The sequence below is a fragment of the Poecilia mexicana genome, unplaced genomic scaffold, assembly GCF_051168715.1.
Source record: "Poecilia mexicana isolate PSO_F unplaced genomic scaffold, ASM5116871v1 scaffold_10, whole genome shotgun sequence".
In the NCBI taxonomy this organism is placed as follows: domain Eukaryota; kingdom Metazoa; phylum Chordata; class Actinopteri; order Cyprinodontiformes; family Poeciliidae; genus Poecilia; species Poecilia mexicana.
The window spans coordinates 29,622,339-29,730,454 of NW_028263379.1; the positions used below are offsets into that span (position 1 = coordinate 29,622,339).

Here is a 108,116-nt window from a genome sequence, read left to right on the forward strand (position 1 = left end):
AACACGGAAGTAGTTGACAGAATTATACGAAAGAGACCGCAAAGGCACCGGTTGCCATGCCAACAGAACACAAGTCATTCTAGAATCTTCAAGGTAGGTGAATTCTTCGGTTTTAAGTCATTAAAACCAACCCGTTCACGTGGTAGGATGACTTTTTGTTATTTCCATCAAGCGTAAAACGTGTTCTTAATCTTGAACAGCAACATTTTTCTGTTTGTTCTTCAGGAAAAAGAGAGAAATTTAAGCTTAATTTAGGCTAACCTGGCAAAGCCTGTATTTATCTTGTACTGTTAGCTGTTTTCTAATTTGTTTTAGGCAAGAAACGGTATAAACCTACTTCAAATGGCTAGCTATTTGATTTTTTTTCTGTTTTGCTTTTTGTCACATTTAAATGTTCTAGTCATATAATTGATTTAAAGTTTTCAAACAGTGTTTTTTAGGGGGGAAAACATGTGAAAATTGATTCCCATAATGAATTAATCGAGGTTTACTTGTGGTTAACAAACATTTTAGGGAAAACCAAGTTCAGCTTTCACCTCGGCCTGAATAAAGATAGACCTGTTAATAAAAATTATTTGGAAATTTAAGAATGGATGAGAAATAAAATCATTGACTCATTTATCATTCAGGAAACAATATCTCAAAGCCCATGGGATTTGAGTGAGCCACAGTGAGAGTTACTTTTTAGATTTAAGATGAAAATATTTAAATATGAGCTTTGCTACATCAAACACATAACATGAAGTAAAGTTATACTTATCAGGCATCCATCCGCTTTGCAACCCAAAAACAGCAAATAAGTTTTTCTTTAAATTTGTAAATTTAAAGAAAAATTTATACAAACATCAATACAAAACAATCTCAATAATGCTTTGATTAATACCAATACTTGACCTTTGATTTTTCTATCTTTTGTCTTATGTGTCTTTTTTTTACGGCAGAATTAAAGGGTGATCTGGTTTGGCTCTGGACAACAGAAATAAAAATGTCTTCACCGCATCCCTGTATGTTTCTGGTAGGATGCTAAGCATTCACACTTAAAGTATATACCAGCACACCCACTGTACCGTTGCAACATTTGTGTTTTCAGCTGACGGAGCAGACAGGGGTTTGGTTTCAGAGGCTGATGTTGCTGCCAAATTACAAAAAGCAGGTATAAAATAACAAATCTCCAGCGAAAAAAAGTGAGATAATTAAACTCCTATTAGCATATGTATTCTTTTTTTTTTCTTCATTCCTGTGTGCAGAAATGAGGAGGAGGAGGCCACAGCAGAGCCCATATAAAGTGCCAAACAACAAGACCGTTTTTGCACTGAGTGCAGAGGAAACGGCAAATCGTAGAGAGGTCTGTGTGTGCTTCGTCACAAATTGCAACTTTCCCCCTTGTCTGCAGTGCTCCTCCACTTCCACGTTTGCGGCAAAAAAAATTATTTAGTCGTGTTGAAGTCAAGCTTCTCTCCCCCTAAACTGTATTTTTTAATTTTTTAATTTTTTTTTTTTTTTTTGGGTGCTCAGGAGATGCGAAAATTTCTGGCGCTGCCAATTGAAGAAAAGGCAACCCACGCTGCGAGAGCGCTGGCCAAGCTGAAGAATGAGCTGGTGGGAGAACTGGAGGAGGAGGAGGATGGGGAGGAGGAAAGCGAGAAGAAGAAAAGTCTGAAGCAAATCAGGAGTAAAGCAGCTTTCCCTAAACAAACGCGGAGCACACACAAGCTGAAAATCACCACAGCGAAAGAAGGTAGCGCGAGAAAAGGGTGGAGAAGTTCAGCTTTTATACAATGTTAATCAGATGTGGGCGTATCTCTTGATGACTGTGATAAAATTGTGTAAAGAGCCTTAAAAAGAAAAGTATTTCTTTTATGGTGGTAGCGTAATCTTTCATGGAAAATTTGAGGAAAATTCTGAGTTTTATTCAGTGGAAAAAAATTCCACGTCATGAAACGTTTGTTTCTAACAAAACAACAAACTGTGGCGCGATTACTGGAACACTAGCAATGTAACGACTCAGTTATATGATAAATGTAAATCTTGTTTGTCATCGTCACATTTCAGCCACTGGGCAATTCAAAGTGCTTTTTATGATAATAGCATAAAACGTTACACAGCAATGTCATAATGAAGGGGGGGAAAAAGTGGGAATATGGACTAAAATTGAAGATGTTCCAGTTATTATTAACCAGAAGCAATTCTAAACTAATAGGTTTTTGATTTAAAGGAACTCAAGTGTTCTGGTTGTTTGAGAGTTTTCTGGAAGTTTGTTCCAGATTAGAGGAGCAGAAAAACTCCATGTTTGGTTCTGATTCTAGACCTGAACCAACAACAGCAGAGCTGAAATGTGTTTTGGTGCCTAGCCAAGATCTTGCTGGGACATCAGTTCAAGTTTTAACTCCTGAAATGTTTCTGAAAGGTTTGAGTCCATCATTACTACTGATCAGATTTAATTCCTGATCAGTAGCTTCTGGCTCTAATAGCTGGAAGCTATTGATTGTTCCTCATTAGGTCCAAAAATAACGACTTTGTTCAGGTTAGCAGAAGAAAGTTATGCATTGATTTGTTCAAAGCAAATTCTGAGTGCTTTAATGGGTTCACGGTTACCTGGCGATGTGGTAATGTAGAGCTAGTTGGAGCGTGTGGACGTTAAACAAGATAGACCCTTGTGGAACCCCCCACATGTGACTGAAGTGCTTTTTAGCTATTTTTCTTCCGCTCGAGAAGGCATGGCAGAAAAACAAAAAGGATATGTGACTGGGGGAATCAAGAGATGTCAAGAGAAGTGGTCAAAGATTCACCTCTCAGGTCTTTGTTAAGGAGCTCGTTATGCATTTTACTGTGGGTGTCGACAAATTTGTCCACATTTGTCAAAAATGCCATTTGTGACGTCGTGCAGAACTCAGCTGTCGTGTTTTCCTCTCTCAACAGAGAAACTCACAAAAGAAAGCAGACATGAATTACTCCTCATGGAACGGCAACAAGCAGTCTTGGAGGTGAATTGTTTTAGACGGTGGAAAAGGATTTGGACTCGCAGTCGGAGTCTGTCTAATCCTGGCGCCAAACAGAAACCATTCCTATTTTAGTTTTAATTAAGGGAACATTCTAAAGTAAACAGTGAAATCTCAAGAAGGCTTCAGGTTTGCCTTGAAATGTTTCCTATAAACGAGACAAGAGAATCAAAGGTTATGGCTTTACTTACAGAAAACAGATATTGTAATATGTCCTCCTTATCTTTTGGGTTTTTTTTTTTAGTTGTCTCTGATGACTAAACGGTCTGAGATCCTGAAGATGGAGAAGGCCGTTGCAAAAGAGGAAAGAAAGTTGAAGCAATTTGAGAAGCTCATTGAAAGGGACAACCAAAAGTTTGAAGAGTTCCTCAGGGAGAATGAGAGGAAGTCAGTGGAAGCCAGAGCTCTGTGGGTGTAACCGTGAACGTCTTCACTTTGGGACAACAGGATGTTGTTTTAGGATATCGCTCTAACTAACACACGCATCTGTATGCTTTCAGTTTTGAACAGGAGGAAAAATCAAAACAGGAGAAGAATGCCGTGATCAAGAAGCTGACCGCTGAAATGAGGACCATTCAAAGGTAGCAGTGTTGCATTTTGATACTTCACCTCTGACCTGCTTCTCTTCCTCTGCTCAAATAAAGCATGAACAGTGTTAGTTTTGTTCATGTGTGAATAAAAACAACAAAACAAAACAAACAGCCTTAAGGTGGGGAAACACAAATCCACCACACACTTTTTAGACGTCTAGCTTGTGGTTATGAAGTGGCGAAATATGAAAAAGTCCTTAGAGTACAAACACTTGTACGTTATATGACATTATTCAGAGCGCGGAAGTATCCGAGAGGTGACAAAACTGCAACTAGATATCTGTGTTGTGCTTTTTTAATTATTATTATTATCACTATTTCATAGTGAACTAGAGAAGTATGAAGACGCTCTGACAGACTACCTGAAGTACAAAGACTTCCTGTTCAGACTTTCTCCTCCAGAGTGGCAGGATGAGAAGAAGAGCAAAGACTCAAAGGCTAAAACGTCGTCCGAAAAGAATGACGGACAGGAAGTGGAACCTACTGAGACGGGTATTTGGAATAACAATTTAGTGTTGCTCTAGAGTTGATTGCTAATTTAATCGTTTCTGCTCGCGAGATGCATTTTGCTGGTTAAAAGCAATCATTTATTCGTGTGTTTCCTGTTTGCCTATCCGCAGGTTTGGAGAGGAAGCTTCCCCCTGTCAGAGCGACCAGGTTGTCCTCTTCTCAAAGTGACACGCTGCAAGAGCACTTACACACACTTCTAACCATCTGCGTTCTGTGCTATACACCAGGACATCTTAATTTGTTCATATTTTCCATGTAACACTCAATGGATGTATTTAAGTTTTTACTGTTGCACACAGCAAGATGTGTGCGTGTCCTTTAAGAGTCTTTTAAAAAGTCTTAAATTCATGTGGCTAACATGAAGGCCTTAAAATGTCTTAGATGGGTTTTTAAAATGTAAGTTGGCCTTAGATACGCTGAAGTTTGTTAAATTACAGAATAACTGATCAAACACTGGCATGTGTCCTGAGTGTTATTGGCTGGAAAATGATTTCTGCAATAAATCGGTGAAACGTTAGCAAATTGCACTGGCAAGTAAAAGTGGGACAATTTTACTTTTGCTTATTGTGGAGCAACAGAATCTTAAATCAGATTTTATTTAACCTTTTATTTAACTACACTTATATTTATTAAATATTGGCTGTAAGTTTAACACACTGCATTGTATCTGTAGATATGTTTAACATTACCCAAATTTACAACGATAACAGGTGAATTCTGGACACTCGTTTTCTTGTGTGCAGCTCCCTCTTGTGGTAGGAAATTGGGAATGATTTATGAAACGTATTCATTTAAAACTTTGTCTTTACATATTTCAGAGAGAAAACCTGTTCACCGGATTCTGACAGTTTAGAGGTCAGTTTCCCCTCACCAGAACATCTTACCTTTGGAGTGTTTTATCTGCAGTTTTCACCTTTGACGTCCCTCCACCATTCAGGATAAGCCAGAGCTTTACTTCACCGATCCCCAGCAGCTACTGGACCTGATGTCAGAGCTGACAGAGCAGAACCTGTCCCTGATTCAGAACTCTGCGAGGGTGGGGGAGGCGCTGGAGAAACTCCGGCAGACCGTGGATACGACCAGGAGGAAGATGTAAGCGGTTTGCACAGTAGCCTGCACCTTTTTCTCTTCTTATCCAGCATCATTTAAACCAGGGGTGTCAAACTCATTTTCGTTTTGGGCCAAATCAAGATCATGAATGCTCTTAACCCCTAGAACCCGACGGACCCACCGGTGGGTCCAGCTGCCGGGACCTCGGCTCGCTCTGTAAACAAAGGCTCCACGTGCCTTTAAATTTTTTTTATTTTTTATTATCCGCTAAAAGAGGCTTTGATCTTTCAAAAACTATTCCGCATAAAGGTTTTGCCCAAAATGTTAAGTTTAAATTTATTTATACCCCCTGAGGGTGTAAGAGGTTTTAAAGGGCCGGTTGTGCCAGAATGCATTGATAAAACCTGCTCACAAACTGTTAAAATATCAATAAATCCTTAAAACTAAATAATATTATTGAACATCTTTCCAGTCCCTCCAGGATTTAGTGATTCTTTCTGTGATTTTTTTCCCAATAAAAGTCAAAGTGTTTGTAGTACTAATTTGGAAATATTTGCGCTTATCTATGACGGTAAATATGACTTTTTATAGCTCTCTGTATGGATCATGGACTATAATCTGACATCAATGAAAGCTGAGGCAGCTGTTTAGTTCAAGTAAGAAAGTTTTTGACAATTTTTTGAGAAAAATCTGCAATAAACTCCCAATTATTAGCTCAATTTGTTGATTTTGTGTGAATTTCCACAATAATTCTCAAGAAACTGGAGGGACTGATTGATATAATTTGGCAGTAAACAGATAAAAACTGCATTGATTTGATTGATAACATAATGTTTAAGCACATTTAGTGTTTAGTCTGGAATCTAGAGGGCCACATAAAAAGCTGTGGCGGGCCGGATTTGGCCCACGGACCTTGAGTTTGACACCTGTGATTTAAACCATTTACTAAGTTTAGATTGCTCTGTGTGTGTGTGTGTGTGTGTGTGTGTGTGTGTGTGTGTGTGTGTGTGTGAAGTGAAAACGAGGAGGAGAAGATAGCCCTACAGATTAAAGAGCTGAACCAGAAACTTGACAAAGAGAAGGCGAGAGGCACGAAGCTCGAACAGATGGTCCAGCTTCATGTTTCACTGAGCTCACAGGACCAAGTAAGGACACTAAATATGCATATCTGACCCCTTTTCTGGAGAGTCTGCACTCATATTTGCATGCATATTTCAGAGTGAAGAGCTGTGAAGAATGAGAAAGTACCAAAAAGAAAATGGAACAGGGGAATTTTCTGTTCTGTATTTGGGTGTTCACTGTAGGTGGAAAATTTTCTGTAGGTTTGATCCGGAGCAGTTGTAAAATTCAGCGAAATCCAGGAAAACTCAAAATTTTGCATATAGCAATTTGTCTTTTCTTGTTCTCCTTGGACACAGCTGACGGGTTTTAATATCAGATGTGGGATTAAATCGTCTTCCAACATCTGCTTGTAACTTTTTTTTTTACAAATGTACACAAGAGTATTCATCTTGGTGAGAAACCTTTACGAAGAGCCATGTTTAGTTAATTGACAAAAATCTTTGTTTTTTATAAATATCTACTACTAAATACTTTGTAATTTGTCTTATTCCAAGTGCATTAAAATATTTGCATCAGAAATTAGACCAAAAAATACTTTGTAAGATTTTGTGTTTTTGTAGTGGAAAAAGCACATATTTTCTAATAAGAAGTAAAATAAATCTAAAAATACTTGAACTCTTTGGTCATTTTGTTGAGGAACTTTTGTGCAATTGACTGAATGAAAAACATGAAGAATCGTCTGCAGTTTCATCAGACTCTGAAAACACTGAGCAACTAAAATACCAATTGTTTGTCGTCGGCGGAACATTTAAATATTTAAACTCTTGGTGGGTTTTTTTATTTCCAGGACAAAATGTTGGACGCCCTTGATGAAAAGGTGACAGAGGTTTACAGCGCCTGTGTGGAAAACGGGATCACCGACCTCAGCACCTTGCAGAAGGTGGCAAAAATCGAAAGTCGCGTCTTCTCGCTGCTGCAGAGCCTCGAAGGCATGCCAGTAGAGAGACTGGCAGCGGTTAAGAAGGTCAAGGACAGCGAGAAGAGGAGCAGGTATCACTGAGAATATGAGGTGTAATGAAACGGGCAAGACAAGGGTTTATTCAGCCTCCCTGTCCTCATACTGTGACTCAGGATGCGTGAGGAAAAGCTGATGGAGCAGAGAGAGAAACAAAAGGAACGGATGAAGAGGTATCTGGAGAGATCCTTGGCTGACTCCAAGAAAATTGTACGTCTGATTCCTCTGATTAGTCAGAGTATTACTGCAGCGACATCGAAATCCTTTTAGAGACAGAGACAGATGGAGTCACGGTTTTTTTTGGGTTTTTTTGTTCTTTTTTCCCAGAGTGGGAAGAAGCTCATGCCTAGATGCATGCCTGCTGTGAAGAAAGTCGAGGTCGCCGATGTGGACAACAAGCCCGCCGAGGACGACATCAACGATTACCTCTTTGGCTTGGACGACACGGAGTGAAAAAAGCAACAGGAAGTGATGCGGAGGAATTATTCTTACAGTACCAGAGAAAGAATGTCTTTTTTTTTTTTTTTAAGAAAGTGATACTGACTGTTGGATTCTTTTGATGTTATATATCTTACAAATCTATCCTTTAATGTTAGGATTTTACTTTTGTTGCCGAACTTCAAAGCTATGCTAGAAAGCAAAAGGTTTAGAAATCATGCTGCATATCATTAGCACTGTGTTTATTTGATGCAACACCTCTCTGTAAATTTGTAAGAAATGTTTCTTTTAATTTTACCAAACATTTTACTGTGCTATAGCACCCCAACAGGTCAAGAACAATACACACACAACTATTCTAATTAAACCTATTACATTAAACAGTGCATACTGGCTTTTTATAATAGTCTAAAATATGACTATCCATCCATTTTCTTACACTTTTGCCACTAATGGGGTCGGGAGGGGTGCCGACTGTCTCAGTTTGTGTTGCATCCAGTGTCTCACAGGTTGGTTCTTTCTTGAGGACCCACGGTATGAATTCTGGCTCAATTTTTCTAAGTACTGGCCCCAAGTCGTTCGTCCAGTTCCCATATGTAATGACATCGTTTTCAAAGTAATCATCTTCCCATCCTGGAGTCTTTTTCACAGGCTTACGCTTAGATGAGTGTTTCTTCTGCATTAGTGAGGACCGGTCAACCACTGGAAATGATTCACTGGTCACCGGAAATCATAATTTCAAATGTAGAGCAGGAGCATGAGAAGAAGGAAATTTAAACTGTTCCTTTTGTTATACAAAAAGCGGTAAAATTATATTTTTAGTAAACAAATTGAATGAATTGCTAAAAAAGGGCAAAGAATATCAGAAATGTAGTGTTTTATGCTATAAAGCATTGCTGCAAGTTCATATCCCCAACTCCAACATCAGGGATATCTCTTACCTGCGGTCTAGGCCGTTACTCAGTGGTCCCTCATCTTCCTTTAAATTAAAGTTTGCATTTCATTTAAAAGTCAAAGTCCCAGAGACTGGAGCAAGAGAAGAGAGGTGCAGAATCCATGTTGCTTGAAGTATGTGCAGAGTTCACACAATCAGTGATGATTTGTGCTGCTATTTTTGTGTTGGTTCTTTTTTATAAAGTAACACCAATTACTAGGTAAACTCTTGCTATTGAGAAATGATAACTCTCAATATAGTTTCACAAATGATGTTCAGAAATGTTTCTCAGTATCGTTTCTCTGGAGGTGTGGACTCTGTTGAAGCTTTAAACTTTACCCAACATCTAACATTTGCCTGTGATGTACGGGCAAACCTTGTGGAGGCTATGAAGCTTACCGGAAATTCCCATTGCTGTAAATAACCACCCCCCCAATTTCAAAGGGAGAAATACAGAGCTGAACCAGCCATGGGAACGTGGCCAATACACGGACTGAAAGGCTTCACACTTCCTCCGTTACCATTGCTGAAACTACAGATGTCATCATTCACAACTTCTCCATCTGTTTTTTGATTGGCCCAGTTGAAATTCTGCTGGAGAAAGTCCATAACAGAATTACTGTATTTTATGAGTGCATGAATAAGGAAGAGCTGTATGGACATATTAAACCTGGGCGGTGCGGGAGATGATGTGTTCACATACACCCAGAAAGTATGTAGTTGCGCCTCTGGTAACTGGGTAGAAAATGTAAAGAATCTGGGTGCCTTAACTTGTTTTTTTTTTTAGGTTTTTTGTTGTTGTTGTTGTTTTTTTTCTAGGTGGAACAGCAGGTGGTGGTGTTTCCTCCAGGCATGGTGAGTTAGCAGCCAGAGAGGAAGGAGGATGAGGAAGTGGTTGGATCAGAGGACTGGACCTGATGATGATGATGATGTCGCCGCCTGTTGTGATGCACCAGCAGCTTCCAGGAGAGTGCTAGCTGGACCCCCAGACTCCGGTCATTCCTGACAATGAGATGGGTAACTGCTGGGCTTACTGCGTGGGGCTCTTCAGGAGGGAAGCCAACAGGATCCAGAGAGGAGGCGGGTACGTAAAGTGAGGCTAGTAGTTAGCTAGCCGAGCTAACTAGCCTGACAGCATCCCTGACCCAGTGTATCCGGTTACTGATAACGCAGCTAAGGTTTTTAGTCTATAAGTGACACGGCAGAATGTGGAGGAAGGCTTCAGTGCTGCTCCGTCTGTGTCGCCACCGGAAGTAGGACTGGGTTTAACATTAAGGCCGGTCAGTTTGTGCTGTTTGTTTGGGGTTTAACCTGCAGCCAGCCGGCCGGTCGGTCTCACGGGGAATGAAGACCCCACCCCACCTTATTGTTGACAGCTTAGTCACAAATACATTCACGCTAGTCTAGCTTGAATGTATTCGAACACGTTTCCTTTCCCAACGCAATTCTGAACTTTTACATGTTTTTTTTTTTTGCGCTTTAATTTCGTCTTCAACGCACAAACTATCACTTGGTTGTTTCTTGTGTTGCGTTCAGGCTCCTCTGTCACCAAACTGAGTGTAAATAATTGATGTTTTAGCCCCATGCCGCCTTCTACACAGCTTCCCTCCTACTCATTTACCCCTCTGTCTCATTATAGAGCTTATATAATGATAGTTTTATGTCATATTCTTGTTTCTGTTGCAAGCCTCTACCTGCAGGTATGATTAGACAGTCATTTAATGAAAGCTTAAAATGACCAAAAATAACTGATTTGTGTTGCAAATCTGTTTGCCTTAGCTTTATCAAAACATGATATATTCCTCTAAATATGTTTCAGGTCAAAGTACTTTCGAAGTTCTACTACAGGAGAGCATTACACAATAGAGGTATGACTTATGGACTTGGTTAATTTTGTCCTTTTGAACTGTGAATATTCAACCCAAGTTTACTTTTATTGTCTTTTTTTTTCTTTCTTTCTTTAATTTTTCCAGTTTGAAAATCTGGTAGAAAGTGACGAGGTAAGTCAGATTTTTTAATTTATTTTTTAATTCTCAGTCTCACAAAAAGTATTCAATGTCCCTTCACATTTTTCACCTCCCAACCACAAACTTTTAATTGTGGAATTTATGATAAACAAACACAAATTCAAGTCAGTTCAAAATCAAAAATACTTTATTGATTCCAAAGGGAAATTATATGTTGTTGTGACTCAAATTGTTCAAGACTCTTCCGAGAGTTACTGTAGATGGTGATGGCTGCGATCTCCTGTAGCTGTTTGTGTTGCAGCGAATTGGAAGAAGCCTCCGACTGAATACACTCTGAGTTTTTATGACAGTCTCGGAAAGGAGGATGCTCAGAGTTGGCCGTAATTTTTGTGATTTTTATGTAAAGTCCTTGTGGAAACTCATGACTTTCTTACAGTTGTGGTTTTTCTTCTGATTTCCAACTTCTGAACGGCAGAATGTGGAGGAAGGTTTGGAATTAATTAGGAAGTTGGTTGGAATTAATTTGGGTGCCTGAAAACAAATACATGCCACAGTTTTTGTATTTTTATAAAAGGAAAATTTATATTTGTGTCTGACATAAAATCCCAATAAAATATGTTAATTTGTTGTTGTTGTTTTACTCACGGTTTTGCTACTTAGGAAGTAATTTAATTGCAAAAGAGTGTTTAAGTTGAATAAATTATTATAAATTTGGCAAAGACATGTCATTGCTTGGCTACCGGAGAAAAAAATACCTTAAAAGTAAAAGTGTGACTACAATCACACATAGATATTACTGGAAGAGGGAAGAAAGAAAGAAGAAAAAAAATACAAATAATAATATATTGATAAATATATATAACTTAGCATTTTCCATACAGGCAGTCTGAGGGGACTTTTACTTTCACATTGTCATCGTTATCCTGATTGTAATTCTCCTTTCATGATGAATTAAAGAAAATAACACTGATCCAGTTTTTTACACCAGAGTTTTAAAAGTGACTAAAAATACTGTGACTGTTTACGTTTCAGGCTGAGAGCCCAAAGCCCTGTCCAAGGTAAGCAGTCGGGTCCGAATCCAAAAAAAAAAAAACAAACTCACCAATATTAAAACTGTGATGTTGTTTTTTTTATTTGCAGGCCCATCAATGAAGATGAGCTCAGTCACCTCAGAGAACACCGCTACGCTGCTATCTCTGACAAACAAGTCCTCATTGACCAAAAGCTGCAAGTTGAGGTGAGACATGATGCTTTAATTCTTGAGAGTTCCAGCTCCCGTTTTTTTTTTTTTTTTTTTTTTTTTTTGTGCTTTCAGTCTTTTGTTTTTGGCTTATTATTTTTATTATTATTATTTGCAGCATCGCTTTGTTTTCTGTTTTGTTAACTTTCTGTTTTGTGTTTGTTTAATTTTGTTTATTTCTGCTCAGTTAGAGGCACAGGAGGAGAAGTTAAGGCTAGAAGAGGAGGCTAGAAATGCCGCCCAGCGCGAGGCCGCCAGGCTGGCTCGTGAACGAAAAATGAAGGAGGTGAGGCGGCACTGAGCGCTCCCTTCTGCTAGTTTACCTTACGGCGTCTCCTCTGACCCGGTGTCCCTCTAGGTGGGCCGTCCTGGCTTTTAAACTCCTCCTTTTCCTTCTCGTTTGTGTGTTGTTCTTTCTTTTTCGTTTTAGCCGTGTGTGTTTTTTCTTTTGTTCTGATCAGCCTGTTTATTATGTTGGGGCAATGAATATTTCATCTGCATGGTTACAGTTCAGTTCTCCTCAAATAATTGGTTATAAATTAACTTAAAGTAAACTTAACTTTAACTTAAAGTAATTTATTATCAACACATAAGTCAATAATTTCTTAATATTGATGAAAAAGTGCCAGATTATTTCACTTATGACATGGGGGAAAATATCTTATTGCTGAAATAATCTGCCAGTGGAACTGGTACTTCTTATTTTTTTATTAATATTAAGGAATTATTGACACAATTTCTTTTGTCTTCGTCTTGTATGGAGAACCGTCAGCAGGTTCCTGATCACAGGACCTCAGGGGCCTGCCAGGCAAAAAGCCCTCTAACCTTGTGACTCTCCATGAGAAGCTCTCCGAGTCGGTAGAGGAATATTAAACTGCACTCTAAAACAGATCAGAAGCCGTTGTAGTCACGCCAACGCTTGAGTCACGGGTGAAAACTTGTAGGATTTTGTCATTTTGAACAACTTGGAACCGTTTGATGTTGAAAGTGCTTTGCAATAATTTAGTTGTGATGAAGCAAAAGCACGAGTTGGTAGATGACTGAAAACAAGAACGAACCAAAGACTTCATATTGGGATCCAAAGTGAAACCAGAAGCAAAGGTTATGCCAAGGTTCCTAACGGAGAGATTTTGCCAGAGAACCAAAAGGTCTGAGCGTCTCCTTTCTCTCAGAGGTCCGTTTTTCTGGTACAAAGATAATTACTTCAGTTTTGTCTTTTATTTAGTTGAAGAAACCTGTCAGTTTAACAGAGTCTGTGCAGCTTAACAGATGGTGGCAATTCGAGGTACAACTGAACCTCGAATCTGCATCCATAGCAGTGATTATGGATATCTTTAAAAGTTGACTGAATGTCCCCCAATGGGGAGCAAATAAAACCCAAACATTAGAGGCTCCAGGACCTTGAGGGTTCTCCAAAATGATATATGAATAATTACTTCCACAAATATGTACAAAACACTTCCTGAAACCATCTTTAGTGCTGCGGAAACAGGCTTTATTGATTAGTGTAAGCAGGAAATCTTTGACTTTGTTAGGAACTGCGCTTGCCAGATTTGCACAAACCTTCATGAAGACGAGCGTAGTGGTGCTGAAGCAGAACATTTCCTGTCCTTATTTATCTCCCTTACTTTTACGGTCTAAAGGTTTTCAGCTTGCTTAAAGAACATGTAAGTTTGTTTGCTTTTTATTCTCCATCCGTCTCCATGAGGCCGACATTCTGAAAAGTTTTCATGTAAATCCTGCCTCTCCATTTTGCTAACGGCGAGCTATTTGTCTTGTTTTCCATCTCCAGCTGTACACTCAGAGGACGCGGGGGAAAGCAGATGGCTCGGGCGCCGAGACGCAGCAGAGAAAGTGAGTTCCTTGAAGTTCTGTTGGCGGCACAAATGAGATCGTAAGGTTCTGAAAAGGTTCCCATTGTGAAACTGACATAGAAGGGGCAATTATCTGTTTCACTTACTGGATGGAAAAGTCCAGACTCGTCTCTTAAGAAACTGTTTTGGGGTGGAGGGGGTGTTGTGAATAATTTCACAACTTTTTCCAAGTACACTCCTGATCAAATTTTAATGCTGGTTGGAAATTGGCAAAAATTAACATTTTGCTCTGTTGGGTCTTAAGAGTGTTCTAAGTAAAGCTTCAAAAAGCAAAAAAGAAGAAAATGGGAGCAAGTGAGACAAAAACAAAAAAACAACAAATTGCTGAAACTTGACTAATAAGTAGATTGTAACTAGAACTGTTTGGACTGAAAAGCTGACTAACTCAGCTGTCCACATCTAGTTTCAGCTCTGCAAGAACCAGGTTCAGCAGATTTTTATTTAGGAACATTTGTGTGTGTGGGCGTGTGCGTGCGTGTGTGTGTGTGTGTTTTTTTTCCTTCTTTGCCCTCTTTAAAGTCCTGTTGTAGTGATTGTCTGCCCGGCTTTTTTACAGACAAGCCTCTGGGGAGGATTTTGACGTCTACCTGCAGAACGTGAAAGCCCAGTCGGATGCTTTCAGGAGCAACAGTGAGTGATGGATTTTTGCTGGATTCAAACCTATGCTGTGCTAAAACCAGTTCATAGCTTTGATTTTTGGAAGAGAAATGTGCCGTTGCGCAGCGTAGCCACTGCCTGTGTGTTTGCAGGACTTCCCTCTGAAGCAAACGCAGTGACGCCCAACACGGACTACAGCTGGGATTTCACCACTAAGACCCGCTCCACCAACGACGACGGGACCTCGCTCGACTTAGAGTGGGAGGATGAGGAAGGTAACGGGTCGACTTTTAGTATTTAGTTTCACTTTAATCTGCTGTTTTTATCCCTGGTACCTTTAAATGGGGGTATCTATTTGCTGTGAAAGTTTGCTAATTAACAAGATAAATGTGTCTGATTTTAGGTATCATCTAATTAACTACATTAACATTTGTGGTAGGAGCTTACCAATAATTTGTCAAAGACACTGGTGCAAAAATTGGCACCAGTGTCTGGAGGGGTGCCAAAATACAGCGGAATAATAATTTTTTTGTCAGCATTTTCTGTATTTAACAGCTGACTATGCATTAAAAACCCCTGAGGTGGTCCATATAATATGTCTGCAACAGTGACGTGCGGTGAGGTTCATTACTAATGAGGCACTGACTTATGACTTAGACACCATGTTATTGGACGTACGGAAATTTCGCACATGCATACAATGCTGGAGGGCAAAAAGACTAATCTTTTACATGTCATCCATAGCCGCGTTAACTCAGTGAGACTTAGAAATGTAGGTATAATTTCGTGCTATGATCCACAGCAAAGTTATCTGTATTCACCAAGCTACGCAGACTCGTTGCCATAGCAACTGACAACAATGCCACTCCATGTTTTAGGATTTAACACCAAAAAACATTCAAGAAGTTTGCACACAGAACAGAACATTTAGTCTGTTGTTGTAGTACGTTTTAGGCTTAATGTTTAATTAATAAATAATTGCTGTGGTAGATTAGCTACTACTTCTACTTTACTGAATTATTTAAACATAAAATGTAGCCCACAAAACGCACATTTCATTAAAAAAACTAAACAAAAGCATCTCATTGATGTTTTACCTTTACGTATCAATGAAATCCATGCATCGCTAATTCTGCACAAAAATATCTGTTCATCCAAAGCCAAGTCTATCCTCGGCATGTCTTTTCTACTCCGTTTGAGAATCATCAAACTGTCTCGAAGCAAAACCTTCAGCTCCGGTGTCGGTCTTCCTTTAGTTATTATTTCCTGCTTCAATTTAAAATCCACTTTAGAAAACTGTTTAACTGTAGAAATGTAGTCTTTCATGTTGACGTCGGAAGAGAGGAGAAAACAAATATATCGCTGTACTTTACTTATTTACTGTATGGCTAGATCCATGGCTAGCTCACTGTGTCTTACTCTGCAGTTGTGCAGTCACAATATCTGGAATCATGAGCGCCCCCTGCCATGAGGCAGGAGAACTTCCTGCCTCACCTCGAGTCTGTTCTCTGCCGTTTCTGATGTGATCTCTCCTCCGCACACAAAACACGATACACACACAGTTAGTGACAAAAAAACACTGTACATTATATACATAAGAGAAATTATGAAAAATCAGTCCATATATTAAATGTTTTTTAGCCATTTTATTGCCGGCGTACAGACAGGACGAACATGCTCCCATAGAATGGCAGCCAGTGCAGTTAGTGAGAGGTTGATCAATCCCAGGTGAGGGATTGTGTATTTTTTTTTCTCGTGGGACTTTTCTGTCAGGCAAAAGTTTGAGTCCCACGCATCCTGGAGACAGTTGAGGCTACCGCTAACTAGCTGCTAACATGTCCTTGCTAGCTAGCTAGAGAGCTTCTTTTTTTTTTTCTTTTTTTTTTTTGCGTCTGTCCTGGATAACTGCACATTTGTTGCCACTTGTCTAGACGGCGTCAGTGCATTTATGTGGAGATGTAAGTCTTAAATTCCAATCATAAAGGTCTTAAAAACTCTTAAATTTGAGTTGGTGAAACTTGTTCAAACCCTTCAAAGTAATAATAAAGACTTGTAGATGTTGGAGTTAAAAACGTCGTCTTCCCTCCACAGGAATCAACCGAGCTCTTCCAGCCTGGGAGCGGTCTCGGACTGAGGAGGACATCTTGCGGGCGGCCCTGCGGCCCGGCAGCAAACAGGTGACCAGCGGCCCCACCTCGGCCTCCGAGGACTCCAACGCTCTGGAGTGGGAGAACGATTTTGTGAGCACTCACCCGGAGGACGGTGGCGACGCCGAATTCGAAGGGTTCGTCAACCCTGTCCTGGACACCCCCTCAGAGGACGCCTCGGACTCTGGTCTCAGGGCGGAGAACCAGGACAGATAGTGTCCGGCACCAAAGGAGACCTCACCAGCTTTTTGCCTCATGAATCCGAAATGTCACTTCTTCGTAATCCGTAAAGAATCTCTGATGCTGGAGAAATTTGGTAATGGATCCAACATGGCAGAGTCTAAAGACAATTATTTTTTTTCCTCAAACGTGTTTTCAGTGCCTTCATCTGCTACAATATCTGACCATTGAGCATTGTAACTGTCCTTCCTTTTACCGTTTTAAACATTGTTCAGAAAGTGCTGCTTTCTTTTTCGTTTTTGATGATGATGATGATCAGTGCTTGAGTGACCGAACTGAACCCAGATTGTTGACAGGAAACTTCAACATGACCGCTAACTGTAAAACCAAACGGATGCTTTAGGAGAACAAGGTGATGGTTTAGCTAACAGAAAGACAAAGTGTCACTTTTACATCTCGGTGTCTGGGGACCAAATGCAGCTCTGAGTCCAGGTGAGCATCACGCAGGTTTTTTTATTACTATGTATGCAAATGGAATATCTAGAAGTCAAAATTTTACCCTCTCAATTTTATCCAATACAGTAAAACAAAATACTGCAGCCTCTATTCAAGCAATACAGTTTAAATCAGATTCACACTGATTTAGGTAAGTGCAGAATACCAGAATTATTTACAAAAAAGTCCCCCCAAAATGTCAAAAAGTTAGGAGACAATTTTACTTTGGCTTTTATTAAACTGTATGACTTGGGTCAAACCTTTTGTGGCCGTTTCCACAAAATTCCCACAATAGTTTTACTGGAATTCTGGCTCCATTCCTCCTGACAGAACTGGTTGCCATGCCAACACGTTGACTGTGTTGTCCTTAAGCCGTTTTGTAACTAATCTGGCAGTGTTCTTAGGATAATAACTCACTTGCGCCTTAACTTTCCCTTCTCTGATGATGACCTGAGACGTTGCTTCAGCATTTTCACATGGATACTTTTTTCCTCACACTTTAGCATCTGTTTTGTAAAGTGCACCAGTCCCTCCTGCAGCAAATAAAACCCCACCCACACATGCTTATAAACTTCCCACTTTCCCTTCAAAATTTTATCGGTGATCATTGAGGCCAAAAATACTTGTACCGATTTTCGTTTCATCCCCAGGACATTGAAAACTGGATCCGTTTGTTCCTGTAATTTGTTCCCAAGTGCATTTTGCGAGCTGTAATCTGTAATCGTTGCTTTTGGGAGTCGTGGGCTCTTCCTCTCTGCGTGGCTCTTCAGCCTGTGTCGGTACGTGACTCATTTGGCTGCGGACCGTGTCGTTCGATAACCGGCTTCAGTCAGCATCTTTAGAACCTCCGTTGCTTTCGCCATGGAGTCGATGTGCATATTTAGTACGAAAACATGTTTCAAGGTATCTGTAGATGCGTATAACTATTTCAACCTATTATCTATCAGGGAAGAAAATCGGTCGAATCAACAGATGTAAAATTCGCTGCACCACAAGGAAGTTTGTGTTTTACATCTGACCAAGTACATTTTAAAAAAAGACTGGACTGCTCCTGCTACAATGTAGGTAACTGCATTTAGTCACACTTTCAAATTTATTGGCATTCATTGATTGAAAGGAGTGAGAAAAAAATAACAATACGGATGGTTTTGAGCTTTATAAATTAGAATTTATTGTAATTCTTATAAGAAATGTATCACGATAAACGATACAATAAACGCCCACACCTACTTTCAAAGTGAGTATGTCTCCAGGATTCTTAGATGATTTAACCTACAAATGTTCGTACTTCAGGGCAACCTGTGCGCAAAACAATCTGATTTCAGTGCCGTAGGAAATCCTGGCAGTTGCATGCATACGTCTCTAGAAATCACAGGACGGCGCCCAGGTTACACTCAGCACAACAGAACATGGAGGTAGAACCTTACACACGTCTCAAAGCTCTAAAAATCAAATCAAAAAGTCAGCAATTTCCACAAAGACATTTTTAGTTGTTTTTTTTTTCTCGCTCTGTATGCAATCTTTGTGACGCGTTCAGCATCCGTGCGTGCCGCATGTTAGCCAGCTCCAATCAGACACGGTGTACTGACGGTGCATGCGTTCTTCACGAAGAAGAAGCTCTGCTGTTGACTGCGACCTCTAATCAGAAGCTCCGAATGTTGGAACCATCAAGTATGAAATTCTGTTCATCTTAAATGTTTTTGTTGTTGCTGTTGCTGTTCGGCAGAATATTCTGAAAAATCTGACGCGAAGCAGGATTCTCAAGCTAGCCTCTTTTAAGATGACGTCAAAAATCCAAAGAGCAATTTATTAATATCTAATGCCAAAGTGAATTAGAAAATCTACGTGGGAAGGCGAATCATTTTTAGAGCGGTGAACATCAAAACTGGACTTAAAACGTCCACTAATCAGATTCCTGTGATGTGCGGGCAGCAGAGGCGCACCGATGCCGGTCTTTTTTCTGGCCAATTGTCGATCTTTAAAATGCCGATTTTAGCTGATTTTTTTTTTTTTTTAATTTAAAAAAAGATATTTTTTTGTTTAGAAAGTCAATCTCGCACATAAATATCGGGCTGACCCAACCGGCCGGTCACCCAAAACTAAGGAAGTCTGAGCCCGGTTGATCAGTGCACCCCTAGTTAACAGTAATGCTGTTGGTGTGTCCAAATCTGTTGTAAACAAGTTGGCCAACAAAGCAATCATAACTGTTTGTTACATTATCACAAGAGGTTTTGTTTAGTTTTCACTTTGATCACTTTCTTTGCTTGTTGTAGAGGATCTTAAAACCTTTAACTCTCATGTCGACTGGTGGAGGGAGACGATGACCTGGGGAATGTGTAGAAGACACATAGGTTTATTTTCAGACTTAAAAAAAAAAATCAGTGTAATTTACTGCACCATTTAATAATTTAATTTTATGTTTTGTTGTGATTGTTGTTTGAACTTGGTTTAATTCTTGTAAATTGTGTAAAAAAAAAGTATAATTAAACATTCCTTGTCATGATGAGTTGAAGAAAATAAATTCATAGTTTTAAATGTTTGTGTCTATAGTTTCACTGTTTGGTATATTGTTGCAAACCAATGATGTAGTAAATTTCTTAGCAGATTTTTTTTATTCCAAAGTCAGCATTCATGTTCTGTCCTGTTGTGCTCATATCTTAATTTGATTATATATAATGACGCTTAATCAGTTTTCATCTAATTTGTCTTTTCAGTGTAAGTACTCGAGCTGCTTTCCTGAACGTTTTCCACTTTTGAATGATAATTCTCTCTTTGAAACGGTTGAATACTAGCAGAGCTGAAACGATTAATCGATTATTGAAGGAAGTAATGGTCAGCTAATTTAGTCATTGATTAATCGTTAACTGGAGCATACAGGCTCTGAAAATGAAAAAGGCCATTTTCAGGGCACTAATTAAGACAAAGCTGAACAAAAACATAAACATTTGAGATAAAAAAAATCTCTATGTTCTGGCGGAAAAAAAATCCTCAAGTGACATAGCTTTAGCTTCACCTGATTAAAATTCTGTTCTAAAAAATCTATAAAGTACTTTTTGTATCCAATTATTAATAATTTAATCCAAAACTAATCAGATCAGGCTGAGGTTTTCATATGTTGATGCTGGAAGTATTTTTTTAGCTGCAGATGGATCCTGTGCTACTAATCATCCGGCGTTCGCTACAGGAGTGTGGCGTCATTACATTTTCGGCTGTTTATTGTTTATTTTCTTATTCAAAATAAGGAATTGTATTGTTTATTTGTGTCTTTTAATATACTTCTTATATTGTATAAAATAAGCTCAAGTGTTTAAATGAGAAATCTGCAGAATTTCCTTTAATCCAATTAATCGATTAATCGACAGAATAATCAGCTACTAAAGTAATCTTTACCTGCAGCCCTGAATAGTATCTTTAAAATCCTTCCTTGATTCAAACATAGTTAGAGTTGCTCTTTCTAAGGTGATTGCTGCTCGTTTTCCTGCTTGGAGGAGCAGCTCACTGGTAACAACACTCCTACCTTTTCTGTATTGTCTCACTCTTTCTATAGAAGAGCGTTTCTCACTAAATTCCTCCAGAAGTGGTCCAGTTGCAAAGTGTTGCTCTACTCAGTGCTTTCTCTAGTTGGAAATTTTCTACCAGGAATTGCTTTGTCGTTCGTGAATAGGCGGGTTGACGCAGCTCCTTTGACGACTGGGTAAGCCGCTAACCGTTTGTTCTCTGATTTGTGCTGCGGAAAAGCAATTCCACGTAAACCTGACCTTAACATGCTGTGTGTCGTTAATAGTGGAAAAAGCATCACTATGAATTTAAGTGCATTGTAGAGTACATTTGATACAGGAATCTACTGGACAGAAGAATGAGTGTGTGCGTGTGTGTGCGCATTTGTTTGTAATACCTTGTGGGGACGATTTTCCTGACATATACTACGTTGTGGGGAGCAATTGCTCCTTGTGGGGACCGGAGCCTGGTCCCCACAAGGGGAAACCCTGATTTTGGGTCAGGGGTCAGAGTTAGGACTAAGGTATGAATTGAGTTTTGGTTAGGGTTAGGGTTAGGAAAAGGGTAAGGTTTAGGCTGTAGAAATGAATGGAAGTCAATGGAAAGTCCCCACAAAGATAGCAACACAAACATGTGTGTGTGTGTGTGTGTGTGTGTGTGTGTGTGTGTGTGTGTGTGTGTGTGTGTGTGTGTGTGTGTGTGTGTGTGTGTGTGTAAAGGTTTGTGCAGAAGGCTGTAATTTAATTTATAAAGTATATGCTTAGAGCATATATCAATAATGCAGCTGTATGAGGTTCCCATATGGAACAGAAGTGGCAAGCAATATAAAAAAAGCACAATATCTTGGAAAAAGTATCTGCACCCTTTGAACTTTTGCACATTGCAACCATAAAGTGATTATTTATTTATGTTTATTTTTTAGCAGATTCATCTTCTTGTCTACAACTGTGGCTCGTTGAACCTTCCACAATGGTTCTTAGTAACTGTGGCCTAAAAATAATAATAATAATAATAAAAAATTCAAGTAACATTTTCAATATAAATTGAAAAACAAATCCTGGTTTAAATGGGTTTTATTCGTGTGACGAATTGATTTTACACAACAGAATGACATTAAAAATATTGTTTCAGATCAATTTTTTGCATCTTTAAGTTGGAAATCATGTTTGTTTTTTTCGTAAATTTCAACATCCCACAGAAGGAAATGAATCCATCTTTTTTTCTGTTAAATTTTTTTGCTTTTCTTTATTTTTGAAACCTAAGAACAGAAATAACGAGTTTTTTTGTTTTTTTTAAATGACACATTTTTCCGAAGTAGATGTTTATCAAAAAATTTTAAGTGAAGGTTATGTAACATTCTCGACTTCAAGCAAAACTTATTTAACTGAACTGAGTAGTTTATGTCAAAGCATTCTAATGTGTTTGAATGGTTCAAAGTCTAGAACTAAATTAAATTGAGAATCTGAGGGAAAAAAAAAACTTTTAGTATCTAGTAGTGAATATCAGACTCAGCTGCAATTTTCAGATTTTCTTTTGTCCAGATTTTTGAAAATCAGACTACTTTTCTCATCCTTTACAATAAATGCACTCTTTTGTCTAGCTATCACATAAAATTCAAAGACAGTAAACTACAAATTGTGGTTGTAACGAGGAGTGTGAGATTGTGTGAACTTGTGTAATTTATGCACATATCTGAACATCGTTTTATGCTTTGAATCGTGTCTCTCGGTGACCGGTTACCGAGTCACACACACCACTTGGCTCTTTCCTGGTCTGCAGCAGCGTGTAGAGTGGAAACGCTTCGCCTGAGCTGCCATCTCAGCCTGGAAGGCCTCGTCTGCTCTCGTTGGCCATGTGATTAATCAAAAATAGCAAAAGCAGCTGCTCATCCTTTCTTTGAGCAAACTGTTCGCTAATCAGCCATTATTCAAATGCTTTAACAAATGAAAGACAAGAGCAAAGGGCAAACGAGGCTTTGCAGACAGCCAAGACGATTCCTCCCAGCGGTTTAAATGTCTACCTTCACTATTAAAGGCACTTCATCTGCCTTTCCAAGCAAAATGGATTAAAACTCTCTTAAATCTGCACGAAACTCCTACAGAGAACCATGATGTAATTTTTAAAGAAAATGTGTCTTGATTGCAAAATTATATGTGAATTTTTGGCTTAAAATATAAAAAGAAAATGATCATGCCATAGCTATATGATATAGCTCATTTAGGATAAATATTATATCTGATCATATAAATGATCTTAATATGTTCTTGAGCTTTGCAGAGACATAATCCGACATGTTTAACGGTGCCGTTTCCCAAACTTGTTCCTCTTATAGGAGAGTTGGCAAGTGGTCAGGTTGTCGCCGTTTTCATTTTAACTTTTCATTTAATATTTTTGCTTCATTCACTCAAAAATAAATGTGAATAGTTCAGATAATGACTAAAAGAAATCACTTAACAAAAGGAGCAGCATGAGGTATGAACATAATATCTGGCCCCTATTCACATAAAACGAAAATTAGCTATTCAGCTCAGAAAACTATTACAAACATACATCATACACACCAAACATTCACAACAAAACATCTGCTGATTCAGTGCCATATCTTTTAGAAGCAGGAAGACATTTAGATAATTTTACTGTTTCACTGTCGAGATCACAGGTGTCAAACTCTAGTCCTGGAGGGCCCACTGCCCAGAAACTTTTAGATGTGCCTCTGCTGCACCACACCTGAATAGAATAATTAGGTCATTAGCAAGGCTCTGGAGAACTGATTTACACAAGGAGGAGGTAATTAAGCCATTTCATTCCAGCGTTTTTTGTATGTGTGGCACATCTAAAAACTGCAGGACAGTGGCCCTTGAGGACTGGAGTTTGACACCCATGGTCTGTTCCATAAACAGACCTCTAACTGAAATGCATCTTTCCATCGTCATCATTCTAAATAACAAATAAATGAGTAAATCAGTGAAATAAACCTACATCCACAATGTATTTGCTGATATTTATTTAGTAAGCTTGTTAAGTAACAAATTTTACAAGGATAAGTCAGGATAGACAATGGATGGATGGAATATCACATTTAGACAATCAGGGTTAGCTTTCTAATTTTGAATTGGGCCCCCAAATCAAATTCTGCCCATGGCCACACACAATTTTGGTTGCCTCCGTTTAGAAATATTCTAAAAATAATTGAAATAATAATTGAAACTCAGAAAAGAAAATCCATCAGATTCACATAAATTGTTCACTTCAGTAACAGGTCGACGGTTGCCCACTAGTGGCGGATCCACAAACACCGCACTATATTCGGAGACTGAATGGAGAGTCCGCATTCCTAACAGTACAGTCCGTGAGAAGAGTTTCGTCTGCGAAAACGGGAGCGAATCTGGAGGAGCTAGTTGGATTAATTAAAATTAAACGGATTAGCAACGCGGGAATTGTTGAAGTCTCGAGCAACTGACAACAAAGGGCAACAATACAACAAACCACAGCGCTCCAGACTGAGTGGAGCCAGCAACTTGTGCGCGAGAGAGAGACGTTCCCCAGCCTCAGCACGACCACCGTAAGACTTCACATACAACACGGAAACACACAAAAACAAACACTACGCTTATATTATTGTCGCTTTCTTTCTTGCACGTTATGCATATATTGCATAACGTGCAATACTATTTTGGAACTATTTTCGCCCTTATTTTCGCATAAATGTAGTTGGAGGGAAAACGTTTTAACTTAGAGCGCCCTGGATCATGCGCAAGATGGATCGAGTAAATCTTATTTTAAGCATGTCTCTGGACGTCGTATTTTTAGCACAATAAAATATGTTTGATGCAGTTAATATGACGGGGCTGGAGATTTAGCAAGTATCCAGCCCAGTTCACTCTAGTTCTCGCTCGAGTGAGAACTATTTTTTTTTCTTTTGGTGGCGGCGGAGGGATATGCGTTTGTTTCCAGTCTAGTTGTCTCCTGGATCTGGAGGACACGGCGTGAGGAGTCGGAGAGAAGCGTAGGCTGAAGCGAGGCGTAATTTACAAGTAGAAAAGTTGGGACTTTGGATTGAAATATTGTCAAGAACGACCATATGTATGGAACCTTAACTCCGTACGAAGGTATGTAGCTAAACCCCAGTTTTGGCATTGCTGCAAACGAGTAAAAGTAAAACGTAGAGAGCGTCATCAGTGCGGTGTCCGTAGGCTCGCTGCTCTGTCCCACTGAAGGAGGGCTAGGCTAACGGCTAGCACACATTAGCCTTGCGTCACTTATTAGAAGTTTAAAAAGTTTCTGGAAAGAAGCTGACGGTGAAAGACAAAAGCAGCTTATGCTACACGTCAGGAGTAAAACAACAGTTTTTTAAATTAATTGTCGTTTTAAAGAGAAAATATAACTTAAACTTTATTTTAAGTAGATGAGCTTACTGTTTGTGTAGCGTTTGACATTAACTTTATGCTAAACAAGTTCTGTTAACGAGAGCTAGGCTAGTTAGCTTATCCCCAAGGGGAGTTCTCATAGTAACTCTCAATACGGCTTTGAAGTTTATATATATGTATATATATATATATGTATATATATGTATATATATATATATTAAAATATATGTACTGTGTTGTAGTTGTGTAAAGTTCGAGCAGCACATTAGGCTTATCTTACTACAATTTTAGGGTTTGTGTAACATTAGATGAGCCTGATTCCTGTCTGTCTCTGGGTGGAAAAGCGGAGGGTGCTCTCTCCTAAACCGACCCGTTGTTCCGTGTTGTCATTCCCCTCTACTTTACGTTTGAACATTTCAGACATTCAAAAGCAAAACAGAGCATTAATGAGCCTGTAAGTGTTTCTTTCCCCCTCCAGTTTTTGTTGAAGCTTGTGGAGTTTTTGCAGCAGTTCTGTAAGAAGCTTGTAGTGCGGCCTTATCTTTTATAAATCTGAGATAATTTGCTTTCTACTGCCTCTGCTTGGCCACTTCACCGACTTCTTGGCTTGAGCTTTTGTGTTAAGGTTTCTGTACATCCTGCTTTTAGAACTGCTAATCATGTGACTGTAAATAAATAAATATATATATATATCTAGCTTGTACCTTCTTCTTGCTCAGAAATTCCTGATGATCTCTGCAAGGCCATGAATCATCTAGTGTGGTGGTTTCAATGAATCAGGAGATGAGTGGTATTGTGTTCTCCTCCCAGCCATGTGTTTCAGAAAGTGTCCATGAAAATGTGTGTCTAAGTCTGATTTGATCTCCGCCTTTGATAGTTGAAACGTGATAAGCTATCACGGCGAACTGTAAACTTGAAAAAGATTAGCAATAGAGATGTGCCGATCAGGCTTCTCCTCCTTGCCGACACTGATTTCTTTCTTCTGAATTTTTTTTTATAAGTCTGATGGGGATAATAGATTTAAAATCCAACAACGAATGAATGAGTTAAATTCCCCAGATACTGTGACTCCCAACATGTAGCATCAAAATCACTAGCAGTACACCGATCCCATGACTAAACAGAACTGGCCAATTTTCTCTTGTACCGTGGATCGCCATTCTGCTGTTTAATATATGCCCTAAAACTAATTACTGATGTTGAACCAATCAGATTTCTGTTTTTCTTTATGTTCTGATTTTTGACCAATTTAGAAAGCTAAATTAGCCTTCATGGTGTTGAAAAGGTAAAGTAAAAATTGAGCAAATTAAGTTTTGAAATGCAAAGCCAATGGGTAAATGTTAACAAAATGATCACTTTCTAAGAAAGCTTTAGTTTTAAATTGAAAACAATACAAACGCCTACTAATTTATCAAAGTGTGCATCTAACCTTCATGTGACTGAAACGCCAAAGTACCTGCCATTGGTTGACGAGTTCATAGACTGGAAATGTTGGAACTTAACAAATAAAACAAAGCAAAAACAGTTTTTCATATTTCTATCTACTAATTTGCAATCGGAGCCAATAAAGGAAATGTTTTTGTTTTTTTTTCCTCTGAGCCATTGGTGTATTTCTAATCAGCAACTTTTTCCTGATGGTTGAAAATTTATATTTTTGGAAATATAAATATGTTTATTTAGGAAACCCTAAATAAACATATTTAGGGTTTCCTCTACATGTTATTGATTGTAGCGCACCAACCGGGCAAAATGTAATGATTTAAAAAAAATAAATAAATACAAATGTTAAAACTGCATGTATAGCCTATATTTGCACACTTATGCTAACCAACCATAATCAGAGTTTGAAAGAAATTTAAATATGAATTGTTAAAATTCACTTTATATTGAAAAGCCTCCTGTCTGGTTGTGAAGCTGGCAACTGTGTGCTGCTCCGCTTTCAGCAGTGAAGTTAAATAGAGCAGACAGTCTGAAGTAGAGGGAGAGAAAAAGCGAAAGAAAGCTACCTGAGGAAGGTTAAGTTGAATCCATTTTTAGTTCAAACTTGTAAAGTTGACCCTAATGTTGACGTATGTTGCATTACTTTAAAACAAAATATTTTGGTGCATGGAGTCAAATTATGGAATAGTTTAAATGAGATTTGAAAAAATGTCCTGCTTTAAACCAAATTAAAATACTTTAAAAGAAAAAAAAATAAAGTCTTATACTTTTTTGAGTTAACAATGAGGAGAATGATGTGTTAAGTTATGTTCTTGATTTTTTTTTTTTTTATATATATGCAGCCATGAAAACAAGATTAATTTGTAATTATTGAGAGAGGCAGGTTTTTATAAGGCTTCCTGCTCCCTTTCGCTCATGTAGATGAATTGTTACAAGACAATGTTTTTGTACAATGGTGATGAAATGTGTTTTGTTGAATGAATAAACTTATTGATTGATTTTGAACAACAGTAAGGTAGCTAACTAATATAGTTTGGCCATAATGCATAATGTTTTAGATACATTTTGAAGACTCATTTAAAATGTTTTTTAAGCTGGTGTCACCCCCACCAGTTTAAAAAAAATATTTGTGGAAACCCTGATATGCATAAAGTCTTCATTGATTACTTGTTATACTTTTTTTTCACCTTTTTTTGACTTCATGTACAGCATGACTTTGTCATCATTACTAACTGACGATTTAGCAACTTTTAAGTCTAAAGCCGCCGGGTCTGATCTCGACAGCCTCCGTTGAAACATCTGCCTGAATAGGAAACGCCAAACAAAATCCAGAACATTTTGGGTCCGATAACGTCTGCGCTTCCCTTTTGTGTCCTCCTTCCTACGGCTCCCCCCTTCGCTTTCATGTGTGCGTAGAACAATGAGCGGTGGGAGTGGGCGCACCGCTGTCGGACAGCTGTGGTCCGGGAGGGAGAGACCGGGCAGAGATGAGATGGAGGAGGAAACGGCCCTTGTGGTCACATCCTTTTTCCACAGACCTAGTTTCACAACCACCCAAACCCCCCCCCCACCAAACAGCTGCTTGTGCAGCCGGAGGCGACGTGTTTGACCCCGGTCCGGTCAATCCGAATGATGCAGAGGGAAGGGCGATGTATCTGACCGTAGCTTAGGAAGGCCAAAGTTGCCGAGATTTTTGGCTACATGCGTTTTGTTTTGACTTGTAGTGGCTCCGATAACAGACAATGATACAAGTAGAATACACTACTGCAAGTAAGCAAGCACATCGGATCGACGGATTATTTTTGATCCGTTAGGTGACGCTGTTCTGGTCTATTTCACCAAATATTCAAGAACAGAATTCCTTCTCGATTTTTACAGATCAATAAGACATTCTTATTTATCTGTGATTTCATGCAGGTCATTGTTTTCTTTAAAATAGTTTTTGTATGTTTTTTTTTTTCCTCTTTCTCGTGTTTGCAGGAGCGCAGCAGATCAAAACCCCAGCGCTGCGCCGTGCGGGAAGGCGGTGGCCTCCAGAGGAGCCGGCAGCGATCCGAGCGATGTCGGCTTTCTTTTAGAGCGCGTGTCAGACGTTCGCCGGTGAGACCTGCAGCCACGTCCCGATCCCAGCACACATACGCCCCCCCTCCCCCTCCTACAGCCCTGTCTTCCCATCGTCGGCGGTGACCCTTCTCCGAACAGCTTGCTTGGAGGGCCCTTCCTGACCAGGAGCAGCTGCGTCCTGCTTGCTGACTCCCGTTCCTCCCTTGCTTCCTGTCCTTGGTCGGACAAGGCTGAAACCTCCTCTCCGTTCACCCCACCCATCATCTGTGCTTACATTCACACCCTCACACTCTCAGGCGCTCTTTTAGAGTTCATTTTGGACTTTTTATTTTTTTTTCCTCCCCCCTAAAACCCGGACTGACCGACAATCCCAACAGTCTCGCAGCCGGCAGCATGACCTCCATGTCCAGCCTGTTTTCCTTCACCAGCCCGGCGGTCAAGCGGCTGCTCGGCTGGAAGCAGGGCGACGAGGAGGAGAAGTGGGCCGAGAAGGCGGTGGACGCGCTGGTGAAGAAGCTGAAGAAGAAGAAAGGTGCCATGGAGGACCTGGAGAAGGCGCTGAGCTGTCCCGGACAGCCCAGCAAATGTGTCACCATCCCGAGATCGCTGGACGGTCGTCTCCAGGTTTCGCACAGGAAGGGCCTCCCCCACGTCATCTACTGCAGGGTGTGGCGCTGGCCGGACCTGCAGTCGCACCACGAGCTCAAGCCGCTGGAGGTGTGCGAGTATCCGTTCGGCTCCAAGCAGAAGGAGGTGTGCATCAACCCGTATCACTACAAGCGAGTAGAGAGCCCCGGTAGGTGCTACTGGTCCGACTGGTTTTGGTTTTCTTCTATAAAATTCACACGGTTCACACAGCTGATTAAAAACAAGCGGATTTCATTTGGGTGTTTTGGAAAGTGCTTGATTTCTGTATAAAGTCCTTGAAAGTGTTTGATATTCAAACTGCACAGTTTGGTAATAAAGTGCAATCTAACATGATTAAAAGTCTAAATTTGTAAGGAGTCATTTACAGTTGAAACCAGATATTTAAAGATAATAAAAATACTTATTTTTATTGCTGTCTGAAGTTAAATCAGACTAAACTTTTCTTGTTTTGTCAGTTAGAATCACCAAAATTATTTCTATTTGCTAAATGCTAGAAACCTTAACGAGAACATTACTTGTCTTTAGGGCGTTTAGGAGACATTTTGCATTCTCCTTCTCTTCCTCCTTTAGAAGATTTAATGAATAATAGTAAAATTTGATGTCATAAAACAGTGAATTGAAACCGTCTTCTTTGGTTCATTTGTATTTTTTAAATATCCTAAGTGGTGCTGGAAAAGTTTGAAAATTTACCTTGAAAATGCTAAAAAGAAAAAAAAAAATCCTTGAATTTCACCATGGGAAACCCTGTTCTCAGTAAAGGAAGAGAAAAATTCACTGATCAGAATTTTTATGGCCCATTTTTGAGTTTCATCCGATTTGGGTTTAAAAGCTATTCTATAAGAACAACAATTCATCTATTTTTTTTTCATAGCCGTCCTATTAATTGACCTTCAATTATTTACATTTTGAACCAAAAGCGACGTCACATTTAGTGTGAAAGCACACAATGGAGAGGGTTTTACTATTATTCTAAAACAATGGCAAAATCATCACAAAGTCATGACTTAATTTTATTGATCCCAAAGGGAAATTTAGTTCCAGCTGCACAGCATCCAAACCTAGAGGGAATAATCGTCCAGAAACTTTATTTTTTCTGCCAGAAACAGGATTTTTTTAAAGAAAAAAAATCAGAATGAAAGTAACAGAGCTACTCCCAACATGCTGCCAACCACAACATCAGGAGAATATGTGATTGCAATACTGATTCTTAAAATTGCTGTAATGAAATTAGGATATCTCTTCTGATTGATTCAGATTTTTCTGTCTAACATGCTCTCCAGCTGGCCAAATGCTTTATAAATATGCATGGCCATTAATATATCCTACATGTCCTGATTGCACACATTGATATTACTATTTGGATTGGAACTGGATCCTTTGTGCAGCTCGTCTTCAAACTTATGCTGATCCAGCATATTTTGAGTGACAGACGCTGAAAGGCCTGATGTGTTAAACAGCACCAACTGTATTTTTTTTTTTCCACACTTTCATCAGCTGAGTTCACTCTGCTTTTCCCTGTTTCAGTCTGAATGAACCAGACATGCCTGAACATGTAAAAAAAACAAACTTCCTTTCAGATAACTTCTTAGATTTCTGCACTTCCTCTGATTTCATTTCACAAAGCTGCTCTATTACTGAAAACGGTTAACTTTAAAAAGGGGCAGTGTGATGTAAAATTGACTCTTTTGAGCTCTACATCATGTTTTAATGTAATTACCTAATCAAAAACATACCATGAGTGTTGGTTTGAGAAATCCTTTAATCTCCATGGCAACCATTACATTTGGGTGGACCTAGCTCCGCCTTTGAGGACAAAACTCTTCCTCAGAGCTGCAGTTTCCAAGCTTCCACCTCACAAGGCAGCTCTAACCATCGACTCCCCCACTCAGCTCCTTCAGACTAGCCAGCAGCTATTGGCAAACACCTGGTGGAACATCTGCTGAGCTCATTATCCAAGCTACTTCTGGTAAAAATGTTGTTGTAGGGTTAAGAGAGGAGCCATGTTGTGATGACTTCCTGAAGGCGGAGTTTTTAAAGAGACAGAGGCCCAATTTCAAGGCGTTAAATCAGAGAGTCAAGTCATATTTTATATATACAGCATTTTTTAGAACAGATGGTTCCATAGCTTCTCAATTGCGCTATAAAATGGCACTATGTGCCTGGAAAACGCATAACACTGCCCCTTTAAAATCTTTTCAATCTCGTCTGAACTAAACATGTTCTTTACTCCTTGTGATCAACACAAAACATGGCACCTGGGACTGACATTTTAATCTTATGCCTGGCCTGATTTCTATTTCCTGAATTTATATATTTAATAGTTAGCAGAGCTGATGTGGGGGTCTAAATTGAGCCCCTTTGTTGTATTTTGACAAAATTACATACAAATTTTGTATATTAGAAATAAAAAAAACATTAAAATCATTCTGAATATTTTTAAAGATTTAGGCTATAAAAGTGAAAACAAATCTAGCCCTTTAAATGATTTTTATAGCTCAGTCTGTCACAACAACAAATTTTACTGGATGATAAATTGTCCCAGAATGTATTGCATTAAGCAATAATGTCTTTTTGAGACCATTTTCAGGTAATATAACGGTATAATGTAAGTACCCCAGTCTCAACACTTTATTTTCCAAAGAACATTTAACACTGGAACTGGAAGCAGCTGAAACAATAATAAATGTACTATGAAGTCTCAAAAAATAAGTTTGACTATTATGGTCAAACATGTAAAAAAACAAACTTTCTTTCAAATGGTTCAGAAAGTTCAATCAGGAATTATAAATAAAATGTAAAATAAGCATAAAGCATGATGTCACTCAGATCACAAAGCATAGAATTAGACTGAATAGATCTGCCCTTACGGATTGGTCAGTGTCATGACACCTGATCTAGAATTTATTTCCATATTGAGATGCCTCTAGTCGGTATCTTTAAGTATTTATTGTTTTATTTCCAGCCATATCAACCAACAGTTTTACACACATCCACATCGTATTTTACTCAAGTTATTCCAGTCTATTTGCTGCTTCACACCTTATGTGTGTCTAAATATGCACATCCACTTGTGTACTTTCTGACATTCTTCTTTCCAAAACCAGTTTGCCACAGTCTGTAAAACAATCTGAAATGAAACTGTTAGCAGAAATGACTGTAGCCATTATGTCATATTTTGTCCCGTTTAAATTAAACGGATAATTATTGCTTTGCGACAGTCTGAGCTGCTGCAAGTTAATGAAAAAAGAAAACCTTTATTTTAGAGCTGCAGGACAAACCTTTTTCTGTCTTGGCTGAACAGATTTTTGATTTTTTTTTTTTTAAATGTTTTCCTAGAAGTTGCTAGTCTTTGCATTCTCATACTGTAGCGTCGTGTTTAGGTGCCGCAGTCCACCATCTGACTACAACCCTAACCCAGTTAAACAGGAAGCGGATGAAATATGTCGCTTTTGCAGCTATTGCTAACATCAATATGACTGTGACCGTAAATACAATTAAAAAGATTTCCTGCACTTGCATCCACACATTAACAGCAGTGTTTGTAATCAAGGCGATCGATAAGTGCACACAGTAATCTTCTGAATTATTACACTACCATAATGTCATAATTAAATTTTTACAACAGACATAATGATTTAGGTTTTTTTTTCTTATTCGTTTTTAATAAATGGATGATGAACGGTTCTCCGAGTCATGCCAGATCCCTTAGAGCTCGGAACACTGAGGAGCTGGTAAACAAATCCACAAAGGTCAGCAGGCTGTCATCATGCAGGCCTGTTCAACCCGCCTCTTCCATTTCACAGAAAATCAATATCACTAGCTCTAGGAGTCTTATTAGATTATATGCCTCAGGCACTTCAGATTGGGTGTGGCATCAGAGAGCGGCTTTCTAAGCGCACAAACCACTCAGGCTAAACTCCCAGCACTTTCCCTGCACAAACCTCCCCGCTCGCCTCCTAATGTCATTCACACACCCCATAAACACAGTGAAGGATGACCCCGACAGGACGGCCGTTCTGACACTGGGCTTGTTTGAGATCGCCAGCTCTTTATTGACTGGTTCGAGGATGTGGATCACATGTCTGTCAGGAGATGCTGCACATTTGCAGCATATCAACAAAGGCTTTCTGAAGGCTTTCAGAAAAGCTTCAAACGATGAGGGAGGGAGAGAGAGGATCTTTCAGCTCTTTGTGATTTATCACTATGTAAGCTTCATTAAGAAAGCTGGGGTGTCTGCGCATCCTTAAGTCTTGAAGTAATGTATGTAAAATTAAGGTCATAAAATGCCTGAAATTCATTGCAAAAAGAAAAGGTTGGCCTGAAATGCGTTAATCACAGGTCTTAAATTTTGTCGAGACTGGGCTATTTAATCTTATTCTGTGGGACTTTTTTTTTTTTTCTTGTGGGACTTTACTTTTCATTCTAAACTTTGAGTTGTGAACAGATGGTTCACTGTCTTCTGCAACTCAAGACAAGAATGCCAGCTGCTAGTTAGCAACAGTAGCTGCTAATATACCCATTTAATAGATTTTAATATACCCTTGTTTGCTAGTGTTAAGTTAAATTAAAAATCTGTGGAATGTGCCATCTGTTTTATCCAGTTGATCAGAATAATCAATATATTACTAAAAATAATAGTTTCCGTCTTGATGGATACGTTTCCTTTATTTCTCCTGGCATAATTTTAGCTTCAGCTCTTATGAGCTTTATATTTTCTATGATATTTTCTTAGTAATTGGCTAATGTTTTAATAATTTTGAGTCATTTAGAGTGACGAGTCTTTAGGAATCTTAAATATTTTCATGTTTTCTAGTCAGATGCATAAATATTTAGCCTAGCCATGTGATATTTTACAGATGTGCGTTTCCTGTGTTAAACTAATGTTTCCCGTCTGGACGTCTTTGCTCTCCGCCATCCAGTTCTCCCGCCGGTCCTGGTACCGAGGCACAGCGAGTTCAACCCGCAGCACAGCTTGCTCGTACAGTTTCGCAACCTCACCCACAACGAGCCGCACATGCCCCTGAACGCCACCTTCCCAGACTCCTTCCCACAGCCGCACAGTGGCGGCGGCGGCAACAGCAACGGAGGCGGTGGAGGAGGAGGAGGAGGAGGAGGAGGAGGCGGCGGCTCTTTCCCCATTTCTCCCAATTCCCCCTACCCTTCCTCTCCAGCCAGCAGCGGTACCTACCCCAACTCTCCTGCCAGCTCAGGGCCCTCCAGTCCATTCCAACTCCCAGGTACGCCAAGCTCACTCGCGTGCCCGACCCCGGGAAATACGCCAGGCTGTTCTTCCTGAACTGCTTCTGTTGTGTTATGCAAGCAGCAAAAAGCGAGGATTCACAAACGTGTGTCTCAGAGGAGCTCAGATGATTTCATGTACATATAAAAAAATCTGTTTAGTGGAGTTAAAGGAGACAGAATCTGTAATAAAAGTTTGTGTGTACCAGTGGTATCTAGGGTTGTTAAGAAAATTCTTTACAAATATTAATTTGGGTCAGAATTGACACAAACAAAGCGGTTTTTATTTTCCCAAATTAGCTCAGAGGTTCACATTGCAGCGCTACAGACACTACTGAACTGTCATGGCCGACCAGATCCTGCACCAGGCTCCCCCTGCTGGTTGTTGTTGTCCATTGTTTTGAGTATCGGGTGTTTTACTTGGAATCAGCTTCAATTGTAAAAATATTGTGACACATTTTCTTACTACTTCTGAGCTCCAGTTAATGTAGCGCCTTGCTTTGAGGTTATTTTCAAGCTAAAACCATTGTTACGGCTGGGCTATAAATCTATTGCAGCAATTAATCAAATGTTTGGTTTTTGAAGATTTAATATTTAAAAAAATGAAGTTTTTTGGGGGGGCAGGGGACTTCCACAGTTCAGAATGATGTCAGGAAGCCCAGGGCGGCCATTTTTGTTTAAGTGTTTTTTACAGCCTCTATTTATTTGGACTTTGAATTCAGGTCAACTCTACGATGAAGAACTAGGCACAGGCCAAGATTTATAATTTTTATAACGAGAATAAAGTCGTCATATTACCACAGCAATGATAAAGTTTGTAATGATACATAAAACAGTTGCCACATTACCAGAAAGATTTTGTAAAATATAAAAATGTCATATCACCAGAAAAAAATGGTAGTGATATTACCAGATAAGTCATAATGGCATGAAAAACATTCATTGTATTACCAGAAAAAATTTGTAAAATGAGTCAGTTGAAATAATACAAAATAGTCATATTCCCAGAAAAGTTGTCATACAGGAAACAGTCGTAGTATTACCATAAAAAAGTTGCAGCAATACAAAAGATAAGTCATATTACAAAGAAAATTGTAATGGTGCCAAAAAACAAAAATCCAGTTGGAATATTAAAACGCCTCCACAAAATATAGCAAAAAAGTAAAAGGAGGAATGTTGAGCATATTGTGAAGTTATGTGTTTATCCGTTTTATAAATGAAGAAATCCTGAATATTTTAACGCATCAGCGACAAATTATCAGTAGTTGGATTTGAAAATTATCGCACAAATGACAGTCTATTTTAAAAAAAAAAAAAAAAAACTACACCCACTGACCTGCTTACGTCAGTTTGCTCCATCAAAGATCTTTTCTCATTAAAACAACTTTTTTTTCTCGTAATTTAACATGCTCTTCTGGTAAAATTTGGTTTTTATTTTGCTAATATTATGACTTTATTCTCGTAATTAAGCAAACATTCTAGTAACCTGTCCCTAATAGTTTGTCGTTCCACACACAGAAGGGATGACTGAAATAAGACACTTTTTGAAAATATTTTGTCATTTGTAATAAAGAAAATAAAGGAAAGAAAATGATTAAGATCAGATCTGATATGAAAAAAAAACCCAAACTGATATTAGTTTTAAACCGTATAATTCTTACCGTGGTATTTTGCAGCTTTTTGCAAAACTAACCAGATGAGTTTACCAGTGAGATCCAAATCAAACCACGTCTTAATGGGAACAAAGGAAATGCCAGCAAAGCTCTGTCTGCCAGACCCAGGGCATCTGCCTGCAGCAAAGGCACCAAGTATGGCCATCAGGAAGCCTTTATCCTCCATTTATCTGCTGAAATGTTGCTGCATATTTAGCTGGAGGAAAAAAAACACTGAATTGTTTGCATTTTTTTTTTTTTTCTTTATCGGTGGATGTTAAAGTGAAAAGTCCAGATATGCTGCAGGGAGTCAAGTAGGAACAGATTTTAATTTCAGGATATAAACTTGTTTGGTGTTGCAGACGCATGTTGTAGTTCAGATTTCTCTCCATTTCTTCTCTTCTCCTGTAAGGACTCAAACGCCTCTTTGGCTCTTTGTCGGGAATGGGTTAGCATGTGGTTCAGAAGTGAGGCGTACGTGTAATCTGACACCGTTTCCGGGGTACAGATCCTGTGATGATTGTCTGGGGAGATCTCTGTGTGTGTGTGTGTGAGAGAGAGAGAGAGACCATTTGCCAGCAGCAGCAACAACTGGTCTCATCCATTGCTAACTGCTTTTCATGTCTCAGCTGACACCCCGCCCCCGGCCTACATGCCCCCGGAGGAGCAGCTGGGCCAGGACAGCCAGTCCATGGAAACGAGCAGCAGCATACCTAGAGGTGGGAACTGCACACGATATCTGGAGAGTTAAAAAATAAAATAAAAAGATGCAGATGCATCTCGGTAAACCTGAAATATTATAGAAAAGTTATGTTGTGTTAGTAAATCATTTGAAAATACATTTATTGCATCCAGGTTGATTTATGACCAGAAAGTCATATTATCAGAATGACTTTCTTGTAGTCATTCTGTTTGCTGGATATTCAAGGGTAGTGATGGCAGGATCATTAAACCATCAATTACAAATAAAAGTGAAAACCTTCAACTAAAAATGGGACCATTGAGCTGCAATCCAGTTGTCTTTTTTTGTTTTCTTCTAGCTCAGGACTAGCTTAGCTGGAAGAAATGAAACAGTGGTAGCCTGTGTCCTTAAAATGTCTGTAACTCCGTTTCCACTAGCCATAAAATTGCACAAATTGAAATTACAAAAATAAAATTGCTTTATAGAAACAATTTTGGGAAAAAAATCATGTTTTTCGGAAAGTTTTTATGTTAGAATGATGTGGTTTTTCAATCTAAAACATTTTTCATGTCAAAAGAATCTCGCAATCAACTGCCAGATGTTGCTACTGGCAAAACCGCTGAAGAAGACGACAGGAAGTAGCAAGAGGATGATGATTTTTGGACAATGTGCAGCTGGATCCACAAGAGCTCTCACAGCATCACAGAGTTCATAAAAAGTTGCATTTCGTTTGAAGGTGTTGAATCCGTAGGCTCTTCTGTAGAACCACAGACTATGATTTCCTCAGAAGCAGGGGATCTTGTCGCTCCAACGCCTGAATGAGACGCCAACGTCTCCTCTGATGGCTGGTAGATGATGAGCACTAGCACCACAGCTGAATTATGAATATCTGATTTAACTGTTTACATCCGTCGCATCCATTACTTTTAATGACTTTATCGTGTGAACAAACATCCCCCAATCCAGCTAGAGATTGGTGATGTTGCCAATACACTTAAGGATCGACAACATCCCTAAGACCAGACCACACCTTGTGAATCTCACCCCAGCTCTTGAATGTCCGTGTTTGTTCTGCTCTATTTTTTTCCCTCCTCCACTTGTTTTCCTTCCTCTCAACGTTCCTTTAATTAATAAGTTTTTTCATTGATCTAGTGTAGCTTTATGCTTTACAGAAACACTGAATTTAGTGAAATAAGCATTTGAAACTTATGCAGGTCTGGCAGTTTTTACCCATCATGCTAAATGGCTTGTATTACTTCCTACTCTGTTTGAGAGAATGAGCTTGTATCCACCTTTTTTTTTTTTTTTTTTTTTTAAATTTAGTTATTACTACATTTGAGAAACGGTAGTGTTTCAGAAAATAAAAAACTGAATCATTTATTAGATCTGCCAGATTGATCTCTGTGACTTTTTCAAAGTCAAAATTGCTTTGATTTTGTGAGAATCTTCAGAGATTTTAGCGTTTCATCTCACTAAAAGCTAAAACGTATCTCGACCTGCTCCGCTTCCAGACGTGCAGCCGGTGGAGTACGAGGAGCCGAGCCACTGGTGCTCCATCGTCTACTACGAGCTCAACAACCGCGTCGGTGAGGCCTACCACGCCTCGTCAACCAGCGTGCTGGTGGACGGCTTCACCGACCCGTCAAACAACAAGAACCGCTTCTGCCTCGGACTGCTGTCCAACGTCAACCGCAATTCCACCATCGAGAACACCCGCAGGCACATCGGCAAGGGTACGGCGGCGAAGGGAAGGATGTAGCACATGTTCCTGCCGTTTTGCGGTCGCTGACACTTTGTTCATGCATTTGTGCAGGGGTGCACCTGTACTACGTGGGAGGGGAGGTGTATGCCGAGTGCCTCAGCGACACCAGCATTTTCGTCCAGAGTCGCAACTGTAACTTCCACCACGGCTTCCATCCCACCACCGTGTGCAAGATTCCGAGCGGGTGCAGCCTGAAGATTTTCAACAACCAGGAGTTCGCTCAGCTGCTGGCCCAATCGGTGAACCACGGCTTCGAGGCCGTCTATGAGCTCACCAAGATGTGCACCATCAGGATGAGCTTTGTCAAGGTGACAAGTCGCACGCTTTTACTTTGAAACGGTTCACAGCAGCAACAGAAGTCATGATTTACCTTTCTGCTGGTGTGTTTTTAAATTTCTCAGGGCTGGGGAGCCGAGTACCACCGACAGGATGTCACCAGCACCCCCTGCTGGATCGAGGTGCACCTGCACGGGCCTCTGCAGTGGCTGGATAAAGTGCTGACACAGATGGGTTCACCTCTCAACCCCATCTCCTCTGTGTCCTAATAACAGACTTCTGGGAGATTTAGAAGACCTTTTTACCTTTCTGGTTTCTTTTATAATTTTTTTCCTCCTTTCTTTTTGTTTTGTTTTTTATCCCCCTTTTTACATTGATTTGTAATTTAAAGCTGTCTTAATGGCTGAACTGTTTACACTTACCTTGGGAAGGGATATAAAGCTCTCGCAGGAAATTCATCAACGGTTTCAGCCAGAATCCATTTCATTTACATATATAAAAACCTAATATTGCAAGAAAACACCAGGAGAAGGAGCAGATTGAATTTACACTAACACGGACACACTACTGCTCGACAATGCCGCAGCATGGAACAATCTAGGGCTGAATCTGTCAAACAATGATTAGACGTTTGTTACATTGCTTTTTTTTAATAATTTTTTTTTTTATTTACTTTATTTGTAGTTTGTAATTAAGCAGAGAACGGTTTCACTGCTCTGCTTCGTCTGCCGGAGAATTTGAAAATCTATGAAACACTTTTCTTACATTGTCTCAGTTTTTTCAGTTAAGAGATGGACAGTTATGTTTACCATTAGTCTGATATAACAAATGCTTTTTTTTTTATAGTCTCTACTGCTAGAAATGAACACTGAGCTACTGCTTTTAACAAAGTTCTGTATGCCAATGTGATAGTTGTTTTTTTTTTTTTTTTTTTTTTTTTTTCTTTTGATATGGGAGATCACTGAACAAGTTTAACATGCCATAAGCTAACATTTTTAATGTTACATCTGTTGCCATAGAGGTAGGTATTGTGAAACCACAACATGAGCACCACCATTATTGAGGCTTGTTTGTACTCTCAAGTTTAAGTAAGAGTGGCTGTATTTTCCAGACTCACTGTATTAACAATATTGTGCACTCATAGATTATTATTATTATTTTTTTTTTTTTGTGGAGGCATATTAAATTTTGGCTTGGGTACCAAGGCATTATGTTAATTCACTTTATTAGCTCCATGAAATAAAAAAAGGTATTTGTTAATGGTTCCGTTTCTGTACTCGAGTCAGGTTTAATTTCCTAAAGTGTATATTAACACTAGATGGGTGGGGGTGTTTTTATTTTTTATACCACCTCCATACTTTTTCTAAAGCCTACATCAGACGTTGTCATGACGGAGCCATAAAAATTAAAAGGTAACCCATGTGACGTCAAAACACTGAGTACATAATGCTGAAGGTTTTTGTTTGCTGTGATCTAACCTACAAATATAGCGTCCCTATTGGTCAATAAAGGAGTGTATTTGCAGTGTATTCTAGAGCATATGCTGTTTGGATGACCAAACATTTTTATGGCTAATAAAGTTACTAGAAGCAGCAAGGGAAAATTTAAGGACGTTTGTTTAAAACTCAGGAAAGGAGGCAAGTATGGAAATTGAAATAAGTGTTACATTTTGAAAGTTACCAATAATGAGGAACCCTAAACTAACCAGAATAAAAAACTGATTTAAAATGTTACATTACTCTCAATCTTAAGTAAATAAAGCTAAGGGTAAACATGATTCAAAGGTAAAGTCCTTAAAGTAGATGCTTGATTCAACATTGAACATTGGCAACAAATGACTAAGATAATTGTCAGTAGGAGAATATTGTAATATTTCAATTGAAGGGGAAATCCTGCACCGGTTATATTTCACCTGAACTTCTGCCCATTACGGTCATTATTTATATACATCTTTTTTTTCTAACTTAAAATATCAGTAAATTCTATTAAACTAATAGAATTTACTGTAAAAGTCTGGAAGGTTGATGCAACATATCTTTAATCTATTTTGGTTCTAAGCCGTTCAGTGATTTATAAACAAATATTTTAAACTATTCTCTGAGCGACGGGCTAGACTGAAGAGACTGCTGCAGTAATCCTTCTCATGTTTGAGTTTCTCCAGATTTTGCTGCAAAATTAGTCCTTTCATTGTAGAAATGTTCTTCAGGTGATAGAAGGCTGACTTTGTAACTATCTTTATGTGGCTCTGAAGGTTCAGGTCTGATCAGTAGTTTCTGGCTGTAATAATTGAAACTGTGCAGACTGATTGTTCCACTTTAGGGGCTAAAATATAAGTTTTGTTTCTGTTCAGCACTTTCATGCATTGATTTGTTCTAGACGTCTTTTAAACGCTTGAATAGATTTGTGTTCACCTGGTGGCATAATGTACAGCTGTGTATCATATGCATAGCTATTTAAATTAATCTTATTTATTGGCTATTAATTTTTAAAATGTTTGTTTGGTGCCTAGTGGTATCAATGCAGAATTGGATGCTTTTTGCTTATCATGGTTTTGCAAATAGTTAACACTTGGGTTGCCGACTCTGCTTTACTGAAACTTTCCAACAACACATTGTCTAATGCGCAAATATTTCCAAAAGTCAGATTCTAACTAAGGTTTCTAAAATTGTTTGAATTGTAATTAAAATAGTTAGCATCACACTATAGTGTGTTTAGAAAACTGAACATACACCGCAGAATATTTTCATCAATAATAAAAACAAACGTTTTAATTTATTTCTCTTTTGATGTCTGAAATTGACCGTGGATGTTTCCTTATATAATTTGTAGTTGCTTATTCTGTATTCCAATCTCCAATTCTTTAACATGATTGATTGGATTGTGAGACACCGCGCGCTTGAATGCGCCTCTTTTGGCTGTGAGAGCCTGATAACTTCCTATTGGTCCACGTTTATATTTACCGTAAAACTCAGAAAATGCGGAACACAATATCTCACACACCTGGAGGAAATACGAATAAGAAGGCCACTGGTAACTGATATCGTGATGTTTTAACATTGTTCTCTACCTGCCTCATTTGTAGCGTGGCTGCTAAACACGAAACACCGCGCATTTCTGTGGCGCAAAAAAAAAATGCTGTTGCGTTAAATTACCATAACAACCGGATGTGAGGTGGCTTGTAGGGAGCAAGCCAAAGATAAACACGTAGACAGGCAAATACGGGTGAGGGGGGAATTAATAGCTAATAATTGGGAGGGTACGGTGACATGTTTGAAATGGAGTAGCTGGAGACAGCGTAGAAGTTTTATCAGACAAGGAGGCGCCGTTGAATCAGCCGAGGAGCGAGCCGTCCTGCGGGTACCGAGTCGGTGAGTCCCTGACAGCTGGAGCGGTTGGAAGCTAACATAAGCTAGCATAGGCTAACTAACCTTTATTTCTGTTTGTCAACATACCTGCAGAATTAGTTACAGTTATAACCCAAACAGAAGTCTATTTGAAGGTTTCGGTTCATGAATAATGTTTCCATATGTCTTAGGAAGCTGTCACAAGACCTAGGAGTTGAGCTTAAACCATTAGCTCTAAAGGGAATGTTTCTATGCGCCATAAAACAGTTGTATAGTGCGAAAATACTTTTTAAAAAAATCAATGGATTCAGTATGGTTTTATTTATGCTGAAGGTTTATGCTGCTCCAAGATACTTCAGTATATATTATCAACATAAATATATCATATGCAAGATTTCAGTGTTAGTTTAGCTACCATGGAGCTGTAAACAGTTGTCTCTTCATACGTTAGGTGTTTTATAAAACAAAGTGGCTACATGCCACGGACGCTTTCTCTTTTGAAATGCGTCACTTTGTGTTTCCTTCAGGTGGTTTCCATAGTTTAGTTTATGAAAGCACGGGTATAGACACTTTTGAATTACTTTGATTTTACTTTTCTCCCCCTAAATCATTTAAGGGCTGATGACTTTGACTTAATTCTCTGTTTTTGTATTTCCTTAATGATAGACAATAAAAAAGAAAATAAATGTGTTGTGAAATAATTGTATAAATTTTGTAAAAAAAAGTTGAGTGTCAAAGCATATGTATCAAACATTTATGTGACTTTTTTTATGCATGAAGGTACATGATTTTGGTTAATGTGTGGGATTTCTAAGTTTGATTCATAAGAAATATGAGATGTTGCGTCAAGTCAGAATTTGAGGATGATGTGCAAAATTGGTATTGGTCAGGAAACGCCTGATTGTGATTTGTTTACACATGGCCTTGATGAAAGTGAAAATGCAATAAATAATATTTTAAAATGGAGGGAAGAAAAGAAGTGAAAATCTTGACATTCCTGAAGGTTTAAATTCTTGTGTTGTTGTGTCTGTTTGCGCCTCAGCAGCACCTGCAGTCCACAATGGTGCGAGCAATCCTGGTGACCGCCACCAGCATGGCGCTGACCGGCGCCGTGGTGGCCCACGCCTACCTGCTCAAACATCAGTTCTACCCAACAGTCGTGTACCTCACCAAAAGCAGCCCCAGCATGGCGGTAGGTCAGCCGTCTGGTCGGACTGTTTTTAACTTTTGCTTGTCTTCACGTGAGCCACTTTTAAAGTTTTCCTTTCTGTTTCCTTCCCTGTTAGGTTTTGTACATCCAGGCGTTTGTGCTGGTGTTCCTGCTGGGGAAATTCATGAGAAAGGTGTTCTTTGGCCAGCTGAGGGCTGCTGAAATGGAGGTGGGGGATCATCAAAGATCTGTCTTTCCTTCACGCTTCCATACATGTGTTATTGTGTGGATATCGGGGTGAAACTCGTATAAAATCAACACAAAACCTGACTACAGGCTCCAAAAGAAAGCTATTCAAGTTATAACTGCATCGGATTATTTTTATCCAGTTGATGGAAATATTTCTTATATTGGATACTTTAAAATTTTATGATTTGTGTAGAGCTCAGAACAGCTCAGTAGACATGTACAAAACCTATTATAAACTCCTTCCAAGATTGCACAAGTGGTTCAAAATTAAAGAAACAAACTATGAGTTAGGAGAGAGAAGTTTGTTTAAAAAAATAAAGGTCAGGATAAATATTAAAAACATTTGTACTTCAACCAGAGAAACTCGGGTGTGAAATAATTTTTGGTAGTTAGAACTGTGTTTTTCACTCTTTGAGACAAAAAGTATCAAAATCATTTGCTAAGCAAGTACAAGATTTGATGATTTGTTAATTTTCTTTTGAGTTTTCTACCGACTCATAAAAGGAAGTCTTTGGAAAAATGCTTTAGAAAAAGAAACAAGAACAATTCTGCTGTTTTGATGATCGTCTATGTATAAAAAAAGTGTAATAAGTTTATGCTTTTACTTGCACTTTTTTTATTTATTTATTTTTTGCCAGTGACAGGAATTGAAATATTATTTAATTCTGAAAAACGGATATCCTCAACAAGTTGGAATAATGTCTTTCTTTTACTTTTTTTTTTAGTTCTTTTTTTCAGCATTGTAGTTTTTTAAATTTTTTTAGCAGTTTTTTTATTTGTGTATGGAAAGTTTAAAAATTACAACAGAGTGTTGGGCCCTCCCGGGGAAGGTAAAAAATAATAAACTAAACATTATGAGAATAAAGTTGAAATAATACAAGAATAAGGTCATGACTATTTTCATTATTTCGACTTTATTCTCTTAATTTTACGACCTTGTTTTCATAACATAATTTTTGTAAAAAAAAAAAAAAAAAAAACCCTGACTGAAATAGAAAAAGACAACACTGTGAAATGTCGTGCTGTGAATGTAAACTAAACGCGTTCTGCTCTCTCTCCCCCTCTGCCAGCACCTCATCGAGCGCTCCTGGTACGCGGTGACGGAGACCTGCCTGGCGTTCACCGTGTTCAGGGACGATTTCTCCCCTCGCTTCGTCGCCCTCTTCACCCTCCTGCTCTTCCTCAAGTGTTTCCACTGGCTGGCCGAGGACCGGGTGGACTTTGTGAGTTTCACTCTGAGTGGGAAAAGGAAAGCGGACAAATCTTTACCAAACAAACAGCCGTAACCCAAGAGAAAAGATGAGCAAAACGTTCGTGGAGATCAGCTTATTGAGTTTTCTTTTTTTTTCCTGTCTTTTTCTCATCAGATGGAGAGGAGTCCGAACATATCCTGGGTTTTTCACTTGAGAGTTTTATGCAAGTACCTTTCAGTTTTTTTTTGTACTGATTTCACTTGGCGTGAAGCATTTCAGGAAACTGTATGCAAATATTTGTCAAAGCCAGGTGCGTCTTAGTTGTTGTCACAAAATGGTTCCAGTTCCTCTTCAGTTTTACCGCCTAAAACTGTCTGCATGTCACAGAAACAACTTAAAGTTCTCACCTCACCTCAGCAGCTGCCTGGGGTTTAAAGAGTCACATTTATTTATTTTTTTTCCTCTTGTTTACACTCTGCATGCACACTTCTGTAATGAACACTTCTTATTTTTTTCTGCAGCTCTTCTAGGACTTCTGGCTGTCATGGACTTCCTGTTTGTTAACCATGCCTGCCACAGCATCATCACCAGAGGAGCTTCGGTCCAGCTCGTTTTTGGTTTTGAGGTTTGTCCCAGTTCCTTTTTATAACCTTAAAAACTCGAGGCTTGTTAAATGAATCATGGTTCATTTTACAATTAAAAAAAAAAAGCTGATTCTTTTTTTTTTTTCATGCAGGTTCCTCTTATAATAAAGAATAATCATTGTCAATTGATTATTTTTCTTAGGAGCTGCGATCTAAACTGTACCAAAGTGAGCATCTTAAAAAAAATCGCATTCAAACTTCTTAATGACTGGAAATCATTTAAAAGCTTTAAAAAAGCTTTAAATTCAGATTTAATGCAAGTTTTGAAGTAATCTTGCAAATCCTCCAGCTGTGTGTAAAGAAAAAAGGGAAACAATCGAAATCTTAATGCAGCACTCTCTGTGGTGAGAGCTAACTGTTTAAATGTGTCGATTAGACCATTTATTACAAAAACACAAAATAAAATCAGCTCCTGCTGCTTTCATATAAGAACTCAAAATGTTTTCTACTATCCTTTAATTATTAATGAATATTTATATGTCTAGGAGGTAAATATCTCGCATTACCAATACTTTAAATAAGACGCTTTAACAATGCTTTTAAAAAGTGAGGTCCACCAGGGGGCGATATAGGGCCTCAGAAAGTTGGAGGGAAAATGAGGAAGAAAATTTTAAAATTTTAAAAAGAATGGAATCTAATAGATTTTTAAATAATACATTTTTAAAAAAAATATATACAAATGTAATCTTCTTTCAGACTTTATTGTAAAATATAAGTTGAAATAACTTACTGAAGATATATTTAGAAGATAGAAATGACCTATATTGTCTCACAACGGGGAAATTCAGGAAAATGTCTCATCTTTCTGATTGGCTGATAGGATTAATATAAAAACTATCACATATTAAATGTGTTTGTATATTCAACATCAGGTGAATGAAGTCACAGTATGTTACCTGGTAAATTTTCAACCACAGAACTCGTGAGAAGATGTGAGGTTAGCGTCCTCGCTAAATGAATGCAATAATTATTAAATAGCAAATGAAAGTAAGAAAAAAAAAAGTAAAAGTCAATGTTTCATTACATATTTTATAGCGTTGTCTTTGAGTTTTCACTCATTAGAGAATTTATTTTGCTTTAAATTGATGTTGAGATTTGTTTCATGAATCTCATTTTCCAGTCTGATATCTAACTCACCTGTGTTTTTTTTCTGATGCCAAGTCACCACATATACTTTACATCTGACTGCTGCTTCCCTCTCTGACACACACATAGATTTGATCATATTTTCCATTTGATTTTCTTCGTCCTCCTCAGTACGCCATCTTGTTGACCATGGTCCTGACGACCTTCATCAAGTACGTCCTGCACACCGTCGACCTTCAGAGTGAGAACCCCTGGGACAACAAGGCCGTCTACATGCTCTACACCGAGCTCTTCACAGGTGCTGCAACTAGTCTGTGTGTACGACTGATTAAATATGGCGTTCATGATGTTGACGTATGTGTCACATGGCGTGTTGTTGCCAGGTTTCATCAAGGTTCTCCTCTACATCGCCTTCATGACCATCATGATAAAGGTCCACACCTTCCCCCTGTTCGCCATCCGGCCCATGTACCTGGCCATGAGGTGAGCAGCTCTTCAAATGAAATGTCTGTCTAGAACAGGGGTGTCCAAAGTGCGGCTGAGGGGCCCTTCGTGGCCCGTGGAGCAATTTTATGTGGCCGACTGCAGGTCAAGAATGCAAGACTGGCGCAAATGAGGCCCTCTGGTGGACACTTTGAAGAAGTTTATTTTTTAAATTACTTTTAGGGTGATAATCTCCATTACTAATTTAATTCTCGAGCATAAAGTTATCTAAAAATATTTTACTTTTGCTTTTAAGTTCATATGAAGTGGCGCTATAAACATCCAGTGACTTATTACTCAGAAAAAAACAAAAACTAGATCACATCCACTCCTTAAACTGGCTTAGAGAAGGTATTTGTTGATGGAAAAATATTTTCTAGACTGCAAAAAAAGACCCAAAAAGTTAGGAAATTTTCAGCCATTGCGTCATTAAAAAAATATCATATATTCAATTTGTTGAAAAAATCCAACAAAATTATTTTTCATTTTAAGTTTTAAAAAGAGGCTTGGACAGCTGATCTAGACAGTTGTTTTAATTTTTTGTTTTTTTTTTAGAACATAAAGAGTCTGGATTGTTGCTTCATGTCAACCTAAAACAAAGTTTATTTCCCACATCTTTCAACTATTTTGTTTGTCTTTTCAGGCAGTTTAAAAAAGCCGTAACAGATGCTATAATGTCAAGGAGAGCAATCCGCAACATGAACACTCTGTGAGTCCATCAGTTTTTTTTTTGTCTTTTTAGTTATTCATTTAATTCTTATTAATTGAAATATAGTTTTTGAGATATTCCAGTAATGTGTCTGTTATTATATGATGTTCAGATATCCTGATGCGACTCCGGAGGATCTGCAGGCCTCGGACAACGTCTGCATCATCTGTAGAGAGGAAATGGTCACTGGAGCCAAGAAGCTACCCTGTAATCACATTTTCCACTCCAGGTGAGTCCAATGTGACCACACACACACAAGCACACACGTCTGAGCTTAACACTCCTGCTACACTTCAACAGAGCAGGATTTGAGGTAGAAATTTAAACATGGCTGAAAACAAAAGATCCTTATGAAAAGTCGCTTTTTGTTTGCCTGATAAGATCGATGTTTTTATGGTCATTGATGCTCCACAGCTGCCTGCGCTCCTGGTTCCAGAGGCAGCAGACCTGCCCCACCTGCCGCATGGACGTCCTCAGGGCATCCAACAACAACCAGGCCCAGGCCCCGCCCCCGGCTCCGGCCCCAGCCCCAGCGGCACCCGCCAACGCACCGGCAGCCCCGGCCCCAAACGGTGACTTTCAGCATGAAACTCATCCAGGGTTGGGCGACAAGTACCTTTTATGGCTTTCGAAGATTTAATTTGTGGGAAAATCTGGTTTGCACAGTTCAGAGTGATGTCGGGGCCGCCATCTTGTTTAAAATGTTTTTTTTTTATTACAGATGCTATTTATTTGGGTTCTGAATTCAGGTCAACTCAATGACAAAATATTAGGGGCTATGTTAAGACGAGAACAAAGTCACATGACAAAGTCATAATGATAAAAGATTAAAGTTGTAATAATAGGAGCATAAATTAATTGTATGAGAACTGTAAACAAAATAAATAACTACTTATCCAAGGTTTTATCTCATTAAAACAACTTTTTTGTAATAATTTTAAGACGTTCTTCTCGTAAAGTTGTGACTTCATTCTGCCAATATTCTGACTATATTCTCGTGATTAAACAAAAATTCTCTTAGCTTGGCCCCGATACTCCACCATACAATGTTGTTAAAGGGTTAACAGAGGAGCCATGTTGTGATGACTTCCTGAAGGCGGAGCTTCAAAAAGAGCAGGAGCTCCTTAAAGTGACAGAGACCCAATTTCAAGGCGTTAAATTACAAAATCAGGTTTCTTTTAAGTCACATTTGATATAGTTAGCATTTTTATAACATAGTTACTTGCTTATGCTATAAAATGGCACTATGTGGCTGGAAAATGCATAGCACTGCCCTTTAAAGAATATTTTATCTTTTAAATTGTCCAAAATGACTCTACTTTTTTATTTATTACAGTGGAGAAAGCGGTCCCTCTCCTACACTCACCGTTTGTTATTCCTTGTTTATTGAATTCCTCTTTCTTTCTCTCTCTCTCTCTTCCAGTCGCTCCCGGCATGCTGCCAGGCTTCCCTCCAGGAGTTTTCCCTTTCTGGGGTCCTTTCCCTGCAGTTCCTCCACCTGCTGCTGCTGCTCCACCTGCAGCTCCTGCTGCAGCTGATGCTCCACCAGGCAGCACGGACACGACGCAGGCTGCTGGTAAAATGCCCCGAACTCTACCTTTAACTATGGTCATTTTAACTCAAGCAATTTAGCTTTTTCTTGATGACATCAATTTGTGATGCGTCCGTCCGCTTTAGGCACCAGCCAGCCCCCTTCTGCTGCTGCAGATGCTGCTACATCGTCAGCCGCTGCCGCCGCTCCAGGATCAGCAATCCCAGGATTCCCTTTCTCCTTCCCGCCACCTCCCTTCCCCGCTGCGCCATGGCTGCCGATGCCTCCGCCTCCTCCCTTCGGTAAGCTTCCACATCTAGAGACACTTGTTTGAGTGAAAAAAAAAATAGTCTGGTTGTGTTGAAGTGGAGCTTATTCCTCTCTCTATCCTCCCCTAGTGTCGTCCATGCCTCCTCCGCCTCCGTCGCTCTCTCGGCTGACGGAGGAGGAACTGAGGGAGCTGGAGGCCGAAGGGAGGAGGGGCCTGGAGGCCAGGCTGCAGTGTCTCCAGAACATCCACACCCTGCTGGACGCCGCCATGCTCAACATCCACCACTACCTCAGCACCGTCGCCACGCTCGCGTAGGTTACCCCCCTCCATCTAAAACGGGTTCGGTCAGGAAAAAGCCTGCGGTCTTGATTTCCCTTTGTAATTTTGAAGAGCCGCCATGCGCTGAAACATCACCTCTCTCCTGTTCTCACCTCAGCCCTCCGCGGCCTGAGGGTGGCACCGCAGAAGCCAGCGGAGCCAATCAGGAGGCAGCGTCCGCTGGCGCAGAGAGTCCCACCACGGAGAGGGACTCGTCCACCTGTATGTAACAAATACAAGTTTCTGATCACAGAAGTTTTCACTTTTTTTTATTTATGCAGTTTTGAAAAACCAGCTAAAAGTATTTTCACAGAAGAAGAATCAGTAAGTGTTTCATAATTTAGAAAGGATGGTGATGAATTCTGAATCTGGGGTGAAACGTAGGTGTGCAACACAAGGGGACGTACTGATATGACAGAGTTTTATTAACATACAAGTGTCTTAAAGGGGCAGGATTATGTAAAATCAACTTTTTTCTATTAGCTCTACATCATGTTATAATGTCATTCCCTCATCATAAACATACCTGGAACGTTGCCTTGATTCTTTCACTCGTAGCTCCACCTTCTGAGCAGCACTTTTCTAGTTTCTAAGCTTCCAGGCTTCTGCCTCACAGAGCAGCCCCACTTAGCTCCTTCAGACTAGCCAGGAGCAATTAGCACACCTGTTGGAATCTGCTATGCTCATTATATGATCCATTTCTCTGTGAAATGCTGGTAAAAATGTTGTTAAAAGGCTAATAGAGGAGCCATGTAAATTGTAAATACTCAGGTTAGCTTAAGTTACTAAATGACAGATCACTGCTGTCCTGCAACTGTGCTGCATGTGTGATGTAATAGATTATAGCAAGAAACGTAAAATAACTACTTTGTGTTTTTTATTGTTCAACCAAAAATCATATAGATTCTAAAACTTGGCAGTGATGAACTTGAATTGAAATGTTTTCACCCAACATAACACTACAGCGCTGCTGTTATGTAACCAGATGAGCAGATGCAGCGTCCAGCTAAAGTATATCATTTAACATTAAAATTTCAGAGTTTTTTTTTTTTTTTTTTTTAAATGTGGTTTGACTGCTGTACTTTTAAACATACTTAGCACAAAGTTGATGTCATTCAGCTGTGAGGATCGAGAGGAGGACGAGGAGACAGAGAATCAGGACAGGCGGGGGAAGGCAGCAGGTTGGTGTAATGCTAGGCAGACATGTAGGAACAGCCACTGAATCCCAATTGATTCATTTAACAATATGTATTTTTAAAGGGTATTAGCAAGATCTGTAAGCTATTAAATAATGCTTGTTTTACCATATGACTTAGCAGAGAACAGGCTTTACCCAGTTGTGAGTTCAAAGAGACGACATGTAACAATTCAGTGCTAACATTCCTCCATAGAGTCCAGGTTGTTTTATCAACCTGGAAATTATTATATGGGAATAATAATTTCTCATTCCTGTACTAGAAAATGCATCGAGGACTGGGTTTGGGGATGTGTATAATGTGTCTGCATGCACAGGAAGCATGGAACTGCGCCCCCTGGTGGAGGAATGGGAGCTCCTTCCTAACCAGGACTGTATTGTGTTTCCAGCTGACCCAGTAGGTGGAGCCACAGTCTCCTCTCAGCCCGCTGACTCCACCTCCTCTGCCTCAGACGCAGAGAGGAAGGAGAACTGGGATGAAGGAGCGGCGGACGACGAGAACGGAGAGCCCAGCGCAGCCGAGCTGAGGCGCCGCCGCCTCCGTAAGCTAGAGACGACGCCTTCGTCGCCGACATCGCCGTCGCCACCTCCCGATAACTGATACGTGACCGGCGAGAAGAGGGGGCGGGGCTTACCGCTCTGAACCAACAGAAACTTTTGAGATAACTTATGGCTGCTTCGGCTCTTCGTCGCCTCTCTCGTCTACACGCTCAGGTTTCCCACAGCAACGAGTCGGACTCGAGCTAAGACGCAGCCACTTCTGTGTCTGACGGCGACGGCTCCTCTTCTGTTTTTTTGTTTTTTCTCTTTTTTTTCTTTTTTTTTTGATTGGATCAACTCCGGACTGGACTTCTGCCATGCCAACGCTGCAGGAAATGAACTCGGTCAGTCGGCGTTTAGGTCTAGTTTTACCGCATCTTCAGCAGGAAGGCGGTCCTGCTCACCATAGCAACACGTTACGCAACAGGCGGATCATTAACGTAATCCAGCATTTTCAGTTTCAAGTAAAGCCAAACCGCTAACTTCTGCTTTTTATACATGGCCACCGCCCCGACCCTTTCCTTGTTTCCCAGGGTTCTGAGCCCCGTTCCCACTGCTGACACTGTACCATACTGATTTATTGGAAACTGTATATACTGTATAAAGAGTTTTAATAGAATCGTCTGTACATGCTGCGGAATAAAGCAACTGAAGCAGCAGCTGATGCCACAGAGGAACGTGTCGAAGCTCCTGGTTTTAAGGGCCTTTTTCTACAGGTTTTCTGCTGCCGCCATGTGATGTCTTTAATTTGGTTTGGCTGTTTAAATTAAAACTTATGACTGATCGAAAAAAAAAACCCCGATTTCTTCACAAGAAAGAGCATTATTTTTATTTTTTTGTGATTAAAACAACTTTATTTTAAATTTAGGTTTGTAGTTTCTGGGGAAAACATCAAAGAGTTCCTGTCAACATTCGACACCAAACAGAAACAAATCTTAGTTAAATTTGCAAGAATATTTTTCTTTACTTGTTCACAACAAACTAAATATGCAATATTTAAATAAACAGATTGTTGTAGAAAATCTGTAGGTCCCAATTAAAGAATCTTTCAAGGTTCTTGTAAAACTTTTCTACATTTGCATTTTTCCTAACTTTGAGTTGTTTTTGTCTGACTTTAGCAACAACAAAGGGATATGGGTCAATCTGTCTTCATCTGGGTTGCTATTGTTTATTGAATGAAGCCAAGTCTCTCCATTAATAAGTGTCTTGATATTTGGGATCAGATTTACATTAATATGAAGGCAAAAAGCATTGGAAATATTTGCCATTTTTATTTGTCATGGGATGGTCTCCATCCGATCTAAGCTTGAGTCACTTCAAGTCTGTTGCACTTGATTTTTTAATTTTGAAATTAATTCAAAAGTTTTGTTTTAATGGTTATAAGGCTATACTTCTACCTGATTGGTTGTTCGGGAGCGCGCAAAAGCGTTCCACTTTGAGTTGTGATCGGTTGTTACCATGGGGGTAAGCAAATTACCGCAGAGCATGCCTTTGGAACAAGCAGTTCCCCTCCATAACAGGTGGTGGCAGCAGTGTTAATATACTCTCATAATGTAACAAGGCCTTCGAGCAAATATTTGTGAGTTGCCTCTGCACTTACGGCACTGACGTCACATCCGCATGAGCAAATGCGGCTTTCTTGTTTCCGCGACGGATAGGCGTCCCTGTGCTATTTCCATGGAATCACATCTGTATTCAGCCTGAAAGAGAGAGAGTGTATGGGAACAAGAGAGTAGATCAGAGCCAGACAGCCGAGCAACCGATCCACTTATCCACGGTATTCCTACGCCCCATGATGCTTTGCGTGAATTATGGGCACGACTTCCGCTGCAAGCCAGAACTACCAGATAACCACTTCACATTAGGAGAAATAGATTAATTATTCTATAGAAATTAATAATTAATCCCAGGTCTTCAGCCAAAACATCTAGAGCTACATATTTTCCTGGGTAATTTAAAACTTTTTAAATCTAATTTAACTCTGTATTAAGCCTATTTATCATATATAATATCTGGATTCAGAGGCACCGCCAGGAGTCTTGGGTCCCCTGACAAAAAATTGGATAAAGTAATGCAAGTTCAGACCAAAAACAACCAATCAGAACTCGTAGGAGGGTCTTAGTGCTGTCAACCTCATTCACTCACTGCTAAATGTGCTAATGGCGGTGCAACAACTTATTACAAGAAAGCTGTTTATCTGCTGTCATTGGTAGCTATGCTAACTGAACTGAGGATTCACAACAGGCTGCGCAGGGAGCATAGCACAGAGCTGCAGGGAGGATGAGCAGCACCATATGAGATTCTTGATACCATACTGTCACAACATAATGACAGTTTTAACACGCATGTAAAAAAGAATTATAAAAGTTACATACTGCAGCTTTAATTTCACTTAGAGAACAAGTCAGGATGGACGTGAATTAGAGCTGCTGCTGAATGACTCATCTATTGTTAAGTGTTGTAAAAGGTACAAGTTAAATATGAATATGTTGGCATTTTTTTCTCTTAATTCATTAAATGCTAGTGAAAAGGAGGAAAACAGTAGTCTGTAGCTAAGCAAGCTAATTATGCTAAATGGTTGATAATCTGCCTATTTGCCTCTCAGAAAAAACTGGGTTATATATTTGCCCTGTCAGTCAAAATAGCATTATTGCAGAGGTTCTTTTCAGATGAGATATTAATAAAAAATAATTTTTATAATAAATAAATTAAAACATCCAATCAAACACATGAACTCAGACAGGAGTAAAAAAAAACAACAAAACAAACAAAAAACACCTAAACATGAGTTATTGCCCCAGAAACAAGCTACAATGCTAAGGTTGGAAATAAGAAACATAAAATCCCACTGTCAGCAATAATAAAACTTCTTCACACAGTAGTAAATATCCTTTGTATTTTAATCAGTTTCAGATGCATCACATTGTATTTAATAAATGCCACTTTTCAAAGCAGTTCTCCATGTTTAGTTAAGCTGATTTGAGTCCATCCAGGAATGTAATATGAAGTGTCAGTTTAGCTCAGATATTCACAGTGAGTAAGCAAATAAATAAACAATGCTTAGTTTGACCCTCATGGAGTTTACCGGGAGGTTCCACCAAAAATGTTCCCTTTAAGCTGAGAAAGAGTCAATATATCTAAATAATAATAATAATAATAATACAAGGTGCATCTTCGTAGCTTTCCTGAGGTTTTTCAGTGCAATTTCAACCACAGAGTGGGCGGTACTGCTGGGCGGTTCTCGTCCCCCTGAGGTCGTTGTCTAGGTGAGGTAAAAATTCGACAGCGAATGAGGGTTTGGCTTCAGTTCTGAGGGGTGGAGTAGAACGAGTGGTGCTGGTGACTATGGTCTGCAGGGTTGTTGGCAAACAGGAGTGGCGCAGTCTCCGATCCGTACCAGCTGGAAGTACGGAAAAAACCCCACAAAAAAAGATTACTTAAAGCTCACACAATGTGATGAGTTATAGCAAAGTAAACTAGCATTTAGGTTAGGAATCCAAACTTCGACCGTTTTCCTTTTGGCCGAAATTATTACACAAACATCTAATATTTGTCTTTTAATCGTTTAAAATAAAAAAAACTGATCAAATGGTCCTAAAAAGGAATTTATGCTCTAATAACAATAAAAAAAGATTATAAAGCTGTTAGTGTTAAATTTGTGAGTGATTTTGTCAGTTCACTCCTTCGTTGTGATTTGAAGGGCTCCCTCCCTCGGGGGCGCCAGAGCTCACATATCTGTTTTCCCACGTAAACATGCAAACATGCACACAGAGTTTTCTTAAATCTCCAGTTTGGTGGGAGTTTTTATAAATAATCATTTTTATTGATATCAAGCAGCGTTTTTGTGCGGACGGAAGGCTAAAACGCCAAAAAAAAAATTTATTCGTTTTCCCAGATATCCGGCTACGGATAATTGAGTTCGTGGTTCTAAAGTGAGCAAATACATTTAATTAAAAACAAAGACAGAAAAAGCTTCTACTGTGTGTTTATATTGGTATCACCTCTGGTTCTGAGTGGGGCTGCGATCCCACGGAGCCGGTATTTCATCATCGCTGCCTTCAGGGTCATCGAAGAAGTACGGACGAGGCAGAACCCTGTTGTTGATGTCCAAGCTGCTGGTCTGTGGAAAACGGACGTGTGAGGACTGGGAACAAGACACACGGAAAAGACTGTGGGTCTGGAGAGCAGAGATTAACCTCCTGAGCGGGCCAGCGGACTCTGAAGAAGAGGATGAGGAGGCTGGTAGGGAGCAGCTCCCAGATGAAGAGGATGGCACCGAACGCCAGGTAGCCTCGGTCGCCGAGTTCACTCTGCAGGTCAGCCTGAAAATACAGGGTGGTTTTTTTTTGCTTGTTTTTTAAACAACTTATCCAACAGCTTGATGACTCGGAGGGGAAAATGCTCCATTGGGAAGCAGGAACCCACCTGGTCGGAGACATTGTACCAGTCGTAGTCGAAGGACTCCACCTTGTAGTTCTGGGAGAGGAAGAGGACGGTCAGGTTGTAGCAGGCCCGGCTGAAGAACAGGAAGATGACCACGGCTCCCAGAGCTGCCGTGCGGCACACCGTGGTTCCCTGGTGACAGGAAACGCATCACTCACCGCTCCCGTTAACGCAGGAAAAGCAAAAACACTACCACCTCCCAGGAACACAACTTGTACCATCGCTGGAAGGTAAGCACCAATCCGTACTCCGACACGCACCGGTTCTAACCAAACTCTGAGCTAATCAGAGACACTGAAGGCATCCAGGGTTCCTTCAGACGATCATATCAAAGTTCTGTTCATCACTTCACAGACCTCAGGCAGGTTTAGAGACGGTTTACAACGCAGAAATACAAAGTTAGTATGAGAAATTAGAGCAGATAGATATTTCTACTGAGGTCTGGATTTAAATATGGAACCTGGGAAAAAACAGAGACCGGATGGTGGGAGGGATGGAAAAAAAGTAAGGATAGATAAAAGTAAGGAAAGAAGAAATGATTAGATGAATTAAAGAAGGAAGGATGTGTCAAAAGATGGATAGGAGGGAAGAAAGGAAGTAATGAAGCAAAAATGGATGAATAAGAGGAAAGATGGAAAAAGGAAGGAAAGACTGATGGTTGGATGACTGCATGAAAGGCTAAATGGACACATGGATTGATGAATGGATGGACAGACAGGTGTCTGTACCTTGCTCATGAGGTATGGGCTGAAGGAGCGCGGCTGCCTGGTGAGCAGCAGCAGCGTGGCGGCCAGCAGCACAGCCTCCATGATGAACAGCAGGTCGTTAACGATCACTCTGACCAACACCAGCTTCCAGGTCCGCTTGCCTTTCTCTCCGCTGCTGCCTCGCTCCCCCAGAGCGGCGCATGTCACGTTGATGCAAAGGAAGATCACACTCATGGCTGCGTAGGCGCACCGGGCCACCCATCTGACAATTACACACACACACACACACACACACACACACACACACACACACACACACACACACACACACACACACACACACACGTTGCTGACCAGGCTGTAGCGACACAGTACAACACGACCCATTCCAGTGGAAGGTTGTTCTTACAGCTTCGTGTCTGAGGCTGCGCTGATCTTCAGGAAAACCTGCGGAGCAGCAACACAACAGAAACCTTTCAACAAAACCGAAGCCACGTCGTTGCCCACAATCCTCCCCCAAAACTGACCTGGGTGAAGTAGAGGTTGATGAGGCTGAAGGTGAAGAACTGCAGACACACAGGGGAGCAGTAGAGCAGCCAGAAGGCGGCGGCGGGCAGGTGGTTGGCCTGGGCCGTGTTGTGGAAGTAGAAGGAGAAGAGCGTGGTGCGCAGGCCGGCCCAGAGCAGGCACAGGAACAGGAACAGGCTCTGGTAGCTCCAGCGCTTGTGCTTATAGACAAACAGCAGCCACAGCTGCACGTACACCACCAGGAACAGGGACCCGTACAGGGCGATGTACAGGGCGGTGAAGCCCAGCTGGACGGACGGGGCCACGGCCGGACGCAGCGGCGTTGGGGGTGACGAGGAGAAGGTGGAGTTTGGAGGAGGGGAAGCGGTGGTGACCGGAGCCTCCATCGGAGTGGCGGAGGGATCACTGAGCGGACATCGTCAACGCGGGACTTCTGGAGCCTTCACACTGAGGATCTGGTGGAGTGGGGGACACATCCACGGGGTGTGTGATGACCAGAAAAGAGTCGGGATGCTACAGAGCCCGTATGGTGACATGGAGAAGAAAGAAAAAAGTTGTAATCAAGTCGTTCCCACAAGTAATAATTCGTGCCCACAATTTTTTTTTTTCCTCCGATGTCACCAAACGAGCCCCGGATCCACTCCAGATTCAGAGACTGTTGTGTGTTCGGGTGTGAAGCAGTTAATCGCTGCTCCCACCTGGACGGAAAACCTTCCTACACATTTCATGCGCCTTACTCGCGACAAACTGCAAACCACATTTCTTCTCTTTCATTCCACCAGGGATGCATCTATCCAATAAGAGATCGGTAATCGCTTATTCTGCCAACTACTCTGACCATTAATAGACTAATTGCATAAAATATTTGGCATGTTTTGCAGATTTTTCATTCAGCCACTTAAGCCATTTTTAAACAATATTGGAAATACATTCAATATGCTCATAAAGAAAAACTCAGTTCCTTTTTGAATGAGGAAATAAAAATGTTGTTGCCTAGAAGTCAATGACAGCATTCCTTTAGTGAACGTCTGATTATTTGTAGCAAAGGTTGCATCTGAAGCAAAATGAATAAATAAATAAAATAGATAGCCCTTTCTGCTTGACTTAACATCAACACAATGTTGGACAAATCTGGTGATTATTTTTCAGATTAACAGATTAATACCTGGATGGCAAAAGGTGCTTAATAGGAGTTTCTCTTTTTGCAAAATTTGAGCCAGGTGAAGCTAAAACTTTGACACTTGAGGAGCTCTGGGTTGAACATATTTATAGAAAAAGTTTTATTGTTTTTTTATTTTACATGTAAAAATGTGTTGTTGTTTTTTTTACAGTTTTTGGCTTAACATGTCATTCTTTCAGCAAATGTTAACAATCGATTACTAAATTAGTTGACGATTATTTCAGTCATCGATGCATCACAATTAATCATGTAAGCCCCACATTCAACAATCACGTCTCGCCAAACTTTCTGTAAAGGTCAGATTAGTGGAGTGGAACTATATATATACTTTTTTTTTTAATAGGTTTTGTTTAGTTTTTTTTTCTGTGTTGATTACCACTCCCACCTGAGTTGTGGATGTCGGAGTTGCCATGGAGCAATGGACTGCTTCTCTGATTAATCACTACAGGTGAACAGTCATGTTTTCTGCAATTGTGGAGTACTCTTTCCAGAGCAGGGTCTCTTTTTTTTCTCTCCCTCTCTCGCACTCACATACAAACAAAATCTAAGAGCTGAAGAAAATGATAAGAGAACAAAAGACATTGCTGAAATGTGAGATTGCCCTGTGCAAACCTCCATGACATGCAGCCAGGGAGATCAGATAGTGTATCAGGCCCAGAGCAGGAACTGGGCATTTTTGTCAAGGAAAAACAACACAATGTAAACACTGTCCCGTCCCGACTGAGGATAAGTAGTAAACAGCTGAATGTGATGGCTGTTTGCACAATCACATTGTGAAGAATCCTCAATATGGACCTGGGTGAGTTAAAAACAAAAAACAACAACAAAACACTACAGTGCTCAGCATGTTTACTGGAAAATCTCCAGGTGAAAACATTAAGACAGAAGGAATGAAGAGCATGTAGAAGCAAGTCAGCGCCTTTAAAAACAATCTCAAATCATGTTGTTTACACTTTTTTTGTTGTGTTTTTTTTTTTTTTTTTGCTCTCAATATAAATTCCAATGTTTGTCTATGACAGGGGTGTCAAACTCCATTCCTCAAGGGAATGGAGTTTGACATTCCCTTGACATGCCGCTGTCCTGCAGTTTTTAGATGTGCCAAAGGTACAAAACACTGGAATGAAATGGCTTGATTGCCTCCTTGTGTAGATCAGTTCTCCACATCCTTGCTGATGACCTAATTATTCTATTCAGGTGTGGTGCAGCAGAGGCACATCTAAATGTTTCCGGGCAGTGGGCCCTCCAGGACTGGAGTTTTACACTTGTGGTCTATGAAATGCGACATAAACGATGTAGAACTCATGATTATTTCCTCCATCAATGGCAAAGATCAGAGTAGAAGAGGTCCACCAGGGTAGAAAATTAAATATATATATATATATATCTGCTGTAAATGCACTCATTTGGCAGCAGGTGTATTTCTGAAGCGTTTTGTCTTTTAATGACATTTTCATGATAATCTTAGTTATAATAAACAAACATCTACTGTATGGCTACATACAGTAAGGTGACTCACTGTTCTCTCTCACTAATCGCACAATAACATCAATGCAGCAGACAAGGGTTGTTTCAGTTTCAACAAACTGGATTATACAACACTTCATAAATCTGTGTTTGACTATATTAAAGTTTAATTTATTATACATTTAACAAGTGAGACACCCCTCGGTGAATTGCTGCAACCTTTGCGACCCATATGACCCGATCCGACTGACTTTACTTTGTGTTTTATTACATAAACAACCCGACTGCTCCGTTCAAGGTACTGAACCTCAACTGAAGCTAACCGCAAACACCTACGTCTCTGCGCTTCCGCTCGCCAGTCACGCCAGGCTAAGTCTCGTAAAAACAATCCTAGTTTCACCTGTAGATAATGAATTGACGACAATAACAGACCTTTTCGCCTCAGGTGAACATGGAGCTGAAGGATGAGCAGCCGACCGAAGACGGTAATCCCTTCTTTCCGTGTGTAACGTCTGAGAGGCGGAGCCTTTGTAACAGCGCACCGGCACGTCCGCCATATTGTGAGAGGTGAACTCGCGTCGAGGAACGAGGAGGGTTTGTTTGGAAAGGGAAAGTAGGTTCCTGCCATTGAAAGTGACTCCATTGTTTTATCCAAAAAGAAGTGCTAATGATTACGTTTATCTGCTTTTGATAACTTTTAAGTACTTTTTTTTTTTTTTTTACATTTTATAACCAATGCTGATGATCATAACAAATAATATGTCTGTCAATCAAAGTAAGACGTAACCACCAATAAAACTTAACTAAAATATGCTCCACTAGATTTTATTAACCACAATTCAACTGCATTTAACTGAGTTATTCTATTTGATCAAAAAAGTAAGTGAAATCAGGCTTATTTATATGGCAGCATGGGGAATCCAAAGTGCTTTGAAAAGTCAAAGGGAAGATGGAAACGTTCAGAATTTTATTTAAAAAGTGTTTAATATGCCACAAACTTCAGAATATTGTAGAAAAACAGACATTAAAATACATATTATAAAGGAATAAAAGAAAAAATAAAATGTTATGACAAAATACATATCAAATCAAAATTAATAATATTTAATTTCAAGGCATTTTTCTAGTCGATCAAAGACATTGTACAAAAAACAAGCAATATATACAGAACAAACAAGGATTCTGAACAATGTAATAAATAGGATAACATTTAACAATTAGAAAATAAAGGGATTTATAAATAAAAAAGCAATTCTGAAGTGGTGTGTATTAAATCTGCATTTATAGGTTGATAGTGATTTAATATTACAGATATAATTGGGAGTGTGTTTCAAAGATTGGAACTGAGAATTAAATATAGGTTATTTATATAAATATAGATTGTACATATATTTTTTGTTTAGATGATAAAGGTTTCAGGTTTAAAATACCACTCACAATATGGCGGGGCGTTCCCAACTGACGTCCGTGCGTCAACTACTCTTCTGTTCCAACCGCCAATCAGCGTTGACAGGAAATCGCGGTTACTTCAAGTTGTTGTTTATGTATCTCCGTGAAGGACGACCCATTCAAATCCCACATGTTATCTTCAGACCACTACTGACTGCTGTATTTATAGAAAGCCCGGCAGGTTCTCTTAATAACGTTACCTCTGAATACTGCTGCTTTGGCATTTGTTTTGCCGCCGGTGGCTCCTTCTCATTACTGGCTACTGTTGACGTTCCGCTCCAACCGTTAACGCGACTTCGTTCCACAAATCTGCTTGCTACATTATTAAAACCGCTGCAGGATGCCGATGGTGCTACGGTCCAGACGGTCGAATCGGGTCGAGTTAGAGCCAACGCCGAGGCGGAGGTCGACACGCCCGCGTCTGAATCGGCATTATGAGGTGGGTACTTTTATTACTCAGTCTTTCCGCCTCCTCTTCCTCCGCCGCTCCTGCTTGCTGAGAACTACAAAAAAGGAGGACGGCCACGTAGCTCGCTCGTTAGCGTCAACGGCAGCAGCAGCAGCGACGTTTATAGCAAACTACTTTGTCTTTTCTTTCTTTAAAAGGGGTTACGTTTGTAGCCCTCGTGCCAACTGCTTTAATTCTCACCTCAGAACTATTTGCCGTTTTCGTATTAGTTTATTTAAAGCAGTTGGCTTAAGTAAACTGTACGGAGCTAACCTTAGCTGTACCTTAAAGGGGGGGAACCCTCCTTCCTCTTCCCTGCTACAGCCTAAAACTTAATACAACATAACCCGTACACTACAGCGTTATGGTAAGTTTTTTCGTAATTTAATGAGTAATTTTCACTTTAGAAGCTTAAACTGCTTTTTTCTTCTCAATATTACTAACTTATATTACTGCCGTAGCTTTAAATACAGCCAGCAGCAGTCTGTCAGTATCATCCCGCGGACGACATGTACAGCATATTTAGTGTCGTTCGGAAGTGCTGCACCCCATTAGCTGATTATAACCAATCCGTTTCTGTCAGGAGGCTGATGAGTCAGAGCCTGAGGCCATCCCGAGCCGAGTGATGGAGAGACGTGAGGCAGAGCTGGAGGAGGAAGCTGCTGAGGAGACAGACCAACGGGTAAGAGGTCCATCACTGAAGAATTAAACGATTCACTCTTTGGTCTGTTATGACAAAACACACCAGTATCTGCTGTGGCTCCCTGCAGCAGATGCTGGTCATTAACAGGAAATGTCATAAGGCAGCGGAAGTGTCCTTACCTATAACCTAGTTAAATATTAAACTAAAGTATTGTTGGGGGTTTTTTCTAGGAAAAACTTGCAAATAATATTTCATTAGACCAGAATGTTCTTAAAGGGCCGGTGATGCCAGAATATGCTAATAAAACTCATAATAGAAAAAGAGACTGTTAAAAATATTAATAAATATCTCTCTGCATTATTGCTACTTAAAATGTAATAATATTGAATGAACTGATTAGTCCCTCCAAGATTTATCATTATTATTATTATTATTATTATTATTTTTGCAATAAAAATTACAGATTTATGGCAGTTATTTAAAAATATTTGCAAAAAATGTTGAGATATTTCCGCTTATATATGACGGTTAATGTGACTTTTTGTTGCTTTTCACATCAATCGTAGACTATAACTAAGTTTCAGGCAGCAGTGGGGTAGAAGTAAAAAATACCGCCACCTGCAGGTGGGAGTTTGTCCCTTATACCCAATGTTTTTGACCATTTTTGCTGAAAATTTGTAATAAACTTGCAATCGGGAGCTGTGGATTTTGTGTGAACTTTCGCGAAAAAGTGGACGGACCGATTGATGTAATTTGGCAGTATACAGATAAAAACTGCTTTGATTTGACTGATAAAATAGTATTTGAGCAAATTATCTTGAAGCTTGTATTTATACGTCCCTCTGGAGTCTGGAGGGCCATATAAAAAGCAACGATGGGCTGTATTTGACCCCTGGACCTAGAGTTTGACACATGTGCAGTAGACTATTCAAATGTGTGTTTTTTTTGTTTTGTTTTTTGTTTTGTTTTGTTTTGTTTTACATGGGATGCGGCATGGAGGTGGCCCAGCTTAACCCTAATCACTTACACTGTTTTCTAGAGGTGTGCCGATCGATCGGCCACCGATCATAATCGGCCGATTTCTGTGAAAAAGTGTATGATCGGTGATCGCCGATCACGGTCTGTTGTTGCCGATCACACCAACCGATCACCTGCATCTCATTTCGCAGCCTGCCTGTGCAGCTGGTCTCCTCTTTCCTTCACTCTGCGCAAACGCGCAGCAACAATCCTAAGCGATGTCATGTGGAACTGTGACGCACTGAGTGAATGGGGAAGTTTGCGTGTTGCAGCGGAAAACTGAAGCACGTCAAAATGCATCAACACGATGAATCTAATATGGCATAAAAACAATGCCATACTTGACGGAGTTTGGCTACATTGAGGCTCACTGCAGTAAGAAAAGACATATGGAGGATCAGATAGGTGAAGCAGCGCACAGCTACCGGATTCACCCGGATTAGCATGAAGGTCAGAAAGCTAAACAAATAACCCGCAAAATTATTTAAGTCTTCGAGCTGCGATGTAAGACGCTGGTTCTGCTCTCGCTGTTGAACCGCTGCTACGCTACAGGTAGTAATATTTGACAGACGGAGCTTCGCTTCTACTCCACCTGGTAGTGACTCTCACACCGAACCTCTGCTTAAAGCTGCAGCATCTAACTTAAAAAAAACTAAAGTTTGCATACATATTAAAGCTGTCCTAACATGAGACAGATAATCTCTGAAAAAAGAATCGATCTCCTCTGCCTCCTCCCTGTTCTGCATAATTACTCCGCTCAGTCAGAAACAGCCAATCAGAACTAGCAGTAATCAGCTAGCCGCCATGCTATCAGGAAGTTTTCATTCAGTAACTCAGGATTGTTTATTGTAATGGATCCTGTATTTGCCTTTGAATGTTAAAAAAAATTCAAGTATAAAAACTTATACTTGAATTTTTTGGCAATGTTGAGGTTTTATTTTGACTCTTTGCATTATTTAGCCTCTTCAGAGCCTTCATATGTTTTCAGTCTGTTGAACATAGTATTACCGATAGCAGTACAATTTGCACAATGCCTGTTTTGATTTTTTTTCTTGAAAAAAGTTATTTAAAACAAGTTTTTGTCTAAATTAAGGTGAATTCATGGTTCCTTTTTTCACATAATGTAACCGGTAGTTCTTATGATTAAAAAAATAATAATTATGTGATCGGTATCGGTGATTGGCCCTCATGGGTGATTGGAATCGGCAGGAAAAAACCTGATTGGCACATCTCTACTGTTTTCCTTTCACTCAATTTTCCATTAACATGCTCAGATATGGAACAACTATTGCTTTTTGTAATTGGTATTTTGCAATTTACTGATCAGAAAAACTGTATTTCTCTGCGTTTCCATTATCTGTAAGCCATAATCCTCAAAACAAACGCACACATAAACACAATGTATTGCTTTGTGTCAGTTTAATCTGTATGAGTTTTAATTTTTCAAACAAATGATTGAAATGAACTTGTCACTGATACTTGTAGTATTTAAATGCTGAACATTTCTTTAATACTTAAGCTAGTAGAAGCAGAACTATGTTAATCACACAGAACTGTATTGTGTGATTAACCTTCTCCCATTGGCTCCTTTCTCCCTTTTGAACTGTGAAGACCGGCTCTTTGTTGTGGAAGCTCAGTGTTTGCTCGGTTTTCAGTTTTGTTTTGCTTCCCGTCAGATCTCAGCGGGTCAGGCTCTCACCTGCTGGATGACTTCAGTGAGGAGGGTTTTTACCTGCTCTGATCCAGAGGAAGGTTAACTCTAAACACACTTTTACTACAGCAGGAAATGTAGACTTTGTATGGCATTAATGGAGTAAACTCAAAGTTAGCGATGGGTGGACAATTTTCTGATTCCACTTAGAGCTGCAAACACGTCTATTTAAAACATGCAGTGCTGAAATTTGTTTTTGTACCTTAGCATTTGTAATGCAGTGCTGCCTCAGGCATTAATCTTTTTTTCACTTTTCTTTGAAAGAGAGACTCTTTAAAGGGTGTTTTTGATGTCATTGTTGAATCTGATTGGAGGACTGTACTTCAACGTCTGACTGTTTTAAGGTAAAGATAAAACAGTAAAGGTGGTTTCAAAGTGCTGCATTAATAGTATCATTATCTAGTAGTATGGATAATACATTTTGGCTCAAAGTGTGATTAATTGAACAGAATATTAAGACATAAGATGGATAATTCACTATTTAGGTCAGTAAAAGCATTCACCTGTAATCATCTCATTATAACCTTGAAGCAAACAAAGTACTGTTTGAACATAGTTGAACAAACTTTTCTACAATTTCAAAATTATATAAAGCACAAAAGCAAAATCTTTTCTTATCACATTAATTTCTTGAAGAGTTTACCATCCAGTAAAATTTGTTATTGTGACGGGCCTATATATAATATTGTTTCTTTCTTACTGTTTAATGTTTTTTATTTACTGGAGGTGGAAAAGCCTGTTTTTAACTTTTTTAGACTATTTATATTCCGCTCAAAGAGAAGTTTCCAACTATCTCTCCAGCAGGAGTAAAGATGTAAATGCAGCTCTGAAATAACTTGAAATGTGACCTCACACTGCCGATGCCCTGAAGGAACAGTGTGTTACGGTTGCCATGGAGCCTCCTGCATATTTATGAAATGTTAACTGCAGAAGCAGAGCAGGTGGAGCTCTGAGTCTGTGAAGACCTTTGAATGAATTGATCCTGTAGTCACTGCGGTGTCATGTGAGCAAACAAACACTCGCAGGCTGCGGTGGGCCAGTTGATGCAGCTAATTTGAATGGGTGTGTGTGTGTGTACCAGTCATTTCTGTGCTACAGGAAGGTAACACACTGAGCCAAACTTTGAACGACTGCTGTTGTTGATGTTTCATAGATCTTAGTGTCTTACCGTGGTGATATTCAGATTCAGAGCTTTGCAGTTAAACAATGCGTCTGTCTTTCTCAGGATCTGAAGGGTTGCCGGGTTGTTCTGGATCCCCTCCACATAGATGAAAGGACCCAGAGAAAAGAAACGGAGGAGAAAGAAGATATGAATCGAAAAGGTGGGAAACCAGTCTCCCGAATTCCTACTTACCAGAAGCGACCGGGCAGCGGAAGTCAGGCCGCCGAGCGACCGGGCAGCGGAAGTCAGGCCGCCGAGCGACCGGGCAGCGGAAGTCAGGCCGCCGAGCGACCGGGCAGCGGAAGTCAGGCCGCCGAGCGACCGGGCAGCGGAAGTCAGGCCGCCGAGCGACCGGGCAGCGGAAGTCAGGCCACCGATCCTCCCTCTCCCAGAAAAGACGCCCCTGTTCACGTAGTGCAACCTTCTGTCAAAGCCGGAAGTGCGAGCGTGGAAACTTTAAAGTCCAAACTCCCCGAGGTTGGAGAATCAGCACTGCCTCCTCCATCCGTCCGTGTTCCCAGCTTTATCACGACCTCAATATCCAGCAGCGAGGAACATGCTGCCCCAGCAGATCACACCTCTGCGATCGCCGCCCCGAAAACAAAGAATATCGCAGAGCCTGCTCAGGGTGTCATGATTGCCAGCCCCAGACCTCCTCTCAGGCCAGAGCAAGACATGAACAAACGCTCCAAAACTAAAGTGGGTAGCACACCAGAAGGACTTCTGAGTTCCCTCCTGCAGGAGAGCGTCCTCAGCCAGAAGCCAGAGGAAAAACGCCCGGGGATGACCCTCTCCGCCTGCGGAGACACGGAGAAATCTGAAGAGCAGGCTGACGTCGCCATGGTCGAGCAGACGGAGTTCATTATGGAAGAAGAACCACCTTGGGAGCCGGTGAAAGCGACCGAATCCCAGAGCAGCCGATCGTCTTCGGAAGCCGACCTGGCGACCGAAAGATCCGAGGCCAACGATTCAGAGGATGTCGAGGAACATCAGGAACCGCTCGAAAGCCAAACAAAGCTTCCAGATTCTGAAGTAGAAGAACCCTGTATGGATGACTCCGCCTCTTATGTGGAACCAAGAAAAGCACCTAGTGAGAAGACCACCCAGTCCACTAAGGTGAGTTCCACTGTCCTTCATAAAGATGCGCAGGGTGCAACAATTAGAGCTTTTAAAGCAGCGTTAGCATTTTATATTAGCGTCTAGGATTACACAGACAGTCTCTTCTTGTTGAGACAATACACAACCTTACCTTAACCCTAAGATTTCCAAATCCAGCATCTTCCATGACAAGACAGACGTAGAACTCTGCTGAGTCTTTCTTGCTCTCTCAACATGTGGTTAAAAAAACCCAACAACTTCATTTAACCAGTATATTCAACTATAAGATTTTCTTTACTTGGCAACAACTTTCACAATGAAGAACGTTGCCATCGCCTGCATTTACAGATTGGGAAAAGATCAAATTTTTAGAGATCAGATTTAAGTCCATCTCAATGTTTTCATGGCCGTGTGAACTTCTTCAGTCATACTTGAAGGAATCTGGCCACACCCTGCCGTCAGAGCTGTGGAATGCAGGACGGTTGCACACCGTGTCGAGTTTGAGTCATGTGCGTCTCTGTCTTTGTTTGACAGAGGTCGATGTGCTCTGCCGTTTCTCTCCTCCTCTTGCTGCTGGTGGGAGGGCTCGGCCTGCACGTCTGGCTCTACGGGCTTCCCACGTCCGTGGCTCAGCTAGCGGCGCAGCTGGAGCTGCACCGGCTGGAGGGCATCGGCTTGGTGCCGGAGCACTGTAGCTCAGACTGCCGGCAAGTATTATCAGAAAAGGGGTTCACCCGTCAGAGGTTGAACCCCTCTGACGGATGCGAATGAAGTGAAAGCTGACCCAGAATGTCCCTCTGTGCTGTGCAGAGTGCAGCTGGTGGAGAGCATCCCCGTCGGCCTGTACCCGTCCTCCTCGTCGCCCGGGCCGACCATCGCAGACAGCTGGCTTCGTCTGCTGGATAAGGCCAAAAGCTCGGTCCACATCGCTGCGTTTTACTTCACGCTGCGGGACAGCGACGTCCAATCACACAACCCCTCAGACTCCCAGGTGAGCCAAGTGGGGGGACAATACATTTTGAATGTGTTGAGACTTTTATTTTGCAGTGACGTTGCACCACTATAAATTACACGCAAAGGAAACCCTGAAGGTTTTTCTTTATGCTTTTGTGTTTCTGCGTTGTGCAGGGGAGAAAAGTCTTCGAGCGGCTCAAGAAACTTGAATCCAGAGGCGTGAAACTCCAGGTTGCTGTCAACGCCCCTCAAACCTCAAAGCAGGACACAGCAGAACTGAGCGCAGCAGGTAGGAACCCCAATCATGTTCCGGATACAGTGCCATGTTGGCGTTTCAGAGCTGTGGTCTTAACGACGATCCGCCATGTTGTCTCCGGAAGGTGCACAGGTCAGAGAGGTGAACCTGAGCGCCGTGACCGGAGGCATCGTTCACACCAAGCTCTGGGTCGTGGACCAGAAGCATTTCTACCTGGGAAGCGCTAACATGGACTGGCGTTCTCTCAGTCAGGTACAGCAGCACGGAGATTTAGAGCCTCACCTCCAGATGGTGCTGGAGGAGAAATGTGTTTTATGGCCATTTCAAAAGAATTTTACCTAATGTAGGGAAGTTTCCCATCCTTTGGTTGAAACGTAATTCGGTGGGCTGATCATTCAGCTGGTTCATTAGTATCCATACCCTTTTAACTCTGCAGTAGAAATGCACACCACACTTTTATTTTCAAAACATACAGAAAATAACTGGTTTTCTTCCTCTTTAGAACGATGTGCTGTTGTGTACGGAAGCCCATTTCTGCCACAAAAGAGAAACAATAAAAGCCCAAGAGAAAGTCATAATTTCAAGTTTTACAATACTAATTATGAAAATAAGTAATATTATTGAGTGTTAATTTCAAAATTACTAGAATAAAAGTCATAATATCAAGTTTTATTGTCATAATTACTATAAGTAATTTATGAGAGTAAAGGTTATAATAAAAGTAAATCAATAATTTGAATAAAAGTCATATTAGAATTATTAGAATAAATCATAGCAAAAGTTAAAATTTTGAGTTTTAAAGTCACAGCTACAAGAGAATGTCATAATTGAGATAGAAGGTCAAAAGTTATCATTTAAATTTTTAAAGTCATAATTATGATATATAAAATCAAAAGTGAGATTCAAAGTCACACTATCTATCTAAGGAGGCTCGTCCCTGTGAAAGCCCACGTATCACAATCGTAAAATTCTGACTGGGAAAGAGGAAATTATGTCTTGGTATCTCAAAATTATAACTTTATAACTCCAAAAATGGGCTTCCAAAAAAAAAAAAAAAAGTCTGGTTGTAACGGGACAAAACGTGGGGAAATTTCAAAATGTATGAAAACTTTAGCTTGTCTAAAAGCGACCATCGGTGGGAGGTTTTATCTAATTTCATCATGTTGTGTAAACTTTAGACTGTTATCTGTTTAAGTTATTTTCAATAAGAGTCAACTCCACTGCGTTGCTTTAAGACGTTCAGAAGAGTAGAAAGACAACACATAGGTAATATTATTTCTGCATAAAGAAAATAGATCAAATCGATCCAGATTTTCCTTCCGCCTCTCTCTGTGACCTTTGCCCTGTTCAGTAGTAATATGCGCTGCTTTGATCCAGAAGCCTAAAAAGTACAATGGCGTGTCAAAATGTGAGGTTATGGGGACCATTGCTCCATGTGGAGACATTTTCTTGGTCCCCATGAGGAAAATTGTTTTTGGGTTAGTGGTTAGGTCTAGGATTATGGTATGGGTTAGGCGGTAGAAATTAATGGAAGTCAATGTGAAGTCCCCACAAGTGATGAAAACACGACTGTGTGTGTGTGTGTGTGTGGCAGGTGAAAGAGGTGGGCCTGTCAGTGGAGGACTGCAGCTGCCTGGCTCAGGACGCCTTTCGGATCTTTGGGGTGTACTGGGCTGTCGGGGGGTCCCAGAGCGGCTCCCTCCCTCCATTCTGGCCCGCCCGTCTGTCCGCTCTGTCCAGTGCCGACAAACCTCTGGACCTAAACTTTAATGGAGTCCCTGCTCAGGTCTACCTGTCTGTGAGTCCACCGCTCGTCTCGTTTCTTATCAGCTTCTATGTTCCCAGAAGCAAAAACCTTTGTGGTTTTTTTTTTTCTTTTTTCTTTTTTCCTCCGTCTCCCTGCAGAGCGCGCCACCGTCCATCTCCGCCAGAGGGCGCTCCGACGATCTGTCCACCATCCTGTCTGTCATCGACGACGCCCGGAGGTTCATCCACATATCGGTCATGGACTACCTCCCTCTGTCTCAGTACACAGAGCCACTACAGTACGTCCAGCCGGTTGATTAAACACAACAAAACTTTTCTTTTCTTTCCTTCTTTTTAACTTTCTTTTTGTCTCAATCCTGCAGGTTCTGGCCCGCCATCGACTCCAGTCTGCGCGCCGCAGCGTGCACCAGAGGGGTGCAGGTCAGACTGATGGTCAGCTGCTGGGAGCACTCGCCGGCCTCCATGTTCATCTTCCTGCAGTCCCTGCTGGTACTCAGCAGGCCTCCACTCCAATGCAACATTGATGTGGTAAGATTATTATCAGCTCCGTTGCCAAAACCAGAACAATTACTGATGGTGATGATGAAGATGTTAAAAACAAAAGTGACTTTAATCTTGTTTCTGTTTGCAGAAAATCTTTACGGTGCCGTCAACAGAAGAGCAGATGAAGATCCCCTTCGCACGTGTCAATCACGCCAAATACATGGTGACGGACAGAGTGCTCTATATAGGTATGCTGCACAGAATTATGACTTTATGTTTAAGGTGGATCAACGGGTTCTCTGATTAAAAACAGCTAAAAAGTGTTGCATTTACATTCTGCCGGGAAGCAGAGCACTAAGCTTTGGCATACTTCATCCGAAGCCAAAGTGACACAAATTGTTAGGTGGTCTCAGGTCATATTGGCAAAGACCTTTCATATGACGGAAACTCCCGATTTCTTTCCCTCTGTGTACATCACTGTCCCGCATCGTCTGTTTGGCTTTTTTAATGCCTACGACGGAGCATAACAAGAAGAGTACATTCCTGCCAAAAAATAGAAAATTAAGGACACTTCAGAGTTTGAAAGGTGGAAATTTTTTAGAAAAAAAGATGGAAATTTTTAAATGTCAGAAGTTGCACATTTTTGATATTTGAAACTCAAAATTTCCAAAACTGGATGATGATAAACAATGATAAACTTTTGAACCTCAGTTTTTTTCTAGAAAATGTTACACTTTTCAAACTGAAGTTTCCTTGGTTTTTCTAGAAAAAAACGACCAAAAAATACCCCACCTCATCTTGGCACAAAAACCTTTTCTCAAAAAACTTGGGTTTTTCTGAAATTTGCGCTTTCCCATTTAGCAAAAACCCAGCTACTGTTCTTCTAATGTTGAACAAAGACAATTTCGCAACTGCTGTTTTTCCATTAAATGAAAAACACAATTAAAATCACGTAAATAAGTTTGTTCGCACAATAAGTCAGTGTTTCTCAACCCTGGTCCTCACCGCCCCCCTGCTCTGGATGTTCTATTCCAGAACAGCTGACTCAAATGATTGCATGACCATCAAGTACAGCAGAAGGCTGTTAATCACCCAGAGATACAATTCAGGTGTGTGGCAGAAGGGAAATACCTAAAACATGCAGGACAGGAGGGCGGTGAGGACCAGGGTTGAGAAACACTGCCATAAGTCATTAAAAGTCATGCCATATCATTATCCTCCCACCACTTCCTGTTGTCTTTTTTGTCTTTTCTCCCAGTAGTAACATCCGGTTACTACTGACCACAGGACTTGAGATGCAAAAAGTGTTTCCATTTCTGTGATGTGAAATATGCCAAAAAAAAAAACTCATCCTAGCACAAAAACCTATCAGAAATGTTTTGTTTTTATTTTCAAAACTTTGTGTTTCCATATAGCTCATTGTTTTTCATAATTCTAATTTGCACAATTTACACAGCCAATAGAAACACGGCTGATCCGTGTTTTGAAACTTCAGATGAAGTACATCGTTGTCTGAAACCTGTTTCCGTTTTCAGGCACGTCCAACTGGTCTCAGAACTACTTCACGCACACGGCCGGCGTGGGCCTGGTGGTGAACCAGACCGGCTCGGCCGTAAAGCAGGGCCAGCAGACGCTGCCGAGCCAGGCGGAGCGGCTCTTCCTCCGGGACTGGGACTCCGACTACACCAGCCAGCTCCGTGTGGACGACCTGGACGTCTGTCCCCATAGACGGGGCTTTGCCCACCGGTGAAGCACGACGCCTTTTAACACGAGCACTCCACTGGCTCTCGCCACTTGAACTTTCCTCTAAAATATACGGATTTGGTTTGCTTCCGACCAAACAGCTGGATTTTAACGCTGCCTCTTGTGTTTTCATTGCTACTGGCCTTTTCTGTATATAGTTGCTATTTCTCCTGTTTCAGAACTAGTTGTATTTAACACTCTCTATTCGTCTTATGGGTTGAGGTGCAAGGGAAGCCACTTTGCACGATTAACATCTGGAGCTTTTTTTGTAAATATTCGCTTAAAAAAAGCCATTATGCCAAGGTTAAACGAGCTAATGCAGGAAGACTACATCTTTCCAAAGAGGTGTATGCACCAAAGCATTGTTTACACTGCAGAAGCTATCAACTTTAATGTGTGTAATTGTAACTATTGTTTTTTGAAAAGATGCTGTAAATTTTCCTTTTCAAACACCTTACCCAAAGAGACGTCCAGACTGAATGTGCACTACACGAGAGCCTTAATTCAGATGAGTTTTTTGCCTTGAACGAAGGGCGGCCATCTGTTTCATTGTGTTGGTCATCGCCGCACCGCACCGTTTCCTCCATCAGCACGTTGGCAACATTTACTATTGTAGGGCTGACGTCCACTTCCTGTCATCAGCAGACACACGGGTCGAGCCGTTGAAATATCAAAGGGAACCTCCTGGTGTCGCCTGGAACATTCAGAGAGCAATTTGTCGAATGTTTCCTTCAAAATAAATTCTGCCCCAACAAGTTGGTCATCTTTGAATGATTGTTTTTTAAATGTTTTTCATCCAGTTTTTAAATATCTTCCAATGAAAAACAAATGTTTTAATGCAGGGTTCTATGCAGTCATTAAAAGTATATTTGTGTAAAGTTTCTCCTTAAAGATTTTCTGCTCCCACCAGCTACAGCAAAGTACCTCAAAGCCTGATGTAGCCAATCTGCATCAGACCATCATGTTGCCACCTTCCACCTGTGGATAGTGGCTCTTTGCTAGCACTCCAAAGTCATAACCTTTTGCAGTTGTAGATGTTTGTGATTTTTTTCTTGAAATCTGGGTGTGGTGTGTTGCTTTTTGAGACCGTTGAGCCTACTCCATGTCTGTTTAAGCAATTCCTTTTTCTATTGGCAATGTGTGGCATGTGAAACTGAACCACAAAAAACATTAACAGGATGAGCTATTGCATTTTCACACAAAGCCAGGTTGGTTTTCATGTTTGTTTGTTTTTTTAACTTAATCTATGATTTGTATTTACTTAGGTTACCATTAGCTGATGCTCACATTAGTTTGGACTGAAACTCAAGTGTGCCCAATATAAAGCCAACAAAACGGGAAAGTACGTTTTCAGTACAGTGTACAAAAGATCAAACATTTGCGTACCGTGGCCGCTAGATGTCACTGTTGCCCACGAAACTGTTAACAAGTTCCTCGTCTGTTCAGACAATATTTATGGCCCGAATACAGTTTTAATATTGGACATTTGCACTGGTAAACAGTTGTAAAATTGCGTAATATACAACTTCAACATTTTTAAAATACAAAGAACTAGGGAGCGTTGCATAGCACTGTGGTTGTAGCGGGCGGCCAAGATCCAGTCCCGTCTACGGCTCTTTTACTGCATCTTTTAGGCTGTTGGTTCCGGAAAAAAAAAACATAAAACAAGGATCAGATGGATAGTGTAGAATTCCTATAATCCACATACGCCCAAAAATATACACATAGGTTATTTATATATATATATGTTATTGGAATCATTGTTCTGATGGAACCCCCAATCTTCCTCAAGAGGAATGATCTTCAGATGCAGACAATCCTCCCTTATATTGATGCATCGTAGATACTGTAGAGCTTGATAAAAATCACAGCAGCAAGCAGTAAATCAGAGTAATAACATTTAATTTCTTCACAGCTTTAATGTTCTAAAACGTGAGTAAACATCTCAAAATATCATAGGGAGACTGATGAGCAGATGTTTAGGGACTGTGTATAGGAACAATGTCTTTACATCTACTGCCGAAAGTCTCAAAATAAAATGCAGACATGGAGAATCTCTCCAGGACAAGCCACTGTTGGGTCACCAAACACGTTCGACGGAGAACATTCCTGTTACGTCTCTGAGCTCATCCTCCGACATCACATTAGCATCGTGATCTGGGCTTTATGCATGAATAAACAACACATTTCCACTTTTTTTTTTCTTTAACCACTGGTTTAAATGTGTGCGAACATTAACGACAAACAAAATTTTCACGTCCTTTTAATTCTTCGTGCTCTCCCCGCTGCAGGCTGGAGAAATGCCACACACCTTCAAAGCGTCTGCTAATGTCTAATCGTCCATTCAGCTCCTGACGGCGAGTACCATCTCTGATTCTGACAGGAGTCCAAGTCCACCTCCATCTGTGTCCAGAACTCATGGGAAGGGGCTGAAAACATTGTTTATCATTCCATGGAGAGCTGCACACTGTCCGTCTGCTGCTGCTGCTGTTGTTCAAACTTCCTGGCTGGAGAGAAAGATTACATCGACACCGGTGGCTGATTTCAAAAGTCTATACATGGTTAACTCAATGTTCAGTTTCTAAGAACAGAAACTGATGAGAACTAATAAAAAAACTAAATCAAGTTACCAGGGTTTCTGCAGATTTTACCAACTCAATTTTTTAAAACATTTCAAAACTGTTGTGAATGGAATCTAAGACCTAAATCTCCACAGAAATGTACAAACTTTGTCCAGCCAACTAGCAATAAATTTCCACTATCATGGTCATGATAGGCGCGAAAAAGCAAGCTAACTACCTAGCTAGCAAAGAAGTATTAGCAGCTAGTTAGCCATAGCAATATGAAGATGTCTGAGTGCGACTCTAATATTTGCTTGAAAGACATCAAATAGTTCTGTCAACAAAATTTAAAACCTGTTATTAACTTTTATAAAAAGGAATTCAAGACATTTTAAGGCCTTAATTTCAGACAAATGATGATGTAAGACTTTGTAAGGCTGCGCGCTCACCCAGAGAGTACATCTCAAGCTGCTGCCGCAGCCGCACCTTCTGCAGGCTGTCGTAGAAGTTAGGCTCTGGGCTGCTGCCGACGGTGGGAGGCAGCGTGAAGATCCGCATGATCTTCCTCTTGTTTCTAGTCGGGATCACAACAGGTTTACATAAGCACCATCACAACAAAAAAAATGCCTTCATAGTGTTATAAAGACACTATGAAGGCATTCATAGTGCCTTCATAGTGACGCTATGAAGGCACTATGGCTCCACGCACCACAAATTATATTTACAAGTTTTGTTATATACAACTTAGCGTGAATCCCATTCTCCCTCCTGAACCTCATGTGTCTGAGGTGTAGGGCTGGAAAACAGGAGCTGCACTTGCAAGTCTGTTTAGAAATGGAAATAATTTTCCAGTTTGCATCCATGTAATGTAGGATAACCACTAATATCTAATTGGAAAGGTTCTCATATTTTATGTTGCCACTGCCTACAAACAAAAATTGAGCAATTTCTTTTCTTTCTTTTTTTTTTTTTTACATTGACAGCTATTGTATTGTGCATCATAAGTTATATTGTTTAAAGGGGCAGTATTATGTATTTTCCAGGCACGTAGTGGCATTTTATAGCATAATCAGGTTACCTTCAGTTGTTATAAAAAAAATAATGTATCAAACATGACTTAAAATAAATGTGACTTTGCAATTTTTCGTCTTGAAAATGAGCCTCTGTTTCTTTAAGAAGCTCCTGCTCTTTTTGAAACTCCGGCATCAGGAAGTCATCGCAACGTTTCTCCTTTAAAAGCCTTTAACATTATTTTTAATCAGCATTTTGCAGAGAAGTAGTTCAGTAGAATGAGCTCAACAGATCCAGTTCCACCAGGTGTCAATAGCACTGCTCCTTTAACATCATTTTTCTTTCTTATGAAAACGCAGGAAATATTTAAGAAAATATATTAATATTGAATACTATTCTTGCATGAATAAATAACTAAAAACAAACAAAAAAAAAACGCACCAATATGAAAGTAAATATATCTTACTCTATTGTAAAACAAACTGTCATACTGTCATTAGCGTACTACACATATTTTGGAGGCTTAACTTACTGATGTATAGTCAAAAATTTTCAATAAACAGATTGATTCTTTTATGCACACGGTAGATACGAAGGAAAACGGAATTAGTGCGGAGTGATACACTGAAGTAGGAGCTATATTTTCTCTATTTCCATGAAGTAAAAGAGGTGCGTGTTTAAAGCCCGTGCTTACTTTCTTGCGTAGATGAGCAGGCCGAAGCTGACCAGGATGACCAGCAGGTAGACATTTGTAGCCTCATTCCAGGCTTCATGCACCGAGTAGTCTATGGAGTCCGGCTGGTTCCCCAGAAGCCCGTGAGCCCCCATTGAAAACGCAACGACAGCTCTAGCAACCAAAGAGTGGAAATAACTGGACCGCTCAGCTCACAAATACCGATAAAATAAACCGGAGACGCAGCTGGAAGTAAACAAGAACTGCGCCACTTCCGCATAGACACCCGGAAGCACTGCTGCCCTCTACAGTCTCATAAGAAAACTGCAACGATAAGGTTTAATGTAAGGTCGATAGACTTTTCCTAAATAGAGAAAAAAGCCTCTTGGAGATTTTACCCGAAATGTTTTGATAAAGCCAGAAGCGAATACATCTTCTCACTCCCTTCTTGTTCTCTCTACTAAATTAAAAGACGTTTTATCCTTCAAATATAGTGATTCTTGCAGTGAGTGTTTATAAAGTATTTAAACTACACCTCAAAATTAGTGATTACAAACATTAAAATGCCCCTTATTGTCATCTACTCAGCACATTTTGAACAATGCCGGGTTGTCCAAAGTAAAATTATTTCAACTGTAACATATACCTTTGCCAATGTTTTTAAAATGGAAAATTGTTTTCCAAAAGGCTAATTTTTCTAAAATACAAAAATAATTTTTTTTCTTGTAAAAACAAAACAACTTACTCCAACTCCAGTAGTTAAACAGGAATGACTCCACTCAGACTTTGATTTTAAGCTCATTTATTTTTCAGCAGTTCTTGGTACCTTATTCACACACTTCTTTTTATTTTAAATCACATTTGTTTCAAAATTATTTCAATTTCCAAAATAGAATTTTAATATTTTTCAATGCTACAGAAGACATAAACCTGTTTTTAAAACATAACGGCTGTAATTTATATCTTTATATATAACAGTAACATTTCAAATATACGACAAACAGCAGATGTTTGTGCCAGTAACTGCAGTGGTTTAAACACCTTACAGCTCAGGAGGAGTGAAAGAGTCACAATGTAACGGAGAGAAACAAAAAAATATAAACACAAAGCGGCTAAATCTAGAAAAATTAAAACAATAGCTTCAGTTTTCCAAAGAAGCCGTTTTTGTGGCGCCGCGTCAACATTTTGTTGAGCTGAAATGTGAAAAAGTAGGAGAATACGATTTTATGTCTGCTGATATTTTAGACTCAAATCATTGAGTACGCTCACCCGGAAACAAATGTCTGAGTTTCAGAATGCGATGAAACGCCACAAAAACACCAACAAAAGCATAATAAGGGACAAATATAAAGACTGGAAGCTGCGATAACCAATAACTTTACCCAAAGCAAACTGAGCTGAAGCCGCCACCAAAGCAGGATGTCAGTGTTACTATTTACAAGAAGTATGAGCCGTTTTAGTAAGTGTAGGATATAAAATGAACTAATTCCTGGCCCCTGGGGGGAGAGCGGTTTAAACATGCAGGGTTTCAGTGCTCCCTCTAAGCCTTGGTGAAAATGAGGCTGCAGCGCCTCAGCGGAGAGAAAGACAGACCAGCTCACTTCCTTTGAAACCTCTGGAATGAAGAACCGTTTTGATTTCAGCTCTGACAGAATGAAGGCTGAAGAAAATGGAAACAGAAAACAGAGACCGTCCACATGTACAGTAAGTTGAACCCAGACTGCAGTCTGTCTGTATTCATGTCACAAAACATGGTGCAGAAATGTATATTTTGCTGCTGCAGCCCGAGCATGTCGTTTAAAGACGTGATTTAAAGCTGCAAGTGTGGAGCCTTTATGAAAATGTTTTGACATATTTGATAAAACTGTTAGTATGTCATGACAGTACTAGACACATAACCTGTGAATTTGTTTTACTTTTCTGCATTTTCCCCCACCACTAACTGCAGAAATACACCACTCAGAAACAACCAATCAGGACCAGGAGGAGGGTCTTAGCGCTGTCAATCAATCTTGTATACATACTGCTTACAGCTCTCCCCTGCATTCTGTCATGAATGCTATTATTAGTTAGCATGGTCATCGATGACAGCAGATAAATGGTTTTCCTGTAAAGGTAAGTTGTTTCTCTGCTATAAACTCCACATGCTATTTTTATTTTTAATTTTCACACTTTTACAGTTTTTTTTTGTTTTGTTTTGATTGCTAATGCTAATGATAGTTAGCATGACCATTAATGGTGGTGGATAAACTGTTTTCCTGTCACAGTACGTCGTTTCTCAGCTATAAACCCTAAGTTTTAACTTATTTTAACTTAGTTTTACTGGGTTTGCTCAGTTTGCTAATGCTGATGCTAGCTAGCATGGCCACCAATGACAGCAGATAATAGATTTTTCTGTAATAGTAACCCCATTACACTATATTTTTGTTTGCTTTTAATTCTTAATTGTACTGTTTTTAGTTTGTTTTTCCCCTGTTCATTTACTTGCATACTCTTATGTTACAAGTAGTTAACCCAATTGCTTATACGTTTGCTAAGTGTAAGTTTGTCAGTGGGGAATATTTAAAACATATTATCTGAAAAGAATGTTAAATGTAAAACGGTCGTTGCCGTTACGTTTGTATGTCTTTTATGTTATGAAGTCTATTGTTTATGGAAAAAAAGTTTCTGCCATTAGCACATTTACCAAGTGATTACGCAAGCATGATTGACAGCAATAAGAACCTCCTAAAGCCTCTGATTGGTTGTTTTTTTGCAGCTGGTGGGTGGAGCTTGATTTTTTCCCACACATCATCTGTCTCAGCATATTGTCACGACACAGCGACAGTTTTGAAAAATACGTAAAAAACATTTAAAAAGTTACATACTGCAACTTCAAATATGTTGAAGAAGAGAAAAATTATGGAAATGTTTTCATTGAGCATTTTGTAGAAAAAACCCCCAAAAATTAAAAAAAAAAAAAAAAAAAAACAGTGATTCCTGATCTGCCCTCCTGTCTGTCGTGGTTCTAGTAACATCAGCTGATAAAAGCTTCTCTAAGCAGCAGTCCTCTTGTTGCTAGCTGTGTGTCAGCTAGCCTGTGGTGCTAAGCAGGCTAAACCGAGATCGGTATTTTCTCAAAGCGTCAGCAGCGTTATTACAGCGTTGCAGTAGAAGCACTAGCATGTCGAGCTAAAGTCGCAGGCCACTGGAAGCGAAACACTGCCAAGCGCACGAACTGGGACGAAACGCGTCGGGTTAGGCAGAAAGCTTGCAGGCCTAGAGGGAGCACTGATTGGTTCACTGGTGTCACATCAGTATGTCCAGGTCGTCTCCGTGGTCGTCCTCCTCCGTCACCCGTAGCGACAGCACCTCCTCGTTCAGGAAGAGGCCGCTCAGGCGCTCCTTACGCGCCTGCCGCTGCTCCTTCAGCTGACGCTTGCGGAGCGCTTTCTGCTGGAGCTTCCGCTGCTTTGATCGCTTCTGGAGCAAGGAGGTAAATAAGATAAAGATAAAAAAATCACAATCACAAATTGCTACAGCACGTTGCTATACACGCGAGTCCAGAATTATTCATACTCCTGGCATGTTTCATTTGACTGGGAAATTTTGGAGCTCATGAGAAAAGATAGCTCAACAAAAATATCAACAGAAACATGTAAAAAAAAAAATGGGAAAAAAAGATCAGCAACTCAGGGTCCCCCCAGTGTATTACAAGCCTGGCGGGCCACCAGGCCTTACTTGTGCCCCCACCATGCCAAGCATTGCTTATTTATTTATTTTTCAAATGTTTGCATTTTTTAAGACTTTATAGTTGGTGTTCAGGTGTTAATCTTCCAATCATTTGATAACAAGTGATATTTTAAAATTTCCTGTCAACTTTAAGCATTTTTTAACTCAAAAACATGACGGGCCTCTGGATGAATGACTGGCGTAGCGCCCAAGCACTAACCTTATACAACAGTTATTATACTTTAGAAGTAAAACAGTCACATTCAGTGTGTCCCCTTGTCACATTTTGCACTGCTGTAAACCACAGACTCATGTATTTTACTCAGATTTCATGAGCACTCGTTCAGATTTTGATTTGTAATAGAAATATTTTCCTTCCATTTCACACTTCCTCACTACTTCAGATTTGTGTACTACATGACAAAGTGTGAAACCTTGTGAGGAGCACAACACCAGTATTAAAAAACCAGTAAAAACTTCATACTTTAGAGTCTCGGATGCGTTCGGCGGCGCTCGACAGGTTTCCGTCGCTGTGAGCTCTGCTGATGTTGCTCCCGCTGCAGGCTGAGGCGGTGCCACCTGGAACGCAACGCAAACCGTTACCGGAAAAGAGCAAGAGGCTCTAAACGAACTGGAACGGCTTTGACCCGTCCAGTTAAATCTGTTTAGGAGAAACCGGAACAAGAGGAACCAGACGGAGGCTTTGAGAGTTCAGGTCGGCCATGTTTGTTTCTGGGTCTCACCAGCCACAGAGTTGGAGGCCGTGGAGCCCGTGGAGGAGCTGGCGGAGCTGACCATGCTGGCGTTGCTGCTGCTGATGCCGCTCACCCCCCCGGTGCTGGCGCTGCTGTGGCTGCTCCTCTTCCAGCCCTCCCTGGTGCTGCTTGCTCTCAGCCGGGGGCTGTGCTCCCTGATGTAGCTCCGCACCTGATACCGGCACAGGGGAAAAACCATCAGCATTTTGAGGTCATTTTGTACAGAAAAGCTAAAAAAAAAAACAAGAAAATGTCCCTCTATACCAGTGGTTCCCAAACATTTTCTGCGCCCACCCCCACCCCTATGGATTACAATTGGCTGAATGCACGTAGCTGAAAATAGACACCAACATCGGTAGCCTACAAGGTACTTGTTAAGCTTAAGGTTCTGTATTGATATTAGCTAGTCATCTTTTAGCTAACATTACCTGCATCCAGCAGCTTTACTCAACCCAGTCAGTTAGTTTGGAGGAAAAAACTGAAAAGTTCTTTGCGTTTTGCTGGTTTGCTGCCGTGATTCTAACAAACCTACGTAGCTCCGCACAGCAGCAGCAGGTCTCCTTCACAGGTGGAAACCCAGCGCGTAGCGCTCATGTTGCGTTTAAAGGCGGCTCGGAAAAACAGGTTACAACATGTTAACAACGGATTAAACAGTTTTAACTGCTGATAAAAGTGACAGAGGACACAAATATGGGAAGTGTGGAAGCCTCTACTGTATCAAATTGACAAAGGAATAACAGAGAGTTGGCCATTCTAAGGTAAAAACCCAGCGCATACAGCGTTCATGTTGTTTTTTTCCATCCAGACGGCTTCCCGCGCTCCCCCTGCAATGACACGGCACCACCCCTAGGGGGAGCGCCCCACAGTTTGGGAACCTCTGCTCTATACATTAAGTTAGAACTGGAGGGAACGACTCAGGAATGAAACGGACTAAAACGTCTATTAAGCTGCTTATATCATCTTTATTATTGAAAATAAAAACTCAAGCCTATTATTACTATTTTCAAGAGCTTTCTAACTTTTCCACTTCGGAACTTTGGAGATAAAAACAATACAAATTAACCATTACATGATATCCTTTATTAACATTGTTTTTGTAGTTTTTATGTTTTGACATGTTTCTCACTCACCTCATGAACCTGACTGGTCTGAGAACAAAACGGTAATTTGACAAAAAAAATCCTCCAATTTCAATAACTTTAACATAAAAAATATAAGTCATCATTAATTTCAGTTACACATATCCATTAGGAATAATAAACATTCATTACAGTGAAACAATCCAAACAAATCGGGTTAACTGACTTTCCTTCTCAAATTAAATGCTTTAAATGCAATTAAAAAAAAAAAAGTTACAAAAAAATCTCTAAAAACGTTCTTGCTAAGTTTTCTGGCATTTAATAAATAGAAATAATTTTAGTAATTCTAACAAACCTACAACAAGGAAGGTTTAGCCCGACTGAACTTCAGACAGTCTTTTTATTACCTGTATGAAAATATCTGATTCTGTCTGAAAGTAACGTTTTTCAAATCTACACTTTGAATCAAACGTTTGATTGAACTTTATTACAAAATATCAAGGACTTTATACAGAAACCAAGCACTTTAAAAGCTTTAAATCACCTAAAACTTGTATTTTTGGGAACTCTGTGGTGTTTCAGAGTGCGGCTCACCTGTTTGAGCTTCTCGTCGGTGAGGCAGTTGAGCTCGATGATGAACTCGCTGTCGGTGGGAGAGATCTGAGCACACGGGTCGATGATCTTGATGATGTCCAGCTGCTCCCTCAGGCCCATCTCTGTGCTCACCTTCCGACTCAAATACTCTATGTACTCCACCTGGAAGGGACCCAGAAAGAGCGCGGTTAGCTTTTTGTTGCGACTGACGGAAACAGTTTTGTGTTTCTTTTCCTACCTGCTCATCGTTGGTCATGGCGCTCCAGGGCAGCTCGTCCAGGTTGCGGTGGGTGTGTGATTTCGGTTTCCTCTTGGAGAACAGACATGGTGAACTCGGCACGCTTGGGATTATGTCGGAGAGGACGTCGCTGCCGCTGGCGATGTCGCTTCCCGGCAACTGGTGAGAAAAGCAAAAAGATCCACACAGAAATGTAAAGGAAGCCTAAAAATAAATATCTACCCTGATAGAGAGGGAGAGGCCTCCTGAAAGCCCACCTGCCACTCAAATTCGCTGTCGGACCAGTCCCAGTAGGTGCTGATGGAGGAGGAGACGTCGCTGCAGACGCTGCCCTCCGGAAACAGATCCAGGGATGTCAGTTCCTGGTCGTCCAGCAGGGAGTAGCAGTCGTCCTGATCGCCGACCGACACGGAGGAGAAGAGCTCCTCACTGCACTCTGAGCTGGCTACGCTGGTCCCACAGGAAGTGAGGTTCCACCTGCAACCAGCAGACGGTCACAATGCGACACGGGTTCTGACAGAACAAGCTTCCGATAAGGCGTCAGCTTATAACGCAGAGAACATGCTAAACGAGACGCAAATAGTTTGAAAATCGGTTTACTAATTGCTTTATTGATTAGTTTAGTTATAGAAGTCCAACAAAACAAACACCAACATGCATCAGAATAGAATCATGATCAATATGGATCGATAACACGTCTGACGGAATTTTCAAGGATTTCCTTGAACTCCAATCCAAAACCGCACAGCATTCTGGGAGATGTAGGCAGAGGAAAGCCTCTAGCTGTTCAACCTCTCAGTGCTAGCTAAGCAAGGTTCAGGGTTTCCCCCAGTGTATTATAAGCCTGGCGGGCCACCAGGCTTTACTTGTGCCCCCACCAGGCTAAGCATTGTTTGTTTATTTAAGTCTTTTTCAAATGTTTGCATTTTTAAGACTTTATAGTTAATGTTCAGGTATTAATCTTCCAATCTTTCAATAACACAGAATTATCAAGTGATATTTTCAAATTTCCTGTGAACTTTAAACATTTTTTAACTCAAAAACACGACGGACCGCTGGATGAATGACCGCCCCAGCGCCCAGCCACCAGGCTTAGCGAGTTTTCTGGGGGAAACCTTGAGGTCGGTGGCGTCAACTAACTCACGGTTTTGGTTACCTAGCAACAACCTGTTGAGTAACTGGTGCAGCAGCATTGTCTGGTTTCGCCACAGTGACTCATAAATGCTTAAAAATAAGAGAACAACGTGGATGGAAACCTGCATAAAACAGGAAAGGAAACACCACCAGTTTGGCTGCGTTTCAGATATTTAATCAATAATTATTGATATGGATCATTATGAAACCCTTTTATAGTGATCCGTTTTTCAGAAACGGATCTAATTTATTTCCAGACATGCATAGACATACCTTGGCCAAACATCTATTAATAAAGCAAATAAAATAAGATAAAAGAAGCAGTCTTTAAATTCCTCATCTGAAGAAAATTTACATTTGTTCTCCCATCGGCTCGTCTCTGTTAACCAGGAGTTTCTCCCAGGAGCTCAGTACATGAAACCTTTTTATTAATTTTAACAACCAATTCATTCTTAGTCACCATGTCTCTAATTTGCCCTCAACTGTGTTTTGATCATAAAGGCTTTTCTTCCAAAGAACCAATAACGCCAGATGACATCATACTGACACGCATCATGCACGTTATGTAATGAGATGTTTATTGACGGATGGAAAGCAGGCCTTACTGCTACATGTTGGTGTTTGTTTACATGCCAATTGACAAACTATAAAAATAAGAAATAATTCCACATATAATGGAGTCAACCTGATCAAAGTCTGCTTAAAAAAACAAAACAAGAAGCAGCCAAATCAAAGAATATTTTTGACCAACTTTGTGTGATAAACCACTTAATGAAAATTGTTGCATACCATCTTTTAACAGTAAATGTTAAGTGGTTACTATTGTGTATCAATTTAAAGAAGCTGACCCAATGGATGCAGCTGGAACAACTGAAGCTACATTAAAAAAAAACGCAACAACAAAAATAATTCACTGTGTGAGGCTCACTGCTGAATATCACTTTATGGTTTGTTTATGTTCTGGTTAAAAAACTGTGGTAAAATAGAACAAAACTTTGGTGCAAACTAGAGAAACCCCAATTCGATGAGAAGATAAAGAGCAAAGATAAAAAACACAAAATATTTGTTTAGCTTCTGGATTAATGCGCTCTAAATAGTGAAGAGCTGTTTTGTTTTATATAACACAAATTCAAAAATGCCTTATTATGAAATTAAATGTTGTAACTCATTATCAGTCATCAGTTTTTTTGCATGATTAAAAAGAAAATAAAACTGCAAACGAGTAAACAGCGTAAAAATAAAAGGAAGTGGTGACTGAGTGAAAAAAAAAACTGATAATTTATGATTTTCAGTTGAAATGAATCAAATGCAACTGTAAACAAAAAGGTTTTTAACCATGATTGAAAGGAAATCAGTGTTTCAGCAGCTTTGCTGGTTTCTGGAAGTTTGTTCCAGATTAGAGGATAGTTGAATGTTTGTAAACCACAGACTTTCATCTACTGGAACTGTCTTAGTAGTCATGTGACCGTTCTGTGATTCAACATTGTGCCGCGATCGGCAGGTGGCCCAGACGTCTCCGCGTACAGAAATACGCTTTCTCCTCACCTGTTGCTGTGGAAACGGTGTAGAGGGTCTGTTCTGTGACAAGATGAGAGCTGACAGCTGAACTCGCTGACGTCCAGCGTTCCCACATCGCTGAGGTTGGCTCTTTGGGAGAGGAGAGGGAACGGCTCCTCTGGGGCCAGAAACTTCTCGTACAGAGATTCAGACATGGCCGGCTTTCTGCGCTGCACCTGATGTTAACGAGACAAACAAACCGCGTTTTGGCTGTGAAGACACCCGTCGGTCCTGTTCTGACTTTCATGTGGGAGTGAACCATTTTAAAAAGACCAAGTGGTTGATTGGAGGATCAGGAATTTTTACAGATTTAAGTAATTTTTTTGGGGGGGTGGTACCAATCAGATATCAAAACCTGATTGGTAATAAAAGGTCAAATACTGAGAAAAAATATGTTTTTATTCCCATTTAGTAAACATATCATGACTAGGTACTCTCGCCATTTTTGGTCAACAGAAGTGAATAAACCAAACAGCATGCACTTCATTTGGTTAAAGTTTTAAAAATCACATAAAAAATGAGAGTAATCTTGTAATAATTTTACCTCCAGTTGTGTTTGACAACATTTACTCTAGTAAAGCACCTGAGGCTTATTATCGTCCCTACAAAATCAGTCATAATGGGTACTGGTAAGAAAAAAAGCCTGATAAGTGCTTTTCTAATCTTTGACATTTGACTCTGCTTATTTTGAAAAATTTATTATTTCTTTTTTAATCATATTTACTTTGGATCTCAATGCAAATACTCGACAAGAAGAAGAAAATTGTGTGGGGAGAGCTGAAGGAAATAACTTTAAACTTATTATTCAAAACATAGCTAGTTTTAAACCTCGTCACTATCTAATACACTGGCTAAAAAGACACAGTAAACAAAAATAATGATTTTATTGTGTCCAATATGTAGAGTAAAACTTTTCGAATCATATTTTACAGTATTACTAAATCTTCTAACTTTGTATTCACAGCTCATAGCTAATAGAATGAACTGAATAATGTTTATAAACTGGTTATAGTTTTGATGAGATGCGAAGAAATTGCTCAGTAAAGCTACACTAGCATTCAAATCGGTGTCCTTCACGCCACTAAATAAAAATGCTAAATTACATTAGATAATTTCTCTAAATAAGGTACATCTTTCCTTTAACCGTTATTGAAGATAAATTAACAAAAGAGTTAACCTTATGACAACAAAAACACCCGCTAACACCGTTAGCTGGAAGCTAATGTTTCACCTGCCAACGTAGCGCTTACCAAACAACACAACGACAGTTAAAAAAAAAAACGTTGTTACTGAACAATAATCATTTTAAACAGTAAACAAACCAAACTGGTTTACATAAAAGCTTAGACAAACATCAAAACGCCAACCTTTCAGCGTTCAAACAGCGACCATGAACGCCATCTCCATTTGCTAATCCTTTCTTTTCTCACGACGAATTAAGCTGTCCTCGCGAGACTCAGCAGGGAGCGAGAAGACGCAAAAGCTGCCTCACGTGACCTAAAGCCGGAAGTTTTCACGTAAACACTAGGTAGCCTAAAAAATAGCAAGTTCTGTGCTTCTGTTCCTTTTTATTCTGCATTTTTTTTAATCAACAAGAACACATTAAGCCATGTCTTCAAGCAACGTAAAAGACTCTAGCTTCTTGGGAGGTAGAATACCACCGGAAATAGAGTCAATGTCGAAAAACCTGAAGGATGTGGATCAAGAGTTGTTTAGAAAACTCCTCAAAGGTAAATAAGTAAAAGGCAGTTTAAAACAACGTAGCTCTTACTGTGTTTGTTAAACAAATTTCAGATTTGTAACATGCTCCTTAATGTCTTACTGTGAAACTGTGTTTTCACACGTTGCTAAAATAAACACCACAACTTATCACCCTTGACTTAGAAAATATAAATCACTTTTTGTCGTTCTGTGTCCAGTTGTGGTCAGTGCTCTGGAGGGCAAAGACTGCAGGGAGGTGATGAAGTCAATTGCTGAAAGCAGCGTCATCCCGCAAGAGAGGCTCAGTCACATCATCGCGGGGATGCACAGAGTTCTCTCAGAGGCCATCCGCATCCCAGCATCCCTGCTGAAACAGGAGGCGAGTGTTACAGACAGAACCCGAGTCACACAGAAAACATGCGACACAGGGTTACATACTGCTGCCGAATCACATCGTTTGATTAAGAATGAATGCATACAATTGATTATTCGATAAATAATATTCAAGCCAATTATGGGTAATTATTTTTTTTTAGTAAAAATAGTACTTGGCTTTAACATTATAAAAATGTTGCCAAAATGATCACCAGTGACACTATTCTAAGTGTAATTGTCTGAGCTCATTTGTTATCTTTTTTTGGCTGCAGATTGCCAACACAACAGTGACTGAGCAACAGAGGAACATGCCAGTCCTCTATATAATATACTGTATAATGTATGGAGAGTGCCTTGCAAAACTATTCATACTATTTCAACCTTTCCCCCATTCTGTCTCATCACAACCGTAAAATGTTTTTACTGGAATTTGAAGTGACAGCGCAGCACGAAAGTAGCATATATTTCACCAAAAGGCTGTTTTTTTTTTTTTTGGTGTTATGTCTCTGTCAGCTTTGCTCATCTAAAATCGTTCATTAATTATTTTGTCTTGACTGAGAAATATTCCCCACTAAAGTGTCCTGAATGCTCACTGCAGCGTTTGAACACATGTTCCATCCCTCAACTATCCGGTGTGTTCTTGTTTAGTATTTGCCTTCTTTAGCCCAGTAGTTTCCCTGGCTTTTATTAAAGGGCATCAGAGTAAATATGCTTCAACTTTTCACAACAATTCCTTCCACTTTTGCAATTATACACCACTTTGTGTTGGTCTGTCGTGTACAATTAAACGAAAGATACATTAAACTTAGTGGTTTTAATGTGATAAAATATGAAAAAGCTCAATGTTTCTGCATTTAATTACCATCCCTAGCTTAGCATGTACATTTTACTTGGTGAATATTTCTATTTTTGTATGAACTGAACCTTTTCTATTTGTTTTTGTTTTTTTTATGGTCAGGCCTTTAAGGAAGATCTGCGAGAGCTTAGGTAAGGACCGTCGTCTCGTCTCCAGGCATCACTGGTATCTGATTTTTACAGACTCTTTTTGTCCTTAGGATACCAGAAGACTTCATCACAGATTTCTCCAGTGTGGTTTTTGGAAATCGGTACGTGGGTTTCGCCGGGTTTTGATTCAGAAGTTTGCACATCGGATCTCACGCTGTACCCTTTTAATAGGAATAAGCCGAAAACCATCGAGTTCTGGGTCCCTTTGTCTTTATGTCAGAATTTAGCCGCATTTTTCCGTGTGCGTTTGCAGACGTGCTGCTCTGGAAGCGGCCTCCTCTCAGAATGACCCTCACCTTCCCATGCTGGAGGAATTCAAATGGAGAGTGGACGTTTCCATTTCTACAAGGTAACGACAACGACTCTGTAGCTAGCTTTCATCATCTGTGGGTGAAATCTCAAGGTATAAACATTTAAGGTTGACAAATATTTAGCAGAAATGCAACAAACGAGCTAAAAGCTGCATGGAATCACTTAACTGTGTGTGTGTGTGTGTGTGTGTGTGTGTGTGTGTGTGTGTGTGTGTGTGTGTGTGTGTGTGTGTGTGTGTGTGTGTGTGTGTGTGTGTGTGTGTCCAGCTCGTTGGCTAGAGCCTTGCAGCCGTCCGTTCTGATGCAGCTGAAGCTGTCAGATGGGAGCTTCCAGCGCTTCGAGGTACTGAAACAATTTGTACTTTTTCTATTTCAACATCACACTGAAACTATATTATAAATGCACCCACAGTCAAACCCTTTGGCTCTTTCTACCTTCAGTGTTCTTTTAAATTGCTTATTTTGTCAGCAAATTCCGCCATTTCCTAATCCTCCTAGCCTTTTTGCTAGTCTGCAAAATGGTGACGGCCAAGGTTGCAGACTTACAGCCTCACTTTGAATGTTTTAAAATTCAACCACACATGTTTCGGCTGTGTTCAGCGTAGCTTTAGCGGTGTGGCTCGAAAGCACAGAGCAGGTCACCTGACAGACAGACTTTCTCTCTTTTACTGTCAAAATTTTTTGCAAAGGGTGCTCTTATGAGATCGACAAAACAAAGTGCAAACTTTTGCATCAAGTTAAACAAAATTTGGGGAGGTTCAAAAGATACAAATAGTTTTTCAGTCCACTTCTACAGGTCAATATGTCCGAAAAAAAAACAACAAAAAAACATCTTCAGTTAATTTTGCTAAGTTTTTAAGTGCCATATGATTTGCCTAAAAACACTATTCTTTTATTTTTCATTAAAATGCAACTAATATTTGCTGACAAGACATTAGATGGATGAGAGGTTACATTTTGACCTGAAAGTTGCAAACTGTTCAAAACAAATGAAGTTTTTCAGTCTTAAATTAAGTCTTGATTAAAGTTTGTTGTTTTTCAGCTTACATTTTCTGAAATGTGGCAAAAATCCAGTCAACTCCAGGTTGCATTCAGCTGTTCAGAAAGCAAAAAGTGATCATCTGTTGTCTGTATGTCCATTGTTGGTTCTGCACTGCACTCAATTTAGCCTGAAAGTTAAAGAAATCTGGCTGTGGGCCAACAAACTAAAGTTAGCCTGTGTCTGTTGTTACATAATGGGATCACAGGCTAATAACTGAAGAAACATTTGCTCAGTGTAGCACATGTACTCTCCAAAACAATAGTTTTTCTCTCCTAATCTATTCTACCTGTTATGGTTTTTATAGAAAATACTAAAAAAGAAAAATTAAAAATCAAATTTTGCATCTCTGCCATAAAAACCCAGTAGCAAAAGTAAATGCTAGTCACTCAAAATAGTGTTTTGTTTCAATAAAACTCTTTGATTTCTGTCGTAATGCTGTATATGAGGGGTAAGATATAAAATTAATTTGTTTGATAAAGTTTGCTTTGATTTTAACCAGCAGAGGGCGCCTCACTCCTGTTTTTTGGCTGACCTTTCTGCCGCCGCTGTTCACAAACTAGATCGCTAATATGATCTAGTGATCTATTAGATTACAGCAACAACATCCGATTACACTGACACTTCTTAATTTTTTATTTTTTTTTTCGTTTTATATGCAGGTGCCCGTGTCAAAATTCCAGGAGCTGCGTTACAACGTCGCTTTGATTCTTAAAGAAATGAACGACTTGGAAAAAAGGAGCATCCTGAAGATCCAGGACTGATAAGAAATCCACCAACGTCCTCAGAGACTCTTTAAACAAGAACCTGGAAGTCTGAACATGGTGAAGGAAGTAAAACAAAAAAAAACTTTCTGCTCTGATTGTGTTGGCATCCAACACACCACAGCTTTTTTTTTTTTTTCCATTATTTTGAAAGAACGACCAATATTTGAAATTATACTGTATGTTTTGGTTTTGTTTTTTTCTAAACATTAACCACAAATATACGTGAACACTGTTGGTGCTTAGAGACTGCTCTTGTGTTGTGCCAAAACCAAGTCAAGAAACTCACCTTGTTGTTGATTAAAATACCACAATATGTAAATTACCTGAGACTGAACATGCTTGTAACAATAAACTGATTTTTTTTGTGTTAATATATCAGATTTAAATCATACAGAAACAAAAAAATAATCTTTCACTTGCATGTATTATTTCTTTTTTAAAAACATATATTGTTTTATTCCCTTTAACTTTATTTTAAGGCGGAGCTAGGTCTCACCAGCTGTTTTGCACTGCTGAATGGTTAGAATCAAAGCAACACACCATGTATGTTTTTGGTGAGGCAATAACATCATTCATATAGAAAATTGATTGGAGCCCTGTGTTACTGCCCCTTTAAATCCTTTCTAAAGTCTGGCTCAGTTCACAGACATTTTCCACACCGTCTAACTGAACTTTAGCTATTTTTAAAAAAAGAGTTTTCAGTTGCTAGACGTGCAAAGAGGCATTTTTTTACTCAGAAGTCCACATCACACTTCTTAGATGTTATTTATAAAAAATAAAAAGCTTAAAACATGTCCTCCAACTTCCACTTCACCATTATTCCCTACTTTATCAGAGGAGTAAAATTTTACAAAACATACTGGAGTTCAAAATGTAATAACGTCCAATGGAAGTTAACTAAAATCTCGAGGTATTCCTCTGTATTTGCAGGATGTGTTGTAATGCACAGTCCTGAACAAATCCCCAACCTAACACTTGACACATATAGAAAGAAGCCTTAAAATCCTTAGCATGAGCATCCATCTGTTAGACCTTGTGTAATGGTCTGACTTTGACAGTAACCGCTTGTTCCAACCCAGTCTGCAAAGTTCAGACAGTCTGTGACAGTTTGCCCTACATACAAAAACCTCACAGTGATCAACTTTTAGGTCTGAGGGTGAAAAATACATGCCTGACCGTATGTGTGTGTGTGTGTGTGTGTGTGTGTGTGTGTGTGTGTGTGTGTTGCATAAGATTCTGTAAGTGTCCTCTTTTGCATATATGCCAGTCTGTCTGTTTCTCCATGTGTGTCAGTCTGTCGGTATGTCAGTCGGCGTTCCTGTCTATGCGTGGGATTGAGTTCACGAGCCAGACCGGCCGACCTATATTACCAGCAGTTACTGAGACGGGCTCTGGTGGACCGATTGCTGCATGTAATCCACACTCACACACACACACACACACACACACACACACACACACACACACACACACACACACACACACACACACACACACACACACACCTGAACTGCTTTCAGCAAACAGGCTTTATTTGGGGACTGCAGTAAGCACCACTGACTGGTTAAAGGAGAAGCTACTAATACAGTGTAGGATAGTGTCTTCCCCATTCGGAGGAAATTCCCTTCGGCTCAACTCTGATGTTATGAAGCCATTACAGAATTTCAGGATTTGCATTCAAACGTGGAGCAAATCAAAGGACAACAGAGGTACAGGGGCAATAGGCTGGATGTGCAACAGCAAGAAGCCCCTTGGAAACTTTCACTGAGCTAGATTCAGAACTGTGCTTGTTAAGTAAGATGTCACATAGAGTGAGGGGTTTTTTGTAATTATGCAAACAGTTTTTATGCAACAAAGACTGGCTGCACTTCAGAGCACCAGTGATCCGTTCCAGTTATAAAACCACCTACGCTTCTTGGCCTCTGTCTCATTTTGATAACTCGGTATTTGCTTCAGCTTTTATTCCCGTATCATGTCGCCGTATCGGACATCCCAAATGGTGACCAACACCTCTAGATGGTCAAAATTACACAGAATATTATTCCGAATATTATATCATCATGGTGAAATATAGTGGCAGCTTCAGGCTTTGGGGGTATTTTTCTTCAGAAGGGGTCAGGGAAGCAGTCGGAGCTACAGACGGGATAAGATGTTCAGCTTCGAGCAATGGCTCTAAACCAGGGCTGTCCAAAGTGTGGCCCAGGGTGCCATTTGTGGCCCCCGAAATGATGTTGTTCAGCCCCCCCGACCATACGTCAAGAATAACAAAAATTTGGCCAACAAAATAGAAAACAGTTGATGAAAAATTTGGAATTTGTTTGTTTTGCCTTTTAATAAAGCAACAGTCCAAGGCCTTTTCTAGCAGAAATGTATAAGGATTTATAGATTTCATAAAAATGTTATTTTTGAGCAGGTAAAACTAAATAAAAGAAAAAGAAGAATCACGATAAACTAATATTTGAATTTTTAATTTAATAAACTTTGTGAGCAGTTTAAATTTTCCAGTTTGGACACCACTGCTCTGAACAAGTCAAATTTACAATGGAAGACTTTAGCCATGCAATATGCTTATGTGTGAATGGCTCAGTCAAAGTCCAGACAAAGCTAACCAAACATCTGTGGGAAGTCTTGAAAATTACATTTCACATAGTGTCTCCAATTAGTCTTGTTACTTTGAAAACAAGAAAATGCAAATTCTTAATCTCATCATGTGCAAAGCTTGTAGAGAAACCATTCAAGGTATTGACTTGGAAGCTTGCCACACTTTTCAGATGTTCCTGCTAGATCCATTTCCTTCTTTGCTCTACATTGTTTGTCACAAAAAAATCCATTAAGACACATTAATGTTTGTGTTTGTTACATGACAAAATGTGGACACAGTGTTATCCAATGTGCATTACATATCATACAAGGGAGAATTTATAATATTTAGTCCCCCACCCAACGCACACATACACACACATACACACCTGCAGCCCGTCTCTGCTCACTGATATCCAGAATGCAGGTCAGACAGGCTCCGAGAGGACCTGCTCTCCTGCCCCGGCAGAGAAAAACTATTACATGCGGGTTTGTTTTGTAACTGTTTTTTTCTCGACTCGTCCAATCAGAACAGCTGCTCGGCGTCACGTGACCCAGTTGTTTTACATAACAGTTTTTTTTTCTCCCTCTCTTTCCTCACTCCACTGAGAATTTTAGATGCGTTTCCTGGACTTGACCGCTAACATTTCAGAGCAGTCTGTACTTCAGTGGAACCGGAGGCTGAATGGCATCCTCAGCACCGAGCTCTCAGGCTCCACTCAATAGATGAAGAAGCTGGAGACTTCCAGGAGACGCGCTTCGTATGGGGACTGAGTGCGAGAGCATGCTGCATCTGGCAGCGGAAGCTTTCCAAGCGAACAACTTCGAGCTGGCGGCGGATATTTACGAGTGCCAGCTGGCGTGTGCCGGGGACCCTGGGAGCCGGCTGGAGCTGATGGTGAAGCGGGCTGACGCGCTCGCCTTCGGGGGCAAAGTGGCGGAAGCTTTCGAGGTGTACCGACAAGCATCCGAGATAGACAAACTCAAACCCGCTCACCTGTCCAACCTCGTTGGGTACCTGTCGGACAGTATCCGGAGACAGGACCGGGGTGGGAGTCATGGCAGCCGCTGGAGGACGGGCTGTGGGTCAGGTAGCGGGTTTGAGGACTTATCCTGTGGGATCTGTCTGAGCTTTCTGTTCGAGCCGGTGACTCTGCCGTGCGGACACTGCTTCTGTAAGAAGTGTCTGGAGAGGGAGAGGAAAGAGAAGGAGCGGCCGGTGGTATGTAAGGAGTGCAGGGACAGCTCCAGGCTGGCTGACCTCCAGACTTACAGGGTGAACGTGGTGCTCAGCAGCTTGCTGGCCAAGTGGTTCCCCAGCTTCCAGCAGGCCGGCCGGCTGAGGCGGGAGGGGAACGGGCTGTACGCCGAGAGGAAGATGGAAGCAGCTCTGGAGAAGTACAACCAAGCCATACTGACAGGTAATTACTACTAGTATGTCTGTCCTGACAAAGTTTGACCTTTTTAACTTGTGTTTTTTACTAGTTTGTAACGTTGTGTGGTGGTGTTATAAAACCACCAGCGAACGACACGACACTGTCATTGGTGCAGAAAGTGTGTCACGGAGTGAGTGACAGCGGTGCACTCTGAATGTTCCCCGGTATCTGAGGGCAGCCGCCATGTGTTGGATAACACGGTTATGTAGGCTGGGCTAGTGGACCAAACATTACGTAAGCACGTAGCCCGCCCCACTCATTGTGTAACGTGAAATAATGAGACAGTAAATATAGGTCAAGGGTACCATTGCGGGTCACGTTAGTACAGAAGTGCCAGGTCGGACATGAAACAAGTGGAAACTTTATATATAAATGTTCAGTTCATTCTGTTGCGCTCCAACTTTAATTCAGATAAATAAAGAAAACAACCCAGATATATTTTTTGTGCTTTGTTTTCTTTTAGTGTGTTTTTTAAATGTATGACGCTATAGATGAACTATAACCTAGTTACACACTTTCAGGATCAACAGGTATGTTTTTATTGTAAGCAAAGGTCCGCTGTGACTGGGAAACATGCCCTGACCTCATTTAGCTACCAGCGGCATGCTTGTGTAAGCTGATATCTGGCTCAGTAATGTGAGTCTAATTGCATGCATCATTCTGGTCTTTCCTTTAGTAGATACGCTGGCATGCACATGTATTAGTTCTCCTCGAGGCTTGGCACATTTTGTCCTTTTACAGCCTTAGTGTGTCTTATCAGGATTTTCGCTGATAAGACCACTGCAAAAATAGAAGATATTTGTGGAGTTGGAGACGAAGGATACATAGTTTTGTTGTGTTGAGACCACATTGTTTAAGACTTGGTCTTGTCTTATTTTATTTTGGGAGTTTTTCTCCATTTACTACGACGTTGTGTGAAAGTCAGACGGTAATGGGGGTTCACTGCTCCACTAATAAACTTTGACAAAAAGAAGGGCAGAGAAAAAGATAAGCACTTGCTCTATTGCTCAGCCACCTGATTACACCATAGTTAAACATTTTTTATAAGAAGACAAATCCAAATCTGATTAAATAAAAATAATTATTTATTTTTAGGATAACCTCTTCCTCCGCCCCCATAGCAGGTTGCTGCCACAACTATGTTTCACCAGCCAATACCAGAAAAGAAGATAGTATATGGTTCTAATTAGTCTTAATGTTGGTCTCTCACTTCAAATCCCAATGAAATAATTGAAGTTTGTTGATTTACGAACATCATTGGAGAATAAAATAGTAAAAGAAAGAAAGAAAAAGAAGTATATCTCTACCTACTAACATGTATAACCAATAGGGATTCCTCTGAAGTCACAGCACAACAGCTCAGTTTTAAGACGTTCAGTGTTTGACTTCTGGGTTCCTAGCACTAAAGCGTAAACCTCCCTGCTCGGACAGACGCAGATTTAACATTTAACCTCAATAAATGTTAAAAACCACGTTTTCCAGCCTGTTGTTCATATGATCAAGCATCTTCTTCAGAAGAGGATAATCCAAGCCTGAACCACAGTTGTTTCCCAGGAAATATTACATAAGATTGCAAGCGGAAAGTTTTCCATGTGGGTTGAAGTACTTTTAATGATTTGTGAAGAACATATGCAGTTTAGATGTCAGTGGGATACCAGGACATAATGGTGCTAGATGCTCAGTAGGAGAGACATTAAGGTGGAAAAACATGAGCATCGTTGAGACCATTAATCATATGTCAGCATAAATCCATCAGCATTTCAAAAGGAATTGGCATGTCTGACATTAACAAAGGGTAAAACAACAGATTCCATTATAGCCAATTTGTCCGTATCCTACTAGAGCGGAAACAGCTGGATTAGTCATGATCAATCGATTATTTAAATAATTGTCAACTAATGGAGTAATTGATTAATCATTTACCAGTGTACATAGACTCAAAAACATCTAACGCGCTGAAAATAATAACACCAGTCAGAGCAGTAATTAAGTCAAACAAAAATCAAACAGTTTGGATTTTAGATGAAAAAATATGCAAGAAAACTATTGTTTACTTGCACATTTTTACATATTTTATAAAGTAAGCCTGACTAAATGAAACATGACATTTAAAAAAATCTAATAACTCAATTAATCATTAGAATAATTGATAGAATAAGCGATTACTAAAATAAATGTTAGCTGCAGCCCCACATCCTACCTGTTTTTCAGATTTTCTTCCCCATAGTGTGACTCACAGTTTGCCATGCAATTATCACAAAAAGAAAAAACTTCTAAAGTTGGCCTCTTACTTCTCATTAGCACATGTCTCCAAAGTCGCTTCGCGGCTAATCAATACGTCGTATGTCCTACTTGGACAGAGCTGCATGTATAAATAATCCCCTTCGCCTACGGGCCTTTTCAGCACTACCACTCCTAAATCTTACTGGTGTGAGTGAATTAATATGCGAGCCAGAGAGCGCTTCGCTTTGATTCTTGAAGGGCCCGGCTGCGACATTTACATAAGTTCTTATAGTTATGAAACCTGCAACATGGGAGACCTTGATAGTGGTGCATGGTTTTGTAAGGCAGCAGTCCTTTTTCATAACACATTTTGTAATGTGGAAGCTGGTCCATTTTTTGTAGGATACTCTTCTGTCACATAACTATGGAGCGTATATGCTCCATTAAGCATGTATGCTTAAATTTAGCTTTAAGTGTAACAACAGTTTGTATACTGAGCAATTAGCCTCATGTGAAGAGCAGAAATCCTTTGGTGTGTTAGAAGTTAGAAGAGCTGAAAATACTATTAAAAATAAAACAATTCATAGTTGTTTTTACAAATAAAATCTGAAAAGTGTGGTGTGCTTTTGTGTTTGCCTCTCCTGAGTAAATAGTTTGTACGACCGTCCTCTACCAGCTTAGTGAATGTTTGCCTGTTCTAGTTTGCTCAGTCAGAGTGAGCTGGAAAAACTGCAACTTCCAGGTCAAATGCTTGGACTTTGACTGGGCCGCTGCATTGATTGCCGCCCAGTTTTTTCTTTTTGCTGCAACTAACAGGTTTTCTGCAAGGTTTGTTCTGTATCTAGAAGTGGTGAAATGATTAATTATGATTAATCGATTATTGAAATAATTATAAACTAATTTAGTAATCAATTAATTGTTAATTGCCGTATACAGACTCAAAGAAAGGGCCAGTTGCTGAAAGAACAACACACTCAGAGCAATAATTAAGCTATAACTGTTATTTGCAAAATGTGGCAGTTTATTATCCAATTAATAAAATAATTGTTAGTTGTAACCCTAATATCTAGTTTGATCAACTTTGATCAGCAGTTTTCTGCCATTTTTAGCCATTAACTTGCAGGTAAACAGCTACATTTTGGTCTCATCTGCATGGACTGCTTTCTTTAATTGAACAAGCGAGATAAAATATCAGTTTAAGTTTTCTGAATAGTTGTCCAGGGGTAGTGTATCTACTATGAAACATCCTTGAACATTTTTGTCCGTTTCCAAATATTTCTGACCCCCAAAAGTACATTTTGAGGGAAAACATACTTTTCCCTCAAACATGGCATTTTATTGCCTTATAAGTAGTTATTCAACTAACAGAGCAATAAAAAAACATCCTCATCTTTAATTCCTCTTTGTGTTTATCTCACAGCACCCACAGACCACATCCTGTTCAGCAACCGCTCTCAGATCCACTCCAGTCTGAAGCACCATGACTGGGCTCTGAGGGACGCAGAGATGGCCTGCAGACTGATGCCCTTCTGGTCCAAGGTAAGACCCACATCCTTCTCATTTAGCAGAATTTCATCACGGTTGGAATGGAAAGTAAAGGACTGTCTCTGTGGCGACAGGGTCATGTTCGTAAGGCCCAAGCCTTGGTGTCATTGGCCAGGACTGATGATGCTCTGAAGGAGTACCTGATCTGTCTGTCCTTAGAGCCGGACTGTAGACTGGCAAAGGCTGAAGCTCACAAGGTAAGCATATCTTTGATCACTTCAACATGGCTTTACTGTGGGGATGAAATGATTAATTGGATTAAACATGATTAATTCAATTAATCGAATACTGAAATAAATGTCAACTAATTTTGTTCTCTAATAATTGTTTAGAGTATATTGACTCAAAAAAAATGTTTAATTTTCTGAAACAAAAAACATATGCAAAGAAGCAATAAAGCCAAAACCGCATCAAACATATTCACATTTTGCATTTAAGAGAAAAGAAGGAATGGAATTATTTATTTACATCGTTTAACATATTTCTAATGCTGTATGTAAAAGATGGAAGTGGCTACATAAAAAAAAAAAACATCTGCAGAATGTGCCATTTAGAAAAAAATCTGATTAATCGACTGCCAGAATTATCAATAATCGGTTTCTAAAATAGAGTTGCAGCCTTACTTCAATTTTTAGAATTTATCTTCATCAGTATGAATCTGTAGGAATTTACAACAAAATGGTCACTTGAACGCTGCTCTCTGTCACCTCGCAGCTTCTAAGTGACTTCCTGGCTCCAGTCACCGATCAGGTTCCTGAACACATCTCCGGCTGCACTAACTTCCTGTCTTCTAGAGCACACATCAAAAGCAGCATCACTGAACCCATCCAGGTAAAGGTGCTCCTCCTTCGAAATCAATCTGACATCTTTTCTTTCTACCACTTCCTTATTGGACTCTTCTTCTACTGCTCTTTCCATTTTTAGACCGTCAGTCCTGGGTCGCTGTTCACAGAGCTTCCTCAATCAACAGCTGGGAGGTCCGACAGGAGTCTCAGAAAAACAGACTCAAATCTCCTTAAACGGAAACGAAGGGATGTGGAAGAAGAGGGGGAACCACAGGAAGAAATCGGCCACCAGAAGAAATCCAAGTGTGGTGAGCTTAACGCTCTAGTACAACTGTGCTGTTTCTCCTAGGGGAGGTCATGTTGTTCACCGTCTGATGGAATCTCTTTGTAGAACAAACTCAGGGCCTGGATTCTTTAGGTGCCGTGTCCAGTGACCTCTTGGACCCAACGGATCTGGAGTGTTCCCTCTGTATGAGGTCAGCCTGTCAAATGCATCTTGCACTATCCCATCCTATCACAAGAAAACAATCTGGAAAATAAGTTCATTATCGTGCTCTTGGTTTTTGGGTGTGTCTCTTGTCCAGGCTGTTCTACGAGCCGGTAACAACGCCATGCGGGCACACTTTCTGTCTTCAGTGCCTGGAGAGATGCCTGGACCACAACCCCAAGTGTCCACTGTGCAAAGAAGAGTTGTCTGAGGTACACGCTGGGTCACATATATGATGTTTCTCCCAATGTCGGCCTCTGCTTCCTCTAATTCATCAATTCTCCTTCTGTGTTTCCACCCAGTACTTGGTCCAGAGGCTGTATTGTAAGACAGTATTAATAGAGAACCTGATATCGAAGTATCTTCCCTCTGAGTTCATTGAGAGACAGAAAATGCATGAGGAGGAGATGGCTGAGCTCTCCAAGTACGTCACTGAACACCCTCTACTCTTCTTCTTTCCGCTTTCTTCTTGACTTTTTAACTGAACTCATTGTCTCATCGTCTTGTTTTGGTTTAGTCTCAATAAAAGCGTGCCTATATTCGTGTGCACCATGGCCTTCCCCACCGTGCCGTGTCCCCTCCACATCTTCGAGCCCTGCTACCGACTGATGATTCGCAGGTGCATGGAGACAGGAACCAACTGCTTCGGCATGTGTCTGGGAGATGACCTCAAAGGGTTAGTGGCGGACGCAGTATGTCATCTTGGCGCTTCTTGAAATTAAAGTAGACGCCTAAAACACAACGCATCTTCCCATTTGCCCCACAGATTCGTCGGCTACGGGTGTCTGCTGGAGATCCGTGATGTCAAGTTCTTCTCGGACGGCCGATCAGTGGTGGACACAATCGGCAGACGGAGGTTTAAAATCATCCAGCACCGCGAGAGGGACGGATACAACACGGCAGATGTAGAGTATCTGGAGGATGTGAAGGTGGGATGAGAACCGAGAGGGAAGGAGCTTTAAGTAGACCAAAAACGGAGGTTAAAGATCTAAGTTGTGTCTTTCCATGTATTTGCAGGTGGAGGGCATAGCAGAGCGTGAGCTGCAGTCGCTACATGATGCAGTGTACGACCAGGCTCTTTTCTGGGTCAATTCTCTGAAAGCTGAGCAGAAGCAACGCATCGAAGGACACTTTGGACCAATGCCTAAGAAAGACCCTGAACTCCAGGTACAAACACACTTTTTGGGGATGAACACAGCATCCTAGTGAAGACAGGTATTTCATGGAGGTAGGATTGCATGTTGCATTGTGAGGATTTGCTGGAACACCTCATCAACACCTCATGATTAGAGAGCCAGGCTAGACACAGGAGGACAGCAAGCTTGACTTTAATGCTCTCCACAATATTTAGTCAATCTCAAAAGTCCGTTTTAAGGCCTAGCATTAATATGTACTGCCTGTTTTCTGACCTTTTCTTTTGTTCTATTTGATTCTGTTAGCTGAAATAAACAATGTGAAGTAGAAGGTGCACTACATTTAAAAGCTAATGATAACTTAAACATAGCTTCAACTGAAAAAAATAATTGTTAAAAGGCTAGCCTGTTAGCGTCAAACAAACACTGTTACAAAGGCAACCCTTGCTCATATTAGAGCAGAAATTAAAAACATTAAATAAACAAGTTATGGAGAAACATTAGCTAAAATTAGCGCTGAAAAGCCTCATTTGCGTATTGAAGTGATAATTAACGATCGTTAACGAGTCGTTTTAACTCACCTTTATCACAAACACAGACAGGTATCAATGAAACAGAAAAGTAACTGCTGCGAAAGGCTTATAATCCTAAAGACCCTCTTAGCTGCCCAACAAGGTGCCTGATGTAAAATACTAAGTTCAATAAAAATATATGTATTTAGCATTTATGATTAAAAAATCCTTCTTTGTCTTTAAATATGTTTTACCCAGAACTTCTCAAATATCCTAGTTTTAGCTTGACTTGGTTCATTTTTATTTTATTTTATTTTTTAAACTCCTATTAAGCATATTTTCATATCCAGTTATTAGAAATGGCTGAGCTTTTCATATGTTGATGCTAAAAGTGCGTTCTTTTAGCCACAGATGCATCCTTTGCTACAAAAGATCAAGTGCTCACTAAAGAAATGCTATGTTAATGCATTATAGGCAATGAAATGTTTTTCTTATTTTAATGTCTTATAAAATAGGCCTAAGTAGTTAAATGAAAAATGTGCCGAGTGTGTCAAAATAATTTTTATCCGATTGCTCGATTTTTGTTAGACTAATAAATAGAACAACCAATTTAATGTGAAAATTAAACTGATTGTCTCACCCGCTGTTGCTCTGTCTCTGTTGTCTCTGCAGGCCAGCCCCAACGGCCCCTCCTGGTGCTGGTGGCTACTGGCTGTTCTCCCTTTAGAGGGCCGGGCCCAGCTGCCGTTCCTCGCCCTCACCTCCCTGAAAGATCGCCTCAGCGGCATCCGCAAGGTCCTGCTCTTCATGTCGCAGAGCAGGCCCCGGTGACCTGACAAACGCCGTCAACAAGCTACGCACAAGCACACAACACCCTCGCCCGAGAGCAGCTGACGACCAGTTCTTCCGTTTCTTTGCACAAATAACAGCCACTGTTGCACTTCGACAGCAAACTTTATAAAACAAGGAGTTTCTCGATCGAATATCTTCCTCGTGCCACTTTCACTCGGCAGGAAAACGACGAACGGCGGAGGACTCGTAGAGCTATGTTCGGTGAATGAACTGAAGTGTATCGCAATCATGTTTTGCCACAAAGTTGCAGCTTAGCGTAACATCGCTCACTCTGATTTTCTCTCTGAATCCTGTGAAAAGCCTCTGTGTCATTTACATCTGTCTACGTTCCACTGAGTTTCTTACTGTTCCTGCAGCAGTCTGTAGTTTATTTGGAGCTCAGCAGGTAACATCCCCCAAATGGTCAATCTGCTTTAAAGTGACACCAAAAGCAATTCTTCCTTTTCAGATACGTTTGAATTTGAAATAAAGCGGTCGCTAATCTGTTCAAATGGATATAAAACTAAAGAAAAACAACTCGACAATTTTTTTTGTGTGTAAATGCATTCAAAAATTATTTTTGATATCTCAAATAGTATTGCTATTATAACAAGATAAACTTACCTTTTAAAACTACTTACTGTAGAACCCCATGAAATAGGTAAAAACTGGTTTAGGTTTTGACGGAATTATAAGTTTCAAAACCACAATATTGACTTTGAAGGTTTGGAAATGATAAGAATGTGCTTTATGACTTTGACTTTCATAAGTACAAGGACTTTGAAACTCATATTTATGACTTTTCATCTCAAAATTATGCCTTACTATTGTTTTCTTTTTCTTCCAAGTAGCAGAAATGGGCTTCCTTCAGCTTCTGAACTTCCATCCTTTGTCCAGTTGTCTCTTTTTCATCCATCTAAATAACATCAGACTGAACCGTCAAATATGGTCTGCTTTAAGGCTCCCAATCTTTTGTTGGACTGTTTTTTTTTGTTTGTTAGCTGTTATTTATTTGGTTGTTATTTATGCATGAAGTGACATTGTTTACATTGTACTTTGAAAGAGATACTGGGCTGCTCACTTTCCTCTGATCCAATCTCTCGTTGTCAATACCGTGGTTATCAGTGTGAAGCTTTAAAAAGGAGCTGCACTAGACATGTTTTTTCTTTTTTTTTTTTTTACAAAACCACATTTTAGGGAAACATATTTAAAACAAAATAAGAGTTTTATTGGACATTTAGCATATTAAAATAGTCTCTGGTGAAGGAATTTTGCAGCGAGCAAAGGCCAGTGCCTTTTGTTCTCACACAAAGGAGTAGATCCATTTACAAACCAGACTTACTTCCAAGTCGCTTTATCCGAGTTTTCCCCACGAGCAGGTTAAAACATTTATCCGCAGCAGATTTAACAAAATGAAACAAGAGGAAACATACTTTTGAGAGAAAAATAACAAATCTCGAGGCCTTGCTCTTGTCTGTGATATGATTGTTTTTACGTGCAAAAGCAAATCTTTGAAAAATGTACGAGATTGTTTGGCTTTACCTTTAAAAAAATCTTTTATTTTGTATACAAAGGTTTGATTTCTTCTTTCTTTTCTTTTCTTTTTTTTTTTTACATGTTTCTATGTCAACGTAGTTCTTTGTATTTAAAATTTTCTTCGCTTATTGGTGTGTTTGTCTGGTGTGTCGGTGTATGTGAAGTAACTTGTCAATTCATCCACATTGTAATATTTTCTAAAGGGCCAAAGCAATGTAGTGCTGGACATTAGAGAAATTAGGTTGCTGTACAACTACATGTACTGGAAATGAAGCATTTAGGCATGGGCTGGTATAACATTCTAACATTGCTGAGTGAAATCATCATTGTATAATGTTACTTTTTTTTAATTAACCAAAAATGTACATGCCTTTATTAGGCGATTCTCTTTTAGTTTTCACACTGTGACCATCCATGTTTTTAATAAACGGAATATTTCCAAATATCCAATTTTCTCTTACTTGAGAGAGTAAAAAAAAAATCTAGCAGTCTTCATTCAGCCAGCTGACCAGCAGTGCGCAACAACAGGTAGGAGAGGGGCGTTCCTACACTGTTCTTATCCCCCAACCAGCTGGAGAAAATTCTGTATGATGGAAAATTTCTCAAACCATAACTTTTTATGTTATACCTGGTATACGTGGATATCGGCCATGTGCCCATGCCTAATTTCAGGGTTTTGTGTGACAGTTTTAATGGGAAATCTATAGAATGACATTTTACTAATTATAAATTATCCTGAGTACAAGCTAGTTGTCCCCTAAATTTAGTGTTTTTTAATGTTATTTATAGAAAATGAAAAAAAAAATCATTATTGCTAATATGTGCAGTACATGAAAGGGAATACATAATTGTTAATTATAGAAATATCCAATGTAAAATCATAAGTGAGATATATCTGATCTATTGACAAACTTGTGTCTGGATTGATGTGTACAGACTGACTTTATATTGAAATCCTGTCTCCTTGTCCCAACATGTTCAGTGAGTGAATATGGTAATGGAATAAACACATGTAGCAATAATAAAGCCTGAATGTTTTACTTGCGTTTTGGTTGGATTTTCTGCATTGTCTTAAACAGGAAAGATCCTGTTAGATGAATTAATGGAGCAATAGTAATGCGCACAATAATAAAAGGGAAAAGACACCTTAGTGTTTTAATTTTTTATTTTATTTTATTTTTTCCAATACTTCCCTCTTCATCAAAAATGTTTCAACGCAATAGCTGGCTTACCTTTTACGAATACACTTTAACATTGTATCCTTAATGTAAATTTTGAACAATATTTTTTAAACCTTGTTGTAGAGAAGCGACTGATTAATATAATTTATTTCACGACTGCTGACTTTTAAGTACTGTACACAAAACACGAAAGCTAGTTTGCTGGCTAGCCTAGCAACATTAGTTGTGTTATCAGAAATTAAGACTCAAAATTAAGAGCCAAATGAGAAATAATATGTTCACTGGAGACAATTCAACATGATGGAAATTAGCAATAGTTGATTTAAATAGTACTTGACGTTTGGGTTACATTTTAATTCAAACCGAATCAGCTTCGCTTTACAACTTCCTGCATAGCGATGATAGTTTAAGGGTCCTTCTAGAAACGAAAAAAATTACTTAGGGCATTATTTTAGGAAGGTGACAAAATGTTACTTTGCACTCGGTGATGTGAGGCTTGGATGAAATGTCATGAAGTTTGGAGGTCTAAGTATATTTTATTACTTGACTTATTGCTAATAATACTGTTTGAATTCATTGAGCTCGTGTAAGTGTATTTTTTCATACGTGTTTGTAGTCTGCATGCTATGGCAGACTTCATAGACTATTTTATGGACTTTTCCCCCTGGAGGTGAATGAAACGTCTGAATTTCATGATTAGACAGGGTGACACGCCATGTTGACACAAACAGTGTATCTGTTCAGAGCACAAATGTTACCTTTCTGAAGAATCTCCACAAATTTCTTTAGGACTTAAGCGCCTTTAGGGGACACAGATACAACCCCTTCTCTCGTCCGTATCCTGCCAAGTTGGCTGGTTATATAACCCGAACATGAGAAGGTCAACAACTACCAGCCATCGCCATGGATACTTGGCACGGTCTCGCATGCATCGTACGTCTTGGCTGACTGACTTTAAGGCCTACATGTGAATGTGACCGTGCAGGTGTCAGAAGTAGGCCAGGCAGCAGCAGTGTTACCTAACTCACCCAGAAAAGACATCTGGAGAATCTAAGCTCAGCCGTTATGGCTTCCTGTTCTGCATGTTAAACATGCATCACACGAGAAGCAAACGCTGGCTCAAGTCCTAGATTCATTTATGCAAGCAGGAACCCCCTATAGGTCAGCTGCAGAGTAACACAAAACCAGACAGGAATGAACATGTGTATGTGTGTGTGTGTGTGTGTGTGTGTGTGTGTGTGTGTGTGTGCCAACACTAGTTTTCCAGGCACTTTGTGTTCTGTAACTTTAAGGTAAAAAGGAGTTGAACAGATATCAGACTGTGATCATGTGTTGTTTTTCCTGCCAAAACTTTTCTGATAGGTGTCCAACATGGTTTAGCTGGGTGTGGCCGAGTTACATCCATGTGAACAAGCGAGAGTATTCTCAACCAGGAGTGAAAGTATTGTACACTCAGTGTCTGTATGTTACTCTTGAAGAAGTCAAGTCATATTTATATGTTTTAAAAGAGTTTTAAACTTGGGTTTCCTTAATGGGGCAGTATTATGCATTTTCCAGGCATATAGTGCCATTTTATAACACAATCAAGTAACTATTTTGGGTATTTATATCAAATAGAACTTTAAAGAAATTAGATTTTGTAAGTCAGTGCCTTGAAATTGGGTCTGTCTCTTTAAAAAACCCACCTTCAGGAAGTCATCACATGGCTCCTCTATTAGCCCTTTAACAACGTTTTAACCAGAAGTAGCTTGTATAATTAGATCAGCAAACACCCAGTTGAACCAGGTGTTTGCTAATTGCTGCTGGCTCGTCCGAAGGAGCTGAGTGGGGGAGGGTTGTTCAAGCTCTGAAGCTTGAAAACTCCAGTTCAGAGGAGGAGCTGCGCCTCGAAGGCGGGGCTAGGCCCACCCAGGCGTTTTGCACAGCTAAGTGGTTGCCATGGAAAGTGAAGGATTTCTCAAACACGCATGAAAGAATCAACGCAACACTCGAGGTATGTTTTTGACAACGGAACAACATTATAAAATAATTTTACATAATACAGCCCCTTCAATCACCTTTCACCTTGTAGGTAATGATCAAATATCTCATGCAATTCACCTCTCCATCTTCAGTATCTCCACTCATTGCAGCTTTTCTCTTCCTACTTCTTCCTTCGATTGCCTTTCTAAAATCATAATGAAAACAAGCAGAAGTCACCTTAACAGTTCAGTGTTTTGTGGTAGATTTGGAAGAGGTTCTCGTTTTCTAAGAAGACAGTAAAGCTGCCAGTTCTTCTCATCAAATGTGGGTCAGATAGTTTGAGTGAAAAACAAACAGTTCTTGCAATATTATTTATGTGAAAAAAGGACAGAAAAAGATAAGGAATTTTAAATGAGCTCAACTGTAATGCACCACAATGAGCCTGTCTTGTAAATTTAGAGGTTTGTGATTGCAACATTTTAAAAATTAAAGTCTGAAAGCTTTCACAAGACACGATTTACTCCCCTATCACACAAAACAGACCAAAGCCCACCCACCCGCCACACACACACACACACAGAAGAACATGGTTTCACTTGATTTCTTTTTATAACTGTACACTTTATGTACAAGACAAATTCTCCAAAGGCAATGCAAAATAAAATGTGTAACATTAATAATTACTGTAAGACAAAATGTAAATAAAAGTGAGCAAAGCTCGGCCCCGGAGACGGGAGGATGCTGACCGCTCGGGTTCGGTCCTGAACAGGATGTTTTGTTATGGATATCAAATGTCTGCGGGACTCGCGCTCGTATCCTGCGGTTACGCACCAAGACACGACAACAGAAGGTCTCAGGAAGCAGGAGAGGAAAGGAACCACTGAATTTACACTTTCATTATCG

The 108,116-nt window shown here is 40.0% G+C and overlaps 10 protein-coding genes across 17 annotated transcripts; 7 read left to right on the forward strand and 3 right to left on the reverse strand.

Moving 5' to 3' along the window:
• The first annotated feature begins 364 nt into the window (after positions 1-364).
• LOC106933317 (cilia- and flagella-associated protein 100-like) lies at positions 365-8,068 on the forward strand. Its single transcript, XM_088009788.1, has 13 exons — positions 365-1,345; positions 1,516-1,738; positions 2,920-2,984; positions 3,244-3,407; positions 3,500-3,580; positions 3,915-4,081; positions 4,210-4,246; positions 4,918-4,954; positions 5,037-5,191; positions 6,165-6,294; positions 7,059-7,261; positions 7,343-7,436; positions 7,554-8,068. Exons 1-13 carry the CDS (start codon positions 1,250-1,252, stop codon positions 7,677-7,679), a joined length of 1,578 nt encoding a protein of 525 aa, XP_087865914.1. The 5' UTR covers positions 365-1,249; the 3' UTR covers positions 7,680-8,068.
• A 1,147-nt stretch (positions 8,069-9,215) lies between these two features.
• Positions 9,216-19,633, forward strand: ap1ar (adaptor related protein complex 1 associated regulatory protein). Its single transcript, XM_014987360.2, has 10 exons — positions 9,216-9,682; positions 10,418-10,466; positions 10,572-10,598; positions 11,598-11,623; positions 11,706-11,802; positions 11,993-12,091; positions 13,598-13,659; positions 14,236-14,309; positions 14,429-14,551; positions 16,368-19,633. The coding sequence occupies exons 1-10, from the start codon at positions 9,612-9,614 to the stop codon at positions 16,637-16,639; spliced, it is 900 nt and encodes a 299-aa protein (XP_014842846.2). The 5' UTR covers positions 9,216-9,611; the 3' UTR covers positions 16,640-19,633.
• Positions 19,634-23,859: 4,226 nt separating this feature from the next.
• smad5 (SMAD family member 5) lies at positions 23,860-39,985 on the forward strand. Of its 3 annotated transcripts, none has more exons than XM_015005518.2 (7): positions 23,860-24,158; positions 28,384-29,263; positions 34,035-34,352; positions 36,635-36,724; positions 38,199-38,420; positions 38,501-38,757; positions 38,851-39,985. In XM_015005518.2, the coding sequence occupies exons 2-7, from the start codon at positions 28,861-28,863 to the stop codon at positions 38,992-38,994; spliced, it is 1,434 nt and encodes a 477-aa protein (XP_014861004.2). In that variant the 5' UTR covers positions 23,860-24,158; positions 28,384-28,860; the 3' UTR covers positions 38,995-39,985. The 3 variants fall into 3 exon arrangements, with proteins under 3 accessions (XP_014861004.2, XP_014861005.2, XP_087865917.1); XM_015005519.2 differs by lacking the exon at positions 23,860-24,158 and adding an exon at positions 24,477-24,705; XM_088009791.1 differs by lacking the exon at positions 23,860-24,158 and adding an exon at positions 24,539-24,602.
• Positions 39,986-41,866: 1,881 nt separating this feature from the next.
• On the forward strand, positions 41,867-52,503 carry syvn1 (synovial apoptosis inhibitor 1, synoviolin). 4 transcript variants are annotated; one of them, XM_015005517.2, is made up of 17 exons: positions 41,867-42,093; positions 43,112-43,261; positions 43,356-43,448; positions 44,539-44,691; positions 44,836-44,884; positions 45,183-45,286; positions 46,563-46,689; positions 46,775-46,874; positions 47,518-47,583; positions 47,696-47,812; positions 47,998-48,155; positions 49,007-49,159; positions 49,261-49,416; positions 49,513-49,696; positions 49,822-49,925; positions 50,823-50,884; positions 51,288-51,436. In XM_015005517.2, the coding sequence occupies exons 2-17, from the start codon at positions 43,130-43,132 to the stop codon at positions 51,297-51,299; spliced, it is 1,770 nt and encodes a 589-aa protein (XP_014861003.2). In that variant the 5' UTR covers positions 41,867-42,093; positions 43,112-43,129; the 3' UTR covers positions 51,300-51,436. The 4 variants fall into 4 exon arrangements, with proteins under 4 accessions (XP_014861003.2, XP_087865916.1, XP_014861000.2 ...); XM_088009790.1 differs by lacking the exon at positions 51,288-51,436 and having other exon boundaries at positions 41,870-42,093; positions 50,802-50,864; XM_015005514.2 differs by lacking the exon at positions 50,823-50,884 and having other exon boundaries at positions 41,875-42,093; positions 51,288-52,503.
• A 1,817-nt stretch (positions 52,504-54,320) lies between these two features.
• On the reverse strand, positions 54,321-60,304 carry gpr137 (G protein-coupled receptor 137). Of its 2 annotated transcripts, none has more exons than XM_015005520.2 (8): positions 60,193-60,304; positions 57,116-57,629; positions 56,998-57,035; positions 56,610-56,850; positions 55,864-56,013; positions 55,635-55,760; positions 55,440-55,558; positions 54,321-54,838 (listed from the first exon to the last, which is right to left on the reverse strand). In XM_015005520.2, exons 2-8 carry the CDS (start codon positions 57,500-57,502, stop codon positions 54,742-54,744), a joined length of 1,158 nt encoding a protein of 385 aa, XP_014861006.1. In that variant the 5' UTR covers positions 57,503-57,629; positions 60,193-60,304; the 3' UTR covers positions 54,321-54,741. The 2 variants fall into 2 exon arrangements, with proteins under 2 accessions (XP_014861006.1, XP_014861007.1); XM_015005521.2 differs by having other exon boundaries at positions 57,116-57,571; positions 60,193-60,292.
• Positions 60,305-61,308: 1,004 nt separating this feature from the next.
• pld7 (phospholipase D family, member 7) lies at positions 61,309-73,246 on the forward strand. Of its 2 annotated transcripts, none has more exons than XM_015005506.2 (12): positions 61,309-61,648; positions 62,241-62,339; positions 66,254-67,306; positions 67,823-67,995; positions 68,099-68,279; positions 68,417-68,531; positions 68,623-68,750; positions 70,093-70,296; positions 70,404-70,543; positions 70,628-70,793; positions 70,897-70,996; positions 72,284-73,246. In XM_015005506.2, exons 1-12 carry the CDS (start codon positions 61,550-61,552, stop codon positions 72,496-72,498), a joined length of 2,673 nt encoding a protein of 890 aa, XP_014860992.2. In that variant the 5' UTR covers positions 61,309-61,549; the 3' UTR covers positions 72,499-73,246. The 2 variants fall into 2 exon arrangements, with proteins under 2 accessions (XP_014860992.2, XP_014860998.2); XM_015005512.2 differs by lacking the exon at positions 61,309-61,648 and adding an exon at positions 61,706-62,024.
• A 1,130-nt stretch (positions 73,247-74,376) lies between these two features.
• Positions 74,377-77,026, reverse strand: smim19 (small integral membrane protein 19). Its single transcript, XM_015005522.2, has 3 exons — positions 76,758-77,026; positions 75,502-75,626; positions 74,377-74,998 (listed from the first exon to the last, which is right to left on the reverse strand). The coding sequence occupies exons 1-3, from the start codon at positions 76,889-76,891 to the stop codon at positions 74,937-74,939; spliced, it is 321 nt and encodes a 106-aa protein (XP_014861008.2). The 5' UTR covers positions 76,892-77,026; the 3' UTR covers positions 74,377-74,936.
• A 495-nt stretch (positions 77,027-77,521) lies between these two features.
• On the reverse strand, positions 77,522-87,261 carry fam199x (family with sequence similarity 199, X-linked). The gene is made up of 8 exons (XM_015005526.2): positions 87,172-87,261; positions 85,793-85,980; positions 83,371-83,590; positions 83,114-83,272; positions 82,876-83,037; positions 81,191-81,374; positions 80,932-81,026; positions 77,522-80,198 (listed from the first exon to the last, which is right to left on the reverse strand). The coding sequence occupies exons 2-8, from the start codon at positions 85,957-85,959 to the stop codon at positions 80,025-80,027; spliced, it is 1,161 nt and encodes a 386-aa protein (XP_014861012.1). The 5' UTR covers positions 85,960-85,980; positions 87,172-87,261; the 3' UTR covers positions 77,522-80,024.
• A 43-nt stretch (positions 87,262-87,304) lies between these two features.
• commd5 (COMM domain containing 5) lies at positions 87,305-91,373 on the forward strand. Its single transcript, XM_015005527.2, has 7 exons — positions 87,305-87,534; positions 87,724-87,884; positions 88,839-88,867; positions 88,936-88,986; positions 89,139-89,234; positions 89,464-89,539; positions 90,898-91,373. The coding sequence occupies exons 1-7, from the start codon at positions 87,414-87,416 to the stop codon at positions 90,997-90,999; spliced, it is 636 nt and encodes a 211-aa protein (XP_014861013.1). The 5' UTR covers positions 87,305-87,413; the 3' UTR covers positions 91,000-91,373.
• Positions 91,374-94,183: 2,810 nt separating this feature from the next.
• On the forward strand, positions 94,184-105,110 carry LOC106928923 (LON peptidase N-terminal domain and RING finger protein 3). Its single transcript, XM_015005525.2, has 12 exons — positions 94,184-95,003; positions 98,662-98,780; positions 98,861-98,983; positions 99,501-99,617; positions 99,711-99,879; positions 99,963-100,047; positions 100,156-100,270; positions 100,361-100,482; positions 100,576-100,734; positions 100,825-100,987; positions 101,076-101,225; positions 102,376-105,110. The coding sequence occupies exons 1-12, from the start codon at positions 94,346-94,348 to the stop codon at positions 102,532-102,534; spliced, it is 2,139 nt and encodes a 712-aa protein (XP_014861011.2). The 5' UTR covers positions 94,184-94,345; the 3' UTR covers positions 102,535-105,110.
• The last annotated feature ends 3,006 nt before the right edge of the window (positions 105,111-108,116 follow it).

Bases quoted from the DNA above. Each gene is read 5' to 3' on its own strand.
- LOC106933317 (XM_088009788.1), top strand. From the start codon at position 1,250: ATGAGGAGGAGGAGGCCACAGCAGAGCCCATATAAAGTGCCAAACAAC. The intron at 3,408-3,499 runs GTGGGTGTAACC...GTATGCTTTCAG, and splicing joins TCAGTGGAAGCCAGAGCTCT to TTTTGAACAGGAGGAAAAAT. The intron at 4,955-5,036 runs GTCAGTTTCCCC...TCCACCATTCAG, and splicing joins CGGATTCTGACAGTTTAGAG to GATAAGCCAGAGCTTTACTT.
- ap1ar (XM_014987360.2), top strand. From the start codon at position 9,612: ATGGGTAACTGCTGGGCTTACTGCGTGGGGCTCTTCAGGAGGGAAGCC. The intron at 12,092-13,597 runs GTGAGGCGGCAC...TTCCATCTCCAG, and splicing joins GTGAACGAAAAATGAAGGAG to CTGTACACTCAGAGGACGCG. The intron at 13,660-14,235 runs GTGAGTTCCTTG...GCTTTTTTACAG, and splicing joins GCCGAGACGCAGCAGAGAAA to ACAAGCCTCTGGGGAGGATT.
- smad5 (XM_015005518.2), top strand. From the start codon at position 28,861: ATGACCTCCATGTCCAGCCTGTTTTCCTTCACCAGCCCGGCGGTCAAG. The intron at 36,725-38,198 runs GTGGGAACTGCA...CTCCGCTTCCAG, and splicing joins GAGCAGCAGCATACCTAGAG to ACGTGCAGCCGGTGGAGTAC. The intron at 38,758-38,850 runs GTGACAAGTCGC...TAAATTTCTCAG, and splicing joins TCAGGATGAGCTTTGTCAAG to GGCTGGGGAGCCGAGTACCA.
- syvn1 (XM_015005514.2), top strand. From the start codon at position 43,130: ATGGTGCGAGCAATCCTGGTGACCGCCACCAGCATGGCGCTGACCGGC. The intron at 47,813-47,997 runs GTGAGTCCAATG...GATGCTCCACAG, and splicing joins AATCACATTTTCCACTCCAG to CTGCCTGCGCTCCTGGTTCC. The intron at 49,697-49,821 runs GTAGGTTACCCC...TTCTCACCTCAG, and splicing joins AGCACCGTCGCCACGCTCGC to CCCTCCGCGGCCTGAGGGTG.
- gpr137 (XM_015005520.2), bottom strand. From the start codon at position 57,502: ATGGAGGCTCCGGTCACCACCGCTTCCCCTCCTCCAAACTCCACCTTC. The intron at 55,761-55,863 runs GTGGGTTCCTGC...CTGTATTTTCAG, and splicing joins GGTACAATGTCTCCGACCAG to GCTGACCTGCAGAGTGAACT. The intron at 55,559-55,634 runs GTTAATCTCTGC...CGTTTTCCACAG, and splicing joins TCCGCTGGCCCGCTCAGGAG to ACCAGCAGCTTGGACATCAA.
- pld7 (XM_015005506.2), top strand. From the start codon at position 61,550: ATGCCGATGGTGCTACGGTCCAGACGGTCGAATCGGGTCGAGTTAGAG. The intron at 62,340-66,253 runs GTAAGAGGTCCA...TGTCTTTCTCAG, and splicing joins CTGAGGAGACAGACCAACGG to GATCTGAAGGGTTGCCGGGT. The intron at 68,532-68,622 runs GTAGGAACCCCA...TGTCTCCGGAAG, and splicing joins AGCAGAACTGAGCGCAGCAG to GTGCACAGGTCAGAGAGGTG.
- smim19 (XM_015005522.2), bottom strand. From the start codon at position 76,891: ATGGGGGCTCACGGGCTTCTGGGGAACCAGCCGGACTCCATAGACTAC. The intron at 75,627-76,757 runs GTAAGCACGGGC...GATCCCGACTAG, and splicing joins CTGCTCATCTACGCAAGAAA to AAACAAGAGGAAGATCATGC. The intron at 74,999-75,501 runs GTGAGCGCGCAG...CTTTCTCTCCAG, and splicing joins GCTTGAGATGTACTCTCTGG to CCAGGAAGTTTGAACAACAG.
- fam199x (XM_015005526.2), bottom strand. From the start codon at position 85,959: ATGTCTGAATCTCTGTACGAGAAGTTTCTGGCCCCAGAGGAGCCGTTC. The intron at 83,038-83,113 runs GTAGGAAAAGAA...GGTCCCTTCCAG, and splicing joins CCATGACCAACGATGAGCAG to GTGGAGTACATAGAGTATTT. The intron at 80,199-80,931 runs GTATGAAGTTTT...TCCTTGCTCCAG, and splicing joins AACGCATCCGAGACTCTAAA to AAGCGATCAAAGCAGCGGAA.
- commd5 (XM_015005527.2), top strand. From the start codon at position 87,414: ATGTCTTCAAGCAACGTAAAAGACTCTAGCTTCTTGGGAGGTAGAATA. The intron at 87,535-87,723 runs GTAAATAAGTAA...TTCTGTGTCCAG, and splicing joins GTTTAGAAAACTCCTCAAAG to TTGTGGTCAGTGCTCTGGAG. The intron at 88,987-89,138 runs GTACGTGGGTTT...GTGCGTTTGCAG, and splicing joins AGTGTGGTTTTTGGAAATCG to ACGTGCTGCTCTGGAAGCGG.
- LOC106928923 (XM_015005525.2), top strand. From the start codon at position 94,346: ATGGGGACTGAGTGCGAGAGCATGCTGCATCTGGCAGCGGAAGCTTTC. The intron at 99,880-99,962 runs GTGAGCTTAACG...ATCTCTTTGTAG, and splicing joins CCAGAAGAAATCCAAGTGTG to AACAAACTCAGGGCCTGGAT. The intron at 100,735-100,824 runs GTTAGTGGCGGA...TTTGCCCCACAG, and splicing joins CTGGGAGATGACCTCAAAGG to ATTCGTCGGCTACGGGTGTC.